The sequence below is a fragment of the Trachypithecus francoisi genome, unplaced genomic scaffold, assembly GCF_009764315.1.
Source record: "Trachypithecus francoisi isolate TF-2019V2 unplaced genomic scaffold, Tfra_2.0 Contig00141, whole genome shotgun sequence".
Classification (NCBI taxonomy): domain Eukaryota; kingdom Metazoa; phylum Chordata; class Mammalia; order Primates; family Cercopithecidae; genus Trachypithecus; species Trachypithecus francoisi.
In genome coordinates this window covers 195006-296854 of record NW_022680489.1, presented here as the reverse complement: position 1 = coordinate 296854, position 101849 = coordinate 195006, and the positions used below count along the sequence as shown (strand labels likewise).

The 101849-nt window shown below is 45.3% G+C and overlaps 3 protein-coding genes, 1 long non-coding RNA gene and 3 pseudogenes across 5 annotated transcripts; 5 read left to right on the top strand and 2 right to left on the bottom strand.

Annotated features, from left to right (window-relative positions):
* The first annotated feature begins 15849 nt into the window (after positions 1 to 15849).
* LOC117067157 lies at positions 15850 to 17011 on the top strand (annotated as a pseudogene).
* A 287-nt stretch (positions 17012 to 17298) lies between these two features.
* On the top strand, positions 17299 to 18798 carry LOC117067098 (annotated as a pseudogene).
* A 111-nt stretch (positions 18799 to 18909) lies between these two features.
* Positions 18910 to 48940, top strand: LOC117067505 (leucine-rich repeat-containing protein 37A3-like). Its single transcript, XM_033184207.1, is given in 12 exon segments — positions 18910 to 19624; positions 21334 to 21405; positions 27345 to 27416; positions 28050 to 28130; positions 31287 to 31358; positions 31962 to 32036; positions 40953 to 41071; positions 42997 to 43514; positions 43516 to 43800; positions 43803 to 44816; positions 45403 to 45507; positions 48656 to 48940. Coding segments are annotated over 12 exon segments (3051 nt in total). The 5' UTR covers positions 18910 to 19073; the 3' UTR covers positions 48743 to 48940.
* Positions 20687 to 46826, bottom strand: LOC117067682. Its single transcript, XR_004430828.1, has 2 exons — positions 45812 to 46826; positions 20687 to 21205 (listed from the first exon to the last, which is right to left on the bottom strand). It is a non-coding gene; the product is annotated as an uncharacterized LOC117067682 (long non-coding RNA).
* On the top strand, positions 34535 to 37299 carry LOC117067565 (annotated as a pseudogene). The gene has a single exon (XR_004430794.1). The product of XR_004430794.1 is annotated as an endophilin-A2-like (transcript).
* A 3910-nt stretch (positions 48941 to 52850) lies between the features above and the next one.
* On the bottom strand, positions 52851 to 60515 carry LOC117067628 (atherin-like). Its single transcript, XM_033184442.1, has 2 exons — positions 60053 to 60515; positions 52851 to 54652 (listed from the first exon to the last, which is right to left on the bottom strand). The coding sequence occupies exons 1-2, from the start codon at positions 60221 to 60223 to the stop codon at positions 54305 to 54307; spliced, it is 519 nt and encodes a 172-aa protein (XP_033040333.1). The 5' UTR covers positions 60224 to 60515; the 3' UTR covers positions 52851 to 54304.
* Positions 60516 to 87566: 27051 nt separating this feature from the next.
* RPRML (reprimo like) lies at positions 87567 to 88836 on the top strand. Its single transcript, XM_033184097.1, has one exon. It carries the CDS (start codon positions 87983 to 87985, stop codon positions 88343 to 88345), a length of 363 nt encoding a protein of 120 aa, XP_033039988.1. The 5' UTR covers positions 87567 to 87982; the 3' UTR covers positions 88346 to 88836.
* The last annotated feature ends 13013 nt before the right edge of the window (positions 88837 to 101849 follow it).

Below are 101849 nucleotides of genomic sequence, written 5' to 3'. Positions count from 1 at the left end.
CTTAAGCTGGTGTTTCTATAGGGTAGGTTTCTAGGAGTGGGATTGGATTGTTGGGTTACAGTGTGTGCCATTTAGAAGACTGAACCAGATTATACTCTCAGCATCTGTTTGTTTTTAAACCTTCCCTAGTCTGTGCTTATGTGTTTTTTTGTTTTTGTTTTTTTGAAGTGGAGTCTCACTCTGTCACCTAGGCTGGAATACAGTGGTGTGATCTCGGCTCACTGCAACCTCCACCTCCCTGGTTCAAGCAGTTCTCCTGCCTCAGCCTCCCGAATAGCTTGGATTACAGGCGCATGCCACCATGCCCAGCTTATTTTTTTGTGTTTTTAGTAGAGACAGGGTTTCACCATGTTGGCCAGACTGGTCTCAAACTCCTAAACTCAGGTAGTCCGCCCGCCTGGGCCTCCCAAAGTGCTGGGATTACAGGCGTGAGCCACTGCACCTGGCCTATGTGGTTTTCAAAGTAACTTTTTCTAGAATCTACTAAGGTTTACTCAAACCTTTAGCAGGTGTTGGATAGTTACTAGGCCCAAAGTCCTCTTCTCGTGAATTTATTGGCAAATACACTCACTTGCGATGTGATAGGAGACTCTGAGGTTTACCTCCCAAACAGCAGGATGTCTGTTTTGAGAGTTTCCTGGCCAAGTGGCAGAAAGTACCATGGAAATGGAGTCTTCATTGCCTCTTACTTAACTTGAGTTTGGACCATAGAGAAGCCATTCTTCTGTGGACCTCAGTTTACTCACCTGTACAGTGTAGGATGGAGTAGATTATCTAATGGTCAGGGGATTGGCAGACTTGTTCTTAGGGTACCAATTAGTAAATGTTTTAGGTTTTACAGGCCACCTGGCTCTGTCACAGCTGCTCAGCTCTGCCCTTGTAGGATGAAAGCAGCCATAAACAATAAGTAAACAAATGAGTGTGGCTGTGTTCTAATAAAACTTTATTTACAAAAACAGGCTGTGGCTGGCCATAGTCTTTTCACCCCATTTTTGAGCTCTTGACATTCATTAGTCTGTGATTTTGATAATTAGTTTAGGAAAAAAGCTTTGACTTTCATAAATAATGCTTCTGGAAATCTAGTAAAACCTTTAAATTTTATTTTTGCTTTTTCTCGTTATCAGGAAAGTAATGTAGAAAATTCAGAAAACTCAGAACATTAATATTTTGGTTCCTTTCATTAGGTAACCATCTTTAGGTGAACATGTGTACATACATACTTTTTTTTTCTTTCTTTCTTTTGAGCAGGAGTCTCACTCTGTTACCCAGGCCACCCAGTGGTGCGATCTTGGCTCACTGCAACCTCTGCCTCGCGGGTTCAAGCAATTCTCCTGCCTCAGCCTCCCGAGTAGCTGGGACTGCAGGTGCTCGCTGCCACGCCCAGCTAATATTTTGTATTTTTTAGTAGAGATGGGGTTTCACCATGTTGCCCAGGCAATGTCGAACTCCTGAGCTCAGGCAATCTGCCAGCCTCAGCCTCCCAAAGTGTTGGGATTACAGGCGTGAGCCACTGTACCCAGCACATGTGTATGTACATACTTTTTACAGAATTGGGCGAAGTATAATTTATTTGCTAAATATTTTCACCTATACCATGAAATCTCATTTTATCTTTAATTTGTCTATAAAAATACCTGCTCTCCTAGGGGGCTTCTAGTTGAAAACTCATTAAAGACTTAATTTTGAATTCAGCCACCTATTCTTTTTTTCTAATTGTTTCTTGTAGCTTTTGCTTTGATTGGAATAACTTTAGGAATAAAGTTGTATCAACTGCAAACATGAATCATGTACACATCTGATATTCTTATTATATCTCCTTCTTCTCTTCAAATTACATTGCCTCTACCATTGATGGGAACCTGGGTAATAAAAAAAAAAAAAAAGGGAAAAACATTACATTCCCTACCACCACCTCCACCACAGTGTCACGTGATAGTTATAATGATAGGCATCTAGTGCTGTCCCAGTTCAGCGGAGCTGATGCAGATATGTAATGGTTAGCTGTTGGTTTGAGGCCTTTAATGTTTGAGTGTATTCGCCTGTTTCAATTGTTTTTGTAAGTTTTTTTTTTTTTTAAATCAGATACGGCTATTATATTTTGTCAAATGTCACCTTAGCATCTTTTAAGATGATCATATAGTTTTCCTCCTGGTTGCTACATATTAATTATAGTAGTGTATATTCATAGAATCATATTAGTAGATATTATATTGATTCACCCTTACATTCTTGCAGCGCACCTCTCTTGATCACATTATTTTTTCATGTACTGTTGGACTTTTATTTATTTATTTATTTATTTATTTATTTTGAGATGGAGTTTCGCTCTTGTTGCCCATGGTGGAGCGCAATAGCGTGATCTCAGCTCACCACAACCTCTGCCTCGCGGGTTCAAGCGATCCTTCTGTCTCAGCCTCCTGAGCGGCTGGGATTACAGGCCCCCGCCACTACGCCTGGCTCACTTTTGATGTTTTTGGTAGAGACAGGGTCTCACTATGTTGGCCAGGCTGATCTTGAACTCCTGACCTCAGGTAATCCGCCGGCCTCGGCCTCCCAAAGTGCTGAGATTACAGGCGTGAGCCACCACGCCTGGCCTGTTTGACTTTTAAAAAGGTATCTTAATTTTTTAATAAAATAGTTTATACCTGTACAGTACATAATGTATTTGTGATTCATCTATGTTGTTGTGTCAGTAGTTTCTTTATTGCTGAGTAGCAGTCCCTTACATGAGTGTATCACAGTGCATTTATCTGCTCAACAGTTGAATATTTCAGTTATTTCTAGTTTTTGGGAGCTATGAATAAAGCTGCCCTAAACATTTCCATAATGTTTTTTGTATGAACACAATACTTGTTTCTCTTGAGTAAATACCTAGGAGTATGATTTCTGGGTTGTATGTTTATAAGAAACTGCCAAAACTGTTTTCCAAAGTAGCTGTACCATTTTGCATTCTTACCTGCAAATGTGTGAAGAGTTCTAGTTGCCCTGTGTCCTCCCTGGCACTTGACATCGTCAGTTTTTGTTGTTTTATTTTTAGCCACCTTAATAAGTATATGGTGGTAGCTCCTTCTGCTTTTAATTTGCTTGTCTCTAATGACTGATGGTTCTGAGTCTCTTTTTATGTGCATCTTTTTATTTGCCATCTGTATATTATTGTTTATGGAAAAATACTGAAATCTTTTTTTTTTTTTTTTCTTTTTCCTAGATACAGTCTTGCTCTGTTGCCCAGACTGGAGAACAGTGGCACAGTCACCACTCACTGCAGCCTCCACCTTCTGGGCTCAAGCCATCCTCCCACCTCTCAGCCTCCCAAGTAGCTGGGATTGCAAGTGCACACCACCACAGCTGGCTAGCATTTTTTTTTTTTTTTATAGAGATGGGGTTTTGATATGCTGCCCAGACTGATTTTGAACTCCTGGCTTAAGCGATCCGCCTGCCTCGGCCTCCAGAAGTGCTGAGATTACAGGCATGAGCTGCCATGCCTGGCCAAGATACCAGAATCTTTATTTAAGATGTTTAATTGGGTTGCTTTCTTTATTGTTATTCTACATATATATATATATATATTTTTTTTTTTTTTTTTTTTTTTTAGACAGAGTCTCGCCCTTTCACCCATGCTGGAATGCAGTGGCATGATCTTGGCTCGCTGCAGCCTGTCATTCCCCTCGACCCTGGGCTCAAGGTAATCCTCCCGCCTCAGCCTCCCAAGTAGTTGGGACTACAGGTACATGCCACCATGTCTGGTTAATTTTTGTATTTTTAATGGAGATGGGGTTTTGCTATGTTGCCCAGGCTGGTTTTGAACTCCTGAGCTCAAGCAATCTGCCTGCCTTGGCCTCCCAAAGTGCTGGGATTACAGGCGTTAACCAGCATGGCTGGCCAATTTCTTATTATTGGGTAGTAAGAGTTCTTTATATATTTTGGATATAAGTGTTTTGTTAGGCTGTGTGATGTTCATATCTTTTCTCCCCATCTGTGCCTTGTGTTTCATTGTCTTAGCAGTGTCTTTTTCCCAGAGCATAAGTTTTAAATTTTAATGAAGTCTGATTTACCACATTTTTTTCTTACACATTTGGTGTTCATCTGACAACTCTGCCTGACCCAGACCTTGCCAGACTTTTTCTGTAAAAGGTCAGATAGTAAATATTTCAAGCTTGCTGTCCCTGTTGCAACTCTGCCATTGTAGCAATGAAAGCAGTCATAGACAGTATGTAAGTGAATGAGCTGTTCCAATAAAACTTTTTGAACACTGCAGTTTGAATTACATAATTTTCAAATTATCAGTTATATTGTTATTCTTTAGATTATTACAAAAACAGGTAGGGGATTGGCCATGGTTTGCTGATTCCTGGCCTGACTAACCCAAGTTCACAAAGATTTTCCTCTTTGATTTTGTTGTGGTCGCTGTTGTTCCACACCTTCTTTTTTCACTGTTTCCTTAAGGTAGAGTGTACATATTTATAAGGGTACATGTAATATTTTGATAGATTCATACAATGTGTAATGATCAAATCAGGTTAATTAGGCTATCCATCATCTCAGATGTTTATCCTTTTTTTTGTATTGGGAGCGTAACAAATGTTCTAGCTATTTTAAAATATGCACTAAGTTATTGTTGACTGTAGTCACCCTACTGTGCAAACAAAAACTAAAACTTATTCCGTCTGACTGAGTTTTTATGTCCATGAATCAACTTGTCTTCATCCCTACCTGCTTCCCAGCCCCCGGTAACCATCATTCTACTGCCTATCTCCATGACATCAACTTCTTAATCTCTCATATATGAATGAGAATATGTGATACTTGTCTATCTGTCCTTGGCCTATTTCACTTAACATAATGTCCTCCAGGTTTTATTTTCTAAACCTCAAGCTTTATAGATGAAGGTTTTCACTTTTTTTTTTTTTTTTTTGAGACGAAGTCTTGCTCTGTCACCTAGGCTGTAGTGCAGTGGCACAATCTCGGCTCGGTGCAGCCTCCGTCTCCCAGGTTCAAGCGATTCTCCTGCCTCAGCCTCCCAAGTAGCTGGGACTACAGGCGCCCGCCATCATGCCTGGCTAGTTTTTGTATTTTTAGTAGAGACAGGGTTTCACCGTGTTAGCCAGTCAGTTCTTGGACCCCTGACCTCGTGATCCACCTGCCTAGCCTCCCAAAGTGCTGGGATTACAGGTGTGAGCCACCACGCCCGGCCTGGATTCACTTTTTAAATTCCTGAATAATCTCCTTTTGTGCATATATACGTCATTTTCTTTGATTTTTCTTTCTTTATTTTTAAATAGAGACGAGGTCTCACTATATTGCCCAGGGTGGGCTTGAACTTTTGGGCTCAAGCAGTCCTCCTGCCTTGGCCTCCCAAAGTGCTGGGATTCCAGGCTAAACCATCGTGCTCCTTTATGCTTTTTTTTTTTTTTTCTTTTGAGACAAAATCTTGCTCTGTTGCCCAGGCTGGAGTGCAGTGACACGATCTTGGCTCACTGCAATCTCCACCTACTGGGTTGAAATGATTCTTCTGCATCAGCCTCCTGAGTAGCTGGGATTACAGGCACCCACCACCACGCCCAGCTAATTTTGGGTTTTTAGTAGAGATGGGGTTTCACCATGTTGTCCAGGCTGGTCTGGAACTCCTTACCTCAGGTGATTGACCTGCCTCAGCTCCCAAAGTGCTGGGATTACAGGCATGAGCCACCGCGCCCAGCCCCTTTGTGCACTTTTAAAAACATATCTTAGAATTTGTGATATATGTTTTATTTTCATTTTCATTTGGTTCACAATATTGTAAAATTTCTATTACGACTTACTCTTTGACCCGTGATTTGTTTTAAAACATACTGTTTAATTTTCAAACATTTAGGGATTTCCTAGACATCTTCGTTGTTGGTTTCTAATTTAATTCCATTATGGTTAGAGAACATACTTGGTATGATGAATTAAAAAAAAAAAATTTAGAGGTTTGTGTATGGCCTGAAACATGGTTTGTTTAGGTGAATGTTCAGTTTGTAATAGGAAAGATGTATTCTGCTGCCGTTAGGTAAAGTGTTTCATAAATAATAATTAGGTCAGGTTGGTTGATCGTGTTAAGGTCTTCTCTATCCTTGCTGATTTCCTGTCTGCTTGTTCTAGTGATTACTGAGAAAGGAGTGTTGAAGGCTACAGTGATTGTTATGAGTTTGTTCTCTTTCTCCTTGAAATTCTGTCTGTTTACATATCCTGTATTTTGAGGCCCTGTTATTAGATGCAGGAACATTTACAGTTTTGTCCTCTTGATTATTTGACCCCTTTATCATTCTGAAATAACCTTTATTTCTGGCAATAATCATTATATTAAAAACCATTATTTGGCCAGGCATGGTGGCTCACGCCTGTAATCTCAGAACTTTGGGAGGCCAAGGCGGGTGGATCACCTGAGGTCAGGAGTTTGAGACCAGACTGGCCAACGTGGTGACACTTGTCTCTTCTAAAAATAGAAAAACAGCCTGGCACGGTGGCACACATCTGTAGTCCCAACTACTCAGAAGGTTGAGGCAAAAGAATCACTTGAATCCAGGAGGTGGATATTGCAGTGAGCCGAGATCATACCACTGTACCCCAGCCTGGGAAGCAGAGGAAGACTCCATCTCTAAATAAATAAATTCATACATAAATACAGGCTGGGTGCTGTGCCTCACGCCTGTAATCCCAGCACTTTGGGAGGCCGAGGCAGGTGAATCACCTGAGGTCAGGAGTTCGAGACTATCCTGGCTAAGATGGTGAAACAGTGTCCCTACTAAAAATACAAAAATTAGCTAGGCATGGTGGTGAGCACCTGTAATGCCAACTACTTGGGAGGCTGAGGCAGGAGAATTGCTTGAAGCCAGGAGGCAGAGGTTGCAGTGAGCCGAGATCGTGCCACTGCACTCTAGCCTGGGTAACAGAGCAAGACTCCGTCTTAGAAAAACAAAAAACCGGCCGGGCGCGGTGGCTCAAGCCTGTAATCCCAGCACTTTGGGAGGCCGAGATGGGCGGATCACGAGGTCAGGAGATCGAGACCATCCTGGCTAACACAGTGAAACCCAGTCTCTACTAAAAATACAAAAACTAGCTGGGCGAGGTGGCGGGCGCCTGTAGTCCCAGCTACTCAGGAGGCTGAGGCAGGAGAATGGCGTAAACCCGGGAGGCGGAGCTTGCAGTGAGCTGAGATCTGGCCACTGCACTCCAGTCCGGGCGACAGAGCGAGACTCCACCTCAAAAAAAAAGAAAAAAGAAAAACAAAAAAACCAACAAAAACCCATTATTTAATACTAATATAAAATTAGTGTTTTATATTAGTAATATAATACTGTTTTTGACTAGTGTTAGAATGACATATTTTTCTCTACCCTTTTGCTTTTAAACTATATATTATGATATTCATTTACTTTTTAATTTGTAAAAATAGAGATGGGGATTTGCCATGTTGCCCAGGTTGGTCTTCAATTCCTGAGCTCAAGCCACCTGCCCACCTCAGCCTCCCAAAATGCTGGGATTATAGGCATGAGCCACCATACCTGGCCATATCATTATATTTTCAAATGGTTTCTTGTTTTTTTAATTTTTCTTTTAAATGTAATCTGACAGCATCTTTTAATTAATGTGTTTTGGACCATTTACATTTAATATGATTGATAATGACTGGATTTAGGTTTCCTATTTTATTATTTATTTTCTGATTATCTCTTTTTTGGGGGGGTTTCTTCTGTTTCTTTTTTCTGCCTACTTTTGGATTAAATGAAATTTTTTAGTGTTATGTTTTATTAAATGGCTTTTGGTCATATCCGTGCTATGTTTTTGCTGTAGGAATTACAAAATATATACCTAACCTACCTACTTAGAGTTAGCATTTTACCTCTAAATAAAACATAAAAGTATTGCAACCATTTAGGTTTCTTTATTCTAACCCCCTCCCTTATAATTGTATATATATGTGTGTGTGTATGTGTGTATATATCCATATACACTTTCAATGAGATATAGATATATATCTATACTTTCAATGTATATCTACATGCAGTGTATATGTATGTAGACATATCTACATACATTGAAAGATATATATCTACATACATATACAATGCATGTATGATACCTTTGGCCACTACATCCTTCTTAAATTTCCTGTTGCCACTCATGACCCAATTTCCTTGACCAGTTATTCCTCCTTCATACATCCTTCTTACATGTGATAGTCCTCAGCATTTAGTTTCCCCAACGTTCCCCTAATTATCAGTTGACTCAATTACCACCAAAATATCAATGACTTCTAGATCTATTTTCCTACCTAGACCTCTCTTCTAAACTCCAGTTATGTATTTCCAACTGCCTTTGTTGTCCCTGATAAACTCCACATTGTAGGAAGTAAAAAGAAAGGAGTTATAAAAGTTTAGGTTCAAAGCAAAATTTAAAAACTCAAATGAGACAAAGATTTAGTGATGATAAAGGCTATGGTCCACAATGAAGATATAAAAGTAATGAACCTTGCTGTAAAACATGTATGTGGTAGAGCCAGTCCCCAACTTTAAGCCTTTCAGTGATTCAAGTAATTGCAGAACATCTTTAAAGTACTGAGAGAAATGTCCATCCAGAATTCTATATCCAGCAAAAATATCCTTCAACAATTAAGGCAAAAAGAAAAAAAAGACATTTCGGATGAAGATCTAAGAGAATGTGTTGACAGAAGTTCTGCTCTAAAATAAATGTATAAGAAGGTCTTTAGGCCAAAGGAAAATTATACCAGTGGTAATACTAGAACTTCAGAGATAAAGAAAGAGCAGCAGAAATGGTATCTGGGAAAATTTTAAAACACAAATGATTGTTTCTCCTCTTAAACTCGTTAAAATATATATAGTGGTTGAAGGCAAAAGTGAAAACAATGGTGAGACATTCAATGTATGTAGATATATATATGTGTGTGTGTATATATATACACACACACACACGTATATCTATATACATGTAGAGGTAATAATGGTAGCTGTTTTATGGAGCTGATCTGAGGATAAAATGAGATAATGTGCTTTAAAGTGCTTAGGACAATGTCTGGCAAATAGAAAGCACTGTATAGGCCAGGCATGGTGGCTCACGCCTGTAATCCCAGCACTTTGAGAGGCCTGGGCAGGTGAATCACTTGAGGTCAGGAATTTGAGACCAGCCTGGCCAACATAGTGAGACTACATCTCTACTAAAAATATAAAAATTAGCCGGGTGTGGTGATGGGCTCCTGTAATCCCAGCTACTTGGGAGTGAGGCAGGCGAGTGGCTTGAACCTGGGAGGTGGAGGTTGCAGTGAGCCAAGATTGCGCCACTACACTCCACCCTGGGCGACAGAGCGAGACTCGGTCTCAAAAAAAAAAGAAAGCACCTATAAAAGCCAGCTGGTGATTTTTATATTATTATTGACACAGAAGATAGGGATTGGGGGCAAATGGAATGTACTTGAAGAACATAGCCTTATTCATTAATAACGTTAATACTAGACTGGGACACTATTCTACATTAGAAGGTGTATCCTTGTTACATTTGACAAATAAGTTTCATCATTTTTAAAAGCTTTAAATGCATCACAGATTATTTCTTCTTGATATGCCATTCATGGTTTATAGATATGTAATACCAGATTAAATAATTAGATTTTATTAGTTCTGGAGTATTAAATTCTGCTGGAAATGAACTTCCCCCTTCCCTATACCAAAACTGAGTGAGGCCTCTTTTTCTCAGATACCAATTAGAAATAAGGGGACAATGTTACACTTTTTCTTCTAGAAACACACATTGTGTAGAGTTGTCTTTTGAAGTCTAGAAGTCTGAAAACACTGTAAATTTTTTTTTATAATTAATACAATAAATGTATTGGTCAACTCTGAAAAATCTACAATGGTTTCTGAGATTTAATCTTGGCATGACTTTACCCCTGCATCTCTGCCCTCGGCAGGTAGTTTTGTTTATAGGTGTCATTGGTTGAACACATATTGTTTTAGTTGCTACAATAAATAAAACATGATCTATGCTCTAAAGGAGTCAACAAATGAGCCAGGGGGGCATGAGTAATTGCCTGTAATATAATCGTGCTCATGCTGTCATGGAGGACCGTACAGAGTGTCAGAAGCACAGTGCCAGGAGGCACAGCAAACGGTAGTAGAGGTGACATTTGAGCCTGGCCTTGAAAACTGTCTAGGATTTCTCAGAATTTCAGCAAAGTAAGGTAATTTCTGTCTAAAATATATAGGCAAACTTTTTATTAAAAATATGAGAAATTAATTAACAGATTATGACCACGATGCAAATTTAAAACCCAAGGCATAATGAGTGCCGTTGACCAGTTCATCCAAACAGTTCAGAGAAGAGAACATCCATGTAGATCCTTCTTGTGTTGCAGGATTCAAAGGAGCAGAAAATTTTGCCTCAGTAACTGCCAGGTCATTCTAATTAAAGTACCTGTACATTGTAATATAATTCCTCCATTAAGGTAATAACTGATCAGGTGGTCCAGAGTCTGTGTCATTCAGTCAAGAAAGTCACTCCCTTAACCTAGACTGTGCTGGAAATTCATTGACAAATTTTGTTCTTTGCTTCTCCATTTGTCTTCAGAATTCATGCAGACCACTTGACTTCCTTAGCATTTTCTTTTTTTTTTTTTTTCTGAGACGGAGTCGTGCTCTGCCGCCCAGGCTGGAGTGCAGTGGCCTGATCTCAGCAAGCTCCGCCTCCCGGGTTTTACGCCATTCTCCTGCCTCAGCCTCCCGAGTAGCTGGGACTACAGGCGCCCGCCTCGACGCCCGGCTAGTTTTTTGTATTTTTAGTAGAGACAGGGTTTCACCGTATTAGCCAGGATGGTCTCAATCTCCTGACCTCGTGATCCGCCCGTCTCGGCCTCCCAAAGTGCTGGGATTACAGGCTTGAGCCACCGCGCCCGGCCTTAAAGCAGTGGTTTTCAAACTTGCCTGCACATCAGAATTATATGGGGAGAAGGATAAAAATACAGATTACTGAGATTCACCTGGGATTCTGTAAATTTGGGTTGCATTTGAGATTACTTTGAACAATTTACCAGATGATTTTTGCTTCTCCTCCACTTCAGTTTTAGGAAGGACTGTTTCAAGGCAGCTTTTCAACCTTTAATGACCATGTAAATCACCTGAAGATTGTGAGAAACTGCAGATCCTAATTTAGCAGCCCTGGGTTCAGGCCTGAGATTCTGAAGTTCTCTCAAATGTGATAATATCAATCCCTTGTTGAGCAGAAAGGTTGTTTTTTTGTTTTTTTTTTTTTTTTTTCTTTCCAATATCTTCATGGCATTCAATGAGTAGCAGAGTTTGAAGGTAACTTCTGGAATTTCATCGAATGTGTATGAATTTTTACTCATCTGGATCTTAGGGGAAATAACCCATCTGGTTACAGGGAGGGAGGACCTTTAATAACGAAGCCAAATGTGTGGGTTGTCTCCCTCTCCCTAGTGTGCAGAGGTATCCCTTGCACACACTCAAAACTTCTTAGACCAAAAGCATTATAATAGCTCTAGTTTGCCTTAAAGGAAGTTGTATTGTCTATGGAGCATGTGGGCCATTTTCTGCCAAAAAAAATGTTCAAATGTTTTCACTCTGAAGCTTTGTTCATTGTATCTGGTGGAATTCCGGTTCTCAGTGAGTAGACACCTAGCTGTGCTTCTAATGTGAGGTGTCTACTAGCCCCGTGGTCCCTATTTTGGATTTGAACTTTGACCCCACACCTGATGCCTTTCCATTTAGTCATATTGTGATTCAACATTTTTGTTTCCACATTTTTTATTTCCTATGTTCTTTTTTTTTTCTTTTTTTTTTTTGAGACGGAGTCTTTGCTCTGTTGCCTGGGCTGGAGTGCAGTGGCCGGATCTCAGCTCACTGCAAGCTCCACCTCCCGGGTTCACGCCATTCTCCTGCCTCAGCCTCCCGAGTAGCTGGGACTACAGGCGCCCGCCACCTCGCCCGGCGAGTTTTTTGTTTTGTTTTGTTTTGTTTTTTTAGCAGAGACGGGGTTTCACCATGTTAGCCAGGATGGTCTCGATCTCCTGACCTCATGATCCGCCCGTCTCGGCCTCCCAAAGTGCTGGGATTACAGGCTTGAGCCACCGCGTCCGGCTATTTCCTATGTTATTATTCCTTAGTTCCTATCTGTAACATCATAAAGTCCTGTGACCCAAACACAGTTGATATTTCATGCATATGTTAAAAACTGAGCTGTGAGACCAGACATGGTGACTCACGCCTGAAATCTCAGCACTTTGGGAGACCAAGACAGAAGGATCAGTTCAAGCCAGGAGTTTGAGATCAGCCTGGGCAACAAAGCGGGACCATGTCTCTAAAAAAGAGAATTAGCTGGGCACAGGGGAGTAGACCCTGTTACTCTGGAGGCTGAGGCGGGAAGATCACTTGAGCCCAGGAATTTCAGGCTGCAGTGAGCTCTGATAGTGTCACTGCATTCCAGCCTGGGTGCAGAGTGAGACCCTGTCTCCAAAAAAAAAGAAAAAATCCAAGGGTATAATGAGGGAACTTCCAGGAAAGTGCTCTTATTTTCTGCTTTTAGAAACCAAAATAATGTTTCATTGTGGGCTGCTACCAATATATGCAGGAAGTTTTAGAATGAAAAACATTCTGAATTGATCCTTGCTAACTTTATTTCAGAAAGTGATAAAATAGCTGTGGAGTACAGACCCAGTGAAGAGATTGTAGATGTCAGATGGGAAGAAGAACTACACGGTTTAATTCAAGTATGTGGAGATAAAAAATCAAAGGTAACAGGGCTGGGCGCAGTGGCTCAAACGTAATGCCAGTGCTTTGGGAGGCCAAGGCGGGCGGATCACCTGAGGTTGGGAGCTCAGGACCAGCCTGACCAACATGGGGAAACGGTGGCGCATGCATCCCGCTACTCGGGAGGCTGAGGCAGGAGAATCGCTTGAACCTGGGAGGTGGAGGTTGTGGTGAGCCAAGATCGCTCCATTGCACTCCAGCCTGGGCAACACGAGTGAACTCCCATCTCAGAAAAAAAAAACCCTCAAGGGTCAGATAACATATCCAGTATAACCATAATTCAAAATAAGCAGCAGAATTTGGAGGATAATTTGTTTCATTCTCAGGAAAATGTGAAACTCTGAAACTGCTTTTTGAGTGCAGGGTATTTCTGGGGCTTTTCCTAAAGTCTTGACCCTTGGCTCTGACCTCTTATTTGAAGTTTGGAGAGCAGGACTGAGGACTGTATTACTACAGTTGTGGAGATAGGAGAGGGGTTAGTCTCCCCCGGCCCCAGGAGTAAGGGATGCTGGGCTGCTTGAACACAGGCCTTTTTAGAACTCCCTTCAAACAGGATCCCAGAGATGTGGGGAGAATGTAAGTGGCCTTAAGACTGATTGTGCTACAGCTTTCGAAAACTATAATGCCTTTCAAATATGGCTTATTACTTGGATCTCAATATCTCCCATATACCTTGGGTGGACTATTTTGCTGAAGATCTTTCTGTCAATCATTTACGATCATGTGCTGCAAAATGAAGTTTTGGTCAACAGTAGACCACATATATGATGGTGGTTCCATGGGAGTATAATGGAGCTATCCCTATACAGGCATACCATTTTTATCTTTTTGTTGTTGTTGTTGTTGTTGTTGAGATGGAGTCTCACTCTGTTGCCCAGGCTGGAGTGCGATGGTGTGATCTCAGCTCACTGTAACTTCTACCTCCTGGGTTCAAGTGATTCTCCTACCTCAGCCTCCCGAGTAGCTGGGATTATAGGCATGCGCCACCATACTCAGCTAATTTTTGTATTTTTAGTAGAGACTGGTTTTTGCCATGTTGGCCAGGCTGGTCTCGAACTCCTGACCTCAGGTGATCCACCCACCTCCGCATCCCAAAGTGCTGGGATTACAGGCATGAGCCACTGTGGTTGGGCCCCATTTTTATCTTTTATACAGTATTTTAACTATACCTTTTCCATGTTTACATACACAAATACGTGCCATTCTGTGACAATTGCCTTTAATATTCAGTACAGTAACACATAGTACAGGTTTGTGGCCTAGGAGTCATAGACCATACCATATAGCCTAGGTGTGCTGTAGGCTATACCACCTAGGTTTGTGTAAGTATATGCTATGATGTTAGCACAATGGTGAAATCACCTAATGACACATTTCTCAAGCTCCTCACATGGCAGGCAACACATGACTGCATATGAAAGCTCTTAAATAGGGATTAAGTTTCTAAAGTAATCTCAAAAGAAAATAGTCATTATTTACTATTTATGGAATTTTTTTTTTTAAAGGGAGCAAAAGTTTCATTTCAGTGGGAACTTAATTTGGGGCTAGAGTGTTTTATTTAACTTTCACCCCGAAGTTGCAATGTGTTTTGAAGTCCTTCCCTGTAAAATAATTATTTTAACTCAATTTAAATAAAACCCACCCAGTAAACTTCAAGCTTTTTTTTTTTTTTTTTTTTTTTTTTTTGAGACGGAGTCTTGCTCTGTTGCCCAGGCTGGAGTGCAGTGGCCGGATCTCAGCTCACTGCAAGCTCCACTTCCCTGGTTCACGCCATTCTCCTGCCTCAGCCTCCCAAGTAGCTGGACTACAGGCGCCCGCCACCTCGCCCGGCTCTTTTTTTGTATTTTTTTAGTAGAGACGGGGTTTCACCGTGTTAGCTAGGATGGTCTCGATCTCCTGACCTCGTGATCCGCCCGTCTCGGCCTCCCAAATGACTGTAATGTGCATTGTGCCTGCCACCCTAACTAGTTTTGGGTGCTGCAAAACCTCATTTATTTGGGGTTGAAAATTGTACAACATTCTTTCTGTCACATTTTACTAGTTAAAAGAAGCCCCAGGACAGCCCAGATTCAAAGGTTGAAAAAAGTGGACAACCTCTTGATGGAATCAGATGCAAATAGTTGGTGGCCAGTTTTTCAGTTTATACTAAAATCAAAATATTATACACTTCAATTTTCAAAAAAAAAAAAACACCCACAAGTTTTAAGGACAATAAAAATAAAAATAAAATTTACCAAATAATTGTGATAATTTCTTAAATGCCAGTGCCAGGCATTAGACATTTTACATAACACATAGTATTGCATTCTCACCCAATGAAACATATACGGAGTTGGCAAATTACAACCTGTTGACCAAATCCAGCTTGCTGCCTGCACTTGCCTTTGTACAGCTTATGAGCTAATAAGCACAACAGGATTTAAATGACAAGTTGACTCCGCAAGAAAGGCTCCCAGAGGTGGTCCCACTGCTACAGAAAATTGGAGTCCTCACTTATTCCCTGGCAGCCTCTACCTAGTAGGGTGGTGAATTCATTATCAAACATGCGACAGTTTAGCGAAAACAGCAACATTTTGGAATAAATGACTGTAATGTGCATTGTGCCTGCCACCCTAACTGGTTTTGGGTGCTGCAAAACCTCATTTATTTGGGGTTGAAAATTGTACAACATTCTTCTGTCACATTTTATTAGTTAAAAGAAGCCCCAGGACAGCCCAGATTCAAAGGTTGAAAAAAGTGGACAACCTCTTGATGGAATCAGATGCAAATAGTTGGTGGCCAGTTTTTCAGTTTATACTAAAATCAAAATATTATACACTTCAATTTTCAAAAAAAAACACCCACAAGTTTTAAGGACAATAAAAATAAAAATAAAATTTACCAAATAATTGTGATAATTTCTTAAATGCCAGTGCCAGGCATTAGACATTTTACATAACACATAGTATTGCATTCTCACCCAATGAAAGAGATACGGAGTTGGCAAATTACAGCCTGTTGACCAAATCCAGCTTGCTGCCTGCACCTGCCTTTGTACAGCTTATGAGCTAATAAGCACAACAGGATTTAAATGACAAGCTGACTCCGCAAGAAAGGCTCCCAGAGGTGGTCCCACTGCTGGACGGGGATGAGAACCAGACCCTAGTTCAGCTTCCTCGCCTCAAAAGTAAGGTTCCAACTGCAGATCTAGATCGGGCTGCAGGTCATCAGGCAGATGAAAGACTTGTTCCGCTAGACAGGAAGATTTCAAAACCAACATATTTATTGTTTCGCCCAAGAACCTGAAGAAAGATGTAGCTCAGCGTTGGAGCCTTGCTGAGATTGATGGAATTCCACACCAATTATCCAAGTCTGGGCATCAGAAACAGACTTTGCAGGATGAATATCCGAGTATGGATACATTGTATCCCAGCAGCCTGCCTCCAGAACTCAGGGTGAACTCAGATGAGCCTCCAGGGCCCCCTGAGCAAGTTGGACTTTCTCAAATCCATCTAGAGCCTGAAACTCAAATCCAGAGATGCTGAAGACATGCAGTCCTCTTTACTCCAGCAGGATGCCCCAGGGCAGCTTCCACAGCTCCCTGAGGAGGAAGAACCTTCTTCAACCAAGAGGAGGCCCCAGCTCTGCCTCCAGCATCCTCTATGGAGAGTCTAACTCTACCGAATCCTGAGGTGACAGTTCAACCCCCAGGTGAGGATCAATTTCTTTATAACTTGCCTGGCATTACAGTTAAACCTGCAGATGTGGAGGTTCCCATGACTCCAGAGGCTGAAAACGAGACAGAATCTTCCCAAGCCAGCAGGAGTCCCCAGGTCAGCCTCCTGAGGAGGTGGAACCTTCTGCAACCCAACAGGAGGCCCCAGCTGAGCCTCCAGGTCCTCCTGTGGAGCCTGAACTTCCCCCTAGTGAGCAGGAGCAGCCAGCTCAGCCTTCTGAGTCTTCTGGGGAGGTTGAATCTTCTCCAGCCAGCAGGAGACCCCAGCTCAGCCTCCAGAAGAGATGGAGTCATCTGCAATCCAACAGGAGGCCCCAACTGAGCTTCCAGGTCCTCCTATAGAGGCTGAACTTTCCCCCAGTGAGCAGGAGCAGCCAGCTCAGCCTTCTGAGTCTTCTGGGGGGGTTGAATCTTCTCCAGCCCAGCAGGAGACCCCAGCTCAGCCTCCAGAAGAGATGGAGTCATCTGCAATCCAACGGAGGCCCCAACTGAGCTTCCAGGTCCTCCTTAGAGGCTGAACTTTCCCCCAGTGAGCAGGAGCAGCCACTCAGCCTTCTGAGTCTTCTGGGGAGGTTGAATCTTCTCCGCCAGCAGGAGACCCCAGCTCAGCCTCCAGAGGAGATGGAGTCATCTGCAATCCAACAGGAGGCCCCAACTGAGCTCCAGGTCCTCCATAGAGGCTGAACTTTACCCCAGTGAGCAGGAGCAGCCAGCTCAGCCTTTGAGTCTTCTGGGGAGGTTGAATCTTCTCCAGCCCAGCAGGAGACCCCAGCTCAGCCTCCAGAAGAGATGGAGTCATCTGCAATCCAACAGGAGGCCCCAACTGAGTCCAGGTCCTCCTATAGAGGCTGAACTTCCCCCAGTGAGCAGGAGCAGCCAGCTCAGCCTTCTGAGTCTTCTGGGGAGGTTGAGTCTCTCCAGCCCAGCAGGAGACCCCAGCTCAGCCTCCAGAAGAGATGGAGTCATCTGCAATCCAACAGGAGGCCCCAGCTGAGCTCCAGGTCCTCCTATAGAGGCTGAACTTCCCCCAGTGAGCAGGAGCAGCCAGCTCAGCCTTCTGAGTCTTCTGGGGAGGTTGAATTCTCCAGCCCAGCAGGAGACCCCAGCTCAGCCTCCAGAAGAGATGAGTCATCTGCAATCCAACAGGAGGCCCCAACTGAGCTTCCAGGTCCTCCTATAGAGGCTGAACTTTCCCCCAGTGAGCAGGAGCAGCCAGCTCAGCCTTCTGAGTCTTCTGGGGAGGTTGAATCTTCTCCAGCCCAGCAGGAGACCCCAGCTCAGCCTCCAAAAGAGATCGAGTCATCTGCAATCCAACAGAACATCATGAAGTCACAGTTTCACCTCCTGGTCACCATCAAACTCAGCATTCAGATTTTCCCAATGTCTCTGTTAAGCCTCCAGACACGCAGCTCACCATAACAGAGCCTAGTGCAGAGGTGGGAACTTCTCCAGTCCTCCAGGAGGCTACAGCTCAGCTCTCAAGGCCAGGTAATGATGCAGAACCTCCCGCCACCCAGCACGGGGGCCCACCTCTGCCTCCAGAGTCACTGGAAGAGGCTGGAGCTTTAGGAATTCAACAGGAGACTTCAGTTCAATCTCCGGAACCTGTTAATAGTGAGAACCCCTCTCCAACCAGCAGGAGGCTGAAGCTGAGCATCCACAGGCTGCTGAGGAGGGTGAGTCTTCTCTAACCAGCAGGAGGCCCCAGCTGAGACTCCAGAGCTCCCTAATGAAGTTGTAGCTCAACCTCCAGAGCATTCAAACCTGAATCAAGCCACAGTTCAACCTTTGGACCTGGGGCTTACCATCATGCCAGAATCCGTGACAGAGGTTGAACTTTCTCCAACCATGCAGGAGACCCCAACTCAGCCTCCTAAGAAAGTTGTATCCCAACTTCCAGTACATCAAGAGATAACAGTTCCAACACCAGGTCAGGATGAAGCTCAGGATGAACAGTGTCACCCAGCATCACAGTTCAACCTTTGGACCTGGGACGTACCATCACTCCAGAACCCACTACGGAGGCTGAACGTTCTACACCCCTGAAGAAGACTGTCGTTCCTCCAAAGCATCCTAAGGTGACACTTCCACATCCAGACCAGGTTCAGACTCAGTATTTACACCTGACTCAAGCCACAGTTCAACCTTTGGACCTGGGGTTATCATCACTCCAGAATCCACAACAGAGGTGAACTTTCTACTGTCCTGATGACTATAGCTCCTCCTGCAGAACACCCTGAGGTGACACTTTCACCTTCAGACCAGGTTCAGACTCAGCATTCACACCTGACTCAAGCCATGGTTCAACCTTTGGACCTAGGGCTTACCATCATTCCAGAATCCACAACAGAGGTTGAACTTTCTCCAACCACGCAGGAGACCCCAACTCAGTCTACTAAGAAAGTTGTACCCCAACTTCTAGTACATCAAGAGGTAACAATTCCAACACCAGGTCAGCATGAAGCTCAGCATCCAATGTCACCCAGCGTCACAGTTCAACCTTTGGACCTGCGACTTACCATCACTCCAGAACCCCCTGCGGGGTTGAACCTTCTACAGCCCTGATGACTACAGCTCCTCCTCCAGAACACTCTGAGGTGACACTTCCACCTTCAGACAAGGGTCAGGGTCAGCATTCGCACCTGACTCAAGTCACAGTTCAACCTCTGGCCCTGAAGCTTACCATAACTACAAAACCTACTACAGAGGTTAAACCATCTCCAACCACAGAGGAGACCTCGACTCAGCCTCCAGACCCAGGGCTTGCCGTAACTCCAGAGCCCATTGCAGAGATTGGACATTCTTCAGCCCTGGAGAAGACTACAGCTTCTCATCCAGACCAGGTTCAGACTCTGCATCGAAGCCTGACTGAAGTCACAGGTCCACATACTGAACTAGAACCTACTCAAGATTCATTGGTTCAGTCTGAAAGTCACACCCAAAATAAGGCTTTAACTGCACCAGAGGAACAGAAGGCCTCCACAAGCACCAACATATGTGAGCTCTGTACCTGTGGAAATGAGATGCTGTCATGTATTGATCTCAGCCCAAAGCAGAGGCTCCGCCAAGTTCCTGTGCCAGAGCCCAACACCTACAATGGCACCTTCACCATCTTGTAAGAATCACCTTCCTCAGTCATCACCTTCTCCAGCCTTTTCCTGGAGGCCTTCGTGGGCCTCCTTTATCTCCCCAAGCCATACTGACAGCTGACTTTCTACTTTCACCTTTGCTTGTCAATTCTGCCTTCTTATTCTCCTTTAATGTTAGACCCATTCTCCAGTCTTTTGCTTTTACTCCAGTCTTTTACTTGTTTTCTCATCCATTTTTATTTAGCCCCATCACATCATTGCTTAACCGCCGCTCTCCTCCCATTTTTGCTTCACCCTCTTTACAGCAGCCTGTCCCCTCCCGATCTGTGATGAGGCTCTAAGTGGTTAAGAGTTGATTCGGAGCCAGGCTACCTGGGGTTGAACCCAGGTCTGTTTATTAGGTTGGTGACCCAGAGCAAGTTATTCTGCTCTGTGACTGAGTTTCCTCACCTTTCAACTGGGGGTTATGCTAGTTCCCATTTCATTGGATTGTTGTGAAATTTAGGTGAGTGAATATATGAAACACTTCATCAGTGCCTAGCATATGTAGGAGTGTTGGCTGTTAACATGATTACTCAGTCCTTCAGTTATGTCCACAACTCATCGTTTTCCCTGGCTTTCGATATGTAGCACTCGTTTTGTGTCAAACCCAGGGTCAAGTATGCTACTGTCTCCAGAACGTGAAAATGATAGGAGGGAAGAAATAGAATAGGCATAAAAAGGGAGGTATATATAATTAATCACTAAAAGAAAATGCATACTGTCGGTGCTAGAATTTACCAGAATCTATGATCCTTGAGGTGTGGAGATCAAGGAAAGCTATATGGATAAGCTAAAACTTTACTTGGGTCTTAAAGACTAGCTATAATTTGTTAAATAGAAAAAAAATGGGAGTACAGTCTAGGCAAAGGCATGGCTACAGGTATGGTTGGAATTTAGTAGACCAATCTGGCTGCAAAGAATTAGGTGAGGGAGCAATGCAGATATGATTATGTAAAACCTTGACTATCAGCTACAGGAGTTTGAAAGTTACACAGTGAGGTGTGGAAAGCCATTGAAAGTTTCCAAGCAAGAGAGGTTAAATTACTAAAACAGGAGAATTATTTTATTTTGTTTTTTTCTTTATGTTCAAGTGTAGACATGCAAAGGATTATTTTAGAATCCATATGTAGAGCGCCCAAAAGGAAAAGCTTATTTCAGGGAGACAACTTAGAAAGGTCTTGCAAAACATAGGAGTAAAGTGTGAAGGGGCCAAATCAGATCGGTTGTAATAAGAGTGGAAAGAAAAAGCCTAGGATGTTTCAACAGAGGGCAAAGCTTTGGTGCTACCTGGCGTAGGGTTTCTTTCTACTTATTTATCGATAGTGATAAGCTTTTGCCTATTTTTCTGTTGAATTATTTACCATTTTTGTGTTGATTTGTAGGAGTTTGTTTAGACACATAAGTGCTTTTTGATAAAATACTTACATTCAAAGTAATTAACTGGCATCGTCTGTCCAAGAGATGGGATGGATAGGAAGTTAAGCTTCCGGGAGATGCCTCATCATTTGTGCCAGTGGCCCCACATTGTTTCTTGATGAATTGTGCGAACTGGGAAGCTGATAGCTCTGGAAATAAGAAAGCAGGTGTTATTTTCTGTAACTGAATATCCCCGACAAGGTTGCCACGATTCTTTTACTTATCCTGTTCATTCTTGTCCTACCTATTCAAGGATATAAACTGTGTTTCTTCACAGAGGTTTCCACGGAAACTATATTTCTCACATTGATGGAAATGTATGGAAAGCATACAGTTGGACCGAGAAACTGTGAGTGTATATTCTCTCTGAATATGACAGAAAACTAACTGCATTGTAAGATCCTTCTCAGTCCAGAATTTTGAGGTCAATACCTCTGAAAAAAGATATTTCCTCCATTCCCCAAATCAGCCTCTGTTGATTGCAATCCTATGGTTATTTTAAAATTAAATTTGGTAGGCTCTCTTTAAGAGGCAACTTAAATTTATTTATCATACAAATAATACATGGTTATATTCTCTTTTTTCCTCTTTTTTTTCAGAGTCAGGATATTACTTTGCCCCAGGCTGGAGTGCAGTGGCACAATTACATTTCATTGCAGCCTTCACCTCCCGGCCTCAAGCGATCCTTCCACCTCAGCCTCCCAAGTAGCTGGGACCACAGGTGCATGCCACCATGCCCACCCAATTTTGTATTTTTTGTAGAGACAGGGTCTTCCCATGCTGCTTAGGCTGGTCTTGCACTCCTGAGCTCAAGTTCTCCTCTCACCTTGGCCTCCTAACATACTCATATTACAGGCATGAGCCACTACCCCCAGCCCGATTCTATTTTTAATGTATAAAAATGCAATAACAGTTACAACAAAAACCCTCCTTGTGCCCTACTCCCTCATCCCTGAGGTAATGCTACTCTGCATTTAGTATACATCCTTCCAGAGTTTTTCCCATTTGCCTACATACATATTTACATAAAGCAAAATGGATTTGTTGTGTTGCTTGAAAAATCTTTTTTCTTTACATAAATGGTAACATCTTGCAATTTGATTCTTTCACTTCATGATATGTCTTAGATTCTTTCCTTCCCAGTACTCAGACGTTCACCCATTCATTTAAACTCCTGCATCATCCATAGTCTGGATGCATCATAGTTATTTAATAATTCCCCAATGGATGAATATTTAGATTATGCTTAGTTTTCTTGTTACCTGCATTGCTGCAGTGAAATCCCTGTACATGCTTCTTTGTGAACATGGGCAAGTATTCCTGTAGCATAGATATCTAGAAATGGAATTGTTGAAGTGAAGACTATGTAGATATAAATTTTAATTGCCCTCAAAAATGTTGTGCCAACTTACTGTAAGTGGAAAATACCCAGCGGTGAAAAGTGTGGGGAGATGACATCATTCATTTCCCCCACACCTTTTCACCGCTGGGTATTCTCCAACTTTTTGTTGATGTTATGGATGAATAAAAGGGATTCCACCTAAATTTGAATTTTTCTGATTACTCATGAATTTAATTAAATATCATTATATGTTTATGGAACATTTGTGTTTCTTCTCTGAGTTTTCTATCCTTTGTTCTTTTTCCTGTTGAATTGTTTCATCCTTTTCTTACTGATTTATAGAAGGAATTGATTTAGACACAAATAATTTTGGAAAAAATGCTTACATTCGAAGTAACTGGCATTTTTCACAACAGTTTGTGTGTCACATTACCAGTTCAATATATAGACAAGCCATACATGAGTTCTAAATTAAAAATAAAACACATGCTAGGTGCGGTGGCTCACGCCTGTAATCCCAGCACCTTGGGAGGTCTAGGCGGGTGGATCACCTGAGGTCAGGAGTTTGAGACCAGCCTGGCCAATATGGCGAACCCCGTCTCTACTAAAAATGCAAAAATTAGGCAGGTGTGGTGGTGGGTGCCTGTAATCCCAGCTACTTGGGAAGCTGAGGCAGGAGAATTGCTTTATTTATTTTTTGAGACCTAATTTTGTTCTTGTCGCCCAGGCTGGAGTGCAATGGTACGATCTTGGCTCATTGCAACCTCCCCACCTCACCTCCTGGGTTCAAGCGATTCTCCTGCCTCAGCCTCCGGGTAGCTGGAATTACAGGTGCCCGCCACCATGCCCAGCTAATTTTTATATTTTTAGTAGAGACAGGGTTTCACCATGTGACCAGGCTGGTCTTGAACTCATGACCTCAGGTGATTCACTGCCTTGGCTTCCCAAAGTGCTGGGATTACAGGTATGAGCCACCATGCCAGGCCAGAGCTACATTTTAAAAGCAAGACATTATTACAAAAGTCAGGAGAGTTTTTCTAATTGGGTTAGAGAGAGGGATTTGATTGGAAAGGGGCACACTGGGACTTCTGGGATGCTAGCAATGTTCTTTTGTAACAATATGGGTATCTCCTTTTTAATTATTAAACTGATATTTGGCCAGGTGAGGTGGCTCATGTCTGCAATTGCAACACTTTGGGAGGCAGAGACAGGAGGATCACTTGAGCCAGGAGTTTGACACCAGTCTAGGAACAGAATGAGACCCTGTCTCAGAAATTAAATCAAATTAAATAAAATACAAAGAACATTGATGTCCTGTGCACTGTATGCACATTGTAGTTCTCACATTTTTTTTGATAGGGGAAAAAGGTTGAATGGCTTCACTTGCAGCCCTGACATGGTTCCATGTGGGGCTTTCATAATAAGGTTTGGGAAAAGAGGAGGAAATGGAAGTTCTGCTGATCTTGGTGCCACCCAGAGGTGGATTCTAACAGGGACTTTGGGATGTAGAGAGGAGGCAGTTTGGTGGGAAGAGTGGGTAGGGTGTGTTGTGTGTGTGTGCGCTTTCCTCTGTGTGTGTGTGTGCGCTTTCCTGTGTGTGCCTGTGTGTGTGTGTGTGTGTGTGTGTGTGTGTGTGTAGTGGTGGACAGAGATGGACACACAAGGAAAATGTAAGGAAAGGTTTGAATGAAAGAGCAGATACACCGTCTTGAAATGACCATGACCCGCTTTCCCCACATGCAGGACATAGTCCTGTGTGGCAAATAGTTGTACTTTGCATTTTAATCTAGAAATGACTTTTTCATTTTCCAGAATCTCAGTGAAAATTCTTTTTTTTTTTTTTTGGACGGAGTCTCGCTCTGTCGCCCAGGATGGAGTGCAGTGGCCGGATCTCAGCTCACTGCAAGCTCCGCCTCCCGGGTTCCGCATTCTCCTGCCTCAGCCTCCAAGTAGCTGGGACTACAGGCGCCCGCCACCCGCCCGGCAGTTTTTTTGTATTTTTTTAGTAGAGACAGGTTTCACCGTGTTAGCCAGAATGGTCTCGATCTCCTGACCTCGTGATCGCCCGTTCGGCCTCCCAAAGTGCTGGGATTACAGGTTGAGCCACCGCGCCCGGACGAAATTCTTTGACTGAATTACATAAGGATTCATTTGAAGGCCTGCTATCCCTCCAGTATTTGTAAGTTAGTTAATCACATTTATAAGTTTTAGTCATATTATCCGTAAATGAATAAGGGGTTCAAATTAGATAATCTCTAAGATTTTTCCAGCAATAAAATTCTGCAATTCTGTAGGTTTGTATAGGGTCTCAGCCCATCTCTAGCATTAGCTATGTCCTGTGCATTTTCAGTTTTTAAATTATATAGACAAAATGCAGACAGAAAAAAGTTTCACATGGTAAGAAGATCTGAGCAGTGACGACACTTATATGAACCTTGTTTTATAAGGGTTCACACACCATCTTCTATTCGGCTACAACCAATAGATCAAATCTAATCTATGGTCTATTTTAAATAGCCCATTAAGTTAAGAATGGTTTCTGCATTTTTAAAGGACTGTGAAAGTAAAAGAAAAGAAAGAGAAATATGTGAGAGATCATATGGCCCACAAAGCCTAAAATATTTACTGTCTGACTTTCACAAAAAAGATTTGAAAAAATTAGTGAGTAGGATGAAAGGAATTAAAGTTAACTTCAGATTGTTACCTAAAGGAGAAGAAAATATAGACCACCTACATTCATTTGAACATCATTAATCCAGAAATTTTTGGTAATTTAATATGAATTAAAATAACATTAAATATTAAAAATCAGCTGAATTGTATAAATAACAGATCAAGAATATTAAGCTACCAACAGAATAGACTAGTATTAAGGATTTCGTTTCAAGAATTGTTATATGAAAACAGATGTTTAAAATGATGGTTAAGTGGTAGAGCTAGAAATGTTTACACTAAGAAGCATACCAGAAATGCCCCTAACTCTTCACCAATTACAAAATAACTGTCTCCCCAGCCCTGTTACCAAGAAAGTGATACCTGCATAGTATTTCTGTCTGTTTAGAGACAAGAAGATACTATGTTCATTGCTATGGAAGCTTGATTCTTATCCTTTGTTCATAGAGGTGTGTAGTCGTTAATCCTTATTAAGCTCATTAGTGATGCTGTTTTGCAAACAGATTCTTTCAAATGTAGAGGAATTAAGGCAAGTGGATATAAAGACCCTCAAGTGGATGCCAAAGTGCTACAGTGGCTGTGAAGTAATAAAACTACATTTCCTTTAAAATAGTCATTTTCCTCCTACTCCCCCAGCTATCATTTATTTAACAAATATTTGAATTTGCTTTATTTCCATGTATCAGTTTTAAACATGGTGGGCAATGCAGATGAGCAAAACCTAGTCCATGCTTGCAAGGAGTTTATGCTCAGAAGAAATGGTATAAAAAATAACTACATTAAAAAGAAGAAATGGATGTGGGCATGAGGAGGGATACATTGTTTCTGGAGCATAGAAAAGGGGAAAATGCCTTCAATCTGGACCCAGGAGGATGTTACTAGAACAATGCCGTTTGAATAGGACTTTGAAGGGCCATTGTGTAACATCCGACAGACATCTTAGGGGAAATATTCTAAACTTGCAAAAGGAAAATGGGAGAAGGGCAAATCACAGGAAAGTATTCGAGGAATGCCATGAGTACCTGTAGAGTACAAGGAGGGAGAGTAGGATATTGGAACCAGATCTTCTAGGGCTTTGAATGCCCAGCTGAGGAGCCATCATGGGGAACCGTGTTACTGCAGCAGTGCTGTAGATAGATCTGCATCACAATCACTGAGAGGGCGCGTTAGAACTCAGTTCCGGACTCCGCCCTCGTGGTTACTGATTCAGTTGGTCTAGAGTGGGACCAAGAATTTGCATCTTCAATAATTTCCCATCAGATAAACTCTGGAGAGTTTATCTGATGACTGTGTGCAGGATAGTTTAGGAAGGAAGAGACTAGAGATGGAGACATCAGCCAGACAGCGTTACACCATCCAGGTAAAGAGGGAGGGACAAGCACCATCACTGGATAACTGAAGAAATTGCTTTCATGAAGTATTAATGCAATATAAAACCAAAAATGAGTTTCTATTAATATGATAGAAATTGATTCTATGAATATGATTTGAATTAGTTCAAAGTTATGTGTTAGTTAAAGGGGTAACTTCCTTTCAAATGATGTGAAAGGATGTGTTTTATTTCTTCTGATATTGAACTGGCTTAGGAAAACAGACCTAAACTAGGAAGGTGTATAAATGTGAGACTATGGCCGGGTGCAGTGGCTCAAGCCTGTAATCCCAGCACTTTGGGAGGCCGAGAGGGGTGGATCACGAGGTCAGGAGATGGAGACCATCCTGGCTAACATGGTGAAACCCCATCTCTACTAAAAAATACAAAAAACTAGCCGGGCGAGGTGGCGGGCACCTGTAGTCCCAGCTACTCAGGAGGCTGAGGCAGGAGAATGGCGTAAACCTGGGAGGCGGAGCTTGCGGTGAGCTGAGATCCCACCACTGCACTCCAGCCCAGGTGACAGAGCGAGACTCCGTCTCAAAAAAAAAAAAAAAAAAAAAACGTTTTTTTTACTATTAGAAACTATATATAAAAACTTTGAGCTCATAATCTAGGATTTGATGAGACTACAAAAGGGCATCTAATCAAGTCTGCTGCTCTCAGGAAAAATTAATTCCAAAGTCTATTAAGATGTATATTCTATTTATGAAAACCATGAAGGTGAGACTCTAGGAGAGGTATGGGCAGGGTTAGGGGCTCTGGAAAGTTCAAACACAAGTCAAGACATTTAGAGTTGAGATGAAAAATGTGTATTCAATATTATTCTAAACTCTTGCTATTATTCATACTAATCAACCTCTAATAACTAACCAAGGCAATATTTTTCTTTTACTTTTTCTAGAGATTTATCCTGCAATAAAATACGGTTTATTGAAAGACATACATTTGAAGCACTACCATTTTTGCAATATATGTAAGTTACAAATATAACTTGATTACATTTGGAATTTTTTTAAAACTTAATTATAAACCTCTTTGAAATATGATTAAAGTTTTACCAGTAGGAAGCTACTAAAATTATATAGCAAATCCTTTTTGTCTCTAGCAAAGATTAGTGTGAGAATTACAAAGATCATAGTGAATCATGAGAGAGCAGTGGTTCTCAACTGGTGTGATTTTGTACTCAGGTGACATTTGGTAATGTCTGGATACAGTTTTGGTTGACAAAACTGTGAGTGTGCTCCTGGCATCTAGTGGGCAGAGGCCAGGGATGCTGCTAAACATCCTCCAAGGTACAAGACAAATGCCCACAGCAAACAGTTATAGAGTCCAAAATGTCGATGGCACTGAAGTTGTGAAATCCTGTTCTAGAGAAATAAAGATCACTTATCACAGGTATTTAATGAGCATTCACTGTTTTGCAGCTAATACACACACATGTGCAATGCTAAGGTATAAATCATAAGCCAGTATCTTCCACAGTGAGATTTCCTTAGTGCATAGAGAAAGGATTAGGGTTATGTTCCATCTTTATAAATTAGAATCACAGCAAATGATAAATGTTCTGAAAATTTTTTTTTCTTTTGGCTTGTGTCTTCTTTTGTAGAAATCTTGGTTGCAATTTACTCACAGAACTGAGCTTTGGAACATTTCAGGCCTGGCACGGAATGCAGTTTTTACACAAGTTGTAAGTGAAATAGAAGATGAATACATGTAAACAACTATTTATGTATAAAAATACATACAATTATTGGTTAGCTGGGTATAATCCCATTATGAACTCTGAAAAGTATGTCTTAAGATCCATTCATTTTTCTCAAATGGGGAAACTAAGGTACAGAGAGGCCAAGAGACGTACATAGCTTATATATGACCTGCTCTGCTTGCTAGTTCTGACCTTTGGCATGGGCAAGAAAAGGCATCAAACAAGTGACCCTCAAATTAGCCTTGTTGCTAGGTGGGGTGGCTCAGGCCTGTAATCCCAGCACTTTGGGAGCCACATGTTCTCACTTATAAGTGGGAGCTATACATTGAGTACATATGGACAAAGAAAGGAACAACAGGTACTGGGGAGCTGTTGTTCCCGTGGCAGGTGGGAGGAGGGTGAGAATCAAAAAGCTACCTATTGTGTACTATGCTTATTACCTGGGTGACAAAATAATCTGTACACCAGACCCCTGTGACATGCAATTTACCTGTATTAGAAACCTGCACATGTACCCCTAAACCTAAAATAGAAGTTACAAAAAATAAATGAAGGCTGGGCGTGGTGGTGACTCATGCCTGTAATCCCAGCACTTTGGGAGACCAAGGTTGGTGGATCACCTGAGGTCAGGAGTTCGAGACCAGCCTGACCAACGAGGTGAAACCCCGTCTCTACTAAAAATACAAAAATTAGCCGGGCATGGTGGCAGGTGCCTGTAATCCCAGCTGCTCAAGGGGCTGAGGCAGGAGAATTGCTTGAACCCGGGAGGCGGAGGTTGCAGTGAGCTGAGGTCATGCCATGGCACTCAAGCCTGGGTGATAGAGCGAGACTCTGACAGAGATGGGGTTTTACCACGTTGGTCAGGCTGGTCTGGAACTCCTGACCTCAGATGACCCACCCTCCTCGGCCTCCCAAAGTGCTGGGATTACAGGCATGAGCCACCATGCCCGGCCAATAAATGGAAATGTTGACTCAAAAGAAGGAAGGGAGGGAGGGAAATGAAGAAAGAAAGAGAAAGAAAGAAAAGAAAAATGTAAAAACCCGTAAGGTTAAAGTAAACCCTTTTTCTTCCTACAGATTAAGCACATGAGTTCAGATTACAGCTTTGCTTCTTTTTTCTTTCTTTTCTTTTTTTTTGGTGGGGGGGTGGAGTTTTGTTCTTATTGCCCAGGCTGGAGTGCAATGGCACGATCTTGGCTCACCGCAACCTCCACCTCCCAGGTTCAAGCGATTCCCCTGCCTCAGTCTCCTAGTAGCTGGGATTACAGGCATGCGCCACCACACTCGGCTAATTTTGTATTTTTAGTAGAGATGGGGTTTCTCTATGTTGGTCAGGCTGGTCTTGAACTCCCGACCTCAGGTGATCTGCCTGCCTCAGCCTCCTAAAGTGCTAGGATTACAGGCGTGAGCCACCGCACCCAGCAGTTTAGCTTCTTAATAGCTTGGTGACCTAGGACAAGTTGTGTAACCTCAGTTTCCTCATTTATAAAATAGGGCAATAATATCTAGCACATAAGGTTGTTGTGAGGATTAAATGTGAAATGCCGATCACAAACACCTAGCAGCCCAATAGATACTCACTGTAATAATTATTATTTTTATAATTTCTGCAAAAGTGATGATTCTTGGGTTAATGTAAAGGCTGATTTTCTTTTATTTCTTCCTATTTCTTTTCTTTTTCTTGTTCACTTAAAAGAATTAAAAAGAAAATAGATTGCAGCATTTTGGAATAAAAATTCTCATCGAAATGAATTTATTCATTTTGTTGACATATAAACAAAATGTCGTTTGTTTATTCAGTAAACTTTTTTTTTTTTTGAGACAGTTTTGCTCTTGTTGCCCAGGCTGGAGTGCAGTGGTGCGATCTTGGATCACGACAACCTCCACCTCCCAGGTTCAAGCGATTCTCCTGCCTCAGCCTTCCCAAGTAGCTAGGATTACAGGCATGCACCACCAAACCTGGCTAATTTTATATTTTTACTAGAGATGGGGTTTCTCCGTGTGGGTCAGGCTGGTCTCAAACTCCTGACCTCAGGTGATCCGCCCACCTCAGCCTCCCAAAGTGCTGGGATTACAGGCATGAGCCACCACGCCCGGCCCAATAAACATTTATTAAATGCCTAGTAAATTTCAGACATCATGCCAGGCACAGGGATGACAATGAGAATAAGATGTGGTCTCTGCCCTCAAGGAGCCTGATAGTCCAGGAGACTGACAAGTAGACAGGTGATTACATGCAATGTAACAAAGGCTGTGATGTCATACAAGACAAGTGGGAGTATATGATGGGAGTATGGTTTTGACCCGTTCTTCCTTCTCTTAGATTTATCCCTTTTTCTTTGGCTATAAAGCAAAAGAATTGGTCCTATTTTTTTCCTTAACTGTGCAAATTAAACCATGAATTTGAAAAACTTTGCAAAGATAAAAGGCAAGCAGTCAGGCACAGTGGTTCACACCTGTAATCCTAACATTTTGGTAGGCTGAAGGGAGTGGATCACCTGAGGTCAGGAGTTCAAGACCAGCCTGGCCAACATGATGAAACCCAGTCTCTACTAAAAATACAAAAATTAGCTGGGAGTGGTGGCAGGCACTTGTAATCCCAGCTACTCAGGAGGCTGAGACAGGAGAATCGCTTGAACCCAGGAGGTGGAGGTTGCAATGAGCCAAGATGGAGCCATTGCTGTCCAGCCTGGGTGACAGAGCAAAACTCCATCTCAAAAAAACAAAACAAAACAAAACAGCAACAACAACAAAAATGAGCAACTTGAAGTAGGACAAGCAACCTGAATTATGGAGGACACTAGAAATAGTGTTTCCTACAGAGTCAGGGCTTCCCACCAACAGTCACTTCTAGGGTTTTTGACCTGAAAAGTTCTGTGGCATATTTTTCCTTTGCTATCCACTTTTTAAAATTTTTTCTATTTCTTCCCGTTTCTCTCCTCTACTTTATCTTCTAGAGACCTAGGTAGTTCCCAAAGGAATAGTGCTTTACGAAGTCTAATGGTGATTTATTAGGTAAAAATAGAAAATTTTTTTTTTTTTTACCTACAAGTTCCATACCAAAAAATGACTATAAACTTTTTATGCAATTTCACACATTGAAAATGCAGATAATTTTAATTCTATTGAATTTTTCAGAATTCTCAATCACAATCCTCTGACAACTGTTGAAGATCCGTATCTCTTTAAATTGCCGGCATTAAAATATTTGTAAGTACTATAGCACTTTCATGAGTCATGAGATGATTTATGCTCTTTTTAAATTTTTCATCAAAGATTAAGTATTTTGCATTTAGGCTAAAAAGTCATAATTTAAATTTTAACTGAGTTATTGAAAAAAGTTATTGGCAAAGAAAAGGATTAAGAAAGGATGTGTAATGGTCAAGACAGCCAGCAGGGCAAGAGAACAGTGTTGAAGAACCTGTATGGATTTGGAACATGTAGACACATGGAGGAATATTACTTAACCAAGAAAGCAAAGAAGAATAGGTGTTCATTATTCTAAAAAGGAAGAAAAGAGTAAATAATCAAGATGGGTGAATGCAATATGAAATGAGAAGTAAGATAAATGGTAAAAAAAAAAAAAAAAAAAGAAAAAATGTAAGTTCTATTCTTGAATATCATTAATTTGATGATGCAAATCAAATTTCTTTAATAAGAGGTCTCTGGAATTCTGTGGCAAATAAATTGTTGAGCTGACTTGTTTTATAGAGAAGCCGATATTGAAGTAATCACATGTCTTTGAATTATCTTTTAAAGTACAGAATTTTTTATTGGGGTTCATATCATGAATGTTTCGGCTTTCTTCCTTAGAGACATGGGAAAAACACAAGTCCCACTTGCAACACTTAAGAACATTCTCACGATGACTATTGAACTGGAAAAACTGTAAGTTATTTTTTTCTTAGATTTATTTTTACTTAATTGGATCTTTAGGTTTGTTTTATTATTTTTTAAAGTCAGGTTTATTGATATATAATTTTCATGTAATTCACCCTTTTTAAGGGTACAGTTTGATGAGTTTTGACAGATGTATAGTTACATAACCACCACCACATTCCCAATATAAAGCATTTCTGTTGCCTCAAAAAGGCCCCTTGTATCCCTTTGTAGTCGATTCCCTCCCCTCACCATCAGCCCCTGTTAGCTACTAATCTGATTTCTGTTCCTATACTTTCGCCTTTTCCAGAATGTCTTATAAATGAAATCATATAGCGTGTCGCCTCTTATGTTTGGCTTCTTTCACTTCGCTTTTTTTTTTTTTTTTTTTGAAACGGAGTCTCGCTGTCACCCAGGCTGCAGTGCAGCGGCGTGACCTAGGCTCACTGCAACCTCCGCCTCCCAGGTTCAAGCGATTCTCCTGCCTCAGCCTCCCGAGTAGCTTAGCTTACAGGTGCATGCCACCACGCCCAGCAAATTTTTGTATTTTTAGTAGAGACAGGGTTTCACCATGTTGGCCAGGCTGGTTTCGAACTCCTGACCTCAATTGATCCACCCGCCTTGGCCTCCCAAAGTGCTTGAGTTACAGGTGTGAGCCACCGCACTCGACCCAGCAGATTTTTTTTTTTTTTTTTTTTTTGAGACAGAGCCTCGTTGCTGGAGTGCAGCAGCAAGATCTCAGCTCACCGCAACCTCTGCCTCCCAGGTTCAAACGATTCTCCTCCCTCAGCCTCCTGAGTAACTGGGATTATAGCCTCGCACCACCACACCCAGCTAATTTTTGTATTTTTAGTGGAGATGGGGTTTCTTGTTGGCCAGGCTGGTCTCAAACTCCTGGCCTCACTTGATCCACCCGCCTTGGTCTCCCAAAGAGCTGGGATTACAGGCGTGAGCCACCACGCCTGGCCCGGTCCAGCAGATTCTTATATTTCAGTTTTTAAAGAAATGTTTGCCTTTCTACTGCTTGATGTGTAGTGGAATCTCATTGTGGTTTTAATTTGCATTTCTTTAATAGCTAGTGATGTTGAATATTCATGTGCAAATATCTTCTTTACTAAATTGTTCAAATCTGTTCCCATATTTTAATTGGATACTAGTCTTTTTATTGAGGTTTTTTTTCCCTGTAACCCTATGAAAGATTCATTATTATTGAATTTTAAGAGTGCTTTATAGACTCTAGATACAGGTCCTTTCAGGGACCAGGTACAGTGGTCCCTGCACATTGGGAGGCTGAGGCAGGAGGACTGCTTGAGGTCAGGAGTTTGAGACCACCTGGGCAATATGGTGAAACCTCGTCTCTACCAAAAATATAAAAATCAGCCAGGTGTGGTGGTGCTCACCTGTGGTCCCAGCTACTCGGGAAGCTGAGGTGGGAGGATTGCTTGAGCCGGGAGGTCGAGGCTGCAGTGAGCTGTGATCACCACTGCACTCCAGCCTGGGTCACAGAATGAGATACTATCTAAAAAATTAAACAAGTAAATAAAACAAAAAACAAGGCCTTTTAGATATGTGTTTGGTAAATATCTTCTCTCAGGTTGTGGTTTGTCTTTTCATTCTAAATATTTTCTAGCTGGGCACAGTGACTCACACCTGTAATCCCAGCACTTTGGGAGGACAAGGCAGGTGGATCACTTGAGGTCAGGAGTTCGAGACCATCCTGGCCAACGTGGCAAAACCCCCATCTCTACTACAAATACACAAATTAGCCAGGTGTGGTGGCACACACCTGTAATCCCAGCTACTCAGGAGGCTGAGGCACAAGAAGTGCTTGAACCTGGGAGGTGGAGGTTGCAATGAGCCAAGATTGCACCACTGTACTCCAGCCTGAGCAACAGAGTGAGACTCTGTCTCAAAAAAAAAAAAAAAAAATTAATAATAATTAAACTAAAAGTGTTTTCTGAAAAGTAGAAGTTTTTAATTTTGATCAGCTTTAAGTTAGCAGTTTTTTCTTATGGCTTGTGCTTTTTTGTTCCGTACCTAAGAAATCTTTAAGAACCTGTTGTCTAGTCCAAAGTGGAAAAGATTCACTCCTATGTCTTCTCCCAGAAATACTATCATTTAGGTCTATGATCCGTTTTTAGTTAATTTGAATATATGGTGTGAGGATGTATTTTTTTTTTTTTTTTTTTGCAATTGTATATTTATTTTTTGGAGAAACGAGGTCTCACGATGTTGCCCAGGCTGGTTTCAAACTCCTGGCCTCAGTGATCCTCCTGCCTCACCCTCCCAGAGTACTGGGATTACAGGCATGAGGCACCGTGCCTGGCCTTCTTTGCAATTATATATATATATACAGATGTGTGTGTGTGTGTGTGTGTGTGTATGTGTGTATATATATGTGTGTGTGTGTGCATATATGTATATGTGTGTGTGTATATATATATTAGCCAGGTGTGGTGGCACAGGCCTGTAGTCCCAGCTACTAGGGAGGCTGAGGTGGGAGGGTCACTTGAACTCAGAAGGTGGAGGTTGCAGTGAGCCAAGATGGCACCACTGCACTCCAGCCTGGGTGACAGAGCAAGACGTTGTCTTAAAAAAAAATTATATATATGTATATATGTGTGTATATATATGTGTGTGTGTATATGTATGTATTTCTGCAGGGCCCTACTGTGAGTTTGTTACACAACTGACTGCAACTTAAATAGTGCCACCACCCCACAATATGGCAAACTAAATAGAAACTCTGTTTTGCTAAGGCTGGTTGAGGGCAGTATGCAAGATTAGCATGGAAAGGGCCCTTCATTTCACACTCTGTTAATTTTTGTCAGGTCACTTTCTTATCTTGACCACATTGTCAGATCTGTTTTACTGCTCTAGCCTCACTTCCCTCAGCCTCCTGCAGCATCTTCCCTGTCAGCTAGATCCCTTCCTCTCTGGATGAAGTCCTCTTCATCGACCAGCTTTCTCACTTGGGTCTCTAAGACAGTGAGGATCTGTCTGCTTTTGTCTTGACCATTAGTGGATAGGAAAAATGCTCTCATTCTCTGTAACCATTTGTCACCAAGGCCATACAGACATTGAACTAACTGCCTTATTGGAGTTTATTACTGGAAGTCTTCAGGAGTTTACACATTTATATACAAAGTAAGTAGGCCAGTGCATTTGTCTTGTCTCATGTGTAATGATCTTTAATGGCGTATTGAAAAATTACCATTCTCAAGTAAAGATAATGTATACGTCAGGTCATTTACAGTCTCAAAGGTTTGTCAGTATACTTTAAAACAATCCTGGGAACAGTTCTATATTGAAGGAGACTGAAGAATCATGAACACTAGGCGGCGCTGGGGCTGGCAAGCACGTGGCGGAGGCGGTGCCAACGGGGGCTGCTGAGGCGGGCAGAGGGTTGGCGGCGCCTGGAAGCCTGTCGCTGGCACTGTCCCGGTGGGAGGCTCGGCAGCGGGCATGTCGGTGGTGGGGCTGAAGAACCATTTCTACAAGGCAAGCCAGCTGGTCAGTGAGAAGGTGGGAGGGGCTGAGGGGACCAAGCTGGATGATGACTTCAAAGAGATGGAGAAGGTGGATGTCACCAGCAAGGCGGTGACGGAAGTGCTGGCCAGGACCATCAAGTACCTGCAGCCCAACCCAAGCCTCGCAGGTAAGCTGACCATGCTCAACATGGTGTCCGAGATCTGGGGCCAGGTGAAGAACCCCAGCTACCTGCAGTCGGAGGGGCTCCTGAGCGAGTACCTGATCCCCCACCTGAAGGAGCTAGGCGGTGAGTCCAACTTCGGTGACACACTGCTGGATGTTGGCAAGTCCATGAAGCACCTGGTGGAGGTGAAGGACTCCCTGGACATAGAGGTCAAGCAGAACTTCATTGACCACCTCCAGAACCTGTGCGAGAACGACCTGAAGGAGATCCAGCACCACCAGTTGGAGGGCCGACGCCTGGACTTTGACTAAAAGAAGAAGCGGCAGGGCAAGATCCCCAATGAGGAGCTGCGCCAGGTGCTGGAGAAGTTTGAGGAGTCCAAGGAGGTGGTAGAAACCAGCATGCGCAACCTCCTGGAGACCAATATCGAGCAGGTGAGTTAGCTCCCAACCCTGGTGGAGGCGCAGCTGGACTGCTACCTGCGGGCCGTGCAGATCCCGGACAAGCTGGCAGAGAAGCCCAAGCGCAGAATGCAGGAAGCTTCCTCACGCCCCAAGCGGGAGTATAAGCCCAAGTCCCGGGAGCCCTTTGACCTCGGAGAGCCTGAGCAGTCCAACGGGGGCTTCCCCAGCACCACAGTCCCCAAGATCACAGCTTCCTCTTTCCGATCTTCCGACAAGCCCATCTGGACTCCTAGCAGGAGCATGCCACCCATAGACGAGTGGAGCTGCAAGGTGCTGTACAACCTCGAACCCTAGAACCATGGGGAACTGGGCTTCCATGAGGGTGACGTCATCACCTTGACCAACCAGATCAACTACAACTGGTATAGGGCATGCTGGACGGCCAGTCGGGCTTCTTCCTGCTCAGCTACGTGGACACGCTCGTGCCCCTGCCGCAGTGACTCGCCAGCGCCCCGCCCCTCTGTCCACACTGGGCGGCACCCCCTGCCGGGTCTTCTGCCTTCCTCCAGGCTCCTGCTGCTAGGATGGTGTCCAAGCCTGCCGGTGTCACCCAGTCCCAGGTCCTCGAGGTACTCCCTGAGCAGGGAGCCACACTTGGGTGGGGGGCTTATCTGGGTGGGTGGGGACGCCTGTTTACACTGGCGCTGACCCCCAACGGTGACAGCTGCCTTCCCTACTGCATTGCGCCAGCCTCCTCCTCACTCCCCAACTCCTTGCCTAGCTGGCCCAGGCGGGGCTAATCCTAAGGTACTCTCACAAACACTAGTGTTCCACCGCGGCAGCACCCACCTCCGTCCTGATCCCACAGGGACCCGGCCCACTGCCTGCCCTCGTGTCCTGTGGCCTTAACAGGATGAGATCGAGCGTCCCCCGGGTTGGCTCAGAGACAGGACCTTGGTTTTAAATCCTGTCCCAGCCTGGTGCTGGAGATGGGCCCTGGCCCCACTCCAGGGCCACTGCACCCCCACCTCACACATGCACTCCTCCCCAAGGCCAGGGCAGAGGGCCTCACTGCTTCCCCTGCCTGCTGTCAGCTTGCAGCCCGGGGACAGAGGCCAGCTGGGATCTGTCCCAGGACAGAGAACATAGCCTCCTTCAGGGCCCCGCCTCCCAAGCCCCGCCCTCACAAAGCCAAGTACCTTTTCAGCTTTTCTTTTTTTTTTCTGCAAACTCCGCCTCCCAGGTTCACGCCATTCTCCTGCCTCAGCCTCCCGAGTAGCTGGGATTACAGGCGCCCACCACCTCGCCCGGCTAGTTTTTTGTATTTTTTAGTAGAGACGGGGTTTCACCGTGTTAGCCAGGATGATCTCGATCTCCTGACCTCGTGATCTACCCGTCTCGGCCTTTTCAGCTTTTCAACTGCCCCCAGCCAGGGCCACGGAGGCCTGTGTCACTCTAGCACAAGCTGTCACCACCAACCACCCACATACACCCCAGCACACTTCGCACGGGATCACAGCCCCAGCCGTGCTGCTGAGGGCCAAGCACAAAGGCTCCAGTGAGCAAATGTTAAAGCTCCTCGTGGCCAGGCCTCCCCTTTCCCAGCCGCTACCACCCCACCCTGTGGGAAGTGGCCCTGACCATCTCCTCTAGGCCACAGCAGGCGGCCCTGGGTTCTCCAGACCCCTGCCCAGACCAGTAGGTCCGCAGCCCCAACATCTGCTTTGTCTGTCACCCGATCCAAAATCGATGAAATGGGGGGTCCTCTGGACTGGGCCACATTCACATTCCTCTCCCACTGTGGCCCAGCCTGAAGCCTCTGGACCCCAGGCTCTGCTCTGCACCCCCTTTGTCAGCAGTACATGAAGGGCGCAGACACCCTGGCAGAGATGAGCACACAGCCTTGGACACGGTCCAGCGCAAAGTGAAATGTGTGCCTGAATTTTGTAAACAGAAGTATTAAATGTCTTTCTACAAAAAGAAAAAAAAAAATCATGAACACTAAATGTAATGTCTGATGTTTGGTGATGTTTGATTGGATTCTCGATTTTTTAAGCCATGATATGATTAGGACAATTGTGAAAATGTGTATATGGATTACATAGTAGGCAATGATAATATTATTAAGTTTCATTGGGTGATGATAGTATTCTGGTTATGTAGGAGAATGCCTTGGTTCTTGGGGGCTGCACACTGAAGTCTTTAATGGTGAAGGGTCGTTATGTCTGCAACTGACTCTCAAATAGTTTGTCCAGAAAATGTATAGACAAACACACATGGAAAGCAAATGTGACAAAGTATTAGCTACTGTGGATTCCAGATGAAAGTTATACAGGTGTTCGTTAGACCATTTGAAAATGCTTCCCAGCCATCCTAAGGCTTAAAGAAAAAAAAAGAAAATGTTTAAAATCAAAAGTTGGGAGCAGGAAAAGAATAACAAAACCTCTAGGCTCGTGCCTATAATCCCAGCACTTTGGGAGGCCAAGGAGAAAGGGTTGCTTGAGCTCAGGAGTTCGAGACCAGCCTGGGCAACATGATGAAACCCCATCTCTACAAAATGTACAAAAATGAGCCAGGTGTGGTGGCACAAACCTGTAGTTCTAGCTACTCAGGAGGCTGAGGTGGGAGGATCACTTGAGCCCAGGAGACAGAGGCTTCAGTGAGCCAAGATTGTACCACTGCACTCAGCCTGTGTAACAGAGCGAGACCCAGCTTCAAAACAAACAAAAGAAACACCTTTGTGTCAGAGTTAAGGTTGCTGTATAATAAAATGCTGGGTTACGGTTCTGGGTCCAGTCCGCATGAAGATCAGAGGCTTCCACTGGACCCAAAGGAGTAATACTAGTCACTTGTGATTATTCCTCTGTAGGTTTGAAAGATGTGTCAGGCCAACTTATTGGATGCAGTTGTAATCTAAAACTCTATACATTGTACCCCCAACTCATAGACTTCAGATATCCATGAAACACTCTTCTGTCTCCACAGTCTTAATGTGGCCCTAATAAAGCCATCCTTTTGGAGGACTCAGAAAAGTGCGCCCCCTCCCCGCCCACCCAAAACCTCTGTAACGTAATAATTATAGTCATTAACATTTATTGACCACTCACTGTGTGCCAGGCATTTTTCACGTATTGATTTCATTTAATCCTCAAAACTTATTAGAGGTAGGTACTATTATAACAAGGCCAAGGAAAGAGATTAAGCAGTTTTCCCAAATTCACGTTATTAGTGGAGCTGGGATTTAAGCCTAGTCTGGCTGTGGAATCTGTATTCTTAATGACCATGCTATACTGCCTAAGATTAACCTTTTACTCCAGTTACAGAGATTGTTTTTATCTTCTGAAACTGCCCCCAATAAGCCATAACAATAAATTAATCAATTGTCTTGGTTATCTCTTTTGCCCAAATTTATACTTTGAAAAAAATTCAAACATGGCAGAAAGATGAAAGAACAGTACAGAATCCAATCAAAGATCAGGCACTGCGTGTCATGTCTTCATTTCCTTTCATCTAAAACATTCCTCTACTTTCTTTGATCTTTCATGACGTTGGCATGTTTTAAGAGTCAAAGATAGTTGTCTTGTAAATTGTCCTACAATCTGGATTTCTCTGTTTCCTCATGATGAGATTCAAGTGAAGCATTTTTGGGAAGAATACTGCATAGGCGATGTATCCTTCCTGCCTCGGGATCGCAGGTGACCTGTAATATGAGGTTTGATCACTTGTTGAAGGTAATCTTCCAGGTCTCTCCATTGTAGTTATTTTGCTGGGTGTGGTGGCTCATGCTTGTAATCCCAGCACTTTGGAAGGCTGAGACAAGCAGATTGCTGGAGTCTAGGAGTTTTAGACTAGCCTGAGCAAAAGGTGAAACCCTGTGTCTGCTAAAAATACAAAAAAAAAAAAAAAAAAAAAAAAATTAGCTGGGTGTGGTGGTGCAAGCCTATAGTCCCAGGGACTGAATTTGAAGGGTCACTTGAGCCCAGAGGGGTCAAGGCTGCAGTGAGCTATGATTTTGCCACTGTATTTCAGCCTGGGTGATAGAGTCAGACCTTGTCTCGTTTTTTAAAAAAGTAATTTTTCCTATAGTTAATAAATAATGTGTGAGGTAGTACTTTGAGATCAGTGAAGATCCTGTTCTCAGATGTCTTTTCACCCAGCTGTCCATCAGTGATAATCCTTGTCTGAATCAATTTTTATTACTGGTGGTTGCAAAGTGACACTTTTTAAAATTCTGTCATTCCTTCCACATTTATTATCTGGCTTTGTTTCATTAAAGAACAACTCCTTTCTTTTTTAATATCATTCTTCATTGATTCTTTTTTATATATTAATTATGTTATAGCTTATTATTGTTGTTATTCTTTTGAATGCTCAAATTGTCCAGATTTGACCAATGCAATCTCTGTTATTTTTTTAACCCCACAATCCACGTTGAACTAAGCTATTTTTAATGCCCAGAGTAATTTCTAGTATTTCCCACTCCCAACAGGAATTGAGAAAGGGCCTCCAGAAGTTGGGGACTTATTCAGACTCTTCTTAGAAGTCTACCTTCTTCCTGTGTACTTTGAGCCCAAAGTGAGACTTTTGAGTTGGGAAGAAATACTTCTGAATTAAACTACTGATCAGCGTCACCCAATTCTAATCCCAACCACCTTTATTCTAAGCATACCATACTCACTGCCATGCTTACCCTTCAGTTGGGCACCTCTGTCCTCCTTCCTTTGGGCCTTCTAGTTCCTACCCAACTGTTCAGTCCACAGGCCTCAATAACACCTTTTCACCCAGCCCTCTGGTAGCGTTGGCCTGCCTCCTTTACCTACTCAACCGCTTTACCACTAATTTATTGTTCTCTGTTTTCATCTATAGGATCTAACCTAGCCATATGGCCTGCTGCCTCTGCCAATTTAAAAACAGCATTGAGGCTGTCTGCAAGACAGTCAAGCTGCATTGCAACAGTACATGTCTGACAAGCACCATACATTGTGGTGAGTCCAAATTGCCTGGTGATCAATTGTTACGTTATTTTAAGTATTTGTTTTTAAATTTTTTATTTTTAATTGATAAATTTGTAAAGTAATGATATAATTGCTTTATTTTTATTTACTCATTCAGAGTTAAACTCCCTCAATTTCTGAACTATTCCCTTGAGTCAGGTTCTCAGTTATTATTAGAAAATGTAATAATAGAACTGTTCCATATTCATAAAGGACCAAGACAAAGGAATGGGAAGACTAGGCAATAACATTAACATCCACACACTGTGTACTGTGCTCTCTGCTTGGTGCTTTGCCCCCAGTGATAATTTCTTCATACAGTGCAATGTAGTTTGTAAGCTGGTTTTATATCCATGAGATCTCAAGTACTCGTGGCCTTATAGGACAGATGTAGATCCGGGTTTTTTTGTTTTTGTTTTTACAATTTTATAAGAGTACAAGTGATGCTATTTTATTTGAAGCCTGAGAGCTTCTGGTTCCATAACCAGAAATTGCTACCTGGCTCTTCTAATGGAATGAGGGATTTTCCAAGCTTAGACCATCCAACTCTGAACTTGCTCTGAATCTCAAACCTTTCTATTCACAGAACAAATGCTCAAGTGCTTTCAGGAGTTTTTCTGTAGATTAGGTTTATTAGCACCAACTTCATGACTTCTAAAATGTGACTGCTTTCATGTCCGGATAGCTTGAATACAGGTATCTACCAGTGATATGGGGTGGATGATGAATAATGCCTGGCTACTTATTTTAAGAAAATGTTGCTTATTTTTCAAAACTTTTTTTTACCAATTATATTCTTCCCTTCTCCCCAAGAGGTGGGCAGAAAAGCATTGGTAATCTCCTTTTACAGATGAGGAAAAACAAGATCAGAGGTGCTAGGTGCTGTACCTTGTGCCAGGTCTTCTGTCCCAATTCTGTGTTCTCCCCAAGCCCATCTTTCTCCTTTCTCACAATCTTGACTTCTTCCTCTGACCCTCAGCACCACCCAAAATACTTTTAATTCTGGAAAAGAAAGCCAGCTGCACACTGGTACATTTGACCTTCATGCAGTCAGAAGCTTTGGATGATTCCGCATCCAAAATATTAGAGATGAAATGAAAGCAAAGTAGGCATCTGACGAAAGTTGCATTTTCCCTTCTGCATTTTAGGACCTCAAGTAATGTTTATCCAGAAACTGCTGTCATACCATAGATTCATTGTACATTCAACAACATAAGCCTACAATCTGGCAAATTAAAAATCTCTTAACCTACACCCTGAATCCCTGCCCAAATTTAAGAAAAGAATTAGGGTGGACGCAGTTTTTTCCATGTCGCGTCTTCTGTGATGGGGCTACAGTATGTGGGAGCAGAGAATGGGGTGGGTGGGTGGCGCGTGTGCCAGATGAGGATCTATCAGCAATGGGAGGGATCCTCCACTTTAGCATCTCCACCCTGCTCCTCTCAGAGGACTGCCTTTCATTGCATTCAGCTGTGATGGTAGCGAGACTACAGGTACACCGAGGACAAGGAGAGAGGGAGCCTTGTGCTCTCTCTGCATCTGAGGCAGGACAGCACAGGGTACGGAGCAGTCTGCAGAGAGGCCAGCTCATCAGGTCATCATGGTAGCACTTGTCTTCCACCTTGAGCTTTGAGCACTGGGCAACTGGCCCCTGGGGATCAACAGAATAATCCTAAGCAGACTTACTCTGTGTCACACTATGGAATGTTCCAAGTAGGTGGCCATGTTTTCAAAAGATGTTTTTTCCTCCTTTTGTTGCCATTTCGTAGGTTTAGGATTGGGTGTATGTTTCTGCTCTGAATGGCACTCGAATGTTTGCTGACTCCTACTCCGTGTGACTGGGGCGTACAGCTGTGGACTGATGCATGCCGTCCCATCATCTTTCATGATCAAAGCAGTCTCTTCTTTTTTCACAGATGAAGAAGCATCCATAGGGAATCCAGAAGGAGCGTTCATGAAGGTGTTACAGGCCCGGAAGGAGCACACGAGCACTGAGCTGACTATTGAGCCGGAGGCACCCTCAGACAGCAGTGGCATCAACTTGTCAGGCTTTGGGAGTGAGCAGCTAGACACCAATGATGAGAGTGAGGTTATCAGTGCACTAAGTTACATCTTGCCTTATTTCTCAGCAGGAAATCTAGATGCGGAATCAATGTTGTTACCATTCATGAAACTACTCTTTTCTAATGCGCAAGATGGAGATAGGCCCCTGAGTATTTTGGAAAACAATACAAAGGGCCCCTCTCTTCAACCTGCATCCAACAACTCAAGTTATGAAAATAAATTGAGAAAGCTGTATTTGCTAGAAAATGTGTTACATGCAGAAACACAAGAAAAAATCGATGAAGTTAAAAGGGAAGAAAAAACTGCCATGCTTATGCAGACCAGCCTTCTAGGTAAGAAATTTAAACGCCAAATATTTGAAAAGAAATCATTCATTTATCCAACCACAGGAAAACAGCCTGATAAAGATTCAAAGTGTAGGCAAAAACCTGCAGAGAGTGAACAGAGTCCTCCTGGGCCCAAGGAGCATCCAGAAAAGGCACTTCAAAGAGGTGGGAAAGCAGAGCACCAGGAGGGAGGAGGGTGCACGGGCATTTGTGGAGAACGCTGCCCAAGAAAAAAGGCTCAGGAGCCCAGTCCCAGGGGAGCTGGAACAGCCTCACATAGAGCAGGGGCCCGAGAAGTTAGCAGGAAATGCCATCTACGCATTTGAAGCAGGAAGCCTTCATTCACCCAAGAGCGTAAGGCGGCAATCTCCTCTGTGCTGAAATGCTTCTTCATGGGTGAGCCTTCTGCTTCCACCCCTGCAAAAGCCCTACCTCAGGTCAGAGACAGATCAAAAGACTCAACCTACAGTATTTTAATTTTAGAAAATGCAGAGGCTAGAGTTAAGAATACAAAGGCTGCTAGACCAATCGTACATGCCAGAAAAAACTACCGCTATCATAAAACTCGCTACCGTGTGGCCCACAGAACACCCAAGGCCAAAAAGAGTCGAAATTTGAGAAAGAAAAATTATTTGGATAGACTGATGCTTGCAAACAGGCCGCCATTCTCTGCAGCGAACAGCCTCATAAATTCCCCTTCACAAAGGGCTTTTTTGCCTTTAGTAGACCTGAGTCCTAAGGAAAATCCTTTTCCTAAACTATTTGATACCTCAGAACGTGTTACAGAGAACACAAATTTAAAAGACACAACTGCAAGAAATGCCTTCGAAGAAAACATTTTTATGGAAACCACTACTATGCCAGAAGGCACCATCTCTGAAAACACAAACTACAATCCTCCTCCTGAGGCAGATTCTGCTGGGATTGCGTTCAACTTAGGGCCATCTGTTAAACAAACCGATCCAACACAATGGGAATACAACAACGTGGGCACTGACCTGTCCCCTGAGCCCAAAAGCTTCAATTATCCATTGCTCTCATCCCCAGGTGATCAGTTTGAAATTCAGCTAACCGAGCAGCTACGATCCCTCATCCCCACCGAGGATGTGAGAAGGTTTATTTCTCATGTTATCCGGACCTTAAAGATGGACTGCTCTGACACCCATGTGCAACTGACCTGTGCCAAGCTCATCTCCAGGACAGGCCTCCTGATGAAGCTTCTTAGTGAGCAGAAGGAAGTAAAGGCGTCCAAGGCAGAATGGGATACGGACCAATGGAAAACTGAGAACTATATTAATGAGAGCATGGAAACCCAGAGTGAACAGAAAGAGCAGAAGTCGAGCGAGGTGAGGACCACACAGAAACATGAGACCCAGATTTCCCATCATTTAGTGTATGCCAGGAAAGTGCCCACACCAGAGAACCTGGAATTCCCAGGCCATAGCTTGTCTTGGCCATGTAAGTTTGGCCATGACTGTGATCTCCCATTTTGCTCATTTAGAGAGTGAAATAGATTAGTACACAACATGAACTACAGGTGAGGTGGGGTGGCTCATGCCTGTAATCCCAGCACTTTGGGAGGCCGAGGTGGGTGGATCACTTGAGGTCAGGAGTTTGAGACCAGCTTGGCCAACACAGTGAAACCCTGTCTCCACAAAAATAAAAAAAAATTAGCTGGGGTGATGACACATGCCTGTAGTCCCAGCTACTTGAGAGGCTGAGGTGGGAGGATCACCTGAACCCAGGGAAGTGGAGTCTGTAGTGAACCGTGATCACACCACTGCACTCCAGCCTGGGTGACAGAGTGAGACTCTGTCTCAAAAAAAAAAAAAAAAAAAACCTGTAAGCTACTCACCTGGAATACTGGGGTTTTGAGAAGTTAGCTTCCATTCTCTTTTTTTTTTTTTTAATTGTTCTTTCCTTTTTTTTTAGCTCATGAAAGACTTTCCAGGATATGCTTTTGACTACAAAATCATCTTGGCAGTATCTGTGACTGTAATACTAACAATTGTGGTTATAATTTTTTGTCTCATTGAGGTAAGGACAATAATTCAGGTTTTCAGAATGCAGTCCTGTCTTTTTGTGGATTCAGAGCTCACAAACTGAAAACCAAAGCCACTTCCCCACCTGCTGCTACTTGACATTCTTTTTCAGTCCTTTAAGGCTGAGGTATACTTTGTTCTTTTACTGCAGTGTATATTCCAGGATTTTAAAGGATCCTCATTTCCAGGAGGTCTCTGTGAAATGAAACCAAGTTAATCCCACTAGACTATTTTAAGAAGTTGATATAATAGCAAAATTTCTCCCACGTAAAACGATGTCAACAATTAGATGTACTCACCAAGTCACCCCTTACTCTGCCACTAATTTATTTCCTTGTTGCTGAAATGATGAGAGACGTATAATCTCCACCCTCACGAAGTTGTCATCACCCTGGAGAGGAAGGAGCCAGCCAATAGAGAGAACTATTGTCTTGTAGACTTATTAGATTCACACAGTATCATCCTTTTCCAGTGTGTAAGGCATTGTCTAAATAGGTCCAGTTAAAGCACTACAGAGTAGCCATTTAAAAAAAAAATTGTTGGCCACATTTTTAAGTTCACAGGGGAGGGGGAATGTCTCATACTCCAGCCCTCCTGAGCCTCGGCCCTCTGTGAGATGTGTCACCATTTCTTGGACACCATGTGAGACATTCCCCCTCGGATCAGAGATGCTCAACCTGCATTAACATGTCTAAAGCCTACATCTGGCTACTCTGGGGCGAGTCCTGTTCACAGTGCCCATTCCTGGAGCTTGCCTCTGTTTGCCTTTTGTTCGATTACATGATGTATTACTTTTCCCAAGAGGCCACTGCTAGCATATTGGAAGAGTGATTTAATAAGCTGGCAACCTTGACGCCATGCTCCCAATCCAACCTTATTTGCCTCATTTACCATTTCCATTATTGTGGCAGCCCTCCATTCCAGCCAGATCAGCCCCTCACCATACCCCAGTCACACCATCCGCATTTCTGCTCTTGTCTGTGCATTTGTCCATCTAAAATGCCCTTATTTCACTCTGCCTGTGGGAGTCCCATGAATCTCTCCAAAGCCAACTCAAGTTCATCTTTCTGCTTGAAACCTTCCCTGAATAGGCCAGGCGCGGTGGCTCACGCTTGTAATCCCAGCACTTTCAGAGGCTGAGGCGGCGGATCATGAGGTCAGGAGATCGAGACCATCCTGGCTAACACAGTGAAACCCTGTCTCTACTAAAAATACAAAAAATTAGCTGTGCGTGGTGGCAGGCGCATGTAGTCCCAGCTACTCGTGAGGCTGAGGCAGGAGAATAGCGTGAACCTGGGAGGCAGAGCATGCAGTGAGCCAAGATCGGGCCACCGCACTCGAGCTTTGGTGACAAAGCGAGACTCTGCCTCAAAAAACAAAAACAAAACAAAACAAAAAAAACACCTTCCCTGAATATTCCAGCCCTCCTGAGCCTAGTCCCTTTGTGAGATTTGTCCCCATTTCTTGGACACCATATGAGACACTTCAGAGGCTGAAGTGGGAGGATTGTTTGAGCCTGGGAGGTTGAGGATGAAGTGAGCTGTGGTCATACCACCGCACTCTAGCCTGGACAACAGAGCGAGACCCTGTCTTAAAAATAGCTACCACCAAAAACTGTCTTGGGATTTGAATAGGATTACCTTAAATTTGTAGATTAATTTGAGAATTGACATCTATACAACATTCTGGGAACGTGGTATTTCATGTCATTTCTTCATTTCTTGTTAATGTCTTTCAGAAGAGTTTTAGGGTTTCCATCATACAGATCTTACACGTCTTTTGTTACATAACAGATCTTTGTATTTTTCTTCCTAAATACTTCATACATTTGTATTGCCATTGTAAATGGGACTTACTTCCATTTCTAATTAGTTATTGGTGGTGCATCTGACAAGTATTTGACTTTTGTGTGCTGCTCTCTTGATTTGGTTTCTAGTCGCCGTACTGAATTCTCATATTACTTCCAGTAAAATCTTAGTTGATTCTCTTAGGCTTCTTTGGCTAACATTTGTTATTTTATATGCAAATAATGATAGTTTTGCCTCTTTCTTTTAAATACGTACACTCTTTCCTTCCTTTCCTTTCTCTTTTTCTCTTTCTCAGGGCCTTGTTGTCACCCAGACTGGAGAGCAATGGTGTGATCTAGCTCACTGTAACCTCAAACTCCTGGGCTTAGGGGATCCTCCTGCCTCAGCTTCCAGAGTGGCTGGGACTACAGGCAGGCAGTGAAATTTTAAAACCTTTTTTGTAGACACAAGGTCTTGCTATGTTGCCCAGGCTGGTTTTCCTGCCACTTTAGAGCAGGTTTCCTTTTTTTTCATACTTTTAAGAGTTTTTTATTAGGAATTGTCCATTGAATGTTAGCTAAAACAGTCAATAAAATGCATTAAGTGTCAGCTGCATGCAAGACCCTAAGTTAGATACAGTTAGCCCTCTTCATCAGCAGATCCACATCTTCAGATTCAACTGGATGAGGTGAATATTTGAAAAAAGAAACAATAAAAATACAAATAGAAAGTACAGTATAACAACTGTTGCCATTGTACAATATCTATACATTTTATTAGTGATGACCTAAAGTACATGGGACCAGGCATGGTGACTGACACTTGTAGTCCCAACACTTTGGGAGGCCAACCTGGGCAGCATAGTGAGACCTTGTCTTCAATAAAAATAAACATAAAAAAAGCCAGGTGTGGTGGTATGCACCTGTAGTCCCAGCTACCCAAGAGACTGAGGTGGGAGGATCATTGGAGCCCAGGAGGTTGAGGCTGCAGTGAGCTGTGATTGTGACACTGCACTCCAGCCTAAGTGACAGAGGACAATCCTGTCTCCAAGTAAGTAAATAAAGTATTTGGGGGGATATGTGTTGGTTATATGCAAATACTGCACCATTATAAGGGATTGAGCATCCACCGATTCTGGCATGGTGTGGGGGCGGTATCCTAGAACCAGTCCCCTGCAGAATAGCAAGGATGACTGAACTGTGGAAGAATCAAAGCTCTGTTGAACAGCATACAATTCCTGTCTTCAAAAAACTTATCAGGTAGATGAGACTTATAATGAATAAAAGGAATGAATACAGATTTGGAGATAGTGGTTGTTGTGATGGATAATCTCAATTGTGTTTTCTTCCAAAACAGATTCAGTCCCACAGAAGGGCAACAAAGGAAGCTAAAGAAGCCTCATCAAAGGAAGCTAAAGAAGCCTCATCAGTGTTAGAACCCTGAGTCCAAGTTAAGGCATCCAGATGGCCTGGAGCCATGTTTTTTAAATGTTATTATTAAATATTGTTTTTTTGCTGGTTAAATCAATGATAACATTCTTTACTTTGTGGTTGTGTTCTTCAAAATGAGGATTTTTAACAATAATAAAAATAAAGCTTGTTAGATCATTTTTAATTTTAATAAATTGCTTCCTGAATATTTGACTAAAGAGAAAACTAGGCCAATCTAAGCAGAGTCCAAATGAAGTAGAAAGTCCATAGAGAACGAGGAAAAAAGGAAACTGTTGAACCACGGACACAGTAAAAGGAAAAGACTGGCCGGGCGCAATGACTCACACCTGTAATCCCAGCACTTTGGGAGGCTGAGCTGGGTGGATCGCTTGAGCCCAGGAGTTCGGGCAACCTCACAAAACCCCCATCTCTACAAAAAATACACAAAAATTAGCCAGGCGTGGTGGTGTGCACCTGTAGTCCTATCTACTTGGTAGGCTGAGTTGGGAGTATCACTTGAACCTGGGAGGTTGCAGTGAGCTGAGATTGAGCCGTTACACCCCAACCTGGGGGGTGACAGGGTGAGAGAGTGAGACCCTGTCTTAAAAAAAGAAGAAAGCAAAGAAAAAAATGTATATTTGTGACAAGGTCTGTTTCTGTCTCCCAAGCTAGAGTGCAATGGCAGAATCATAGCTCACTGCAGCCTCAAACTCCTGGGCTCAAGGCATCCTCCTGCCTTAAAGGCCTCCGGAAGGGTTGGCATTACAGGAAGAAGCCACTGCGAGGCTAGATTTTTTTTTTTTTTTTTTTTTTGAAACAAGGTTTGACTCTCACCCAGGCTGGAGTGCAGTGGTGCAATCTCGGCTCACTGCAACCTCTGCCTCCCAGGCTCAAGCGATCCTCCTGCCTCAGCTTCTCAAGTAGCTGGAACTACAGGCACGTGCCACCAAGCCTGGTGAATTTTTGTATTTTTTGTAAAGAAGGGGTCTCAATATGTTGCCCAGGCTGGTCTTGAATTCCTGGGTTACACTGATCCACCCACCTCGGCCTCCCAAAGTGCTGGGATTACAGGTGTGAGTCACCACGACTGGCCAAAAAAAAGTTGAAGTGTTAAAATCAAAAACATTCACCAAGCCATTTTGCATATTTTTCTGGAAAGATAAAGGTGTGTATATATATATATATACACACACACACACACACATAGAGAGAGAGAGATACAGATAGATCTGGACTATATACCTTATAGTATCAGTTGGGTATAACTTTGTTGCAGAAAGGACAAAGGGAACTGATTAGGGTTAAGGCGCATATATGTATGTGTATATATATGTGTGTGTATATATATGTATATATATGTGTGTGTTTGTTTTCCCAATTCCTCACAACACTCCTTTTTATTAATTTTTATTGAGATGTAATTTATATACCATAAATTCACCCATTTAAATAAGTGCAGAATTTAGTGGGTTTTAGTATAGCATTCACAAGGCTGTACAGCCATCACCACTATTTAATTCCAGAACATTTTCATCACCGCAGAAAGAAGCCCCAGAATCACTGACCCTACTCCCCATTTCCTCTCCCATTTCCTGGCAAGTATTTACTTCCTATGAATTTGCCCATTTGGGACATTTCATATAAATGAAATCATAAAATACATGATTTCACTAAATAAGACTTTTGTGTGTGACTTCAAACAGTTAAGTAGGCATAACATAACATTTAAACTCTAATCACTGCCCCCTCCCCCTACCTTTTCTTTGAAACAGGGTCTTACTCTGTCTTCCCAGCTGGAGTGCAATGGTCTGATCACGGCTCACTGCAGCCTTAACCTCCCCAGGCTCAGGTGATCCTCCTACCTCAGTCTCATAAGTAACTGGGACCACAGGCACACACCACCACACCTGGCTAATTTTTGCATTGTTTGCAGAGACAGGATTTCGCTATGTTGCCCAGGCTGATCTTGAACTCATGGACTCAAGTGATCCTCCTACCTCAGCCTCCCAAAGTACTGGGATTGCAGGCATCAGCTACCACACCTGGTTATCTTTAACCATTTTTAAGTGTACAATTCAGTAGTGTTAAGTACAGTCACATTGTTCTACAACAAATCTCCAGAACTTTTTCATCTTCCCAAATTGAAACTCTGTACCTATTAAACACTAACTCCCCATTCTCTCCTTCTCCCAGCCCACAGTAACCACCCTTCTACTTTCTGTTTCTGTGAATCTGACCACTCTAAGTACCTCATGTGAGTGGAATCACACAGTATTTCTCCTTTGGTAACTGGCTTATTTTGCTTAGCATAATGCCATCAAGGGTTCTCCATGTCAGAATTTCCTTCCTTTCAAGGCTGAAGAATACATCCATTATATGGATCAATCACATTTGTGTTATCCATTCATCAGTTAATGCACATGGAGGTTGTTTCCACCTTTTGGTCATTGAGAATAATGCTGCTGCATACATATGTGTATACGTTTCTGCATGATTATATGTTTGCAATTCCTTTGACTATGTATGAATAGAATTACTAGGTCATATAGTAGCTCTAAGTTGAACTTTTTGACTAACCGCCAAAGTATTTTCCACATGGTTTTACTTTCTCCAGTTTCCCCAAATCCTCTCCAACACTTTTTATTTTTATTTTTTTTAAACAATTACACCCATGCTAGTGAATGTGAAGTGGCATCTTATTGTGGTTTGGATTTTATTTTAATTTTTAAAATCAAAGGAATATACTTGGCCTTAGGTGATGGCTCACGCCTGTAATCCCAGCATTTTGCGGGGCCAAGGTGGGTGGATCACCTGAGTTTAGGAGTTCAAGACCAGCCTGGCCAACATGGTGAAACCCCGTCTCTACTAAAAATACAAAAATTAGCTGGGTGTGGTGGCAGGTGCCTGTAGTCCCAGCTACTCAGAAGGCTGAAGCAGGAGAATCACTTGACCAAGGAGGTGGAGGTTGCCATGAGTTGGAATCGTGCCACTGCACTCCAGCCTGAGAGATGCTGTCCAAAAATATATATATATATATATATATATACACACACACACACACACACACACAAAGTGTGTATATATATACACACACTTTTCTAGTATAATAAAATTATTTTACAAAAGAAGTCCGTTACTAACACACGCTTGCATGCAAACCACAAGACACATCTAAGGACCGGGCGTGGTGGCTCACGCCTGTAATCCCAGCAGTTTGGGAGGCCAAGGTGGGCAGATCACTTGAGGTCAGGAGTTCCAGACCAGTGTGGCCAACATAGTAAAACCCCATCTCTACTAAAAATACAAAAATTAGCAAGGCGTGCTGGTGGGCACCTGTAATCCAAGCTGCTCAAGAGGCTGAGGCAGGAGAATCGCTTGAGCCCAGGAGGTGGAGGTTGCAGTGAGCCAAGATCCCGCCATTGCACTCCAACCTAGGCAACAGCAAGGCTCCGTCTCAAAAAAAAAAAAAAATTAAGTTGCCAAGAATTTACATGTAGTCCTTTCTACATATAAGACATAAATACCTGACACTTGATTCATTCCCTTCATTCTTCAGCCAGCCTCCCAGGACAAGTCTGGCAACGATTCTGACCATCGGGCAAAAGTAATTACCTTTTTCAGTTTATGTTAGGACAGCCTACGTGAGTTTACATTTGGCTTAATATAATACTACCCTACTTCTTCAGTAAGTATTTAAGCATTTATTTAAAAAAACAATTTTGCCGGGCGCAGTGGCTCAAGCCTGTAATCCCAGCACTTTGGGAGGCTGAGACGGGTGGATCACGAGGTCAGGAGATCGAGACCATCCTGGCTAACACGGTGAAACCCCGTCTCTACTAAAAATACAAAAACCTAGCCAGGCACGGTGGCAGGCGCCTGTAGTCCCAGCTACTTGGGGGGGGCTGAGGCAGGAGAATGGCGTAAATCCGGAAGGCAGAGCTTGCAGTGAGCTGAAATCTGGCCACTGCACTCCAGCCTGGGCGACAGAGCGAAACTCCGTCTCAAAAAACCATAAAAAATAAAAAAATAATTCATTTTAACCACTTGTACTACCCTAGTCTCTCTGAGAAAAACATGACATGCCTTACTTCAAAGAAAAAGGGGTCCTTTTTCCTCACAAATATTTCCTCATAAACTTCATTTTTTAAATGCTTTTAAAACCAGATTCTAATTTAACTAATCTAGATTTGCAAAATTATAAAGAAAATGTCTTGCCAGTTGTTGCTTCGGTTATGCTAATTTCACAATTTAGTACATTGCAACTATGTATTTAATACAAAGCAGCCTTGGCGCGGGGCGGGGGGTGTTTAACAAAATGCATCTCAGCACCAGCCTAGAGAAACTTTTCTGTGTGAAAACAGAAGAGGGGTTACCATGGAGAAATTCGTTATGGATTTCGGGAGGGCCTTTTCCTCAGAAATATAGTGAAAAGTAAAAGTCGCTGTGTAAGAAATCTGATACTGACGCTGTGTGACAGAAGTCGGTCCAAAAGTTCATCTTCCGCGATTATGTCCAGATGATCAACTACACATCTTCTGCAATAGGTGACACGAAACTGCATTTCCCAAGCAAGGCAAAGCGATCAAATGAGTTAAGACGCCCGTTCCTGCGGTCTTGTACTTTTATTTTTGATTTAACCAAAACAATTTTGAATCGGATAAATTACCAAATTTGGTTGGGTCTTGTTTGGCTTTCTGCTTTGCTTTTTAATCAGCCATTTACCAGCAACTGTTGCACGGGCCCATTAGCACTCGAAGAATAAAAACAAACACACAAGACCAGGTAAGGTTCCCCTACTAACCCAAATGATCCGTTTCCTTAACACAGTTTAAAAACCACAGTTAGGTGTGTGTTTGAGTGCCACGATCGGTCCAAATCCTTAATTCCCTTTTAAGGAACAGATATATAATAAAAATTCGAAAGAAACCTCATTAGAAATGCAAAGAGGTTTGTAAAACAAGAGGCTTCTTTCATTCCAGAAAATCACACCAAAACAAGGGGAGAAAACTGAATGCAATGGATATGTGTTTGCCAAAGTTTCAATTCTGCCGGGGGAGACACTGCACTGCGCGTATTTTGAAGAGGAAAAGAGGCGGTTGAGGAGGGGTGAGAGAGATCGAGCGAGTGCGGTCTCAAACTGTAACAATGCAATCTCCATTTTGAACAATGCACCTCTTTCCTCTTGTAAATCCAGTTTTTTTGCCACTTGATGTGCCCTCCATTTCCCCTCTGTTTGGGGGGTCGGCGTGGTTGGGGGGAGACCGCAGCAGGATGCACAGCACAGGAGTGAGCAAGAGGGGAGGGCAGAGGAGGTGGAGAAGGAGTCTGCGGCAACTGGGCCGGGTGGGTACCTGGAGTGCTGCTGTAGGTACTATGGCTCCTGAAGCTGCTTTCCATATAGTAACTGGCGTCGTCGTCGTCGTCGTCCTGCTCCTCCGAGTAATCGGAGTCATCGTCGTCCTCCTCCATCTCATCCTCCTCATTGTCCTCAGACTCGTGGGTCTCCTCGGTGTGGCAGTCCTCTTCTTCCATCTCCTGCTGTCGTGGTCATTGTGCACCACCTTGCTGACGGCCCTCAGGGCCACGGTGGTCCCGGCCAGGTGGCCGCCCCCGCCTCCTGTCCCTCCCCCGCCGCCGCCCGGGGGCGCTGGTGCTGCCGGGGAGGGATAGGGGAGTAAGGAGGGCAGGGGACCGGCGACGGCGGCTTCCTCCGGCTGCTGCTGCCCCTGCTGGGCGAGCTCAGCCGTGTCTTGGGGTCCATCTCAGCCTGGCCTGCGGCCCATCTGCCGCGGAGGCTACCCAGGTGCTGTGAGCGAAGACCCTCGATGGGTCCAGACATGGGCCGTGGCGGCGGTGGCAGGGCTCCGCAGCGGGAGCCGCGAGCTGCTTGGGCGGCCTGTCCACCTGCCCCTCCAATTGTAGCCTAGGCAGGTGGGAGAAGGTAAAGCGGAGGGGAAGGGGCGGGCGCAGTGGGGGCGGTGGGCAGCGCTGGGGCGGGTGGGGAGGCCCGCGGTGCCCGGCGGGAGGGGTCGGGCTGGCGGAAGGGGCTGGAGGGAGAAGGCTCAATCAGAATTGCTGGGGCCCCACGCCGGATCGCCGTCCGCCGCTATCTTGTTTCTTCCTTCTCCCAGAGCGGAGTCACGTGAGCTGCACCGCGGGAGAGACTGGGACGCAGCGAGGCGACGCGGCGGCTGCTGCGGGGAGCGCGGGAGTGTGGAGTCCCGGGCGGGAGCTCGGAGCGCCCGCACTCGGCGCAGCGCGGCGCGGCTGGACTCCGAGCGCCGGTGGCGCGGCTGAGAGGGGCGTGCAGTTCGCGAAACGCCCCTTGTCAAAGGCCTTCGGAGACCACAGTCTCCGTCTGGAGCCCAAAGTGGCCCAGACCTCCTCCCCGAATCTCCCCTTCTGCGGCTGGGAGAGGAAGGCAGGGGAGCCCCCAGGTATCATTCCCCTCTCGCCCCATCGGGAAACTGATGCTGAAAGAGCCAGAGAGAGAAAGAAAAAAAAATCGCGGAGAGGGGCCGCCCGAGCGACCGAAGGCACCGGGCAGCGCCAGCGACGGAGGGAAATTTGTTGGGGGAGACAAGGAGACAAGGCCCCAGAATTTAGGGAACTCCGAAGCTTGGAGCTGGAGTCCTGAAATTGACTCAGATGACAACCGCTGTGGATCTGTGCCAGGAGCCACGCCCTGAGGGAAGGGCGTCCTAAGACCTGTTGCGTGGAATCCCCACTGCGAAAGCCTCAGTAAACTCCAGAACGCAACTACTGCACGTTCCAATCTCCCGCCACCTTCCTAATGCCTTAGCTAGGACCTCGACCACCTCAGCAAGAAGTTAACTCTCCTTTGCCGTGGAAAAGAGGGAATCTTGTCTAAAACCTACTTCACGGTGTTACATGTTTGTATTATCGGGAAATAACCTTAATTTATTGACCTGAGATGTCACTAGCTTTCAGCTTAGCCCAGGGGACGAATCATGATGACATTTCAGGCACCCTCAAACGTTATCACAGGGACTCAACCCTAAGTGGTTGAGGTCAGCTCTTCAGGTAAGAAAAAGGTTTTGTAAACATATATTAATATTTATTGAGATAAGTGACCACCAAAAGTAACTTTTTTTTTTTCCTTTGAGACGGAGTCTCACTCTGTCACCCAGGCTGGAGTTCAGTGGCGCGATCTCGGCTCACTGCAAGCTGCGCCTCCCGGGTTCACGCCATTCTCCTGCCTCAGCCTCCCGAGTAGCTGGGACTGGGACTACAGGTGCCCGCCACCATGCCCGGCTAATTTTTTGTATTTTTAGTAGAGACAGGGTTTCACCGTGTTAGCCAGAATGGTCTCGATCTGACCTCATGATCTGCCCATCTCGGCCTCCCAAAGTGCCGGGATTACAGGCGTGAGCCACCGCGCCCGGCCTCAACCAAAAAGTAATTTAAAGAAAAATAGTTGGCTGGGCGCAGTAGCTCACACCTGCAATCCCAGCCCGTTGAGAGGCCAAGGCCAGACGATACATTGAGATCAGGAGTTCGAGACCAGCCTGGGCAACATAGCAGGACCTTGTCTCTAGAAAAAATTTGAAAAATTAGCCGGGCATGGTGGTGCACACCTGTGGTCCCAGCTATGCAAGAGGCTGAGGTGGGAGGATCCCTTGAGCCTGGGAGGTGGATGTTGCACTGAGCCGTGATTGCACCACTGCACTCCAGCCTGAGTGACAGAGCAAGACCCTGTCTCAAAATTTTTAAAAAAGAAAGAAAGAAAAATACTTAACAGGATTCTGTACATCAAGTGACTTATTTCAACCTAGTTAGGAAAATGGAACACATATGTGAAATGAAGATTAAAATACAGGCACTAATTGCCAAATAAATGCATTCAATACAATTTGGTTGAGCTCTAAGGGTGACAAATGTGTCTATGTCTCCAGGGACCAGGTAAGTAATGTAAGTCAATAAAGTAGGCAAGGTGAAGACCTAGGCCAATGGAAATGCCCATATTTTGTTTGAAGAGGGTGGCCAGGCGTGATGGCTCAGGCCTGTAATCTCAGCACTTTGGGAGGCAGGCAGATCACCTGAGGTCAGGAGTTCGAGACCAGCCTGGCCAACATGGTGAAACCTTGTCTCTATTAAAAATACAAAAAAATTAGCCGGGCGTGGTGGTGCACATCTCTAATCTCAGCTACTCGGGAGGCTGAGGCACAAGCATCATTTGAACACAGGAGGCGGAGATTACAGTGAGCCGAGATCATGCCACTGCACTCCAGTGTGGGTCACAGAGCAAGACTCTGTCAAAAAAAAAAAAAAAAAGCGGGGGGGTGAGATTTGGGGAGACTGAGTGAAGTCGGGGACTGAGTGAAGCTGGTCCCTGAGTGGCAGGTAGGCAGAGGGGCAGGCCAGCAGCAAGGCTGGGATAGGAAACCTGAAGCTTCCTCCCCAAGCTGAGAACTCAAAGAGGGAATGAAATGATTCCAGGAAAACATACTAAATTCCCACTGTATGTCCACAGAACTCCCGACTTATTCAGTTCAAACAATAAATTCAGCATCTAAGATCACCAAACCTTTCAGAAGAAAAGCCACTATGACAGAGTGACAGAGTCCACAACAGACTCAACAGCCAGCCAGCAGCAGAGTCAACAATAAAATCCCAGAATTAGGTACCCAAAGACTGTTAGAAACCAAAAAGAGAACAGTTATGATACGTAATGTTTTCAAAAATAAAAAAGTACAATCACAAAGATGAACTATCAAACACAGATTATTAGGAATGAACAAATATATATATATATATATTGTCTGTTTGTTTGTTTGTTTTGAGACAGAGTCTTACTCTTTTGCCCAGGCTGGAATACAGTGGTGTGATTATGGCTTACTGCAGCCTCAACCTTCCCAGGCTCAGATGATCCTCCCAACTCAGCCTCTTGAGTAGCTGGGACTACAGGCATGCACCACCTCACCTGGCTAGTTTTTAAACTTTTTGTAGAGATGTAGTTTGTCCATGTTGCCCAGGCTGATCTTAAAATTCTGGATTCAAGTGATCCATCCAATTTGGCCTCCCAAAAGGCTGGGATTACAGGCATGAGCCACTGTGCAGGCCCCAAATAGATTTTTTTTTTTTTTTTTTTTTTTTTTTTTTTTTTTGAGACGGAGTCTCGCTCTGTCGCCCAGTCTGGAGTGCAGTGGCGCAATCTCGGCTCACTGCAAGCTCCGCCTCCCGGGTTACGCCATTCTCCTGCCTCAGCCTCCCGAGTAGCTGGGACTACAGGCGCCCGCCATCTCGCCCGGCTAGTTTTTTGTATTTTTAGTAGAGACGGGGTTTCACCGTGTTAGCCAGGATGGTCTCGATCTCCTGACCTCGTGATCCACCCGTCTCGGCCTCCCAAAGTGCTGGGATTACAGGCCAAATAGATTTTTTAATAGTTTAGAAATGAAAAACAGGAGCCAGAGGCCATTATCCTTAGCAAACTAAAGCAGGAACAGAAAACCAAATACTGCATGTTCTCACAAGTGGGAGCTAAATGAGGAGAACACACGGACACATAGAGAGGAACAACAGATACTGTGTCCTATAGGAGGATGGAGGGTTGGAGGAGGGAGAGGATCAGCAAAAATAACTAATGGGTACTAGGCTAGGCTTAGTATCTGGGTGACAAAATCATCTGTACAACAAACCCCCATGACACAAGTTTACCTATAACAAACCTGCACATGCACCCCTGAACTTGAAGCTAAAAAAAAAAAAAAAAAAAAAAATTATTAAATCAGTAAATGAACAATCCTACTGATAAAATGTAGAATTTCATTCATGTTATGGTGAAATGGCATGGTGGTGGGTGCCTGTAGTCCCAGCTACTTGGAGGCTGAGGCATGAGAATTGCTTGAACCCTGGAGGCAAAGATTGCAGTGAGCCGAGATCGCACCACTGCACTCCAGTCTAAGCAATAGACTGGGACTCCATCTCAAAAAAAAAAAAAAATTCTTGGCAGTTTAATATTAGATAAATTCCTTGGCAGTTTAATACTAGAAATGCAACTTGGCAATGTGAGCTAAGCTTTTACCTGAGAGTCATAATGTAAAAGAGAAAACTTTGTGATCCAATGAGTTAAGCAATTAGTTCTCAAAAAATACAAGTAGGTGCAGCTAATGAGAAGAATTTGGTATTTTATGCCTAGTGCCAGTCCTGCTCAAGAGAAGGAAAATAGGGAAAACAAAACACTGCACAAGATGGCAAATTTTTTTCTCACTTAAAAGAGTCTTGAGAGGGGCATTCAGCCACTTAAACTATTCGTTTTCGGTTACTTCAAAAGCAACTCTTTGCAGTTTCCAAAAATTATCTTGCATCCAAATGTCGTTATACAGTAAGCTCCACGAAGTGACTATACTTGACATTCTTCAAGATTTAGTTCAGAGATTCCTCTGCTTATCCATTTAATTCATTCAATTATTTATTTTATTTTCATTTTATTTTATACTTTTGAGACTGAGTCTTGCTCTGTCATCCAGGCTGGAGTGCAGTGGCGCAATCTCGGCTCACTGCCACCTCCATCTCCTGAATTCAAGCAATTCTCATGCCTCAGCCTCCTGAGTAGCTGGGATTACAGGCTCCCACCAGCATGCCTGGCGAATTCTTGTATTTTTAGTAGAGACGGGGTTTTGCCATGTTGGCCAGGCTGGTCTCAAACTCCTGACTTCAAGTGACCTGCCCACCTCAGCCTCCCAAAGTGCTGGGATTACAGGGGTGAGCCACCATGCCCATGCCCAGCCAATTTGATGATGATGATGATTATGATGATTATTATTATACAACTCCCAAGTGCTGGGATTCTCATTCTGTCATCCACGCTAGAGTGCACTGGCATGATCTCGGTTCACTGCAACCTCCACCTCCCAAGCCCAAACAATCCTCCCACCTCAGCATCCCAAGTAGCTGGGACCAGAAGCACACGCCACATACATGGCTAATTTTTTGTAATTTTTTTGGTAGAGATTGGGTTTCATCAGGTTGCCCAGGCTGGTCTCAAACTCCTGAACTCAAGTGATCCACACGTCTCGACCTCCCAAAGTGCAGAGATTACAGGCATGAACCACCATGGCTGGCCTCATTCAATAAATATTAATTGGTTACCACTGCAGGCCCTGGAGCTACAGTGACAGCATGACCCGTCAAACCGTTGAAGATTACTTTTAAAAAATAGTAATGGCACCTGTTATAAGATCTACTGATCTACAGCAGCATAAACCAAGAAAAAAAGTGTGGTAAAACTGACAGATAAATAGAAAAGGACTTCAGGAGAGTGGCTAGCATAGACCATGGGAAAATATTTGTATATTCTTACCAAGGTGGGTGCTCCCGTTGTGTAATTCTTGTTATATGGTTTAGATACTGGATTCTTCCAGAGGCGATTCTCCTTTCTTCCCAGCTTAAATAAAAATATCGAGTGATAAGGTATTAACAGGAAACTTGGACACAGAATGTTTTCAGTGCAACAAGCAAGCCAGTAAGACATCTGCTGTTACAAATCAGGAATGCCAACCTGAAGTAACAATTCACAGAATACAGAATTTTTTCAACTTATTTTTAGAACTGCATAATAGATGTTACGGGATTCCGAAGCTTCTAAGGTATTTATGTTGAGGTGTCACAAATAATTTCCATCAGCCACACTCTGACAATTTTCAGTAATGTCAACAATACTCAATTAAATTCATACTAATTTCTCCAGATTATGGAAAATGGCTATACTAAAAATATACTTAGCCATGAAATAATTAAGGTCATACAACTGGTAAATAGGCTTGAAACCCAGGTAGTCTAAAAATAAAAATTACACATATTATTTTTAAAAATTAAATTTTACTAGAAAAACATATAAAAGCTTTTCTTTTCTTTTCTTTTTTTTTTTTTTTTTTTGAGACGGAGTCTCGCTCTGTCACCCAAGTGACAGATTAAGTAAGACTTTTGTGTGTGGCTTCTTTCAAACAATTTTAAAAATTGTGGTAAAATAGGCATAACATAAAATTTACACTCTAATCACTGCCCCCCTCTTTTCTTGAGACAGGGTCTCAAGTATTAATTTGAGTTTAATACTTGATAATCTGACCATCTAAAAAAATACACCGGGCCAGGCCCAGTGGCTCATGCCTTTAATCCCAGCACTTTGGGAGGCCAAGGCGGAGGGATAACGAAGTCAGGAGATCGAGACCATCCTGGCCAACATGGTGAAACCCCATCTCTACTAAAATACAAAAAATTAGCCGGGTGTGGTGGCGCATGCTTGTAGTCCCAGCTACTGGGGAGGCTGAGGTAGGAGAATCGCTTGAACCTGGGAGGCAGAGGTTGCAGTGAGCTGCCATTGCGCCACTGTACTCCATCCTGGTGAGAGAGCAAGACTCTGTCTCAAAAAAAAAACACAAAAAACAAAAAACAAAAACCTGTATTCTAGCAAGAGGGCCATCCTGGCATTCCAGTAAGAGCAATCCTTGGATTCCATGAGTTTGAACAGGACACCATTATCCAGTGTAGTATAAAACCACCACAAAAAATGAAGAAGCAAGAGATGTGAATTCTAGAGCCAGCTCTAGTAACGAGTTTAGCACTGTAACCTTGAACAAAACACTTAATAAACAAGGTTTAGATGATCCCCATCTGAATAATGAAAAAGTTAGGTTAAATGATATCCCTGAAGTCCTTCTTTGCTGCTCCAGTATTGTTTAATTGTAGTTCTGCTTACTCTTCCAAAAGACAGAAAGAGGTACAGTCAAACTTGATAATAGATAGATTAGCACAAGTATTATTACAGATTAAATAATTATTTATTATTATTACATCTAAGAACCCTTCATTCAAAGAAGGGTCTCAAAATTCTGAAATCTTCCAGTACTGTGAACATTTTGAAAGATTAGTTTTGAAAGATCAGTGCAACACAGAGCTCCTTTACAAGGTCAATGTATACCTATGCTGTGGTATCATACTACATTAAAAGAGACAATCTCTTAATATATTTAACATTCAATGCTAAATTTACTCTATTTTTTTGTTTATTAATTTCTTTAGATCTTATGTGAGTTTATTTAGCATACACATCTGGGCTAAAATCCCATTACAATGGCTAACAGTATGTTTTACATTATATAAAAAATAATTCTACAGAAGCAAACACACAATAAAAACCTGTTGAAAAAAGAATTCCCATTTATGTTCCAATGGAAAGACCCACCCAAAAGACTGTCACCTGGTTATGCTAAGTCACCTTATAAATCCGTTATGAAAACCACTTCTAATGTCTTGAACCTGGTCTAATCTTCTAAATGCCCAGATTGGTGATAAACTGAGCTACAGTTAAGTAGTTAATAGAGCTGTCAAACACTCAATGTTTAATCTGTCTTTAACTTTTAATTTTGTCACAGCTGTTTTATATATTATACCATTCTTATCCCTTTGTAATTGCCCTTTAACTGCCACCTTAAACACTGCAGTCACCTCAATAAAAACATTTCGTCCACAAATCCACCAAAACCAGAAAAGGGTACTAAGACATTTTAAAAGGCATATACATCCTGACACCTTTCTTTTTGCCGTTGTGGATATCAATCATTTCTTAACACTTTTAAATTAACTGGAAATGAAGCATCAGCTCTCACTAACTGTTTTACATATTTAAAACGGCACAATATAGAAGGGTGAGAAGTTGTAACTACAATGACATAAACGTTCTGGATGATGGGAATAGACTGTGAGAATACACATCTTTCTAAACTGTAGAAAGCTTGGTAATAATTAGAAAGTAATGACGTAGTAGCAGTAAGAAGCATTTGAAAATACACATACAAGAGCTGTCAATTTTAGAAGTTATCAATTTGGGATTACAGGTGTGAGCCACCACACCTGGTCCAGTGTATTTTTTTAGATGGTCAGATTATTAAGGATTAAACTCAAATTAATGTGGACGTTTCAAACCCCTTTGTACATGAATATACCCTTAATATGCCTCTTCTTAAGTACAGCAGTGGCTCTGCTATGCACCATTACTATGGTAAAAAAGGAATTAGGCTTCTTCCATGAACATGATAAACTTTATAACTGTAATATTACTCCTAAAGGGAAAATCTATGGGAAAAGAAATTATAAATTTTAGTAGAAACCAAAGAGGTCATTCTAAAGTATTAAAATAAGCTAAGCCAGATGTCTGCTAAAGATAGAAAATTTTGGCCGGGCGCGGTGGCTCAAGCCTGTAATCCCAGCACTTTGGGAGGCCGAGACGGGCGGATCACGAGGTCAGGAGATCGGGAACATCCTGGCTAACACGGTGAAACCCCGTCTCTACTAAAAATACAAAAAACTAGCCGGGCGAGGTGGCGGGCGCCTGTAGTCCCAGCTACTCGGGAGGCTGAGGCAGGAGAATGGCGTAAACCCGGGAGGCGGAGCTTGCAGTGAGCTGAGATCCGGCCACTGCACTCCAGCCCGGGCGAAAGAGCAAGACAACGTCTCAGATAAATAAATAAATAAATAAATAAATAAGATAGAAAATTTTGATTATAATAGTTCTTTTAAGTTGTACGAATCTTAGTAATATTTCTGTCATTTAATAGTAAGTCTTCAGTCCAGAGACCGAAAAGGCACAGGAGGACAAGTTGTGGACTGCAGTCGTTTCTTTGATAATGATTTACCAGACGTGTAAGCTAACATCACTGAAATCGTTAGAGAAATATATAGATAATATACTAAAAAGAGTGGAAATAAGTTGGTGTTTATTGTATATTAAATGGTGTTTATTGTATATTGAATGTAGATTTTCCTTCTAATGGTAAAATTCATGGAGGATCTTGTCACAACAAATTTATAACATAAGCCACAAATTAGATGTGTTAAATTTGGTTCTTAAGAGTTTTGACTAGGAGACAAATGAAATTTCTTGACAAATATAACTCTCTTGTAAATATTATCTAGTTAAAAAACGTTGCTTGATTAAATTACTCAAAACAGGCCATGCAAGTGCTAAGTAGAAACATTGCTGTATTTAACAGGGATGTGATGGATAATTTGTGTAACAGTAATTAAAATAACATAGTAACATTTAATTGAGCATGTATATGTCAGAGACTGTTATAAACACTTCATGTACATATCATTTAATTCTCATAGCATCTTGGAAGGCAGTATATAGCCATGCTTCTGAAATCAGACCACCTGAATTCTAGTCCTTACTCTTCTGTGTACTGGCTTTATGACCTTAATTTCTTTAATGTCCATGGGCTTTGGTTTATATTTATTTACCAAACAGTAAGAGCGATGATAGTACATACTCCATAAACGGTTGAGAGGATAAATGAAATAATTCAGGTAAAGCACTTTAGCACAGTGTCTTTCATAAAATAAGTGCTTCATAAATAATTAGCTACTATTATTTCTGTTGCTACTACTGTTACCCTCAAAAACTAAGAGTTAGAGAAATTAAGTAATTTGCCTAAGGCCACATAGTAAGTGGCAGAGCCAAAACACACAAACCTGTCTCGTTTCTAAAGTCATGATTTTTATCATTGGTCTCTTTGATACTAGTTCTGACTCTTTTCTGATTTTATTTTTAATATTCAAAGTATTTTTAATTAACATCAATGAGATATAACTTACATGTAATAAATTGCATCCATTTAAGTGTATAAATGGTTAAATTTTTAACTCCAATTATTTTTTATACAAAATTTTATACCCGGGTTATGGTATTTACTCATTTTTTTAAACTGTTAAAAATCACTATAATTGTTTATAGATCACTTTAGCTCCCAGATATGTCTGTCTGTTAGATCTTTTATAGATGTGAGGTAGATTATGGTATTTTTGAAAAGGATATTTAGGACCGGGTGCAGTGGCTCATATCTGTAATCCCAGCACTTTGGGAGCCCAAGGCGGGTGGATCACAAGGTCAGGAGTTTGAGACCAGCCTGCCTGGTGAAACTCCATCTCTACTAAACAAAATACAAAAAGTTAGCCGGGCATCGTGGCGCACGCCTGCAGTCCCAGCTACTCAGGAGGGAGAATTGTTCGAACCCGGCAGGCAGAGGTTGCAGTGAGCCGAGATTGTGCCACTGCACTCCAGCCTGGGTGACAGAGCAAGCCTCTGTCTCAGAAAAAAAAAAAAAAAGGAAATTTAGGACGAATTAACTAATCAATATTTAGAGTACCAGCAGTAATAAGGCTTATTCTAAACTTGCCCTACATTACTGTACTGTAATTGTAATCATGGGGAAAAAACCCTAGCATCTCTTCATTTTCTGTTTTTTAGAGCCCTTCAACATCTGCCAGTATCTCTGTAAAAATATTAACATTATTACATTTCTATAGTCATTTGCCTCTTTTTCATTAAATGAATTATGATAAAGAGTTGATAGAAAGTAGTGGCCTTGGCCAGGCGCGGTGGCTCACGCCTGTAATCCCAACACTTTGGGAGGCTGAGGTGGGAGGATCATGAGGTCAAGAGATCAAGACCATCCTGGCCAACATGGTGAAACCCAGTCTCTACTTAAAATACAAAAATTAGCTGGGTGTGGTGGCACGTGCCTGTAGTCCCAGCTACGCAGGAGGCTGAGGTAGGAGAATCACTTGAACCTGGGAGGCAGAAGTTGCAGTCAGCCGAGATGGTGCCACTGCACTCCAGCCTGGCAAAAGAGGGAGACTCCAACTCAAAAAACAAAAAGAAAAAGAAAAAAAGGAAGTAGCCATCTTGATTTTTTGTTTTGAGACGGAGTTTTGCTCTTGTTGCCCAGGCTGGAGTGCAGTGGCGTGATCTCGTCTCACTGCAACCTCCACCTCCCTGGTTTAAGCGATTCTCCAGCCTCAGCCTCCTGAGTAGCTGGGATTACAGGTGCGCACCTCCACGCCCAGCTAATTTTTGTATTTTTAGTAGAGATGGGGTTTCATCATGTTGGCCAGGCCAGTCTCGAACTCCTGACCTCAGGGGATCCGCCTACAGTAGCACTCCAGGTACCCACCCAGCCCAATTGCTGCAGATTCCATCCCTACCTCCTCTGCCCTCCCCCCTTCCCCTTGCTCACTCCTGTGCTGTGCTTCCTGCTCTGATCGCCCCCCAACTCCGCTGACCACCGAAATAGGGGAAAATGCAAGGACACATCAAGTGGCAAAAATACTAGATTTACAAGAGGAAAGAGGTGCATTGTTCAAAATGGAGATTGCATTGTTGCAGTTTGCAGGCCACACTCACTCGATCTCTCTCCTCCACCAACCAACCCCTTCTTTTCCTCTTTAAAAATTGTGTGCGGTACAGTGTCTCCACTGGGCAGGATAGAAACTTTGGCAAACACATACCCATTGCATTCATTTTTCTCCCCTTGTTTTGCTGTGATTTTCTGGAATGAAAGAAGCCTCTTGTTTTGCAAACCTCTTTGCATTTCTAAGAGGTTTCTTTCAGATTTTTATTGTAAGTCTTATTTAGTGAAATTGTGTATTGTATGATTTCATTTATATGAAATGTCCCAAATGGGCAAATTACAGGAAGTAAGTAAATACTTGCCCGGAAATGGGAGAGGAAATGGGGAGTAGGGCCAGTGATTCTCGGGTGATGAAAATGTTCTGGAATTAAATAGTGGTGATGGTTGTACAACCTTGTGAATACTATACTAAAACCCACTAAATTCTGTACTTATTTAAAAGGGTGAATTTATGGTATATAAATTAATTATATCAATAAAAATTAATAAAAAGGTATGGTATGAGGAATTGGGAAAACGTTATATGTATATATATGCCTTAAGTCTTTAATCAGTTCCCTTTGTCCTTTCTGCAACAAAGTTAAACTGATACTATATTATCATAAGGTGTCCAGTCCAGAACTATCTGTATATCTTTATCTCTCTCTGTGTATATATATATATCTGTATCTGTATCTATATCGCTCCAGAAAAATATGCAAAATGGCTTGGTGAATTTTCTTTTTGATTTTAACACTTAACTTTTTTTGGCCAGTCGTGGTGACTCACACCTGTAATCCCAGCACTTTGGGAGGCCGAGGTGGGTGGATCACTGTAACCCAGGAATTCAAGACCAGCCTGGGCAACATATCAAGACCCCTTCTTTACAAAAAATACAAAAATTAGCCAGGCATGTTGGCACGTGCCTGTAGTTCAGCTACTTGAGAAGCTGAGGCAGGAGGATCGCTTGAGCCTGGGAGGCAGACGTTGCAGTGAGCCGAGATGGCACCACTGCACTCCAGCCTGGGTGACAGAGCCAAACTTTGTTTCAAAAAAAATCTAGCCTCACAGTGGCTTATTCCTGTAATCCCAACACTTTGGGAGGCCTTTAAGGCAGGAGGATGCCTTAAGTCCAGGAGTTTGAGGCTGCAGTGAGCTATGATTCTGCCATTACACTCTAGCTTGGGAGACAGAAAGAGACGTTGTCACAAAAATAAATTAATTTAATTAAGCAAATTTCTTTTCTTTCCTTTCTTCCTTTTTTATTTTATTTTATTTTATTTTGAAAGGGTCTCACTCTTTCACCCTGTCACCCAGGTTGGGGTGCAACAGCTCAATCTCAGCTCACTGCAACCACCACCTCCCAAGTTCAAGTGATACTCCCACCTCAGCCTACCAAGTAGCTAGGACTACAGGTGCACACCACCACACCTGGCTAATGTTTTTTGTTTGTGTATTTTTTGTAGAGATGGGGGTTTTGTCATGTTGCCCGAACTCCTGGGCTCCAGTGATCCACCTACCTCAGCCTCCCAAAGTGCTGGGATTACAGGTGTGAGCCATTGTGCCTGGCCAATTTTTTCCTTTTACTGTGTGTGTCTGTGGTTCCACAACTTCCTTTTTCCCCCTGTTCTCTGTGGACCTTCTACTTCATTTGGACTCTGCTTAGATTGGCCTAGTTTTCTCTTTAATCAAATCTTCGGGAACCAATTTATTACATTAAAAATGATCTAACAAGCTTTATTTTTATCATTGTTAAAAATCCTGTTTTGAGTAACATAACCACAAAGTAAAGAATGTTATCATTGATTTAATCAGTAAAAACAATACATAATAGTAAAATTTTTCAAACATGGCTCCAACTCACTGCAACCTCTACCTCCCAGGTTCAAGCAATTCTCCTGCTTCAACCTCCTGAGTAGCTGGGATTACAGGCACCTGCCACCATGCCTGGCTAATTTTTGTGTTTTTCATAGAGATGGGGTTTCACCGTCTGGGCCAGGCTGGTCTCAAACTTCTAACCTCAAATGATCCACCTGCCTAGGCCTTCCAAAGTGCTGGGATTACAGGCATGAGCCACTGCACCTAGCCTTCTTTTATTCTTGAATAAGCCCTATCATGTATCCGGCAGATATCACCCACAGTCTGGATTTTGATTACTGCAAATCCATGATGTCATTTATACACGTTTTTCTGTCTTCTATATTTCCTATAAGTGGATAGTTGAATCTAGAGGCCTGATCAAATGAAGATTTTGAGTTTTTGGCAAGACTTGTTCTTAGTAGGTATTATGTTCTTCCACAGAAGGCACAGAATGTCTAGCGACTTCGTTTTTGTGACATTAATAGCTATTGACATTCAATGTCTAGACCAGTTACTCCACTGGGGGTTAGAAATGGTGATATTCTTTTTTTTTTTTTTTTTTGGTGGAGTAGGGAGACAGAGTCTCACTCTGTCGCTTAGGCAGGATCTTGACTCACTGCAACCTCCACCTCCTGGGTTCAAGCGATTCTCGTGCCTCAGCCACCTGAGTAGCTGAGACTACAGACATGTGCCACCACACCTGGCTAATGTTTTGTATTTTTAGTACAGACAGGGTTTCACCAGCCAGGTTGCCCAGGCTGGTCTCGAACTCCTGAGCTCAAACAATCAGACGGCCTCGGCCTCCCAAAGTGCTAGGATTACTGGCATGAGCCACTGTGCCTGGCCCAGAAATGGTAATATTCTAATTCTATCATCCAGTCTTCATTTATTAGCTGGATTACTTCTAAAGAGAAACTCCTTCTCATTAACTATTCCATTTACCCGGAGTCTTATCTCATCAATACTGGGAGGATTCTGGGTACATGGATTATCCCCACTTCCATGTCGGGCCAGAGGTCAGAGGGGCTGAAGGAACTGTTACCAGCAGAAGAATTGGCTGGCGCCAGTCAACCGACAACATCATCATAAATAATGAAGAAGCAAGGGCTGGGTGTGGTGGCTTATGCCTGTCATCCCAGGGCTTTAGGAGGCCTGAGTGGGAGGCTTGCTTGAGGCCAGGAGTTTGAGGCTGCAGTGATCTATGGTCACACCATTACACTCCAGCCTAGGCAACAGAGTGAGACCCTCTCTCTAAAGAAATTAATAATAAAGTGGTTGTTTTAAGGCCCTAAATCAGGCAGCAGCCCATGTGCGGCAAAACCAGGCCTAGGAGCCCCTGGACCCTTTCCTCCCTTCACAGGAGGTCAGACCTGCACAGAGTCATCAAGAGCACGCAGTTCAGCCTCGCCATGTGCAGATGGGGCGACTGAGGACTGGGAGGTGTAGTGGCTCATCCAGGCTTGCACACATAACCCAGGTCATGGGCATATCCTTCAAGGAAGCTCCTGAGAAGTCCTTGTGATGGGTTTCAGTGTCTTGGCTGGCTGGGCCTGATGTGCTCACTCTAAAGCCTGGACTTGTAAGCACTTGCAGTAGGCCCACCATTTGACCTGATCTTATTTCCTGTGGTATTCTCAATGCTGATAACAGATGCTTGGTAAATATCTGTTGAAATGAGTCCATGAATGAAGGAGCCATTGTTTCTGTATGTCAGGAACAGGCTGCTCCTGGGGAAGATACTGGAGGCATTGGGGTATCCAGAAAGCAGCCACTCTGGCAGGCCCAGGGCAGGAGCCAAGAGCACAGGGATAAGTGGGAAGCAGGGAGTGAGAGGCCAGCAGCAGAGCCCAATCCAGGAAAGCAAGCAGAGTGGGAGGCCTGCCATCCACCCTGGCAAGGGACCAGCCGAGGAACAGGATCCTGCTGGGTGGGGAGACAGCATGGATGGGGTTCCAGCAGGTAGCAGGGGCCAGCCACTGAGCTGGGCCAAGGGCAGAACTCCAGTTGCAGGATGGAGCAGGCCAGGCCCCTCCTCCTTACACTGGGCAGGTGACCAAGGCAGGAACTCAGGCCCAAGGAGCAAATCCTACCGTTTCAGGTAGGATTCAGTTGGGTTGAGAAGAATGAAAACCCTCAAATATAATTGGCTCAAACAAGTTCGAAGCTCAGTTTCTCTCTCATATTTAGCTGTCCTGAGGGCATCATTCCAGAGCCAACAGGGTGCTCCATGATGCAAAGGGAGAAGGGACCTAGGCTCCTGTCTTACTGCTCTGCTAACCACAACATGACTTCTACCCCATGGTAAAATACGGCTGCTGGAGCTCGGCCTTTCCATGCTATATTCTAGGTATCAGGAAGGAGTATGGGAAGGAGAAGAGTACTCTCCTTTTTTTTTTTTACAGCAATTCCCAGAATTGCACAGACTGTTATTTACATTCTTTTGGCCAGAACTGAGTCACATGGCCATGCCTAGCTGCAAAGGAGGGCTGGAAATGTTGTTTTCCTTTCACATATTCATGAGCCTAGCTAAAAATCAGAACCCGTAGCTGAAGAACAAGAGAATGTACCTGTAGTGACTCAAATTATGACACAAGGCAGAAGTCAACCAGGGAACTCACAGTTCAGGCCAAGGATGCTTGAATGTAGCTGACACCCCTGCTGCCCTAGGTCCTGGGGCTTAGGCGGGATGGGGTCATAGGACTCCCATTGTGGGGGGGGGAGGGACCATGGAGCTTAACCACAGTGCCTGGCTGTCCGAGTACCTGCAACCACAGCAACAGTGGGTATTGTCTGGGGGAGTGGGGGAACAGTCTCACTCTGTCACCCAGACTGGAGGGCAGTGGCTTAATCTCTGCTCACTGCAACCTCTACCTCCCAGGATCAAGCAGTTTTCCCACCTCAGCCTCCCCAGTAACTGGAACTACAGGCGCACACCACCATGCCTGGCTAATTTTTTGTAATTTTAGTAGAGACGAGGTTTCACCATGTTGCCCAGGCGGGTCTCAAACTCTTGGACTCAAGCAATCCACCCACCTTGGCCTCCCAAAGTCCTGGGATTACGGGAATAAGCCACTGCGCCTGCCTTTTTTTTTTTTTTTTTTTTTTTGTAGCTAACCCAGCATTAACCCAGGAAGAAGCCTCAGTGGCAAGAAAGTAGGGTTAGTCTGCTCATTGCCAGGCACAAGCACAGACTCAGAGGCCAACAACTGCTTGATGCTGAGAAAAGCATCCTCAAAATATGGGTCAGGGCCACGGACTGCCTTTTCCCAGGAGGCAGTGATGTGGCTGATGATAGCTTCTTTTTTTCTTTACTAAAAATTTTACTATAGAATAGCATCCATATAGAAAAGTACATAAATCATAAAAGTACAGCTCAATGATTTTCACAAAATAAACACACCCAAGTAGCTAGCACCCAGATCAAGAAATAGAACACTATCCAGAACTTCAGAAGCCTCCCCCATCCCCTTCTTCCTGTCCTCTTCCCACCCTCCCCACTCTTCAGCCCCCAACCCTCACCAGCAATTTTTTTTTTTTTTTTTTTTTTGCGATGGAGTTTCACTGTTGTTGCCCAGGCTGGCGTGTAATGGCATGATATCAGCTCACTGCAACCTTCATCTCCAGGGTTCAAGCGATTCTTCTGCCTCAGCCTCCTGAGTAGCTGGGATTACAGGCGCCCCCCCACCACACCCAGCTAATTTTTGTATTTTTAGTAGAGACGGGGTTTCACTATGTTGGCCAGGCTGGTCTCGAACTCCTGACCTCAGGTGATCCACCTGCCTCAGCCTCCCAGAGTGCTGGGATTACAGGCGTGAGCCGCCGCGCTGGACCCCACCAGCATTTTTGTAAATCGGTGCAGGTGACTCCACAGTATAGTCAACGTTGAGAATCACTCCTTTCATAACAATGCTTCTCAAACCCGGCTGCATATTAGAATCCACTGGGGAATGTCTGTCTTTTGAAGTAGAAGATGGAACCAAGATAGCTAAGAAGGTGGTGTGGCACCTGCCATGGACCAGCTGTGTGACCTTCAAGGAGTTCCTTCATCTCTCTGAGTCTCATCTGGGAAATGGGAACACTATCATACTCCTGCAGAGTTGGGGCTGAGGGATAGAGGATGTCAGCTAGGCACATGTAGGGACTCCTGATACGTGGCAGCCACTATTGTTTTTATTAAAAGTGAGCAGCCCTAGGAAGACTTAAAGCCCTCCCTTCCTTTACGCAGATGGAACCCATTCTGGGGATAGGGGATACAGGTTGTGTTGATGAGAGGTCACAGTCCTTCTAGGGAACACAGAAAAATTCCAAGAGCAACAGATATTCCAAGCCGAGGTGGACAGCATCAGAGACCAGTAGCTGCGGATGCACTTGGGCAGGCCCAGCTTTGGCAAAGCCAATCTTCCTTTGAAAAGAACAGCAAGGCCGGGCGCGGTGGCTCAAGCCTGTAATCCCAGCACTTTGGGAGGCCGAGACGGGCGGATCACGAAGTCAGGAGATCGAGACCATCCTGGCTAACACGGTGAAACCCCGTCTCTACTAAAAAATACAAAAAACTAGCCGGGCGAGGTGGCGGGCGCCTGTAGTCCCAGCTACTCGGGAGGCTGAGGCAGGAGAATGGCGTGAACCCGGGAGGCGGAGCTTGCAGTGAGCCGAGATCCGGCCACTGTACTCCAGCCTGGGCGACAGAGCGAGACTCCGTCTCAAAAAAAAAAAAAAAAAAAAAGAAAAGAACAGCAAGAATCTGACTGGCTGTAGGCTGTGACGCTAAAAGCTGCTTATGGAGAAATAAACAACCTTTCTTGAGCACCTACTACGTGCCAGACACTATGCATGCCTGCCTTAAATCCTGGGGGCAGGCAGATTGATCCCTTTTTAACAGGTGAGGAGCCTGAGGCTTGGAGGCTGCAGTGCCTGACTTCCTCACCAAGGAAAACCTGGTGTCCCATGGGCCTGGGATCTGCCTCTGTTGGATGCAGGCCTGAGGGCATGCTGCGTATATGAGTCATCTGGGGATGCGTTGTTTGATTGGATGCTCCTCTTTGTAGTTTTGCCTAAAACAAAAAGTACATGGCTTTTTAAGCTATTGACAACTTTATTTTTTGCACCTATTATATGAACTCCTGACCTCAGGTGATCCACCCACCTCGGCCTCCCAAAGCGCTGGGATTACAGGTGTGTATACTGTTTCTTTTTAGAAGTAGGACCCTTCTTCGAATGAAAATAAGACTCATATAAGCAATAGGTAAGAAGTCATTCTATTATCATAAGTATATTTTATAAATTCATTGTAGAACATCTAAAAAAATACAGAGAAGCCAAAAGAAAAAAAATCAAAATATCTCCTAGCCTACAGAGATGGCCACTGCCAATGTTTCGGCATATATTTTCATACATGTGAGTGTGTTTGCATGTGTGTGTAGAAACTTACCAGAAAGCAGTCACATGCTACACATTGTTAGAAAATCTTCTGGCCGGGCGCTGTGGCTCAAGCCCGTAATCCCAGCACTTTGGGAGGCCGAGACGGGCGGATCACGAGGTCAGGAGATCGAGACCATCCTGGCTACTACGGTGAAACCCCGTCTCTACTAAAAATACAAAAAAAAACTAGCCGGGCGAGGTGGCGGGCGCCTGTAGTCCCAGCTACTCGGGAGGCTGAGGCAGGAGAATGGCGGAAACCCGGGAGGCGGAGCTTGCAGTGAGCTGAGATCTGGCCACTGCACTCCAGTCTGGGCGACAGAGCGAGACTCCACCTCAAAAAAAAAAAAAAGAAAATCTTCTTTGTCTTCACTTAATAATATGTAGTGGCCATCTTTGTGTGTCATTAAGTATTCTTTCTTTTTTTTTTTTTTTTCTGAGATGAAATTTCACTCTTGTCACCCAGGCTGGAGTGCAATTGGCACAATTTCGGCTCACTGCAACCTCTGTCTCCCAGGTTCAAGCGATTCTCCTGCCTCAGCCTCCCAAGTAGCTGGGATTACAGGTGCCCATCACCATGCCTGGCTAATTTTTGTATTTTTAGTATAAATGAGGTTTTACCATGTTGGCCAGGCTGGTCTCAAACTCCTGACCTCAGGTGATCCTCCCACCTTGCCCTCCCAAAGTGCTGGGATAATAGGCGTGAGCCACCGCACCTGGCCTCATTAAATATTCTTCTACAACAGTGGTCCTGCATTAGAACCCCTAGAGAAGCTTTAAAAATAGCAATGCCTGGGTTCCACCCCTAGAGTCAAATTTAATTCATCTGGGGTGACCTGAGCTTTGGAATTTTTAAAACTCCCCAGATAGTTTCAGTATGCAGCCAAACCTAAGCGCTGCTGAACTACAACATTTTTTTTTTTTTTTTCCAAGACGGAGTCTTGCTCTGTTGCCCAGGCTGGAGTGCAGTGGCGCAGTCTCGGCTCACTGCAACCTCCACCTTCCGGGTTCAAGTGATTCTCCTGCCTCAGCTTCTCGAGTAGCTGGGATTATAGGTGTGTACCACCACACCCGGCTAAGTTTTGTATTCTTTTTTTTTTTAGTAGAGATGGAGTTTTGCCACGTTGGCCAAGCTGGTCTTGAACCCCTGACTTCCGGTGATCCACTCACCTCAGCCTCCCAAAGTGCTGGGATTACAGGCATGAGCCACCACACCCAGCCAGCATTATTTTTCAACAAGGGCCTTGCATTCCATTTGCTGAAGGGATGGGTTGTAATTTGATCAATCCACTTTTCTTGGACATTTTGGTTGGTTCCAATTTTTATATCATTATAAACCAGGAATTAGCAAACGTTTTCCTGTAGAGAGCTAAGTGGCATTTGTTTTGGCCTTTGCAAGTCACAAGTTCTCTGTTACAACTACTGAATTCTGCCATTATGGCAAAAAATCAGCCACAGACAATGCAAACATGAATGCACATGGCTGTGTTTCAATCAGACATTATTTAGAAAAACAGGTGGTGGCCAGGTCTAGCCTGTGAGCCGTGGTTCACTGAACCAACTCTGTGTAAACATTGTGTAGTACATCTTCATGAAGCTAAACCTTCTAGGATGAAATGATCTTTTTCTTCTGACAGTGGTTTTATACTGTTTATTTTTTATTTTATTTTATTTTATTGAGATGGAGTTTCACTCTTGTTGCCCAAGCCAGAGTGCAATGGCGCAATCTCAGCTCACTGCAGCATCTGCTTCCTCAGTTCAAGCAATTCTTCTGCCTCAGCCTCCTGAGTAGCTGGGATGACAGGCATGCACCACCACACCTGGCTAACTTTTTTGTATTTTTAATAGAGACAGGGTTTCACCATGTTGGCCAGGCTGGTCTCGAACTCCTGACCTCAGGTGATCCACCCACCTCAGCCTCCCAAAGTGCTGGGATTACAGGCGTGCACCACTGCGCCTGGCCTATACTGTTTCTTTTTAGAAGTAGGACCCTTCTTCAAATGAAACTGAGTAAGACTCCTATAAGCACCAGGTAAGAAGTCATATAAAAATATTTTTAAAATTCAAATATGCAGTATTTAGAAGACCAGTTAGGGGTCTTCTAGACCAGTTAGATGTCATCTCAAGATGACATCTCAAAAGATGACGACTATAGTTTTAAATCAGCCTCAGCACCAGTGACATTCAAATCAAAGTTTTGCAGAACTAGCAAAGCACCTCTATAGAACCCCAGGGTTCCACTGGGAACACAATTTGAAAATCATTGCAATAGGATAAATTCCTGGAGTGGAATTGCTGGAGCAAAGGGCCTGAACCTTTTAAAAGCAGTCTGTGGCCAGGTGCAGTGGCTCACACCTGTAATCCCAGTACTTTGGGAGGCCGAAGCGGGAGGATTGCTTGAGGCCATGAGTTCAAGATCAGCCTGGCCAACATGGTGAATCCCTGTCTGTACTAAATATATGAAAATTAGTTGGGTGTGGTGGCGCATGCCTGTAATCTCAGCTTCTTGGGAGGCTGAGGCACAAGAATTGCTTGAATCTAGGAGGTGGAGGTTGCAGTGAGCCGAGATCGTGCCACTGCACTCTAGCCTAGGCAACATAACAAGACTCTATCTTAAAAAAAAAAAAAAAAAAAAAGCATTTTGTGTTTGTTGTAGACTTGTCCTACAGAAAGAGAGAAATAAACGTGTTTCTAATACTCAAATGAGTGTGAACACCTGCCTGCATCCAGCTGGCCTTGACAGGTGAATGCCCTGGACACTGGTTCCTGGTGTGGTGTGAACCATGTCCTTCCCTTGTCTTACCCCTTACAACGACTGGGGGAAGATCCTTCAAGATTCTCACATTGTACATGCTCAACAAAGTTTTCAACATCATCAATAGTATGATCACTTTATTCTTGACTTAAGGACAGTGGCAAAGGTCTTTATGACATGTTATCAGGTGAATTACATAGGACCTTTTGTGTAACTGATAAAAAGTTATCTTGAGGTAGCTGAAGCCATAAAGGGGGATTTAATTTAATAGCTTATGATACCAAACTACAGGAGGGTTCAGGTTCTACATGCTGGGGCTTTCTTTCACTATTGTTTTGACTCTTCTGTGTCTGGGACTTCACCATTTCTGTCGCAGGCAGGTTTTCTCTATCTTTCCACTGTGGAGAGGAATATAATAGGCCTGCATCCCTATAGCCTTGTCACTGGACACAATAGAGCTCTTTTCCACCAGCTCCATGTAGAAATTCTCAGGGAAGTTTTCAGATTGGCCCATTTTGGCTTATCTTTTAATTATTCCTTATGGTGTAACAAACAACCCCAAAACGGAATGGTTTAACAATAACCATTTAATTATTTCTCATGATTCTCTGGGGTTTTGGGCTCAGCTCCAGAGCTCTGCTGGTCTCTGTCATTCATGGGACGGGAGTGCCCAAAATAGTGTCCCTAAATGTCAGGCACCGTGGTGAGGATGGCTAAAAGCTAGGAACTTGTCCTGTTCACATGCTCTCTCTAAATAGCCAGCTTGGGCTTCTTGGCATGGCAGCTGGGTCCCAGAAGTGAATGTTTTAGGAGGACCAGCCCCATTGTGCAAGCACTCACCAAGCCTCTGCTTACATTACGCTTTCAGTTGTCCCACTGGCCAAAGCCAATCACATAGCCAAGCCCAGCATCACTGTGGGGGTGACGATACAAGAGTGTGATATCTGGGGCCAGGGGCCTTGGTGGCCACCAACCAGCCTGTTGTGGGTCACATCCCTGCCCCTGAGCTAATCATCGAGGTCAGGCAGAAGAGTACTAAGATTGGCCCAGCCTCAATCATGCGTCCCCTTATATCTGGGGGGCAGGGGAATTGGCAGGTTCCATCTTAACTGGTTGGGATGGGGAAGAACGATTCCTCAGAAGAAAGCAGATGATATTTAGAGCAAACAAAACAATAAACACCTGCTTCCCCAGGGGCAAGGTGTCTTCACAATTCTGAGCACAACTCAGCCAGAGCCAACCTGCCTTGTGCTTGTGTCCCCCCCACCCCCGCCATGGGATCTGTTCGAAGGGGGTGGCCCCCAGCACTTGTCCCGACCCCCGACCCCCGCCATGGGATCTGTTCGAAGGGGGTGGCCCCCAGCACTTGTCCCGACCCCCGACCCCCGCCATGGGATCTGTTCGAAGGGGGTGGCCCCCAGCACTTGTCCCGACCCCCGACCCCCGCCATGGGATCTGTTCGAAGGGGGTGGCCCCCAGCACTTGTCCCGACCCCCGACCCCCGCCATGGGATCTGTTCGAAGGGGGTGGCCCCCAGCACTTGTCCCGACCCCCGACCCCCGCCATGGGATCTGTTCGAAGGGGGTGGTCCCCAGCACTTGTCCCGACCCCCGACCCCCGCCATGGGATCTGTTCGAAGGGGGTGGTCCCCAGCACTTGTCCCGACCCCCCACCCCCGCCATGGGATCTGTTCGAAGGGGGTGGTCCCCAGCACTTGTCCCGACCCCCGCCCCCCGCCATGGGATCTGTTCGAAGGGGGTGGCCCCCAGCACTTGTCCCGACCCCCGACCCCCGCCATGGGATCTGTTCGAAGGGGGTGGCCCCCAGCACTTGTCCCGACCCCCGACCCCCGCCATGGGATCTGTTCGAAGGGGGTGGTCCCCAGCACTTGTCCTCACCTGAATATGTTTCTGTTTCCTGCCTTCTTCACAGACCCTGAAGCAGGTGACAGGAGTCCCTACCACATGTCCTGCCCTTCACCGGGAAGGCATCTGACCAGCATGCCTGCTCAAAAGTCCTCCACCTCGCAGAATCCGCATAGAGTCCTTGGCTATGCTAGCAGAGTCTGGAAACTATTTCCCACACTGGAGGAGCGGTTGGCATTGTGAAACTGCTCAGGGACAGAGTGAAGCACTCATTTCCTGTGTTCCGTTGACCTGCGGCCACAGTGTCCCCTCTGGGTGCCCACCACATGCTATGTCTTCCTCTATTCGCACCTTCTCACAGCCTATCATCTAGTTTCTCTACTTGTCTTCCTCACCAGACTGAGCTCCTTGAAGGCAGGGACTGGCTTTCACCGTGATTTCCCAGCACTTAGCTGGACCTGGCACACAGCGGATGCTCAGTGCTTGTTCAGTGAATGGGTGAACAAGCTGATGACTTCTAAACCTTTATCTCCAGCCCCAGGGTCCCTCTTCTAAGTTCCCCAACCTTGCTTCCAACTGTCTGCCTGACACTGTCACGTGCACATCCCATGGTCACCTCAGACTCATCATGTTCAAACCTGAGCCCCTGAACTCCACCCTGGCCCGACCACTCCGCTCACTTGTTCACTCCCAGTGAAGGCCAGAAATCTGGAACCATTCCTCAGGTCCACAGGCTCCAGAATCCCCTCCCCCTTTCTACTCTTTCCCTGCCTTTGTTCATGTTCATCATTGCCTTTTTAAAAAATTGAGGTGAAATACACATAACATAAAATTAACCGTTTGAAAGTGAACAATGTATTGGCAATTTTGGCAATTTGTGCATTCACAATGTCGGACCATCACCACTTCCAAAACATTTCAACACTCCAAAAGGAAACCTTGTACCGGTCCAGCAGTTGTACCCCACTCACCTCTCTCCCCAGCCCAGCAACCACCAATCTCAGTTCTCTCTCTTCAGATTTACCTTTTCTGGGTATGTCATACAAATGCAATCATATGTTATTTTTTGAGTCTGGCTTCTTGCACTTAACATAATGTGTTTGTTTGTTTGCTTGTTTGTTTGTTTGTTTTTAGAGACAGTCTTGATCTAGTTGCCCAGGCTGGAGTGCAGTGATGTGATCTCAGCTCACTGCAACCTCCACCTCCCAAGTTCAAGTGATTGTCCTACCTCAGCCTCCCGAGTAGCTGGGACTATATAGGCGTGTGCCACCATGCCTGGCTAATGTTTGTATTTTTAGTAGAGACACAGTTTCACTGTGTTGGCCAGGCTGGTCCCACACTCATGACCTCAGGTGATCTGCCTGCCTCGGCCTCCCAAAGTGCTGGGATTACAGGCATGAACCACCGCACCTGGCCTTAACATAACGTTTCTGAAGTTCATCCACATTATCAAAGTATGTGTAAGTATATGCTATAAGATTTATAGCATGCATATGTACTTCACTCCTTTCTATGAATAATATTCCATTGTATGGATAAACCATATCTTGTTTATCCCTTCGTCCAGTGATAAATATCTGGGCTGTTTCTACCTTTTGGCTGTTGTGAATAGTGCTGCTATGAATATACATGTGTGTGTATTTGCTGGAGTGCCAGTTTTCAGTTCTTTGGGTGTATACTTAGAGTGGGGTCGCTCCTCAGTGCCTTTTGCCTTGTCTATTGCAGTAGCCCCCAAACCAGCCTCCTAGAGTCAGTTCATTCTGTCCTCCATACAGTTGCAAGAGTGTTCACCATTTTCCTTTCTTTTTCAAAAAATACAATTTTATTTCTTATTGTAAAAATCTATTGTCAATTTTTTTATGCAAAAAATAGTTGCTTTATTTTTAATCTGGGGAGATGTAAATGCCAGGCTGATCATTTGTCTCCCCTGTGTTTTGGATGAAGTCCTGAGCATCCTGGCACCCACGTGCCTCTTTAGCCATCTCTTCTGATGCTCTTCCTCACTGCCTCCCCATGCCTGTTCCTCTGCAACTACAGTTATTATTATTATTATTGTTATTTTTGAGTCTCACTCTGTTGCCCAGGCTGGAGTGCAGTGGCACCATATTTGGCCGACTGCAATCTCTGCCTCCCGAGTTCAAGCAATTTTCCTTCCTCAGCCTCCCGAGTAGCTGGGATTACAGGTGTGCACCACCATGCTCAGCTAATTTTTGTATTTTTAGTAGAGATGGGATTTCACCATATTGGCCAGGCTGGTCTCAAACTCCTGACCTCAAATGATCTGCCCACCTTGGCCTCCCAAAGTGCTGCGATTACAGGTGTGAGCCACCATGCCTGACCTGCAACTACAGTTATGCACTCCACCAGCCTCTGAGTCACTGGAGCTGCTATTCCTCTGTGGGACTGCCCTTCCTGCCCTTCCAGTCGGATCTATCCCACTTACCTTCTCTGACTCAGCTATCCTTGTCACTGTTCCCCCCAGCGGGTCACACATATATGTGAAAGTGGCCAGGATCACTGTGTCCAGGACAGAAGGAAAAAGAAGACCCACATAGGATGCAGTTAGGTCTCACTGATTGACCATAAGCAGCACTGGTTTTACCTCTCACTTTTTGCAGTCTCAGATAGTCCCCACACTGTCTAAGCTAAACAGGGAACCACAAACCCACCCAAGCTCCGTCATTAGGAGTTGGCATCTTGCTACATTCCCTTGTTGTAACGGCTGGCAGTGAGGCTTGTGAGCAAATGGGCAACCCAGAAGGAGCTTTCTCTTCCTTTTTTCTTCCTCCAGGCTTCTTCTTTCTACTCGGGAAGCCAGATGCTTTAGAGCTTAATTACAGCCTACAGTTGGAAGCGCAGAATGTTAGAGCTGTAAAGGAAGGGCCTTATTATAAATAATAGCTGCTTGCATTTATTGAGCACTTACTCTGTGCCAGGCACTGCGCCAGGCCCGTTTCCAGGCAGTACCTTGTTTAACCTTCCCAACAATTCTAGGAGGCAGTTACCATCATCATCCCTGGTCTATAGGGAAGGAAACTGAGGCTGGGGGAGGCTTCAGGGCATTTCCCAAACTGTGCTAAATGGTACATAGTGTCCCAAAATATTAGTCGGGGTTGGCAAAAAAGGATTCCATTGACAAATGCTGAATCCCACATCCCCCTCACCCGACCCCTGGGGAAATTCACAATGTACATCCACATACTAACGGTCCTGAGAAGTCCTACAGCAATGAAACCTGTTTAGGTCAATGTCTCTTCTGTTGCAGACCTCACAGAACTATTTATCCAAAGAGCACACTTTGGAGAACATTGGTATTGACCAACTTTCTCATTTTACAGATGGGATACCAAAGGCCCAGGCAGTACTTTTGGGGTAGACAAGGCACAGACCTTCGGCTCCTCACTGTCTTCAAGCTCACAAGAAGCATAGAGGGGAAGAAGACAGGCGAGGGCCCATCTGGCCTACTACCTGTTTTTGGAAATAAAGCTTTTTTGAAGGTGTTCTGATTAAGCTCGCACAGTTAATGGATGAGCCAATGGAAGCCCAGAGAGGATGGTTGTCTTGTCCAATGTCACACAGCCAATTAGGAGCAGAGGCAGAAGTAGATCATAGATGTCCAAAATCCAGGTATGCTGTTGGGTTGTGAGCTCCATGTCACCTGGGATACCTGTCTCACTCTCCACTGTATAGAACTTACTCAGGCACTGTTCCCCTTCTGCTACTGTGTAGACACCCAACCTGCAAGGCATTTCTTTAAATTTTCTTTTCTTTTTTTGTTTTTTTTTTGAGATGGAGTCTTGCGTTGTCTCCCAGGCTGGAGTACAGTGGTGCGATCTCAGCTCACTGCAACCTCCGCCTCCCAGGTTCAAGCAATTCTCTTGCCTCAGCCTCCTGAGTAGCTCGGATTACAAGGCGTGCACTACCACGCCCAGCTAATTTTTGTATTTTTAGTAGAGACAGGATTTCACAGTGTTGGTCAGGCTGGTCTCAAACTCCTGACCTTTCGATCCACCCGCCTCAGCCTCCCAAAGTGCTGGGATTACAGGCATGGTTGGCCTGAACTGCCTGGGTACTCCCCTCTGCCTTCAACCTCTGTAGGTAAACTGAGCAGGGGCCAACCTCGAAGTCTCTTAGGGGTCAAAGGCTGAACAGGACAATCCATGTTTATTTTAATTCTGTACCAGATGCAGTAAAACATAATTAACTTTCCCTCTGCCAATTTGAAACGTGAGATCATTTGGACAGGAACTGGGCAAACGGGCAGAAGGCAACCTTTGTCCGTTCCAGGAAGAGTGTGCCAAACAAATGAAGAGTGTAAACAGGGTCCTGGGGGATTGTTTAAAACCAATTCAGAAAATAAATGATGTCCAAAGGCCCTTGGGCCTCCCTGAAGTACACTGTCACACAGTGGTCATCTATTTACATTTTTCTGAAGGCATCTGGGTGGTTTACAGTTGAATATGCAAATCAAATCATTCTTACCTCTTCATTAAAATGGCTCATACGAAGAACACTTGTTGACAAATGTGAACAATTTAAAATCTCTGCAGATTTAAGCATTTTCCTTCTGGCGGGTCCATCCAGCAAGTGATACTAATTAGGAGCTTTTATTAACCTTGAGATCTGGAGGAGGGGGACTTCTTACTGACTCTGGATGGCTCAGGCATGCCAGAGGGCTAAAGGTTCATCTAGAAACAGCTGCAGAGACAGCAGAGCATAAAGCTCCAGGTGGCAGCTCTTCCTGGGGCAGCCGGACTGTCCAGATGGCCCTTCCAGAGCTGGGAAATGCAGACTTGTCCCTGAGATGGAGGGTAAAAATAGTCCCGTGTGGGTGGTGGCTGGGCCCAGAGGCACTGGCTTCCTTTTCTCCAGAGCAGGGGGAGGCAGTCAGTTGACAGACTCGCCCTTAGGCCCCTGAGCCCCTCTAAGCCCAGCCTCGGGGCAGTCTTTCCCCAGCAATGAAGCAGCCCCACCCCCACCCTCACCCCCAACACATACATATATGGAAGTGCCGGAAAGAGTTTGAGCTTAGTTGTAAGGTAACTAAGGATTTAAATCCTGGCTGTGCTATCACCAGCTCCATGACCTGGGACAAGATCCTTCTCCTTTCCAGTCCTCTGTTTTCTCATCTGTCGACTTGTTTCTTTCTACAGGTCTTGCTGTGAAGATTAAATAACAATGAGAGCCGACATGTTTCACTCTGTAACCTTACTCTTCTGTCCCTCTCCCTTCCATCCAGGTCCTCACCTTCTAGCACATGCTTCAAGAGTGCCTCTGAGGCAAGCCAGCCGCCATGTCATGAGGACACTCAAGCAGCCCCATGGAGAGGTCTGAAGGCAAGGAACAGAGGATCCTCCTGCCGATAGCCAATGAGGAACAGAGGCCTCCCAACGGCCATGTGAGGGGTCACCTTAGAAGCCAATGTCCCCTCCCTACTCAGGCTTTTACATGACTGCAGTCCTGGCCAACACCCTGACGGCAACCTCATGAGAGACCATGAGCCAGAGCCACCCACCTAAGCTGCTTCTAGGTTCCTGACCCTCAGAAACCATGTGAGATCATAAATGTTTGCTCAATTTGGGATATTTGTGATGCAGCAATAAATAACAAATACACTTACCTTTCAAGGTTATTATAAGAATTAAGAGTTAATACACATCAAACTGCAACCAAATTTGCTGGGACCAGAGGCTCAAGAAAGGGCACACAGGGCAGTGGCTCACGCCTGTAATCCCAACACTTTGGGAGGCCGGGGTGGGTGGATCACCTGAGGTCAGGAGTTCGAGACCAGCTGGCCAACATGGTGAAACCCCGTGTCTACTAAAAATACAAAAATTAGCCAGGCGTGGTGATGGATGCCTATAATCCCAGCTACTCGGGAGGCTGAGGCAGGAGAATCACTTGAACCTGAGAGTTGGAGGCTGAAGTGAGCAGAGATCATGCCACTGCACTCCAGCCTGGGCGACAGACTGAGACTCCATCTCAAAAAACAAAAAAAAAAAGAAGAAGAAAGAAGAAGAAGGAGAAGAAGGAGAGGAAGAGGAAGAAGAAAGAAGAAAGAAGAAGAAGGAGAAGAAGGAGAGGAAGAGGAAGAAGAAAGAAGAAGGACGAAGAAGGAAGGAGAAGGAAGGAGAAGGAAGGGGAAGGAGAGAAGAGAAGGAAGGAGAGAAGGAGAAGGAGAAGGGGAAGGAGAAAGAAGAAGGAAGAAGAAGAAGAAAGAAGAAGAAGAAGAAAGAAGAAGAAGAAGAAGGAGAAGGAGGAGGAGGAGGAACAAGAAGAAGAAGAAGAAGAAGAAGCAGAAGCAGAAGCAGACAGAAACCACAGAAGGAGGAGTGGTTAGCTGGGTCCAGGCCAGGTGGGGTCCTGCTCCTGACGTGGATGGGTCTGGGAGACCAAATATGAAAATGGACAATGGCCAGACCACATATGAAAAGAGAACTCTGCCCCCAAACCTACAGCAACAGCCTGGGAAGCCAAGCAACAACCCCTGCGACAATCAGCCCCAAATGGCCAGGACTTGATGGTAACTGACAGCTTCCCTAATTTTGTCCCCACTTCCAATTCAGGACAAACTCGAGAAAGCCAGATATGCTCCCCTAACCAAATACTTAGGATGCCCCTCTTCTAATGAGCCCAACTATAACTTTCCTGCACCACCAACAGGACGTACCTGAAGCCTTCCCCTTTTCCACTATAAAGTCTTCCCCCTCTGCCTGCCTTTGAGTCTCCACGAAAAGCAAGTGACAGTGACTGGCTCTGAATAAATAGCCTTTGCTTGCTCTCATTTGGGTGATCTTTGTTTATGTCCACAAGCCCAAGGTCTCTCTCTCTCCCTTCCTGCTCCCAGGTCAAAGACGTCTTTGTGCCTGCCCCAGGAATGATGGAAGAGAGGGGCACGGGGATAATGAAGAGCGTGGCTTTGGAACAGGACAGATCTGGGCTGAAATTCTGGCTCTGATACTTAACTAACTGTGTGATCTTGAGTAAGTCAGTTAAACACTCAGTGCTGCTGTTTCCTCATGTCAAGGGGATACTCCGGCAGAATCCAAAGGCTGGTGTCAGAATTCAGGGAGGTAATGTATTTAATGCACTGGACATGTAATAGGTGCTTAATAAAGGAGAGGTCAGCCATCATGTCAGCCTCTTCACAACTCGCTGGAGTGGGCAGGCCCCCATTCTGCATCCTCACTCAGCCCACCCCTTTCCTTTACATCAGGCAGTCTGACTTCAGGGGGATGCAGTCAAGCTATGGACTCCAAGTCCAGAGTATAGCAAAAGCCAGGGATTGGTTTCAGACAAAGGATATAACTGAACATTTCTCTACGGAAATCCAACTGGGCCAAAGCAGAGGACAGAATGTTCAGGCCAGACACCTGCTGCCTCCCTGTTCTGTCCTGGCTTTGAGGGGTGATCACGGCAGGGAGAGTCTTGCTCAGAAAACTGCATGCCTTTGCGCCAGGCCAGCTTTCCCAGGACTGAGGGGCATGAGCCAGGTTGTTTCCCAATCTGGAGTGTCTGTGTGTGCCTCAGTTTCTTCATCTTTAAAGTGATAATTTTGCCAGGCACAGTGGCTTACACCTGTAATCCCAACACTTTGGGAGACTGAGGTGTTAGATCATCTGAGCCCAGGAGTCCCAGACCATCCCGGGCAACATAGTGAGACCCTGTCTCAACAAAAAATAAAATAAAAAATTATGGTGGCACATGCCTGTGGGCTCAGCTACTCAGAAAGTTGAGGTAAGGGGATCACTTGAGCCAGGTGATCGGGGCTAAAGTGAGTTGTGATCATGCCACTGCACTCCAGCCTGGGCAACAGAGCGAGAGCCTGTCTCAAAATAAAAAATAATAATAATAAAATAATAATTTAAATAACTTACCAGGATATACACACAAATAATGAGTATCAGGATGGGTATGGGTGTCTTAGTCTGCTTTGTGCTCCTGTAACAGTATGCTTGTTATAAAGAGGGCAATTTATAAATAGAAATTAATTTCTCACAGTCTAGGGGCTGGGAAGTCCAAGATCAAGTGACCAGCATCTGGTGAGGGCCTTCTTTCTGCATTATAACATGGCAGAATACATCACATGCCAGAAAGAGAAGAGAGAGAAAGAGAAGGAGGGGTGGAACTCATCCTTTTGTAAAGAACCCACTCCTGAGACAATGGCACTAATCTATTCATGAGGGTGGTGCCCCCTGACCCAAACAATGGCAGCATCACGCCCGCCCCACTTCCCAACACCTCCACATTGGGGATCAAGTTTCCAACAGATAAATTTGGGGACATATTCAAACCATAACAGGGAGCAGAGGCTCTGTGATGCCTGTGTGTTGGGGCATCCTGAATCCCTTCACTGCAGTTTGCCAAGCCCTTTCCACCCCCTTGTCTCCCACTTCACTGGCACTACCGGAATTTAAGTCTCCAGGCAGCATCTTTTGCCTGCATTATTGCAATAACAGTATTTCTTACTCTCCTGCAACAATCAAAGCATACAAATTAACATACGGGTGGGAAACCACCCCTGCCCCTTCCCTACTCAGGCAAAGACTTAAAATAATGATAACGATGTCGGGGGTGGGGAGCCCCCTTTCCCCGCAGAACAAGATTGTACACTAGTATATTTCTGGAGAGCAATTTAGTAGGAAGTACTTTTTGATTCTACAGGTCCATTTTTCAAAATGTAATCTAAATAAAAATGAGTTTTGGCACAAATACTTTGTTACAAGGCTCCTTACGGTAATATTGTTTCTGATGAAAGAAAAAGAAAAGAAAAGAAAAAAGGAAGGAAGGAAGGAAGGAAGGAAGGAAGGAAGGAAGGAAGGAGAGAAGGAAAGGGAGAAGGACAGGGAGAAAGAGGAAGAAGGACAGAAAAACTCAGACATCCAACAGGAAGCTTGGTTAAATAAATTGTGTAGTCCATACCTTAAAGTGCCATTCCTTCACTAAAACTGATGTTGTAGATCAGTAGTTTGTGCATCACGTGGGAACTGTTAGAAATGCACATTCTGGGGCCCCTTCCACATCTGATTCAGAAACTCCTGGGGTTGGTGGTCCGGGCGCGGGGAGTGGGGGGCAGGAGGTGGAAGCAATCTGGATTTAATAAACCCTCCAAGGCAATTCAGAGCAATAGCTGTAGGCGACCATCGCTATGGAAAGTTACACTGTTAAGTGAGGAAAGCTTAGGAGGCAGTAAGCAGGAACAGTGCATCCCCATATCTGTTATCTAGAGAGAGGCACAAATAGAAAAAGTCTGGGAGGAGTTTATACCCAGGTGATAACATCGACACTCTCTAGGAAGCAGGATTATAAGGTTTTAGAGTAATTTTGGTAATTCCTGTTTTCTAACTAGTCTACAATGACTATGTTTGTGTAAAAAAGGAAGGAAAAAAACCCAGTAATTTATTTTTTAATAAAAAAAAAAGTTAAATGGGACCAAGTTGTGGGGGGGGGTGTAGGAAGGAGGCAGAGAGCTCGCCTCACCGCGACAGCTTTCACCCTGGGAAAGGTGGGAGGCAGGACCGCCCAGGAGACCCGGGGCCAGTGGGGTGGGCAGCGCCAGGAGTCCCGGCGACTCCTCTGATGTCTAGCAAGGCTTACAAGGGTTTAAATAATAAGCGAAGAGAGTCAGGGCAGATTTCCGGAATAACTTCACTGCTAAGGGTATCAAATCCTGGAATGGGCACCTTGGAGAGGTTTTCTAGACAAGAACGGACAGCGGGTGCCAGGAGGGGGTGGAGTTTCGCCGGCCAGAGGACAGAGGCTGCGGGATCTCCCGACCCGCTCCGGCACCTGGACTCCCGGGAGGCTGCGCCCACGGCGGGATTCCCGCCCCTCGGAGATGTTGCAGGGACCGGCGGGGCGGGGCCGGGCCGTTGCTAGGGGAGGGGCGGCCGGGCGTGCGAGGAACCCAGCGGGCGACCGCGACGCACACTAGGTTCTCCGGCTCCAGCTCCTGCGCCGCCTGTTGCTCGCTCCTCCGGGCGGCCGCTTCCCGCCCAGTGCGCAGGAGTAGGCGGCCCGAGAGCGCGCCGGGAGCCTCCCGCTTTCGTCCCCTCCCCGCACCGCACAAGCGGGTCGGAGGGGCCCCGAGGGTCCCTGAGAGCGCGGACGCGGGCGAGCAGCCCAGTGCACCCGGGACTGCGCGCCGAGACCCCCGGCGCCGCGCGGCGATGAATGCGACCTTCCTGAACCACAGCGGCTTGGAGGAGGTGGGCGGCGTGGGCGGCGGCGCCGGGGCCGCCCTGGGGAACCGCACCCACGGGCTGGGCACGTGGCTGGGCTGCTGTCCCGGGGGCGTCCCGCTGGCCGCCAGCGATGGGGTCCCCGCGGGGCTGGCGCCCGACGAGCGCAGCCTGTGGGTGTCACGGGTGGCGCAGATCGCCGTGCTCTGCGTGCTGTCGCTTACCGTGGTCTTCGGCGTCTTCTTCCTGGGCTGCAACCTGCTCATCAAGTCCGAGAGCATGATCAACTTTCTGGTGCAGGAGCGCCGGCCCTCCAAGGACGTGGGTGCCGCCATCCTGGGGCTGTACTGAGCGCCATCTGGGCCCGCCCTCGCCAGCGCTGCTGCAAGAAGGACCCCGGAGACCCTGACCCTCGCCAGGCTCTCTGCGCTCTGCCGCTGCCTCCGGGCGGGCAGCTACGTGCCTGGGGCGCCAGGGCGGAGACGCGGCGAGACTCTCGGCGGGGGCGCGGGAAGGGACTTGGACGCCTGGCTCCGTCCTGTGTGCGCTGCAGCGTTGCGGGGTGGGAGAGAGGGGGATGAGGGTTCTTACCAGTTTTTTGTTGTTGTTTGTTTTTTAAGACGTTCGCGGCAGGGTGGGAGTGGGTGTGGGGATGCAATTTGGGACTGCGGTCGCTCGCGTGGGAGTTTTGTGTGTACGTTGGTGCGGGTGGTTTCGGAGCAGGGTGCGGGGAGAGTAGGTGAAGATGTGAAGCGTCAGAGTCGCTAAGCTTGTTGGCCTGATTTTGCGTTTGGAAAGAAATCTTGTAATAAAACTGCAGCCGTGGGGCTTCAGGCAGCTTCCCCCCCGCGCCTGTGGGGTGTGTGTGTGTTGCGGGGCCGAGGGCATGTACCCTCCTGGCGGACCCTTTGAGCCCCTTGGGAGACATCTAGCCCCTGCGTGGACGCCTGGCTGGGGAGCCCACAGGGCAGGTCAGGGGATCCTGGGGCTCCACACCGAGGCCAGAGCGAGGAAAGGGAAAGGGAATCGTTTTCTAACGCCAACAGCGGAGAAGGCAGGTCCTGTGGGACAGCCAGACAGCTGGTGAGATTAATTAAATCACTGGATATATGAGTCTTCTATGAGATGAAACAAAATCAGTCAGCTGAGTCCAAAACGGAGAAAATGTGAACAAGGAAAACTCAATTTGGCAGAGAGGGAAAACTAGATCTAATTAAAAGTTTAATTATAAGGCCAAAAGCCCCTTCTAAGTGCTTGCTTTGTCCCTACCCTTACAGCGGGCAGGTGAGTAGACGGAAGAAACCCCCTTGTTGCATCCTGTAGGGGTGGGGTTAGCAGCTCTGTGGCGAGGAAGTCCCAGAATGTTTATTATAAAATGCAGAAAATGGCCTCCAAGCGCAGTTGCCTGCAGGGGACTTCGAGCCTCCCATTACAGGATGCCCCAGCTGCCCAGAAACCCACGCCTTCTGCAGGTGCTAACTTCCCTTGCAGCAGTGTGGAGCAGCAAGAATTGACTACTCCCTGGCAGACAGGGAGAGGACAGTTCTGCTCTCTGGAAGTGGGGGACAGGGGACCTGGGGACACCGGAGGAGAGAAGGCTGGGCTTTCTGGCCTATGTATCCCCTACCACCCTTTGTCCTAGTGCCAACCCCACTCAAGCGGTTCTTGGAAGACTCGGGGAGAGACTCTGGATTTCTCCCTTCTCTCTTTTGCTGTGGGTGGGAGTGAAGAATAACAAGGACGAAGGTGACTGAAGTCTTAGCTGGTTTTAGCTAAGAGAAGCGAAGGGAATGCCATCTCGTGTCTTTGGCACTAGTTTAATTAGGGAGAGGCTTGGCACAGGTGGGGTGGGGGAGCATCTCGAAGGCACAGATGGTCCCTGGCTATGAAGGATCCAGAGTCGTCCTGGCTCCCAAGTGCTCCTGTGCAGTCAGAATCATGATGATCAGGATGTGCCCCGTCCCCGGACCCTGGGACCAAATCTCAGACCTGGGAGAATTCAGGCCAGGCTAGGCCAGTGAGGCCAGGAGCTGAGATTCCTTGTAAAGTGTCTCTGGGGGCAAAACCCCGAAATGTGGAGAATGTTCTGTTGATGGTTTGGTGTGACTTGCAGGAAGTCCACCCTGATCTGGGGACAGCAGCCTTCACTGACTCAGGCAACCTAGATAAGTGGCTTCGTCGTAAGGTGGCACAGTTACCTGGAGCCTGGGCTGCCCCCAGTGGCTTGAGGAATGCAGCTCAGACAGCTACAGGCATTCACATAAAACCCCGAATGACCAGAAAATGGTTTCAGAAAGAACACAGGCTTAGACACTTTTCCACCGGGCCAAGTTAGAGCAAACGTTATGAGAATTCTCTAATAAAATGGGTCTGCTACTAAATGTGACTGGGGTGAGAAGACAGTGAGTCAAGAGTTAATTTTTTTTTTTTTTTGAGACAGAGTCTTGCTCTGTTGCCCAGGCTGGAGTGCAGTGGCACAATCTCGGCTCACTGAAACCCCTGCCTCCCAGATTCAAGCAATTCTCCTGCCTCAGCTGCCCAATCCTGAGCAGCTGGGATTACGGGCTTGCACCGCCATGCCTGGCTAATTTATTTTTAATTATTTTTAGTAGAGACTGGGTTTCGCCATGTTGGCCAGGCTGGTGTCAAACTCCTGACCTCAGGTGATCCACCCGTCTCTGTCTCCCAAAGTGCTGATATTACAGGTGTGAGCCACTGCACCTGGCCAAATTTCTTTTTTAAAAACTTTTATCGCTAGGCGTAGTGGCTCACGCCTGTAATCCCAACACTTTGGGAGGCTGAGGCAGGTGGATCACGAGGTCAAGAGATAGAGACTATCCTGGCTAACACGGTGAAACCCCGCCTCTACTAAAAATACAAAAACTTAGCCGTGCGTGGTGGCGGGTGCCTGTAATTCCAGCTACTCAGGAGGCTGAGGCAGGAGAATGGTGTGAACCCGGGAGGTGGAGCTTGCAGTGAGCCGAGATCATGCCACTGCGCTCCAGCCTGGGCAACAGAGCTAGACTCCATCTCAAAAAAAAAAAAAATTATCATTTTTTTCTTTCTTTTCTTTTCCCCTCCCTCCCTCCCTCCCTCCTCCTTCCTTCCTTCCTTCTTTTTTCTTCTTTCTTTCTTTACTTTTCTTTCTTTCCTCTTTCTTTCTCCTTCCTTCCTTCCTTCTTTTTCTCTCTCTCTCTTTCTCTTTCTTTCTTTTCTTTTCTTTTTTTTCTTTCTTTCTTTCTTTCTTTCTTCTTTCTTTCTTTCTTTCATAGTTCCTTGACAAAGCAAGGTTAACTGTTCTGAATTTGCTGAAAAGGAAAGCCTTAGTGGGGACACTTTGCAGGATTTTCCCACTGTTAAAAAAAAAAAACCAAGTGAAGATGCATGTGTACTCACGTGTGTTTGGGTCCCCTGTGGTGTACAAATCTGCACACGTGGGCACATGGCGTGAGTGTATGCTCACACATGCAGTTACACGCACTGGCACAGGCAGGCTCGTGCCTCAGGAGGAAAACAGCCAGCAAGAGTGGGGTCCTGAGAAGGGGTGAGGGTGAGAGGTCACATTTGTAGACAATCTTAGTTCTCCCCAGGAGTCCTAAGGCCTGCAGGATGTTTACTGGGCTGCCTTATATAATCCTTGGGGTGGGGGGCGGGAACTCTTACATAAGGTAAGAGTGAATGAGGAACAGTGCTCTGGGGCAGAGCCAGACAGAGCAGAATCCTGAGCCATCCGAGTGGAGGATAAAGAAGGGGCCTGGTTCTAGAAAGCCCCACTCAGCCACAACTGCTGTCCATTGAGAGCTTTTCCCAGTAGGCACCGGTAAATCTCAGAGGGCCTTGGGTTCACAAGAGAGAAGGCCTGGGATCCTGGTCTTCAATATCCTGGCTGCCCTGCTTCCTAGCTCTGTAACTTTGGGGAAGTAGCTCAACCTCTCTGTGCCTCATTTTCCTCACCTACAAAATAGGAGCAATAGGGGACCCATAGCTTTCACGACGTGATGTGTTTTAAGAAGCCAGCATAATGCCTGGCATTTAATAGACGCTCAATAAGGGCAATGAGGATTATTGTTAGTTTTGTTTATCATATGAACTCTTTCCCTAAAGTACATTTGGTTCTCTGAAATGGATTCCATGGACAAAAAAAAAAGAAAAGAAAATAGCAATTCATATTTGAAAAGCATTTGCAGTTTTCAAAGTACTTTCATAAGCATCATGAAAATAGTAGCGAACGCCTAATATGCCAGACACTGAGCTTCCACCCCCATGAAGGTTTTGCAACTGGTCCCATTGTACAGATGAGGAAACTGAGGCTCCAAGAGATTGCAGTTGCCTGAGGTAGTGCAACTAGAAAGGGGCAGAGCTGGGATTCAAATCAGTTTCACTTGAGCTGACCTCCTTTGCTCCCCACAACACATTGGTAAGAGGAGCAGATGCTCCTCTAATTTCCTGTTTAGAGGAGAGGAAATTAAGGTTCTGTTTACTGATCTTGTCCAAGCTCATTCATTCCACCAGTGTCTATTGTAAATCTCCTGTGGGCTACGCACTGTGCCAGGCACTGGGGGAGCAAGGGGTGGCAGACATAGAGTCTGGCCCTGGCCTGCAGCCCCAGAACCCCTGGCACTTGCTTTGCTCCCCAGGTAGCTGGTTCCATGTGTCTCAGGGTCTAGGTCAAACCCTCCACATCCTGTCCTCCAAGTCGGGGACAGTACTTCTGGGGTCAGCTGTGCCTTCACCAGCAAGATGTCCCCTAGAACGGGGGAAGTAGGGAGGGCTTACGTCACCACATCCACTTACTTTCCCACTTGCTTGTCTAAGCCAAGTTCACACAGAGGGGTGCACAGCTGTGGCTGCTGGGGGTCACCCTCCCCAGACCCCAACTCAGTAGTAGATGGAAAGAAGCCTTGAGCACTGGGGGTGGCTTCAGAGCGAAAGAATTGAGCGTGCGAGGTGGTGGGTACAGCAGAAATGGCCCTCATCCAGCATTCCGGTTTTGGGGGAAAGGTGTACGTGTACACATATGTTGCACGCATGCACACACATTTAATAAAAAGGACTTAAGTGGGATTTCTGAGTAGCACGTCTTGAGTGCAGATTCGTGTCAAGAAAGCAAGACTCTTTCTTGTCAGTAAAGATCACAGCAGATACACAGGGTGTCCGGGACAGCAAACCCTAGCTCCGCAGATGGGGCATGTGTCCCAGCCTCTGAGATGGCAGCATTGGGGGATGTTCTGAGGCAGCGCCTACTCACCCTTGCAGTCGTAGCTTTATTACTTAGACTTGAGATCCCATGATAGGTGCACTCCAGTCCATGGATAAGGAGAGTTTAACCCATGGGGAACACTAGATCTCAACAATTTTCAACAACGAAGCAACAGAGGCTGGGTGTGGTGACTCATACCTGCATTCCCAGTAATTTGGGAGGCTAAAGCGGGAGGATCACTTGAACCCAGGAGTTCAAGACCAGCCTGGGCAACACAATGGGACCCCATCTGTACACACACGCACACAAAAGAAAAAAGCAGTGGCAGACTGAGCAAGCCAGCTCTCATATAAGGTTGTCATCTGGTTGTGTGGTTAGGTAATGGGCTCCAGATCACAATCAACTAATGAGTGGCAGAGCAGTGGGTACAGCAGAAATGGCCCTCATCTGACATTACAGTTTTGGGGGAAAGGTATACATGTACACATGTGTGTTGCACGCATGCACACACATTTAATAAAAAGGACTTCAGTGGGATTCCGAGTAGCATCCCTTGAGTGCAGATTCAAGGGATGCTACTTGGAAATCCCACTGAAGTCCTTCTTTTTATTTGACACTTTCCCACCTGGCTAAGTTAGAGCGAACACTACAAGAAGTTTTACACACCTAATAAACTTGACGTGCAAGACCTAGGTTTGCATGTCAGTGCTGGTATTTTTTAGGTGTGTCCTATGTCACTCTCCTAGTGCTGGGTGCTAAAGAGGTTGCAGAGGTGAAAGCAACTCAGGCTCTGCCCTCGAGATGCTAACAACATGGCTGCAGAGACAACCGTCCACACGAGAGATTTAGTTCTGCCATCCTCTGTGCCTCAATTATTTCTGTTTGAGTAGCCAGCGTCAGCCAGTGGGGTACAGGGTTTGGGGTTATAGACCATCTATAAACCCGGGTTTCTCCTGGGGCTCACTTTGCAGGGCAGTGCCTGGGCAGAAAGCCCAGGACATGGAACCTGCATGTTGACAGCGATGCAGCCAGATGGGCAGAGGCCAACATCCGTCACCAGCGGTCACATTGTGCAGACTGCTGGTTCCCTGCTGAGCTGGGCCAGACTGTGGGAGGCTGACAGACCTGGATTCCACCTTGTGCTCCAAAGCTAAGGTTCAGCAAGGGCTAGGCGGGTCCCAGTGTACAACCCTTTTGCTGGGATCCTTTCCTGTCTCAGGCTCTCCTTCCATCTTGGCCAAGAGCCAGAGCTCCTTGCAGGGACTTCTTCCCATTATGGCTGGACTGGAAGGGAAGGAAGAAGGGAGAGGAACAGGAGAAGAGGGGGAAAGAGGAAGAATATGAAAGGAGAGCAGGCAGAAGATGGAATGGAGGGAGCAGGGAAGAGAGGAGGAAGAAGTGGGTGGCGGGAGAAGCAAAGCAGGAAGCCAGGGTCTCGCCTCCTGCCCCAGCCCAGCCCCAGGGTTCTATCAGCACACAACCTGGGCCCACCACAGCAGGCTGTCCCCTCCGGGTGTCTCTATAGGAACATAAAGCAGGGAAGCAGCAACACTAAGGGTGATTATGGTTGAGACACTTCCCTGTCTTGGGAAGGTCTCTCCTCTCCCCCATGTGCCCTGTGCCCTCTGCCTACCCCACCAGCCCCAGGTCTGGCAGTAAGTGTGACCCTTCCTCACAGCCAGGCCCTGTGCCCTGACTTTCTCTCTACTTCCTAAAGCTTCACCCTCCCCGGGGAGGGAGAGGCGCCCAACAGGTGTGGCCCGGCACACAGAACAAAAACATGCACAGAACAAAAACAGGTTAGATGGGTGAGTGGGGCCCTGGTGAGGTATGCACAGAGCCGCAGAGCTTGGGGCGTAAGAGACAAGTCTTTGATTCAGGCAGGCCTGGATGCAGGACTTCCTCCACACTTTCCAGTCATCAGAGAAAGTCGCTTCACCTCCCAAGGCCTGTTTCTTCGTCTGTAAAGTGAGGTACTCTAGCCGAGCTCTCTAGGTGGTTGGAAAGTTTAGGTGAGAAAGGGCATGAAAAGCTCCAACATGTACATCTGTGTATTCATGGAGCCATGCAGCTTTGCCAGGATCTGTGTGGGGTTCAAGGTCAGCAAAGGATGTGGTTAGGCCAGGCCTGGGCGGGGTGCTGAGTCACAGAGCCCCCAACCCAGCACTGGAGGAGAGCCAGGCCATGCCAGGACCATGACTGTCAGCTCAGAAGAGACTGCAGAAGCCATCGAGGGTGTCCTTATTATATTTTTCCTTTTTAATTAATTAATTATTTATTTATTTTGAGAAGGAGTTTCGCTCTGTTGCCCAGGCTGGAGTGCAATAGCGCAATCTCAGCTCACTGCAACCTCTGCCTCCCAGGTTCAAGTGATTCTCCTGCCTCAGCCTCCCAAGTAGCTGAGATTACAGGTGCCCACCACACCTGGCTAATTTTTATATGTTAGTAGAGACAGGTTTTCACCATGTTGGCCAGGCTGCTCTCAAACTCCTGACCTCAGATGATCCACTGTAAGTGCTGGGATTACAGGCATGAGCCACCGTGCCCGGCCTGTTTTTTAAAGCGATGACGCAAGTAATTAATATTTATAGCAACAACAACAAAAAGAAAAATGGTGGCAAAAAGTAGCCACATTCTTGCAACCTAGAAGAAATCACTATTAATCCTTTGGCATGTAGCCTTTCATATTTTGGGGGATCGATAGAATTAGGTTTGGGATTTTCTCCAGAAAATGTTATTCTAGCATATACGCTGTTTCAAATGTATACTGTGATGCTGTTTTTTCACTTATCAGTGTATGATGACAAAGGTTCATGTCAGTACCTAATATCCACATGCGCCATCCTTCGCAGACTTGTACCCTGTTCTCTTTTATGCAAACATCAGACTTCATTTCTCTGATCCCCTATTATGGGGCATAATGCTGTTACCAGGCCTCTGAGCCCCTGTCCAGGTGAGTGGAGTGGCTCCAGTGCGCACCCCTGCCTCGCAGACAGGCTTTGATGCAAAAGCTCAGCTGATGATTGATTGTGGCTGGAGTCCTCATGTCACAGCCTCTCTCCTCTGCTGCCTTGAGATTTTTTTTTTTTTTTGAGACGGAGTCTCACTGTGTCACCTGGGCCGGAGTGCAGTGGCACAATCTCGGCTTGCTGCAACCTGTGTGCCTCCCAGGTTCAAGCAGTTCTCCTACTTCAGCCTCACAAGTAGCTGGGATGACAGGTGTCCGCCACCATGCCCCGCTAATTTTTTAGTAGAGACAGGGTTTTTAGTAGAGACAGGGTTTCACCATTGTGGCCAGGCTGGTCTTGAACTCCTGACCTCAGGTGATTTGCCCACCTCGGCCTCCCAAAGTACTGGGATTACAGGCGTGAGCCACCGTGCCCAGCCTTTCTTGAGATCTTTTTGCAGGAAGCATCTTAATGCTTTAGGATGGAAGCTGTACCTGCTCTGAGGTGATGGGGTAGATGAGGCAGGACAGCCGTGGGATGGAACCACATTTACTGATCTCCATCACCAAGCACAGTGCTTTACAGATATTATCTCATTACTTAATCCTCCAGCACCGCTCTATGCTGGGGATGATCATCATTTTACAGATGAGAAAACGGAAGCACAGAGAGGTTAGTTGTAGCCAGCTAGAGCCAGGAGATTTGACCCCCGGTGTCTGCCTGCACGACCTGTGCTTTTTGTTCCCCAACCCATCACCAGGGCGGCTGGGGCAGAGGTGGGTGTTGAGGGATGCAGAGTGAGGAAGTGGGCACCAGAGAGGGAGCAAGGGGATCATGAAAGGCAACAAGCACCTCTCTTGCAATGGGAGAGTCGGGGGACCTCATGCCTTCTATACACTCAAATCTTCAGGCCAGGCCTGTGAGTCCCCACCACAAACCCATCTCACTGGTTTGAAGTTATTTGCCAAGCCCCTTTCATTATTTTTTTCTCATGAACTCTTCCGTGTTTAAGGCATTTATCCACCAAGCACATTGTCCTTACTGCTGAATAAGGAAACTGTCTGCTGTCTACACCTGCTCATCGGAGCTTCTGGCCATCAGGACAGAGGGTGGTCCCAGCCCAGAGCAGGGAAGCCTGATCGTTCCATGGATCTTTAGGGTCTCCGGGCACAGGAAAGCAGTCTGGCCCCTCTGCAGAGTGGGGCTGGGGTCCTGTGCAGCTCTCTCACTGTGAAATAGGGGAAACAGCCCAGTGGGAGGAGGTGAGGGAACCAGCATTTGAAAGCTGCCTCCTTTCTGGCCACTCTGCCACCTGGCCCACCAGCCTCCCTCCTGCTGACACCAGCCAGCCTCCCTGCCCAGCTCTCTGTGACCCCCCAGGGGGCACAAGGACCAGGAGTCAACTTGGGGTCTTCAGTCCTCTCCAGAAGAGCAGCTAGAGTGTTCCCTTGTCGGGTAGGGGGAGCTTTGGACCATAAGACGACTCTGGAAACCTGGGAAGGTGGATGGAGAGAAGTATCTGGAGTCAGAAAAGGAAGCCAGAGAGGAGGACAGCCAGAGCGAGATGGCTTCCACTTCTCCTGGGAGGCCGGTGGCTGTGAGGACCTGTGCCATGGCCCAGCTGCATCCAGCATGAGCAGCTCAGTACTGAGGCAGCAGAGCAGGTCCACAGTGACTGTGGCGAGGGGCAGGTGTCGGCAGGGATGCTTTCAGGGCGGGACCCATTAGGACAATCATTTTTCAACCTCATGAGAATTACCTGGAGGAGCTTTTAAAAGTCCTGCTGTTGGGGTTGCACCCCAGACCAATTACATCAGAATCCTTGGGGGTCTGAACAGGTCCTGGGATTAGAAGTCCTTTCTGCATTCAATGACTGTAGGTGGCGCTAATCCCAAGTGATGCCCTGATGTTCCAGTCTCAGGTAGCCCCTGCTTTCTGCTTGTGTCCTGAAGATCCTCGTGGCCACTGTGGAGGTACTGGTGGGGAGGCAGGCAGAGGGCAGCGGACCTGTTTGAACTGTATGATTACACAGAACCAGCTGTGTGTGCAAGAGCAAGCTAAGTTCTCTGAGTCACACTCTTCCCATCTGTAAAATGGGAATCGGAAAGCCCACCCTCTGGGTTTGTCGAGAGGATCTGACAGTGGTCGATGAGCTTGGCACAATGTTCTTCCCGTGGTAGGTGCTGGGCGACTGGTGATGGGTGTTATGACGGTGATGGTCTCTGCTCCAGCGGTCCCTGCATGGAGGGACACACCAAGCAGGGCTTTAGGATGCAAGTGTGGGAATGAGTCACACATTCATTGGGTTGGGGCAGAGAAAGGAGGCAGTGCTGAGAGATAGAGTTGGGGACACTTTTTCCCTAATGATTCAGAAACAGGAGGACATGTTCAGGGGTGTCCACAGTGGGGAGGGAGAGGAAGAGGCTGGGTCTGGAATGGAGGAATTTGGAGCAGGGAGGTCTCTGGACACCTCCTTCCTCATGGTTCCTTACTCAGAGTATTCACTGAGCGCCTGACTGGTGCAGGGTGCTCTATGGGGCTTGTTGGAACTGAAGAGAAGGAACATCAGTGAGGCACATACAAAGGTCTGCACTAGGCCATGCCGTATGCCCCAACCTGAAGAAGGCCCCCATCCCAGGCTGGTCCTCTTCCCAGGGCCCTGATTCTGTAAGAGCATCGCCACTGTCACCTAGCAGGAAACCCTGTCTGACTCTGCCCACTCCTTCACCAAGCCTGGCGTGTTCACAGTGGCCCTCCCTCTTGGCCATCTCCCTGCTTAAGCTCTTGACGTTTTTGCCTGGGTTGTGCTATAGCCCCCAAATGGTCTCTGGGCCCCCTAGCCTCCCCTTTCCTTAGCCCTCCTTCACTGCCACCAAGGTGATTTGCCCAGAACACAGGTGGCACCATCTTGCTTCTCTCCAGTAGCCTGTTGTCTACAGAACTGTCTGACTGCTTGAGCCAGTTTTCAAGACCTCCTAGGGGCTGTCCTAAAACCTCTGTACCGGCCCATTTCCAGTATTTCCATGCGTCTGTGATCCAGCCCCCATGATGTACCCAGAGAACACTGCAGAGTTCACACTCCATGCCTCTGTTCCTGATGCTCTGCTTCCCCCAAATGCCTCTCTTCTTCTCTTCTGCCCTTTGAGAACTACTTATCCTCCAAGATCAAGCTCAAGTACAACCTCACCCATGAAACAGAGTTATAATCGCTTCTCACATATCGCCTCCACACAATCTTTGTACATCTTTGTAATGACAGCTAATGTTGATTGAGCCCTTCTATGTGTTAGACTCTGTTCATGTATTAACTCTCCTGTTACCATTTTTACTTTACATTTGAGGAAACTGAAGCCCAGCAAGGTTAAGAGGCTTGTTTGAGGTTGTGCAGCCAATAAGTGGCAGAGCCGGGATCCAAACCCAGGCAGACTGGTGACTGAGCTCACTCCAAACCAGCAGATAACATGGCCGCAGCGCATGGCGCGTGCCTAGCTCTGCATCCTGTTATGGTTAGGTTCTCATGTCCGTCTTCCCCACTACACTTCCCCTGAGGACCAGAACTCTCTTCCCTGTGTTTGTATTTCCCACAGCACCCAGCACAATTCACTGTGGGAAGGCCACACACCTTTGTTGAACAAACAGCCCTGCTTTCAAGGGACTTCACATATCACAGAAATCAAAGACATTTAATCAAATAAGCAAAACACAAGAAGGAGGGTGAGTGCTTTCTCTAGCCAGATTCAAACAAAATTGCATGAAAACCATTTCCCTTCAAGGTGCTACTAAGCATAATGGCCATTTAGAGAGGGCTCTTCACATGCCAGGAATAGTGTGAAGCACTTTTCATCATTCTGATTTTTCTCATTGGCTACATCAAATAATTCCTGCAAGGCAGATGCTATTGTCATCTCCACTTAATGAAACAAGGCTCAAATTGCTTAGGTCACTGATCCAAAACCACAGTTAATAATTGACAGAACCAGAGTTCAAATCCAAGCCTGAGTTCAAAAGGTATTTGGAGGTCAGGCATGGTGGCTCATACCTATAATCCCAGCATTTTGGGAGGCTGATGCAAGAGGATCTCTTGAGCTCAGGAGTTCGGGTCCATTCTGGGCAACATGGTGAGACCTCGTCTCTGCAAAAAAAATTAGTCGGGTGTGGTGGGGGCACCTGTAGTTCCAGCTACCCTGGAGGCTGAGATGGGAGGATTGCTTAAGCCCAGCAGGTCGAGCCTGTGCCACTAAGTCATAAGGACCAAGTATCTGAGGGTCTTTAAGAGGTGTGAAGAGGTCACACAATGGGCCATGATCATGCCACTGCACTGAAGCCTGGGCAGCACAGCAAGACCCTGTCTCAAAAACCGTGTTTTTTTTTGGGGGGGGAGGTACATAGCTAGTACATTTCATACTTTCAACTACATTTTTAAAATGAAGCCATGCCTTGATTTTTCTGTCTCATTATTTGAGAACCTGATGGAACATTTTTATGAGCACTTCTTACTCTGTGGTGATCCCTCAATCATGAAATAGTACTACTGCTACTGGTGATGATGATGAAGAAGATGAGGAGGAGAGAAATGATCCATTGTTAGACATATTATAAGTAGATTAGTAGATGGTTATTTATAGACACTAAAAGTAGAGAAAGAAAGAGAGGATTAGATCAAGATGGTGGGCTAAATACTCCAGCCCTGCATCATTATAAACAGCAGGACATATTAAAGAAAAGCCATAGCAGCCAGAGGCAGTGGCTCCCATCTGTGATCCCAGCATTTTGGGAGGCCAAGGCGAGAGGATTACTTGAGTCCAGGAGTTCAAGACCAGCCTGGGCAACATAGTGAGATCCCACCTCTATGAAAAATTGCAAAAATTAGCTGGGCATGGTGTTGTGTGCCTGTAGTCCCAGGTACTCAGGAGGCTAAGGTGGGAGGATCAATTGAGCCCAGGAGGTCGAGGCTGCAGTTCACCATGATCACACCACTGCACTCCAGGCTGGGTGACAAAGTGAGACTGTGTCTCAGAAAAAAAAGAACAAAGAACAAAGAGAAGGCATAGCATTGCTGGAAAACAGAAGGGGTGCCCTGGGTGGACCAGAAACCATGAGGATTTCATGGAATTGGATGGCAGATTAGATCACGTTGAGGGGGATGTTCACAGTCCACACATCAGACAAACAAGGTCCAACACAAAAGCTGGGAACTGCTCCAGGGTGCCCCACTCTGGGGCACAGTGGACAGGGAAGCAGGAGGGGCACCCCTGGGGTGCCACAGAAGTCATAGTCAGAAGGACCAGCCTTCTCTCTCCTTGTCCCAGCACTTCTTGTCAGCACAGGCAACACTCAGGCTTTGTCATGAGCAGGGCACCAGGGAGGATGCATAAAAGGAGAAATCATTTGTGCCCACGGGAGGTTGAGATGCACTAGCTGTAAAGATTGGGACAGGTTTGCAATTGCAATGAGAAAGCAGAGCTGCCCCCAGAGACATCCTTCCACTATGCCCTGGGCCCTGCCCACCCTAGAACATGCCTTGTTATTCCCCTGGCTGCAGACTTGGATAATGAGATACTCCACTTCTAAAAATGTGATTTTATATTAATGTTTCTGGGATACACGTATGGGCCATCACACATGTACTTACTGGAGGGTGAAAAACTCCAGTGAATTGCCATGGAGATGAAACCTGGAATGAGGTTGCCATGGTAACTAAATTGTT

Coding starts and splice junctions, on each gene's coding strand:
- LOC117067628 (XM_033184442.1), bottom strand. CDS start 60,223: ATGTCTTACTGGCTTGCTTGTTGCACTGAAAACATTCTGTGTCCAAGT. Junction 54,653..60,052: donor CAACGGGAGCACCCACCTTG/GTAAGAATATAC, acceptor CCACCTGCCTAG/GCTACAATTGGAGGGGCAGG.
- RPRML (XM_033184097.1), top strand. CDS start 87,983: ATGAATGCGACCTTCCTGAACCACAGCGGCTTGGAGGAGGTGGGCGGC.